The following is a 144,179-nucleotide window of genomic DNA, read 5'->3' on the forward strand; positions in this document are numbered from 1 at the left end:
ATGAAAAAAATGATTTAGTAATGGGTGCCTTTAATCTGTGTTTATACAGCAAAAGACTCTAATGCAGAAAACTTAATAGATACAGTTCCAACTCCTATGTATTTTTAATTAAACATTGTTTATTGATTGAAAGTTATTTCTGAAGCACAACATCATAATGAGAACTCTATTTTCCCTGTAAAATTACAAGCAAATGCCAGGTCTTTCTAGGAGGCGTCAGGCAAAGCTTTCACTTTTCAGCAGAACCCTATGCTGTTGAACTCAAAATGTTTGCTGTATTTCATGCAAAAGATCAAATGCGAGGAAAGCAATGAATGTAAGGGACCCAAAGATAAAATTGGCATATCACCAATCATTCCAGCTGGGATATCTGTCTGTTAGAGCGGCTACTTCAGTGCAATATAATGGCTATCAAAGTACAATAATTCAGCTGATTGGTGCTAACACCATGCTCAAAAGAAATGACAGCTACTTCATACTTCATGCCCTCTAAAGCACAGAAGATGCAGCTTCCCAAGGGTGCAGAGCAGTAGAACCTGACTCTGAAATATATTGCATCCATAATGCAATTGATACGTCATCTGGGAATGCCTGTCAGCCTTATTTGGAGCATCACTTTCCATGAAGTTCAATGACAGTTGGTTTGACTGAGTAAGCACAGCATCACCTATGCCTGCATTTCAGTTTTTCTTATACATGAATCTGGGAACATTCCATTCTTGAAGTAGAAACCTGTATCTCTTCCAGGACACCTCTTCACATGTCTGGTATGCAAAGCCACTGAATTTTCCACATGGCAATCTAGAAAGGATGTGGATAGCTGGAGAAGGTTCATAGAACAGGGCTAGTAAAAGACAACCAACATTTACTAGAAAAAGAAAAACAAAGGATTTTTTTTTTTTTAAGAGAAGAAGGACTAGTGAGACATGGACATGTATTGTCTTTTCTAATATTTAAGAGGTAGACATGGAATGATAGAGGGATAAACACCTCTCTATGCCTACCATAAGTAAAACCTATATTAGTGTTTATAGTAGTAGAGCTATTGTTAGCTCTACTAACAACATTGTCCAGCATTGGAAAAATAAAAGCTTTCTCATAATAGGGACCACAAAGAACAGGAATAAGTTGTCAGTCAGGTGGAACCTCCACCATATAAGATTTTAGGAATTTATTGGATAGGTACCTTTCAGAAATGAAATCAATTTCATGTACACCTACTTTATTATTTCGTGTGCACCTGATTCATGTATACCTTCATCTATACTGTCCTTTATCTGTGCTTCTTTGCACCTTGTTTTCTATGATCAAGTCCTCCCTTTAAGTCAGGTTCAGAGAGCTTTTCCTGGCAGCCCAATCCACTTCAGAAGGCACTTAGATATCTGTCTATGACCTTTGATGTACTTCCAACTTTAAAATTTTCTGATAAGGCAAAGAAGCATTTCAGTTGAAGATTCATTGTTTGATGTTTAAGTCATGGATTTTTCTATGGCTCTGAAATGCTATTGCAGCCTTTTCAATATATGTCATTTATTCTCTCCAGACATTTCCATTGATTGGATAGAAAAAGATAGCTATGGATTTGCAGCTAATGACTTTATTTTGCTACACAGATACAAAATCTAGGAGGGGTTGTGTGATAAGTGGATTTTAGCACTCTATTAGTGCCAGGCCACAGAATTTTGATTATGTCTGTTTTATTTCTTATCTTGCTTGCCAGAATTTTTGCTGCACGAGATTCAAATATATCTCTACTGAAAGTCTGATGAGAGAGAATACTGATAGAAAACTAAATACCTGGTTATGGACTATTCTGATAGGGAAATCTCAAGCTGCCAAGATTCATCAAAACCAGTTCTGTGAAAAGAGCAAGGCTGCAATAACATTATGTTTTTCTAGTTACTTGGTGATTTCTTTTATAAACATGACAATTTGCTCTAGACCCTTGAATTTGCCACAGTTGTTGCTCAGCAGCAACTATCCTATCCCCCTCGGCTGACAGGTGCTATGCAGTGTTATGAACCACAAAGCACCCCTCCCTGCAGGGATTTCTATGGAGGAGGCCACAGTGTCTCCACTGTGCTCCATGCTCTGTTCCATCCCCCGTAGCAGGTGCTTATCGTTGTATAGGGAGCCATTGTGGAGTATGTCTATCACATCCCATCCAGGAAGTAGCAGCTGCATTTACCCTTAGTCTTCTCTAATATTTACCAACAGCCATCTTCCAACAACAGTTTAATAGGTGAAGTAAAAGCTGTGGACGTAGTCAAAACAAAACAAGAATTCTTTCCACACTTCTGATGTGCAGGGAGGTGTTCAGCTATCACCAGGAAAGCAGGGCTCCATCACACGTAAGGATGACTTGGAAAGACAAACGCCATCATTCCAAACATCCCCTCAGGTTCATCTGCTGAGCATGAGGCCATATGGTATGGAATATCCTCTGGGTCAGTTGGGAGCAGCTGTCCAAGCTGTGTCACGTCCCAACTTCTTGTGCCCCCCCAGCTTCCTCACTGGTGGGTGGGATGAGGGGCAGTAAAGACTCTGTAAGTACTACTCAGTAGTAACTAAAACATCCCTATGTTGTCAATGCTGTTTCCAGCACGAATCCAAAATGCGGCCTCATACGAGCCACTATGAAGAAAATTAACTCTATCACAGTCAAAATCAGGACAATCACCAGCTCTACCAACATATGTTGAACTGTAATTTTGCTGAAGGACTGAAGAATGCTCCATTGCAGAAGAGAAAGTTTCCTGCAATACCTTACATAACTTATTACAATCTTTCATTCTATATGCCTTTTAAAATTTTCCTAATGCTCAGCCTCTGTTTTCACCAGTGGAAACCATCTACAATTCTCTGCTCCTCATGGTATGGTGGAAGTACAGAGTAAGTTTGCCTACTTAAGCTCCATTCTCTTCCCGACTCTGAGAATACCTGAGAAACTTTGAAGATCTAAGAAAAGGGCATTAGCACAATTTTTGAACACTTAACAGTGAACTTGGAACAAATGTTTAAATATCCTCTATAAAAACCCACATTACACCGAGCTGAAAGTACGGAGCATTAAATACAGTTCATTGAAGAGTTATTGTATATTCTGCTGCTATGAAAAGCATGGATTAATCAAGGATTGATTTTCCAGGGCAAGCAGCTCCACAGGACAGATTTCCTGAATGATCAATATATTATTGCTTATTCAGAAAGTGACGAAGCTTGGCTGCATTGCAGAGCATTATCTGCTCTCCTGGGAACATCTCCTCTGCTCCCTAATATGGAGAAGGGCCATGAGCCAGTGGATATCTGTGACCCAAATGCAATCTACAATGGCATTGCCATTATTGCATTATCCCTAGTGGCTGGATTATTAATATATGCCACTGTCACAAGTGAGTGGAAAAAATACTTCAAGTTATGTTCTTTTCTAAGAGCACACTCTTCCTTCTTCCTGGTGTTCCTTTACTTTTGACATTGTAACCATGAAGCTCAACTGAAGGATAGAGGCCATCTCTCTGCCTAGTTATTCTCTCTCCCCTCAAAAGCCACATGAAGTTATGTCACCTGCCCTTAAAAGCCTACAAAGAAGTAAACGATGCCTACACTGTAGGTAGTCTCTTACTATTTTTCATTCATAAGCAAATTAATTAGACAGTCTAAGAACAACTATACTAAGTCAACTCAAAGGTCCTTTTAGTCCAGAGTTTTATCTTCAACAGCTATAAACAGAAGAGTGGACAAACACATCTTAGTATTTCTTCGTACTTCTTCAGAATACACTCACTAGCTGTAATGAATTCTGGCTTAGGAAATCACTCAGCCAGAGTTGCTTAATACTTTTTTCGTAATACACAACCTAAGACTTACCTGCAAAGTGTAGATTCTATGCAGAATATGGAAATTCTATATTGAAGAAGTTATTATTAAAACAGCCTCAGAGTTAATGCAAGATTCAGTGTTGCAGTTTATATCGTAATGTTTATCATTTGAAATGCTTCAAAGGTGTTCAGTTAAGTTTCAGATTTTATATCCCATTGCACCTATCTCCACTGCTATCACTTGCTGCTGTGGCTCTTAATAGACTTCAGGGTGCTCTATATTGGGTTGAGGAAAACATTCAAGTCCTAACTTTTGGATCAGGAAATTACAAGGATTACCTTCCCTCCACTACTTAAAAAGTTTTTATTATTCTTTTTTTCCAACATGGTTGCCTAAAACTGGTGACTTTGCCTTAGGAATGTTTTCATTTTCATTTTCAAGTGGATAAAAATGATTTTGTAAAAAATAATAAAATTGGAAAAGTATTATTAGAACAAAGAAACTCTTGCAAAAATTTTAAGTGTTCTTTTTCTAATCTTTTGAAAAAAAATTTATTATTTTATTTATATTTTCTTCTTCCTGTCTAGCTTTCTTTCATATATTGCTTTCTGATTCAAACAATAAGCAAAAAAAAAGGAACCAACATTGTTTGCCATATGTAAGATGACAAGGATTGTTAATGGAAAGACTTATACTCCAATATAAAAGGTGTTAGAGATAAGAAAAAACATGTTGCACTTATTATAATTACTGTTCATGTACTTTTAAAAGAATCATTATTTAATTAACATTGACCTAACATCCTCATTTTGCAGATGCAGCTCATCATGCTTGCGATTTTCTTCTTTATTTTGATTTGTCTGATTAATCTCTGCCTCTTATAAAAATTACCACTTTTGATGGCTATATTCTTGAGAGGACAAGAAACTACTAATATGTCAAATAGATTAGATGATGCAGCAGTCTAATACTTTCTCTAACTTCAGTATAAAGATTTTGGAGCATCTCTGCAGCATACTCTGAAGGTATTAAAATGATATCACAGAGTTTTACTTGTTAGCTAGTGGATAGGCAGCTGAAGCAACCATGGAATAGTGTCTAGTACAACTAGCCTGTTGTTAATTTATTTGCTGTATTTCTGTGATGTGAAAAATTTTAGATGCACTGGAGATAATACAGATATTCATTCATTTTCAGATGTGGGATTATGATGTCTGAAGACCTTTGAGTAGAGACAGAGTTCAGGGAGGCAACTGCATAAATTACCAGTTCACTTTGACTGTCAAAAGACAAATGAAAAAAAAAATACTTAAGTTTCCCACTTTGTAAAATACCCAAGGCAATGAAACACCAGAACAAGGTTTGTAATACTCTGGTCTGAGAGCTGGTAACTAAACTAAGTTATGAGGTGGTTTCAGCAGTTATTTTAATCTTCTTTAGATGTCTTCTGTTTCTTCCTCTCCTAGCATGGCTCACCTTGCACAGCTTCAGTTAAAAAACTGGGATTTTAGACTACAAGGAAAAAAAGATAAAAGGCCTAATAATAAAGAAATTCTAATTTTAGTTGCTTAAGAAAATACAAATATTTGAAGACAAAGAATACTGGGAGGTAACTTAAATCCTTAAGACCCCTTCATTTAGCTGCAGATGCGTTGCACTAAACAGCAACTTTGGAAATTTTTTTAAATTGCTGTTTCTTTAATTAAAAAACATGGAAAAATTGGTTATCTTTTCACAAGATACACAAGAGTAGAACATGCATATGACATGCAAATATCATCATATGCTCTACTATTTCTAAAAAATAAACTGAAATTGCAAAAAGGCCTTAAATTTACACTGGAACCTATACCAAATTAAAAACCTGAATGAATGTCTCCACTGAAATCAGTGTTATTTAAGGGTAAGGATATGAATACTGTGTTTAACTAGAGCTGTAGTGAAAAGCTTTACAATAGAAACATTCCTAGCTTTCCAGTCCTGGAGTACCCAAGAATTTCTTTAACTTTAAAGTGGAATATCCAGGGGGAAAAAACCATATATTTTTAAGGCTCCAGAAAGGAAACAAGTCACATGTCTTTGCAAAGCTTCAGCTGTTTTAATTAGAGGAAGGTTTCTTTCTCAGGAAGCTATTAACTACAGAATTTCAAAAATGCTATTTTAAGATACAGAAATAAAGCAATTGCATCTCAGTGAGCTTTTGCAGTTGATTTCACTCTGCTTTTAAAGGAGTGCAGAGGGGTTAATTGCCTATCTGCAAAAATGCAGAAGGATATGCTGACAGACCCAAGTGTTATTTTGAAGACCAGATAAGGAAATACACATGCCCACTCACAGTTTTTGAGAGCACTGTCAGCTGAACCAACAAACATTTAAGTTGCACATTCACAAGGTGTCTAAAATCCTGTAAAAACACCATATAAACCTTACAGGAGGAAAAGAGAGCCTGATGACAGTGGCTTGCTCATTTTACGGGTACACTGCAGGGAAAACTGGGATCCCCCTCCAAAGAAAGTTTCGAAGAGCTTTGAAAGGTTTCTTCTGGCCAACTCCAAAGGAAGTGTAGAGATGAACAGCTACTTCATGGATTTTTACAGATTTGCCATTTTGCAGCAGATACCTGGGATGAAGGCTTCTGAGCTCCAGTGACTACAGAACTTTTTCAGTCAGCCTGGATGCTTTGTATTATAAGAGTTAGGCAGTTTGTCAGTGCTGCTTCCAATTGCGGATCATGTCAGTCTTAGACCCATCCCGTGAAAGGGATCCAGTGCAAAATAGCCCTAAGAGCAGTTGTGAAAGACCTTCTAAGGGGACAGTGAATGTGCAGCAAGTCTGGTGACTTTCTGTGCAAGCCAGGTTTCTGCACCAGGCTCCAAAAGCCCTATAACCCTCTCTGACACTGTTGGCCTCACCACCAGTTTGTCATTGCATTGGTAGATTCGCCCAGATAGGTACTCCTTTTACCATGCTGAGAGGAAAGAAAGGACTATGTGAATGATGGATTATCCTTCCCACAAGACAGACAGGCTGTGACAGCATCCTTGGTATTCCAGTAACAGAAAGAGCACATAGCATATTACGTGCTGACACTCAAGTCCAATAAGCATCTCTGTCTTGGTTTTATCTAAGTTCATCATCAGTTCTGCTCTCTGCACTTCTGTAAGCTCATTGCTTCATATTGGCACTGTTTTTGTATCCACTCTGTTTGATGCCATCCATCAAATGAGCCGCAGAGACTCTTCTTATTTTGAAGTCTTTCCCTTACACTCATTTTAAGCTCAGGAAGAGATGGTCAGGCCTCAGGATTCCTGCTTCAAATTATGCAGTTTACTTCAAATAAGCTGGCAGTAAAGTTCTGGACATGCCCTTCAGCGACAGACATTGCTGCAGAAAGGACTGTGCCCATTTCCAACTGTGAGTGAAAACAGATTTCAGATGTTTGGTCTCTCATGAACAAAATCATCATCATTTATAGTCTCTTGGCATTGTTGAGTCAATGTGAGTAGCTGAATGCTCGAGATGCATGAGGACAGATGATGGCACTAAATTAGGGTCACAGAAATGTAACCCAACCACCTGATGCAGAGGTAGGCTTAGAAAAGTTGCAAACAAAAAATAATACATATAATTAGACTACTCAAAGTGAAAACCTACAGAATGAAGATGCTGGTTGAAACAGCCTAAGATTCAAGTACTGAGTCAACCCTTAATTTCTATTTAATTTTTAAGGAAATTGTGCTGAATAGTGAAATTAGTTCCAGAGACACATAAAAAGGTAGCTGCTTAGTGTGATACCCAAGGCAAAAAAAAAAAGGAAAATAACAGAAGAAAGCAGAAATCTAGACAACAGGTAAATCAAGAGTCTGGCTCTCTTAGAGAAGCTTGTTGATGTTTTTCATCCCTCTTTTGGCAAGAAAAAGGTTTTTTCATTATGCAGGGCAACACTGGCACTTTACTGTCCCTAATTTCTTACCAGTCAGTGTGCCTGACTGCCCAGAGAAGAAAAAATGTTAATTAAAAAACTAACTCAGTCCAATAACAATTTCTTTCCAATTCTGCTGCCATCTCTAAAGAAAGGGATATACCACATCTTTTCAAAGTTCACAAGGGACTGATATCACTACTGCTATTCATTTCAGACAACTACTTTAATGACAAGTATTAATGTCCTGAGAGTAAAGGCTGTTGACAGCATGAAATATTATATTTGAAAATCTTTTTGAGACTGACCTGGCTTTCAGTTAGTGACAGCTTTAATCATAATGGAGGCTTTGTGACAAGGTCTTCAAATTTAAACTACTCATGAGACACACACATTAATCCTGGAGAATAAAGACCATTAGTCCTGCTTTTCAAAAAGGCTTTCAAATCTGACCAAACTCTTATCTAACTTGAAAAAAAACCCACAACCAACTAGTGAAGGGAAGGATAACCCAGACCATGATTTACAGGAAAACATGAATTTCTTAATGTAGAGCTCTAAAAAAAAAAAAATCCAGTTTCTCAGTTGAGAGCAGTGATTTCACTCATATTATGCAATTCTACGTTTGAAGCAGTACTGCAGTTACAAATGAATTGCTCATTTGTTCCTTAGTAGTTTCACTTTTTGGCTCTCATCCTAACATAGAACTGCAATTTGCAGGATACAAGAACTGTTCAGGGAAGTTTCATTCTAAACGAAACAAGCAGCTTCACCATTATTATTTAAAAATCACCCAAGAAAACATATGCATGTGATGTATATTACAAAATTTAAAACCTGAATTAATACTGTGACATCAAATCACACCATCTCAAGATTTCTTCATATATTCTGAGAGTTTTTGCAGCTACCATAAAATAAGTCCTAAACGAAGAGGCATAGCTTTACTTTCAATACAGTTTGAGATTTGTCACTGACTTAAATAAAGAGAAGGGCTCAAGTCTGTAAACACTATTTAAACACAATGAAAGAAGACAGACATCTAAACATGCAACTGACTCATCTCAAATAAATGGCATATGATTTAGAAAGTAATCATTATCTGTCTTCACACCATCACCTGAAAATATTGCAATTCAAAAGGGTTTTATCCAAATATCACTACTCTGGAAATCATCACAAAAGGTCTTCTGGAAGTGTGGCATTAGAATATATGTCCAAAGATCAGCAGAAATTTTCTATGGAAGATATATTGAGTTTTGAAGAAAGGCTTATCATTTAATAGTTGTCTATTAAACATAAAGGACCAGATACAGACCAGAATGCAAGGAAAAAATTAAAATCTCTTAGTGAAACAATGCTACATTAGTGCTAGACATTATGTGAAGAAAGATTACATTCAGGAGTTGTATTACTGCCCTAATGGTCCGGTGTATAGGATACAGAACTGAAAATTCCAAGGAGAGAAAGCAGAGAGTCTCATGGCTTTAATCCCATTTTTAACTAAAAGGAGTTCACACTATGAGGACAAGGAAAGCACACGAATATGCAGAGAATTAAAAGTCAAACACTGCTGTTTTTTTCCCTGAATAATTTGAAAAATGAGTAAGACTATTCAAAGCTTATAAATGCTATGGCACAAATTTTTAGCCAGGAAGGGAGTAATTTCTCATCCTCCTGATATAAAGTTTTATGATAGTGACTTTTACAGGAGCACAGAGCAATGGAAAGCAATTGCAACAGCCTAAGTAGATTTGCTGACCTAAAATGGAATGGGTTCTCATTTATAAATTAAAGTGATGCTTGAGTAGCTCTCAACAATCTGTAGAGACAACTAAGTCATTTTGATGCATATTGCTGAATGATAGGTACAAAGTGAATAAATAGGATACAGGTAGGGGAGCTTTCTTGTCTAAGTGAGGCACTGATAGAGATGGGATAGAGTGGCCTGTGTAGCAGAAGTAAAAGATGCAACGTCACAGCACAGTGGATGATATTCCTGTTTGAGACTCCTTCACCTTCTGTTTAATTCTCTTTTATTTCGTACACAGAGGAGTCTATGGGTCATAGTACCCTGGGGTATGTTAGAAAGCAAGCATATGCATTAGCTAGAAAACAGGTACTAACAACAGCCTAACATTCCTTGATTTAATGTCGTGACAGTGCTGATCTCTAACTTCACAGAATCATTCACATCCTCCAGACCTTTGGTCTGTTTAGGGTTTCAGAGCACTGTGAGTATTTAGATCCATGTCAGGTACTCAACAAGGACATAGAGAATAGGGCTTAGACCATTGGTCTGGAACATTGCAATGCTTTCCTTGAGATATCACGTGAAGAAAACACCACAGTCATTTAACAAAACTACCCTTCAAACTGTTTTTGGGGTGGAATTTAAGACAGTGAATCAGATTAGCCAATCTCTTGCTGACCTAGGCTGTTCAACAGCTTGCAACCCTTTAAGCTATACCCATCTCATTTTCTGCCTCCTCCCTTTATTCCAAGCAGTCTTTCTTTTCTAGCTTGATCATTTTTACTACTATGTGGAAGACAGTAGACCAAAGGGAAAGAGTACAAATGAGGGAGAAAACATTTCTGTTTCATTATAATATTTTTTATTTGAGGACTGTTTTATATGTTTATGTGAAGGAAAATGAAATGTGAATAAAATTGTGTTTTATTTTAAAGAAGAGTGAGTCCTGAAAATAACAGAGGGGATCCTTTTTCAGTTGACTTAGCAAGTCAGAGATCTCAGGTTCCCAGATGCAAACCTTAACACACCTCAGAGAAAATGATTTTCCAAAAGCAGATTCTAATGCCTGTCTGCAAAATCAAAGGAACAACAGCAAGATAAGGTCTTTTGATTTCCCTCAAATTGAAATACTGCAGTAACTGGGGTTTTTAAAGTCTTAACACTGGTTTCCATTGCAGTTGTTAGATAACACTCTCCCCCAACATGCATTCCAGTGTGGCATATGAGAAGCAGGCAAAGACATAACAGCATGCATTGTAACAGATACAGTTGATGGGGCTGTAAAGGCAGAGGTATTTTCATGTGATCTCAAGAGCAGTACCAGCATTGCTCACTGGAATATAAGTAGATAACTTCTGTAATAATAATAATAATAATAAAAGTTCAAGATGTTTCTCTTCTAAAAAAACCCCAAATATGCAAGATGGAATTTCCTCATGTATGACATCTGGTAAAAATAACCACCAAGCTCTTTTGTTGCCATGCAACACGAACACATCAAAAAGGTCCAAGAGTACAGTCTCTTGCACAACCAGTTCCTCAAACTGTTGGATCAAGACAAGAACCAATAGTCACACTGAGCTTCAAAAACATTTTTCTTATTTAAAGTGACTGACTGGAGAAGTACCATAATATCATCCTTACTGATGACTCCATTCACAAAATGATGAAGTATCCCAACAGCCCAGTATAATACCAGATAAAAAAGTTTGCAAGGGCACTTTATCTAACAGAAAAACCATATCTCCCACCCCCAGCCAAAGCATTTGGAAATGTCAAGGATCTTTCATAACGTAAATATTCCATAGGCAGCACAACTTCATATACATTTTTAAAAATAATATAACTCTGGGTTTTTAGCAAAGAGGACTCTGGTAAGTAATTTACAGTTCCTGCAGTGCCCTGTAGTCTGTGTTGTTCTTAAGTAATAGCAATATAATATGTTTGTTTTTTCCTGTGTATCTGTGTACTGAAAGTGAAGAAGTCTATAATGTAGCAGCTATCAGAGATCTATAAATTAGACAAAATATATTCTAGGAGGGCAGATTTTATTATTATTGTAGTGCAATACTAAGTTGAATAAACCCTTTTTTTTTATTATGAATCATGATATTGTTTCACAGCAGCAAGGGTCAATTTTATATTCTTAGCTGTGTGAAATTGCCTTTTGGTTTGTTGGGGTTTTTTGTTTGGTTGGTTTTTTTAAGCCATTGGGAAGTCTCAAAAGCCCTAACAGAAATGAACAGCAGCTTAGTTATTCAAGATTCTTCACCTGATTTTCAAGACTGGAAACAGAAAGGCGCCAACAGTTTGGGGTATCCATGTTGGACTCAAAACATCCTAAAGATATAAGGATGCAGCACCTTTCATTTTAGTGACTGACTGGTAGTTAATAGTCAAAGCAAGAGCTCTAACAGGCATGTTCTTTCACATTACCTAAACTGAAGATGAATTATGACATTGCCTTAGGGCATGAATAACATTCTTTTTTCCTAAGATGAAAATAAAAATAGTATTGCCAGCTTTACTTTCCAGAAGAGAATGAACAGTAACTGCTGAAATCCTTCTCAGTCTACACATGTGAAAGTAGGTCAGGAAGCACTCGATGGTAAAGCCTTTCAGAAAAGCTATCAGCAAATGAAATGTGTGGGAAGTAAAGAAGTGGGCCTGTGATTTCTCATCTGTTCAGCCTTCCAAATGTGTAGGCTACTGTTTAAGGTAGAACTGAGACAAATAGCTTCCTGGAAATCAACTTCATAATCATATTCCTTTTGAAGACCAGTCCTGAGATCAAAACCAAGGATAAGAAAACTGGAATGGCTGCTCACAGAACCAAGACTGTAGTCTACTTCAGCCTCTTGCCTGCTCCTTCAGCCAGTGTGAAAGAGAGAGGACATAAGCACAAGGGACCCATGCAAGTGGTTCTCACTTTGTGCTACCTCCTAGGTACATCAAAGTGCATCAATCCACATCATCATAGCTTCCTTCCTGCTAACTGATTTAATGTGTTGGCTGCAACTATCTGACCCGAACTGCATCCCACCACCATGCTGCAACTTTCTTTCAGGTCAACAGAACAAGAAAAGGGTCTGTAGCACTGCACTTCAGCTACAGTTTTACAATCCAACAGGATCCTATTAAACAGTACACTGTCCTGCTATGAAACATTTTGATACCAGTACTCTAATAAAATTTTCCATTTGAGCTTGTACATGCCTTGATTTCCATCAGCCTGGAGTAACCTCAGAGTTGCACTAGAGCCTGCTGAGCCAGGAGCTTGCTGGTGACCAGGATGTCATGCTGGAGAGTGATTAGGTTCCGCAGCAGGGAGGAAACCCTCCCTTTGTTCGTTCACATCACATGGTGACTGAAGAAAGGAAAATTATGTTACTTGGCTTCTTACTTTCTCAGCCTACACAAGTGCAAGATTCCCCACTCATTATCACATCCCAACCATGCAAACAGTTTCATTTTTTATTTCCTATAGATGAAAAACACACACCTCCTACCCTGCACCATTCTGGATTAAAAAGCAGTTTGGGGAAAGTTCTGGCATAATTTCTTGTCATCCACTCAGCCATGCAATTTTTTCTTTTGGATTTAAACTTCATTTGAGGCCTGGCTTCTTTTATTTAAAATTTTTATTTCTTTTCTTTTAAGGATAAAAGGTGTTCAAAGAAACAAACAAAAATCCCACAATCCTTTTAGATCAATATTGTTGAGGCTGGCCAAAGACTAATTAGGTAGAGAGAACCATTTGCTGCCCTTCCTTGCATCCAGGAAATCCAGAGAAACTACACTAATATAAGAAGACTTTCTCCAAAAATAATCAAATGTCCTTTAGTTACTAGGTCTCATTTTGTTTAGTGCTTGTCTCTGTTATGCATGGTCCCTCTTAGGCTGCCCACTCAAGTTATCAGCAAGAGTAGTAAAATGTTGGGGTTTTCTATGTTCCCCAAACCTTACCATCTCAGAAAAACTCTCAGCATACAGGCAAAACAAAAGCCAGATACAAAGAACACGTCTGTCAGCTCACAGGAAAAATCAGCTTCCTCTGTTGCTATTCTTTTGTCCTCTTTGGGTAGTAATTTCTAAATTAAGTAGCCACTTACACCAAAATTAAAAGCAGTTCTAAGAGCTCAGGAAAACAGTAGTCTTAAATGATATTGCTTGTTCAGTGAATGCTATAGTGCTAGTAACCCAGAATACCTAGGATCTCTCTTGCTTCTGTCTTGATAAACTCTGCGATATCGAACATTTCCCTACATATTCTAGTGATAACTTTCCCACCCAATTTAGACTGTAAAACCTCTAACAGTGTCCCACCTCATGAGAAATTTGCACATGGTCAAGTCTAGTAGAACTCCATCTCTGCAAAATGCTGACAATTATCTCTGACTGAAAAATGTAAGCATCTGCTTTCAAAGTACCTAAGTCAGACTTCAACTTACATGTTAGTGGTGATATCAGAGTGTAAGAACTAAGATATTTTTTAGCAGTGGTATACAGGAGTCTGAGGCTGTGCTGAAAGAAGGAAATGGCATCCTAGCAGGTTCCTCACAGGAGGAATACTCCAAGTAAACTGTACAGTACTGCCATATCTCCCATGCAGTAGCATGACAGGGCCTGTCAAAAGGCATAAGAAGGAAGGAAAGAACGAACAGGGATGAAGAAAGTTGAACAGAGTCTCTCACATTGAATGTATGAGATTTATCAAGTGTCAGTGCAGTCAGTAGGCTGCATGACACCAGATGCTGTCAAACTAGGGCTATTGTTTTCACTAGCTCAGGTCAGTATAACTTGATTGAATGTGTATCATTGTCCCTTTCCGCAAGCTGAGGACCTCACCTTACCTAATCAGACCAGAAAAACAGCTGTGAGGATAATGTGACTCTCACAGAATGAATTTATTCTGTAAATTTAAATGCATTACATAGGCACATCTTTACACACATATGAATTCAGTTGGCCAGATTCCTCACTTTCCCAAATTGTAAATGCTGTGGCTGCAGTTATATAAATCAAGTGTAAGTGGAAATCAGAAGACTCAACCCCACGATGTTCAATTTACAATTGTCTTTCTTTTTGCTGACTTCCTTAAAAGCAAAGCAGCTCCGTCAGACTATGATCTCGGGTCACAGAAGTTATATAAATAGGAGGAGAACATGCTCCGATCAGTGGGCAGTCTGGGGTTGCCATCTGGTGGTTAAATGTAAAAAGCACAGGAAATTAAAGAAATATTTCCCTCTCTCAATCCTGCTTTTTGTAACAGCATTTTTAAAGAATGTGCGTGTATTATGGCAGTTCCTTTTATCTCAGGGTTGGTAACACATAGAAGATATTCCAAGATTCATTACTTATGTATGCAAGTTCTCAGAAATTTGATTCTTCTCTTTTACCTTTTGCTTCCAGAAATCATCAATTATTGTGTTCTCCTTCACTCTCCCTCAACTTATGCTTTGCAGACTTGCTCTAAAAAGCTCTGAAAAGTGGTTTCATGTAGAAGATCAAGAGATTCGCATGTGGTCCTTATCCTTTGTATAGCAGAACACCAACCCTGCAGGCACTGCTGCTCAGACCACCCCTCTACCAGCCCATCACCAGATCCCATGGAATCTAGACAATATTGTCAGCAAATAACAGGTGGTGTTGATTGCTTGTGATGTTCAGGAGGCTGATGCTAAGGAGATCAAGAGCACCAGAAGAGGGACTGATGGTATGAACACTGTGAGGAAGCCTAATGACTGATGTTTGATGCTAGTCAGGATGCAGTTCTACAAAGTTTATAAAGGATAGATTGTTCATTCATTTTCCCATCAAAAACCTTACAATTTAAGGGTTTTTTATTTACTTTCTCAAAATACCATTCATTTTCCCCAGCTTCCCTATTTCCATACTGTATTTTCAAATAATTTTGGCTTGTTCCAAAAGAAGAACAAGTTACTATTGGCAATATTTCATTTTTAACCCCTCCCTATGTAGTGCTGTCTAAAGAATTCACTGTGGGGTTCAGAATGTAGAACAAAATTTCTCCAAGGACTCAATGAAATACTATTTTAAGTCAGACTACCTTTATTTAAACTCTTCAGGTGAGGGAGAAAGGATTACACATTTTGGTAAAATACTCATGTAGAACCTTCAGTGAAAGATGTATGGTTGAAGTGCTGTATTTCACAGGCATCCCTACATATGTGTAGCAACAGCCCCATCTGAGGCTGTAGGTGCCCCTCTAACACTAATTAATAATATAGCATATGAAATCTCACATTTGTTCTACAGAAAACTAACATAATTTTTTTCAGATGATCACATTTATAGATTTGGATGCCCAATGCAGCCAACCTTAGCAGTTTCTTCTTAGCATCCAAGAAAGATTTAGTAAGTTCTTATCAACTTGTTTGTTTTAGTAGTCTTTTAGTAAAAAACCTAAAGTCTGCATTGATTTCACTGACCATCTTTAGCTGCTGAAGGGCAAGAAAATCTGTAACACTAAAAACTTTGACAGAGTTATCCTGTGCCATCAGTACGCTTCAGACAGGACATACTGAGCTGATCCCCACAGGTACCTACAGCCATGTATCTTTTCACTTCAGTCTTCCACTATGGAGGTGCAGGGAATGTGTTTGGTTTGTACTTCTCACATGCGTGAAGAGATCTTTTTTCATGATAATGATATTCAGCAATGAAAATAGATCAAGACATGAATAGGAGCTGCCTTCTTAATCCTATCATTTTCACACAGAGAAACAAAAAGGTAGACCGTGGTTGGTCTCCTGAGAGTCAGTATTTTCATTTACCTTATACTTGAAGGTTGAGAAGTAGATTTCATTTTAACCAAACCACCAAAACGTTGGAATTCTCAAGTTATCTCCTAACAAGAGAAGAAGAAAAGGCATTTACAGCTGAAGTAAGTAATCTTGTAGTGACTGAGGGAAGAAGTAGACATCACAGAACCAATTTCATTCATCCTGTAAGCTGCCAGACTCTTGTTTCAGTCAATTTAATTTAGTGTTTGTTTCAAGCTACACTAGAATGATGCATTTTCAACATAAAAAGGCTCAGTAGAAGAAGGGTTTCCTTACATTGCTGTGTAGGACAGCCAACGTGACTGAATTCTTGAAGAGAATTTCTTTCTTCAAACAATATCAAATTCACTGACTGAACATGGAAAAACAGATGTTAGCACTTCCTTTTCACATAGAGTTTCAGAGAACTGATGACTTCTCTTCAGAGGTCAGGGCAGGGGAAAGCATTTTTCCCCTTACACTGCAGGACTTTCACAAGAGTTATTTTAAAGGGTTGTTTATTTCTTGCCTCGCCTTTCTTCAGCTTCTGTCTTTAATCTGAACTCTGTCCTTTGCTCACATTTTTTTTACTACAACTGTATAACCTTTTATTGCTCTTCCAATTGCTTTTTTTATCAGGAGGTTGAGTGCACTTCAATTTGTCCTTCGCATGGTGATCACACAAAGTTCAGGAGTCTGATTTACTAGTGTATCATTCCAATTTCACGCCAGTGCAGTTTCTTTTTAAAGAGTCTGGAGAGTAAGACTGTTGTGCTTCGGGCCAACAGTAACGATTTGTATGCAGTAGTGAAAATCAGCTAAGTATTTAGGTTCTGTTGTGGGGACAGTTCCCAGGCCACTGGGATAGCCTTTAAGGAAAGAAAATGCTTGAAATATGCAGAGGGGGAGGGGGGAAATCCTCCTCAATTTTTACTGACAGTGGAAATTATGATACAGTAAGTAGAACTTTCCCTGGCAGTATTTAATTTTTCTACATGCGCACAGTGCATAACTATCTTTGTCAAAACAATTTACCTTTGCAGTAGCAACAGCTGCAAATATAATGAACTAGTTAAGTCATCATCTGAAACATGAGCGTAGACTTAAGTAATACTACAGGCTGCCTTTGGAATACTGTTGTCCTGTGGCCAGGACACAGGGCTGAGAAGTCAGAGAACTTCCTGTCTACTACAATGACCTCAGATAAGTCAGAAAGACTCTGCACTTTAGACTCTCTGAGGATTAAAAGTAGTACCATGCATAAAGTGTTTTAAACTATCCAGGAGAAATGTGGTTATCCAAGGCCAAATATTCCAAATTCTCTGTATAGTACAAGAAATAAATAGAAATAAAAGAGCATGAAATCTTGAACCACAGAATTATCCTGAATAGGAAAATATTGAAATAGACATTGTAAATTTCTTGAGCAAATACTTATGTCTTACATCTGACCACAAAAATTCCACTGAGAATTATTAGCCTCTCATTTCTGAGAAAATGAAATTCACAACAGGAAACTATTAAAAAAATAAGCTTCATATTTTACATTACTATGCAATCATACAACAAACACAAATGTCCATTACAGTGGTGCCTATTTTTAACTTGTTTTTACAAGTTAAAACCACTATGTTCACCAACAGAATTGAAATGGTTCCCTGCTTCTGACTACATATATTAAATCTCTTCCAGCTGCAGTAGAAGATCTTAAAGAATAAGCAGCCAGGAGCAGACAAATTGCCAAAACGCATACAACAGTCATAATTACAGCAACACCACTGTTCTGTAAAATTCCAAGAATTCATGTTGGCTAACTGTGATCCACTGTCAATAAAGAAGGGTATTTAACAGGGCAATATAATTTAAGTCTGTGTAAGTAAGCACAGAAAAAAAGTCTTATCCTTTGTTTCTATAGCATGGAAAAGATAAATAAACAAACAAACAAACAAAAAGCTTAGTGCTCCAGGTAGACACAGAGGCAGCATTCTAACTTCTTCAGACAGACATCTATAGTGAGAAAAAGATTTTAAAAACTCACTATTTTTTTTTCCAGTACATAGACATATGGGCACCTTGCAGAATGGGATGTTTCAAAAGCACTGTAGTGACTTGTGGAAATCAAAAGTAGCATGGTTTCTAGACACTGTAAAAGTTTTATCTATGCAATTTCTAATGCAAATACAATGAAAAGAGGAAAGGAAAACATGAGTTATAAACCTATTTATTATTTGCATGCCTTATATGAGTAAAAAGTGTGAAGCTGGTTTTTTGAATGGTTTGAAAATATGAAGCTAGAGTAAAGTGTATGAAAAGTTTTCTAGGTGAAAAGTCTACTAGGTTTCATTTCATGCTCTTCTATTGACATTTTTCAACAATATGCCTAATTTAATTTGGTCATGAAGTATATAACAATAACTTCTATCAAAAACACTTATAAATTAATTAATGAGTGTTTCTACAACATAATAGAGAATTGGAACTCATTAACTTCTTTATTTTTATTTTTTTTAATAAATGTTTTAATCCTACAGAACACTTGGGAGCTAGGCAAATCTTTTTATTTTACTATCTATATCTCAAATTTTTAACAGAGAAACACAGACTTTAACATTTACAAAGTAGAGCACATATTAACCCATAAGCAGCTCTCTATTAAAATCACAGAATCATAGGAAAACATTAGAATGGACTCCAGCTGGTCAGTCCAGACCAACTCCTGCTCAAAACAGAGCTAACACCCAAGTTAGATCAGATTGCAGAGGGCTTTGTTCAGATGTTTGGAGAATTTTATTGCAACATCTTTGGGCAGCCCGTTCTAGCACTCCCATGCTGAAGGACCTGTAATTATGAAACTTCTTCTAGTTGTTCAAAGAAAGCTTGATCCATTTTCTTATCTTGGTGGAGCAGTCAGTAGCAGATTATCCCTACGATGGCGCCCCCTCAAACCCTGACACATAATTCCACAGCAGAACTCCATGCATTTATGCATCTTGCTTTCATCCAGTAGGTTTTAAGTGACATAACCAGTTCCACCTTCTTCACTTCATGCCCTAAACAAAAGAATTTGGGATTTTCTGTCCCAGTCATCTGTCAAACTAGCTTTGTGACTCAGGAGAATGAAAGGTTATTGCAAAAACCATCACTGAGACAATTTTTCTTCACCTTTTTCAAAGTTCCAAACCTAAGTAAACTCACAGCATGCATTTAGTAGTTATAAAAAGAAACCTCTCCACAAATACTTTCAAGTCTTATTTGCAGTAAATCAATGTGACAAATTTTTACATGCTGAAGGGTTAGCAAAGAATAAGAGTCATCCTGCAGGGATATAGAAAGAAAGTAGCAGAAAAGTTGAACTCATTGTATCTGTGTTTGAATAGCAACTTAATATACAAATAGGTTTCTCAACACTTTGTAAATACAGATCCATTTATTGCAGTTGGACCAAAGGAAAAGAGTGTAATGATAAATGATATATATAAGTGATAATCCTAACCAAAACATTGCCTAGAATTTGCATCTCAAAACCCAGCAAGTTTGTTTCTTCAGATGAATTAATTGAATTTTTTATCATATATTTCTCACATCTCAGAGATAATAAAAAGTAATTTTTAGTACTTTGATTAGTAGAAGATTTTTCACTGAGACACAGAAACGGGAGAAGCATTAACTTTTTCTAGCTTTTGGTTTAGTGAAATGGCTTTGCTTGCAAAGTGACTTATATGATTCTGTACAGGAACAAGCATAATATTTTATACATTTATCATAACTGCAATTTGTTCTTGAATAAATCTTTTCTATGCCCTTTGGCTGCTGCTATTGTTTACTTAAGGTTCATAATATGCTGCCCAAGCTGCTGGCACACTGAAAGACGGCACATAAAATGTCTAAAAGTAGTAATTCAGAGCTTCTAAGTGGTTTGGGCAGGTCAATTAGTTTTAAAGTACTGAACAGTACCAAACTTTTGACAATAGTCCCACCTCAATTTCCTCACTGCTCCCTTCCATCTTCTTCTACTTGAGTAAGTGTGGTCACAAACCACTGGAATCAATTATATCCCTCAGGAACATTAACTGAGAGATAAGATATATTTTTGCTCGGTGCCTAGTCCCATGGTGCTTCATTAACCTGATTTCCAAGTACACCAAGCAGAAATTAACTGTTCCACAAGCTGTTCCAAGTTCCTCATGCCCAAAGGTGGCCTGTCCATATTAATCTTTTTAAGAACACCAGAAGACATGTCCATTCTTCATCCTACTTAACACTGACTTGTTTTCAGCATTCATCAATAAGAAGTGGAGGAGTAGCAAATACAGCCACATTATGCACCTTTAGGTACAGGATAGGAAAGCAAAGCAAACTGTGGGGTAGGGTATTATTATAAGCAGGGCTATTGCACAATAGGGCCAGAGTATGTAGAATAGTATAAAGTAGAAGATGGGGCTAACAACACAAACACAGGGTTTTTTTCCTTTACTTTCTGTCTGGTCATTTTTTTCTCATAAATTTTCAAAACACACTGCTGCTGTGTCATTAGTGTATTGCTCTTTGAAACCAACACTTCTGCTTTCCACAGGACCTATCTAGTGTTCTTGTACCAAGATTTCCTAGTGCAATAGGCTCTGCAAATGAGGCCAGACAAAGTTCAATGTCTGGAATCCATCCTAGATTCAGCTTTTATCTGCATCAGCACATAGCCTGGCTCAATAGGAGCAGTCCTGTAGAGTGTGTAGTCCTTGCATCTGCTGTTGAGAACAGGTTGCCTGCACTATACGTGGTCATGAGCACAACACAACTACAGCTGTCACCTGAGCAAAGGTCCTGAGGATGAAAATTCATACAGAGCCTGTGAAGCCACCTCTGCCAGCAAAGTTCCTCTCTGTTCATGGCCCTAAAGGTGCAGTCTTATCCCAAATGTGATAACTGAACTGAATGGGGAGATTTTCCAAAACCATACAGAAGAGATTTTAAGAGGTGGAAAAAAAGAGTATAGCAAAGTCAAGTGTGTATAAACTTTCAGGCTTGTCCTCAAACTGGTAACTGAGTGCACACACTCTCCTTGGGGCCGTGTCTCTGTAAAATGGAAAGAAACACAGAGCATGAAGATGCATTATAATCAACCGACCTCCACAGGGGCACACATCTGTCTGAAGAGTCTTTATAGTGAGTATGTGTGTTGGATCCTCTAGCACAATATTTCTTAAAATATATGTATTAAAATAATGGCTTTTACTTTTTTTGCCCTTAGGTTTGCCCTGCTGGTGTTGCCCCGTGTGTTGTGTGTAGCCTGTGGAGGATGGCATGGCAAGGCACAGTAAGAAATCCATGGCAAACCAGGTGTGGAAGTCATCTCTCTACCTCGTTGCTGCACTTTGTAGCAAGTCAAAACAACTGTGTGCCCAGGTGGCCAAGAAGGTCGTGGCATCCTGGCCTGTGTCAGAAACAGTGCGGCCACCAGGACTAGGGAAATGATTCTCCCCTTGTACTCGGCACTGGTGAGGCTGTACCTCAAGTCTTGGGTCAGGAAGGACGCTGAGGTGCTGGAGTGGGTCCACAGGAGGACAACAAAGCTGTTGAAGAGTACAGAGTGCAAGTCCCATTAAAAGCAGCTGGAAGAGCTGGGGGTGTTTTGCCTAGAGAAGTGAAGACTCATGAGTGACCTTATCCTCTCTACAACTATCTGAAGGGAGGTTGTACCTAGGTGAGGGGTGACCTCTTCTCCCAGGGAACCAGCGACAGAACAAGAGGACAGAGTCTCCAGCTGTGCTAGGGGAGGTTCAGTTGGACATTAAGAAAAACGTCTTTCATGAAAATGGTGACTAGATATTAGGGAGGAGGTGGAGTCACCATCCCTGAAGGTGTTAAGGAAAGACTGGAGTAGACGTGGTGCTTAGTGGCGTGGTCTACTTGACAAGGTGGTGTTCGGTCATATGTTGGACTTGATGATCTCAGAGGTCTTTTCCAACCTAATTGATTCTGTGAAATACGGGGTGGCAGGATATCCGAGGAGACTGGCAGAGGGGAAAGATGGGCACGCCTGGACCGACCGACAGATCTCTAGCAAGCGGTCAGCCCAGCGCACAAGCAGCAGCTCGGGATGCCGGGAGCGCCTTGTCCCCGGGCGGGGCGGGGAGAGTGGAGCCCTGCGGGGGTGTGTGCGGGGGCCGGGCGGGGGCGGGAGCCCCGGAGGGCACTCCGGGCGGCGAGGCGGGCGCTGCAGGAGCGGAGAGGACGGGCTGGGATGGCAGCGATGTGGACGTCGCTCGGCACCGTCTCGGAGCCGGCCGGCCCCAGGGCAGCCAGCGGCCGCTTCTGGGCCGCCGTCCTGGGAGCAGCGGCGGGGCTCTTCCTCCTCGGGTTCCTCATCGGTACAGTGCAGACCAACCCTCCCCAGCGCTGAGCGCTCTGCCGGCCGCCCCCGGCCCGTCCAGCCGGGGGAGGTGGCTCGGAGATGGGCCGAGGAAGGACCGGGGTGGGGGGAGGAGCGGGAGGGTTTCCAGCGCCCGGGACTTTGTGCCAAGGGTGCCTGATGTGAGTCCGTGCTCAGCCGGCCGACACCATCCTCCCTCTCTGCCTACCTCCCTGCCTCTCTCCGTTCCTCTCTTCAGACGGGGCAGGTGCCGTCACCGACCACCTCTGGTATTTCCAGCTCCGCCGCAGGAGAAGGGTCTTTGACTTGTTTTTCGATTTACTTTTTATTAAAGTAGTTATGCTGTGGCAAGAAAGGAGGCGCTGGGTTTGTGAGAAGCGCACAAAAGACAGACCTCTCGACGCTGCTGCCCTGAAACCGCAGCAACCCCGGCCAGAACAGCAGGAAGATAAACTTGGGGCTGGAGGGGCGCTGACAGTAGGGGAGAAAGAGTCTTTAGTTTGATGTCCCACCTCCTCCTAGTCCCAAGCAGGCAGGCCTGTGGGTTGCTACCGCAAGAGATTTCGTCTCCCTACCTTCCTTTTGGTTTCACAGATGAATTAGGATCAGCTTGAGGGAGGAAGGAAAACAAAAGAGCCACTTGTATTTTGCATTGCCATTTAGTACGTACCTGGGGTTGGTGCCATTGGGAAGCCTGAGTTGACTGAATTGCTCTTTCACGTAGAAAGAGCCTTTCACTGTGCCGATGATCAGTGCCTCCCTAGTACCACCTTGTTACCTACTTGAACACACCAGCTCTCTCATTCACACTACCCATGTAGCTGCTGCTGCTGCATTGGCACTGAACATGTCCAGTCTGACTTAAAAAGAGATGTCAGAAACACTTATCTTCCTGGCCAGGTGTTTCTCTCATCACTTACTCTGGTAGCGCCAGCACAGTAAGGGAAGGATTCCAAAATAAGAGCCAGACAGACCAGAAAGTGAGAAAGGAGTTATGAGACATCTGTTCCTTACAAAGAGTGTTTGTGTTTCTATGCATTTTTGTAAAGCTGCTGCCTTATTACTGAGGTAACTGGTTTTGACTGACAGTATGATGTTCTGGTACTCAAGAAAGATAGGTAAGTCTCCTTAGCATCTACAGGAAAATAATTGTGATGATTAAATATAGTGTAGTATTTTATACCCCTCAATATCTACCCATGGAAATAAGTTCTCTTACTGTTTGTGGAACTGATGCTGCCGTCACTGTGCAGCCTGCATTAGGTTGTGGCTGCTTGTATGTACTGAAATAAAAGCAGCTGCAAAATGCACAGTGAAAATCTTGTGGGGAGATCAAAGAGAAATAGTGTGTGTCATGGGAATATTGCTCTCATGTTTTTACTGTTGTATTTTGGTGTGTTGTACAGGCTGGTTTGTAAAGCCTATAGAAAAGAAGACATCTCTGAGTACTCATGAGGACATGAAGACAGCATTTATGGCTGAAATGAAAGCTGAAAACATCAAGCAATTTCTTCAGTAAGCAGTGTGTAGACTAATCAGTTCAGACAAGAAAAAAAAATCAGGCTGGAACTAGCCCAAGGGTCATAGAATCACAGAATGGGTTGTGCTGAAAGGGACCTTAAAGACCACCTAGTTCCAACCCCCTTGCCATAGGAAGGGACACCTTCCACTAGAGCAGGTTGCTCAAAGCCCTGTCTAACCTGGCCTTTAATACTTCCAGGGTTTGGGAGTCCACAACTTCTGTCGATGACCTCTACCAGTGCCTCACCTCCTTCACAGTAGTGAATTTCTTCCTGATATCAAATCTAAATCTCCCCTCTTTCAGTCTAAAGCTATTCTCCCTTGTTTTATCACTGCATGCCCTTTTAAAATGTCCCTCTCCAGCCCTCCTGTAAGTCCCCTTTAGGTACTGGAAGGTGCTTTAAGGTCTTCCCAGAGCCTCCTCTTCTTCAGGCTGAACAACCCCAACTCTTTTGGCCCATTTCCTCAGGAGAGGTGCTCCAGCCCTCTGTTCATCTTTGTGGCCTCCTCTGGACTTGCTCCAACAGGTCTTCTTATGTTATGGACTTCTTATGTTGGGTCCTCAGAGCTGAGCACAATACTTTAGGTGACAGGTCTCATGAGAGCGCAATGGAGGGACAGGATCTCCTCTCTTGACCTGCCAGTCATGCTTCAAACAATTCAAAACAACGGAATGTGACAATATAGATATTTTTAAATCTAGTTACTGTAGTTTTAAATTGAGTTACTGTAATTAATTTCTCCAGTTTCAGTGACTTGGAAGCTTTAACTGCAATTAAGCTGATGTACTTTTAGGAATCTTGTAAATGGTTTATTTTTCTCATAGGAAACTAGTATTTGTTAAAAGCTTGTATTTATTCCAGTCAGTAATAGACCAGAAGTTATAGTTTCTTGATAGAAAGTCACTTTCTGTGTAAAGAAAGAGCATCAGTTATTGTGCAAGTAATCAATACATTTGGATTTGCCTCAAACTCCCACTCTGATTACATAACATAAAGTTGTACAAAACTAAATTACTAAACCCCCATTTTTTGGTTTCTACAATTGTGGCAATCCCACTGATTTCGTTTGAAGTGCATTTGTCACGAACTATTGCAAATAAATTAGGTGGAAAGGATGTTCTCTTTACTACCTAACAGTCATGCCATGACTATAACATAAACATTCAAAACTGAAGACTTAGGAGTTTTAAGAGTCTTAATCTGTGTTTTGGCTTCTGCAAAGTCCATTGTTGTTAAACAGCTCTTTAAAGGACCTCTTTCTCACCTCTAAACTCTCTGTCTCTAAGCAAACAGAAAACATTGTGCCTCATTTACTGTCATGTGGCCAGTTCTGCAGTGAAATATGGTAGATGTTTAGCCACTGCTCAGGACTACCAGTACAGGCAGTCAACAGATTAGAAGAGAAAGTGAAGAAAAACACAATATTCAGTTAAATGGGAGCGTAATACAGGAGGATATGGTTGCATAAGTCAAATTTTCATGAAAATGTGAGGCTTAAACATTTGTAACTCTTAGAGAAAACAGCCATTGGCACTAAAAATAACACTTCACTATGGTCTTGGTTCAGTATGTCATACAGTGACTTTTAGTACAGTGTTAGTAGTAGATGTTGACATCATCAGAGGAACATGGTTTTATCTAGCTACTGAGGACTTTGGGTTTGTCTAGTTTGGGGAAAAGCAGGCTGAGTGGTAACCTCATTGCTCCTTACAGCTTCCTGAGGAGGAGAAGTGGAGAGAGAGGTGCTGGTCTCTTTTCCCTGGTATGCAGTGATAGGACATATAGGAATCATTCAAAGCTACTCGAGAGGAGGTTCAGACTTGAAATGGGGAAGCATTTATTTACCAAGAGGGTGGTCAAACCTTGAAAAAAGCATCCTAAAGATGCCCCAAGCCTGCTGGACCTCACAGACATGCCTTAACTTGATCAGCTCTGAATTGATCAGGCAGTTGGACTTAGATGATTGTTGTAGATCCCTTATAACCAAACCTATTGTATTCTATGCTATGCTATGCTATTCAATTTCATTGTGTGCTTTCAAAATGCTTTCTTTAATGGCTTTGTTCACAATGGAACTCAAGAATTTAAGGTTTTCCTAATCTCATACCCCTTTGTTGTCAACCATTAACACCAGCTGGTGCCACACGAGCATCTATGGCATGTTAATGGCACAGTCATATGACAGAAGGAGGACAGCGTCATTCAGCTGAGGGTTTTTTCAGCTGACTTCACCACTGGGCCTTCTCAGTGGTCTGAACAATTTATTTTTTTTTTCAGACAATGGGCTGTTCACTATTTATGGTCTCTTTCACTGTTTGTTATTCATGCAGCATGACTTTTAAGCCACAAATTCTAGAGTTTTTCTGTTCCTTATTTATAGTTGTTTATGGCAGTCAGAAGTCAGTCTCTCTTACTTGCCAACACGGCAAACTCAGAGTGAACTTTCAGACAATTCGGTATTTGTGCCAAAATTAATTAAAATAGTGGTATCCAAGGAGAATATCCAGTTAATTGCTAGTAAGGATCAAAGTAATTATGCACATTCCTAAGTTGAATACACAAAGATAATTATACTTATTTCTTTTATCACTTCACAATAAAAGTCTCATGCCTATGCATGGAGTGCACAGGTCTAATGTTGCTCAGAAGACAATGAGTAAAGAAAGGACAAGACCCTGTATTTGGTGTCAGCACACCATTCTTGCTAAACCATGCTGCAAGGAAGATACAAGTACCAGTGCTAGCTTTGGACACCTGAAACCCTTTACCTCAATTTATGTATTTTACAGGCATATAGATGGTCCTTATTTAGCCTGGGTATATGTGATCATCTCTAGAGGGTTTATTTCCAACTAGGCTAAGAGGAGTTCTGATTATGAGCTGCAATGCCTGACCTAATTGTTTCTTTATTTTTCTCTAGCAATTTTACACAGCTTCCTCACCTAGCAGGAACAGAGGAGAATATGCATCTGGCACAGCAAGTCCAAGCTGAGTGGAAGACCTTTGGTTTGGATTCTGTTCAGTTAGTTCATTATGATGTCTTGCTCTCTTACCCTGATGACACTAAGCCCAACTACATCTCAATAATTGACGAGCATGGAAATGAGGTACAGAAAACACCAGTTTTTCCAACCAGGGAACAAAATCACTGTCATACACCTGGGAAGACTATGAGGGAAAGATGTCCTCTGTTCAGTTAATACTGGGCCTGATACAAAGCACACGGAAATCAAGAGTTCCAGTTTGGTTTTGTATTTTGCGTCTTTGTTCCATAGTGTATGTGCTAGGAGTACTAATATTTACTCTGACTCATATGGCATACTGACATACATTGATTAAAGGTGAATTAAGTAAGAGAATTACTTCATGTAATTCAATTGTTTTAAAATTAGTCTGCTATTTAGAAAGAGGAGAGAAACCGTGGTCAGCATCGTTCTTTGCATTGATTCATTATACAGTATTGATGATTGTGCTAAATTCAGTTTCTGGAAGATTAGAGTTTAGGCATCAAAATGTACTATCACAAGGGACATGAGGTCATTACAGAATAGCTCTAGTGCATGTAGAAGCTCCAGGGCTGAGCAGAATGGAAGCATTTTTACCGCTATGATATAACCTGTTCTTGTCTGCTGTACTGAAACCACTTTTAAGGGACCCTGTGTTTATTTATGCAGGACTCTGTGAAGAGTGCGGATGGGATTTGTAAGATCACACACTGAACTTGCCTACTTGACAAGGCTGCCCAGTGCTTGCTAAAGTTTTGTCCACTCCTTATGTAGAGCTCTAAAATCAGAGTCCTTTACACTGCAGGTGCTTGTGAAATGTGTCTGAATTGTCCTTTTTTTCCATATCACCTGGTTTACGTTATTCCTTCTTTTGCATTAGATTTTCAACACATCGTTATTTGAGCCTCCTCCTCCAGGATATGAAGCTGTTAGAGATGTGGTGCCACCCTACAGTGCGTTTTCAGCTCAAGGAATGCCCGAGGTAACAGCAGAATAGTGAAAGAAGCAAAAGTAGAAACAGAAAGAGAAATAGAAGTAGGAACAGAAGTGGAAGAAGAAGCAGAGAAAGAAATAGAAATAATGGAAATAGAAAAGAGTAGCATAGCACAGAATAACAGAGAGCAATACAGAATAATGTGAAATTCCTTAGGCTTTAGTTCAAAACCTGACATAACACCAGTAGGAAAGATGACCTTGCTTTGATGTTCTTGGGATTATTGCAATGGAGCAACGTTCAAATCAAGCAGTCATACATATGTTTAATTTTTTTCTCTCATTTGTATCAGAACTAGATTTTACTTTTCCTTAAAAATATGATAAACAATATTTAATATCAGCTGCTATAAGCTTCCCCAAACATTTCTGTAACTATGCATTGTTTTCCACCTCAGTGAGCAAATAGACTGTTATATTTACACAGGCTATGAGCCAAACCTCATTTTCAGAATGCTGCTTGCCCAAGACTTACACTGACAGGTATAGCTGCACAGTGTTGAGAATGCTTGAAAAAGGCTTTTGTTAGCTTTTCTGGCAATAAAAGTGTTGCAGTGATCTGAATGTAATGCCAATCCTGTCTTCTTGTACCGGTGGTACCAGCAGATGGGTTTTATTTTATAAAGCTGGCCCATGTAACAGAAATTTTCTGGCCTATGATCATTAGGGGTTTCAATTAATATTTTGTAAGATTAGAATTTTATGTTTTGTTCTTAATATTTTTACTGTCTGTACATAGAATAATTTTAGGTTGGCAGAGCCCTCTGAGGTCATCCAGTCCAGTTTCTGCTTTAAGGTTTGATCTGACTTGGAAACTTGCTAATGTTTCTACTCAGACAGCCCACTATATATCAGAATCATGTACTTTCTGAAGTTTGTTAATAAGCTGTCCAAGTTCAGAAAACAAAAGGTACCCTGTATTCATTTGCCTCAGATACTCAAAGGATACTGGAGAATCAGGCAGGTAGTCTGTATCCCAGGATATAGGAGCAATGAATGTTTCAAGAATTGCAGTGGAAATTTCGGAACATAATGTAAGATAAAATTAATGGGTTTTGACCTTTTATCAGAACATATCCCTGAAGAAAGATAGAATAACCTCTCTGCTTTATTTAGTTTGTGGAGAGCTACAGCAAATGATGAGATATGAGAAATGATAAAAACAAGTTTAAAAAGCTTCAGCTTCCTTCTTTAGGAAATTATTTTATTTGAATTAAATATATGAACTGATTTCTGAAGAAAACAATACCTAAAGACAGATTGTCTTTTCAAAACATGATGCTTATGTTCACCTTATTACATAATAGTTTGACGAAGGTTCAGGTACTTAGCACTGTTAGGAATAGCATTCTCCAGTGAGCTGTTTTCTGCGTCTATACTGCAAACAGCAGAGGAGAGAGCATGTATATAGCTCAGCAGTGGGAATACTTGGTGGATCCATGAGTCTTTTGAGTTTTCCCAGTCCAGTTTCTCTATTTTGTGTTAAAAACCATTCTACTAAAAACTAAAACTAAGCTGTGGACTCTACTGTACAAAATACAATTGATATTTACTGTGGTGTCTGTGTCCAAAATGCCTCCAGCTATCCAAGACTGACTCCAGTTTTAAACAGACTATGAAGAGAAGTAAATGCCTCACTTTGAGCACTTAAACATAAGTCATATGTGAGCATTCTCAGTTGTGCATGAAGTCTGGCTGCTTTGGATGGTAGGAGTCTATTAAAAGTCACTTGCCTACCTAGTTGCCTTACGATCAAAGAATTCGTGCTAGAGCCAGTCCTGGAGATCACTGCTCCCAATTTATTATCTTATAAGAACATATCCTCCTTTTGACATGCTCTTTGACAGTATTATTTCAAATTCTACCTCTTTCTGTCAGGGTGAGTTAGTGTATGTGAATTACGGCCGCACTGAGGACTTCTTCAAGTTAGAACGTGTAATGGGAATTAACTGTACGGGAAAGATTGTTATTGCCAGATATGGGAAGATCTTCAGAGGAAATAAGGTAATTCCTGTATATAAAAATGTTACTTGTGCTGCCCTTCACTTGTTTTCCAGAGATTGAAACACTTACCTAAAGTGTTCTTTAGATTTTAGTGTAACTGAGTTTTCATAGAGCTGTGTTTGAAGATGATTTTTTGGTAGAAGATAGCAAATATATATTTCATAGATGTGTAATACATTTCTAGGATGAAAGTAAGTAAGTTGGAAAGTGTTTCATATTTTTATATTGCTTTGCATTCTATAAATTTTTCCAAAAATCACTTTGTTATATGTTGTATACATTGTAATACACTCTAATTCTGAACTAGGCTGTTCTTCCCTATTGGTTCAGCTGTCCTGTAAAATGTCAATATTGTATTTCTTTATAATGGTTTCTGTACACCAGGCAGAGAGTATAACTATATGGAGGCTATCTTAAATTGTATATTTGGTTATTCAACGTCCCTGTCATAGAAATATTTTTAAACTACAGTTTTCTGCAGATTTCCATGATGTGATAGTAAAGAACATAATCCTTTGCATAGTTCAGGCATACACTCAAGTTTTTATCTCAACAGGGATCTAAGAAGACAGTCTATTTTATGTGTATTTGCTTCTTGTACAGCAATTAATTTGACCCTAATTTGAGCAGGACTATAGTTTGTATTTGTCAGTTACCTAAGGATATCAAACACTGAATCTCCTCACTGGAATGCCCCTTCTTGTTATGCTATTGACTTATTTTGTATGAAGCTTCTAAGTAGATAACTCACTGGTTTACGTACATACCATTTTCACCAGTGAAAAGTGACATAAAACTCATATTCTGGTTCAGATAATAATTTCACTAAATTGTTTACCACTCCTAAAAGTAATATCTGAATGAAAAGCACCTAAAAATTGAAGAAGATATTACTATCTATGAATCCCTTCTTAAAATGAAACACAAATACCTCAGAGTTACTAATATCTAGAGGGGCAGTTTTCCTGTGGTTTGGAAATTATATGCCATCATTGACACAAAGGGATGATATGTTCATTCTTACAGTAGTATTTCTTATGACTGTTTATATACTGGACAGTTTGATAGCCTGTATAAAATCTGGAGAACTGTACTGCCATTTTCCAACTTCCTAATGGTGTGCAAGAACAAGATAGATGATGAAGGCAAGTACTGTATTTCCTTAAAATAGAAAGTAATAATAATAAAAAAAACCTATGATATTTCTGGATTAAAATACCCAAATTTAAAACTGTTGAAGTTTAGTTGTCACTCAATCAGTATCCATCACTGTCATATCTAGTAGCAAACCAGATTGGGATGTCAGAATGACATATATTATACAATAATAAAGTCACACGAGAACTCTTTTAAAACAGCATGCAAGTCAGTCCTTCTTCCATAATAAACTATACACTCTGCAGTTAGTCTTGTTTGCAGCCAAAGACAGTTTCAGCTCTCCAATAATGTTTTCCATGTCATTGATGTTATCTCCCAACTAAAAGTCAAAGCAACAACAAACCTCTTACTTTCATATGGAACCTGATATCTGCATGTATATTTTTCAGGAAATTTTATAGCATGAGACTTTACTTATGCCAAGAACTGTAAAAAACCCTGAGGAAAAACCACTGTAATTTATAATACCTTCTTTTGTTCCTTGAGTTCTGTGGTCAAGCTATAAAGGACTGGATAGGGACCAGAGATGTGCTTTGCAGGTGAAGAATGCTGAATTGGCAGGTGCCACGGGAATTATTCTGTACTCTGACCCTGCTGACTACTGTGCCCCAGGAGTAGACCCCTATCCAAATGGCTGGAATCTTCCAGGTGGAGGAGCCCAGCGTGGGAATGTATTAAACCTTAATGGGGCAGGCGATCCTCTGACACCAGGTTATCCTGCAAAAGGTGAGTGACTCTAGAGAAGACATGCTCCGAGGGTCTGGTATTGGGAAGGGGCAGGCAGTGGGGATGTTCTTTCCCTTGTAACAAACCACTTTTTTCTCAATCTTTGTTGCTCGAAAGAGGCAGCTTTGGGTTTCATGTCAGTAGGCCACTTCTGTAAGTGGTGCATGAGAGGAAGGGAGGGCATGTAAGGCGGAACCACAGAGTGCTCACCTGTATTCATCACCTTCATCTTATGCTTCCTGAGCTGTTTGAGCTGTGTGTAAGGTTTTTCATTTATCACCTAAACCAGACCATTTTGACTGAAATTCGTTAAGAACTGTTCATGGCAGCACTTGAGACAGCATATCTGAGAGAGGCAGTTACCTCAGGAAAAGTGGTCCTTAAATGATGGACAGTGTTGCCTCTAGGCAGCAGAACTTGAGCTGGAAGGAAATGTACGTTCACAAGAGCAGCACGGCAGAGCAGACCATGGGGACGATTTCTTTTTCCTCATGCTAAAGTCAGTGATCTCACAGATGAATCACTGTTTTCTTCCCTCAGAAAAGGTCCCTGTGAATGTTGTATTAAGGAAGAAACTATTCTTTTCCATATATACTTTTGTCCACATTGTAAAAATTAAGTTTCTCATTTGTAAAATACCATGATTTCTATTTGAGCTTTGTCAGAACAAAACCTAGATTTCATTTTGTTCACAAAAACAGCAAACCAGAATATTCAGTAGTTCAGTGTTTATGATTTTATCTGCATCTTGTTATCAACTGGCAAATTTGTTTTAGTTTCCAGCAGAATGTTTCAAGCATCAGATTAAGGGCTCCCTCTTTGCTCTTACCCTTTAGCTTAGTCTGAACTTCTTTCCTGTGAGGAGAAACATTTCTATTCAAAAGGATTTTAACACAAAAAATTAACACTATGGAAAAACCTTCATTAACATCTCTCTGAAAACGTGCAGGTAATGTCAGTCCTGTATCTAGGCAAGTGAAATGATTATCCCTGACTCCAGTGTTAGGATGGTGCTGTGAACTGTACCGATTCCTTTTGAGAGTTGTAAATGTGAAAATATTTGTCTTTTGCTTTCAGAATACACCTACCGATTAGATAAAACAAGTGGTGTAGGTCTCCCAAAAATTCCGGTTCATCCTATTGGCTATCACGATGCAGAGTCATTACTGCGGTAAGTGTATGGGAGACATGAACAATTTTAAGAAGACTGTTTTTTGAAAGTTATGGGAGCATTTGAAAAGAGAGGAAGGACATTTGCACTGTGTTTATCCTGTAGCTGTTGAGATAATATGTTTTTTTTCTTATTAAACTCTCTGTAGGAGGTAAATGTGTTATCTGTTGCTGCATATCAGATATATACAGAGTGATCTGGAAAGGACCATTTGTAATATATCCCAGGCAGTCAAGTATACTGGAGGTATAAAGTACCTCTCAGTTTGAATAAAGGCAAACATTTTCAAGGCTGACATGGTACCTGTCCTGTGAAAAAGATCAGAAATGAAGTAATTCATTTGTCCAGATAAGTACTTGCCATGAATATTTGTTGGGACAGTGTCTGTACTGTCCTCTATTAAATGAAGGTGTATGCTTTCTCTCATCAGATGTGTTATGTTGTTTAAATATTAAATTATTTCCTTATCATTTATATTTATACTAAATGATACTAGTGAACCAGTGTAAGCACAGTGAGGAAACTCAAGAGTTTGAGAGGGCATTTCATAAACATCTGCATATAAGTTTGCTTACTAAATGTGCAAGTGGCATGGAAAAAGGCTGCCAGCTTGCTAGTGGACAGCATTAAAATTCATAATTATTTCAACAAACCAAATAAATTCACTAAAACCCATTAAGATTTGATTGAGTTGGAAAGTGTATCATTCCCCTAAAAATGTAGCAGTAATAGTCTATATTATCTGTATGAACTGTAGAGTTGCAAAGCAGGAAATGCCAGGGTTGGCAATGGTATGATGGATAAGTGTTTAGAGCAATAAGTGAATATAGTCTTGAGTATGTGTTTGTATAGGAATTTTACACCTAAATCGCATGAGAAATCATTCTACTCAGTCTGATGCCTCTGTTTGACTACTGAGTCAGGAAAAAAAAAATCTATCTTGTTTCTCTATTCAGATTTCTCCTGAAGTATTGAAGCTATCTATTTTTATAGGAGACAGAATTTTACTATCTTTGGTGGTTTCAGATATCTGATGTTTATTAACACTGTCCTAATGGTTTTCCTATTTCTTCCCAAACTTCTATAACTAATATATCTCCAAAGTGTCTTTTCTTTAAAACATTCTTGTTATCGCTGTTACTAAGATAACTTCTCATAATGAGAAAGGTATAGGTTAAAAAACCTCTTTTATCCACTGCCAACTAGTAGTGGTAGAGCAGATTAATATGTATAAATATGATGTAGTTAGATATTTCTCTTCAATAAGTTGTAAATAATTCTGGAACTTGTTTTTAGTAATTATGAATGAAATCTAAATATTTTTAAAATACTTTTTTCACATTTGTCTGGAGAAGTCATAACTTCTTGTTATTTCCACTACCATATTTTTATGTAAAAAATTTGAGGACTTGAAGACATGCTGTATTGTAGTGTGGAATAAAGCTTGACTAAAGTATGCATTTACAGTAAAAGACATGCTTTCGTTTACAATAAATATATTTTGCTTTCAAAAACAGAACATCCATCGTACTTCTTAATATTTTCTTTATTTCTCACAAGTTCATGTCAAAAATATAAGTCCTTTATGTGAATAAGTCTGTTTCTTCATTTGTGTTTGGTGCTGTTGTAAGATGTCTGTAACTAATAATGATTTTTTTTTCATCATAGTAATATGGGAGGACATGCACCACCTGATAGTAGCTGGAAAGGAAATTTGAATGTATCTTACAACGTTGGTCCTGGTTTCGCAGCAAGTTATTCTACAAGGTCAGTTTTGTTTCCTAAGGAAAGCATACTTGAGATCAGAGAAAAGACAGGTAGAGCAATAGATATTTGGCCAAACGTTAGAGTGTTTTTCATTTTTCTTTCACTCTTCTAAATTTAGAAACTAGTTGCTAGCAAAAATCTTTGAATTTGGAGTTCTGATCCTGTTTATATAAATCTTATTGACATCAGAAACATTGCATAGCTATCAAGGGCTGAATGCTCTTCTCATTTGCACAGGTATAAATCCAGAAAAAAATTCCACTGAAATATTTTCAGATTTACCTTGGTTTAATAGAGGGTACAGCTGGTCAAAATGCTTTCCTTATCATTTATATTTGTACTTTTGAAAGGTGTCAAGATGTTTTATTGTCTAATCTAGTGGATTTTCTCTGTATTTTCTTCCCAATATACTAGAAAGGTGAAAATGCACATTCATAACAACAACGAAGTAAGAAGGATTTACAATGTGATTGGTACTATCAGAGGCACAGTGGAACCAGGTAAAATCACCTGTCTTCAGCATAATGTGAGTGAGAAGCGACCCCTACATACACTTCATAGTTACAAGGGGGACATGAAGAATATAGTTTTCTCTTGAAATACTGCACTACATGATCATTGGTGTTGAAATGTTTATTGCACCAGCTTTCATATGGTTCAGGGTATGTCAGCACTTTCCCTGTGAATGCTGATTTTCAAGAGAGAGTCCAATATGGAAAATATTTGTCTTCAGGCAAATAACTTTGCAATTGGAAGAATATTCTTAAGTGGGTATTCTTCCCTACTAAACACAGAAATGGATTTTGCATTCCATCTGAAGACACCGTATCGGCCACTATTTACTTTCTGTCTGTCTTATAGTCTCTTGTAACCAATGTGATTTTATACTCAAAAAACCCCATATATGTAGACATCCCTAGGATGATGACAACATCATTTATCTTGTTACTGCAGCACTTCCCTTGTGCCTGAAACACAACTGTTAATCATATTGTAGTAGCACAGAGATCTATTCTGACTTTGATCTTAAGAATCACATCTCTGTCATTATTTGAACAACTCTTTTTCTGATTGATTATATATATTCAGAGAAATACTGCATTCAGCACAATCTAATGCTGTGAATTTGTGTGCTGTGCATATATAATTAGTGGATCAGCTTCACTATGAAACACACTACTGTAAAATACGGAAAGATGCTTCTATCTTTAGGGAAAAGCTGCAGTATTTCTAATAATAGAACTAATGCTCTGGAATTTAGGAGGTTTTAAGTCTTCTGGGATTCAGTTATTGTGCTTGACAAATTCTCTAGCACTGACTGAAAAATACAGAAAAATGTCTTTGGAGTTTTAAAATGTGTTTTGCCTTTCTGTCATGTGTATTATAAACAGTTAATCTCTGTGGCCTGATACATACATGGAAAAAAAATACTTCAAATTAACAGCTCTATGGCAAGAAAATAGTTTTCCTAAGTAAACCTCCAAAATAATTTCTCCAGACAGATATGTCATCCTGGGAGGCCACCGTGACTCATGGGTATTCGGTGGCATTGATCCGCAGAGTGGGGCAGCTGTGGTTCACGAGATTGTGAGGAGCTTTGGAAAACTGAAAAAGGAAGGTAATAAAACTCATCAAAGTAAATTATCTCAGCAGTGCCCATTGATTTCACTGAGATTTCAACATATGCTTAAAATTAAACACGTCTATCTGATGCCTAGAATAAACCATGCTGCTCTGCAGATGTTATCTAATTCCAGTTACAACTTTGTTATATGAAAGGTCCTTCTGCTCAAAAGAAAGTACACCTAGAGGGAAACAAAACACAAAATGGGGGATACTGAAATAAACATGATGTTCAGGTACAACTGATTACTGTGTATTTGAGGATGGTCAGACTGGATGTTTCAATGGTCTTATAAAATTGATACAGTGGTGGACTGATAAAGGCTTCATAAGGGCAACACTGAGAGCTTTCTCAGCACTTAACAGTGGCTTGGAGGCAGACTCAAGAATAAATAAAGAATCTCTGTAATACAGAGAATGAGCTGTGCAAACGGAGTAGGAGGTAGTGGTTAAAAATACCTCATGCCTAGTCGCATTAGAATAGGAACAAATGTCAACTGCACCAACTTTCTCCTTCTGTCAGAGCAAATGCTATCTCCTTACTTGACATCCCATGGAAAGAAGCTCTGACAATGCAAATACTGTTCTAGAGAAGCATTCTTTGCCTACACATTACACTTAACACTTATTGACATTTAGTTTTCTTCCCATTTCTCCCAGTTACTGGATATCAGGGAAAGCTGTCTTTGGAATGCAAACAGGAAAAAAAAATTAAAAATTAAGAAGGAGAGGGAGTAAAAGATGAAAAGGTTCCAGTAACTTCAAAGAAAACTTCAGGCTGAGATACAGAGGCAGGGCAATAGAGCCTATTCCATTTGTCATGAGTTTAAATCAGAGGCAGAATTTCAAGTGAAAGATCTTTCCTTTGAAGGTGATCTTTCAAAGTTACAGGGAATTCCTTATGTTTTCAAATCAGGCATTTGGAAGACAAGTCAAAGAAAGTCAGTAATAGATATGAAAACATGCCACTTTTTCTGTCAAAGTAGACACTGGTATACAATGTATACTAAACTGAAAAGAGTGAAAAGAGTAGAAAATCTTTCTTTCAAGAATTTTTTCACAACACATTATTTTTCCTTGGTCAGAGTTTTAAATTTTAGACAATTTTCTTGAAATTAAAGCTGAGAGAAAAGAAGGAATACATTATTTGGCACAATATTGAAGTAGAGGTGAGATGGCTACATTAACAAATCATTATTATGTTAGGTTACTGAAGTTGGTGTTAAAATTCCTTAAACATGTCTCTTTCCCCACAGATCATGATACAAGATGAGCCTCCCCCAAACTGGCATTTCTTCTCACATTTCAGCCTTTGTTTTGGTAATACAGTTTTCCTGGTCTTTCATTGCAGGATGGAGACCAAGGAGAACAGTGATATTTGCAAGCTGGGATGCAGAGGAATTTGGCTTGTTAGGATCAACAGAGTGGGCTGAGGTAAACCAATAGTGTTCAAAAAGAAATTTGGATGGTGTCTGCTCTTTGAGAAATCTGTATTAAAAAGCAGCACTTCTTTCCTCCCTCCCCCTCTTTTCCTTGCACACACATTCTCTCTCTCTTTCTTCAGTTTCCTTTTGAATGTATAGCTCCATGCAGTATATGATGTGTTTCTGTGGAACAGCTGTTTCTGTTGTGAGTGGGAAAAAAGTTCTGGGGGAAAAAAATTTGTCAACATTTTCTTCCTTTTTTCTTTGTCATAGGAAAATGCCAAAGTATTGCAATCACGAGGAGTGGCTTATATCAATGCAGATTCTTCAATTGAAGGTACGTGGTTTTGAACTGTGTTTTACAGAAATAGTGATGGTATGACTGGGAGGGATTTTGCCTGGAGATTCATGAGACCTTCATTGTCATCATTTTGTTGCATTAATTCAGAAGTGGATATGGGGAGAAACTACCACCTGTGATCATAAAGTATCCTTCAGATATTCCTGTTTTTTCAGAAAAGAAGTCCCTTACAGTAGCTACACTGTTTGGGAAGTCATAGGGAGGGACAAGAAGTGTTGTGCCCCTGAGTTCTATGGCAGCTCTTCAGAGTCAGCTTCTTTTCTTGTAACATGCATAGTAATCACAGGGACATAAGAAAAGCTCTGAAGAATTTCTTCAAAAGCTGGGCTGAAATTCATTATGACCAATACAAATGCACTGACAAGATCACAGGGAGACTCTTCTCCCAGGCAACTAGCAGTAAGACAAGAGGGCAGACTCTTAAGCTGTGCCAGGGCAGATTTAAGTTGAATATTAGGAAAAAATTTTTTACAGAGAGAGTAATTAGACATTGGAATGGGCTGCCCAGGGAGGTGGTAGATTCACCATCCCTGGAGGTTTTTAGGATGAGACTGGATGTGGCACTTAGTGCCATGGTCTAGTAACCACAGTGGTCTCAGATCTAGGGTGGGACTTGATGATGTCAGAGGTCTTTTCCAATACAGTTAATTCTATGATTCTGTGATTCCCAGCTTACTCCTCATAAAGAGTGTAGCTCTCCAGTTCGCTTACTTATTAACAAATAATGGCATGAGATTTCAGCTGAGTGGAAGTTCCTTCTTCAAATAAATAGTTTTTCCTGTTTTTCAGGAAACTACACACTGCGAGTGGATTGCACACCACTGATGTACAGTCTGGTGTACAGTCTGACTAAAGAGGTAAGATCACTTGAAATTTTTAGCCAGTACATTCAGTGCTCACTCACTTGATGGGGCTCTGTCTTTAAAATATGGTGTCAGATGTTTCTTTTTTGGCTGCAGTATCCCTTTTAGGTCAATAGCTAAGTAATTGGAGCTTTTTCACAGAAGGGCCAAGGGGATTTCAAGCTTATACCTTTAAATATTAGCTATTCAGGATTAAGGGATTTTTCCACTTCTTCTGTGAAAGCATTTCTTCTAAGAACAAAAGAATAAAAGAATGCTATGAACCAGAGGACAGAAATAAGCACAAACCTGGCTGCCCAGACCAACTACTAGAGTGCTCATGGTAGTGAGAGACTCTGACTCCCTTTAAGCAGGGAAAAAATTAGTCCTACTAGTGTATTGTTTTTGCTATAACATGACAGGTTTGGTCAATGTGCTCAGCTTTAGTGTACCCTGTTAGTTATTCATTGGCACTGACCTTGACGCTCTCACACATATTTGTGTGACATACAAAATTAAGAGGTAGAGACCTTTCTCAGGAAATAGCCTCACCATCTTACATGTACGATGTTCCTTGCTTTGGGAGTGGGTCTTAGAGGCTGGCATTTTATTTCTGGGGCTTTTTTCCTGTTCAACTGTATTAAACAATGAACATTTAATCAGTCTTTTTTTGTGTTTAAATGCATATATAATGCACATTCATCTACTATATATATTCTATAAGTCTATCTACCTTCATCTGCTGTATATATTTAGTCATCTGGTTTTTCTAGGGTTGATAATTTATTATCTCTTGAAAGCTGGCATTAGACTAGTACCAAAGTACAGAAAGGGTAGTAAATCATTATAATAATTTTCTGGCAAATAAAGTACAACAAATAAAATGGAACTGTTAAAATCAGGTGCACAGATAAAGGTATTTCTGTCATAAACTGCAGAAGAGGTGATCACCTGCAGTTCCCGTGGTAACCTGTGCTGAATGCAAGAACTGTCAGAAAATCAGGTCAGGAGGGTCTCAGTTTGGACAGCAAGACCCATCATTAAAATGTTGACCTAAATACCAGTAAAAATGATTGCATTGTGTAACCCTTCCTCAAGCTGGGAAGCAACAACAGATGCTGATGAATGCATATAACCACAGCTTGTTGGTAGCTGATGTCTGAAGAAAATGCTGATCAGGAAGCACGTCCCATGTGATCCCATCCAAAGTTAATCTGTGGTAAAAAGTCTTATAACTGTTATACAAACAATTAGCTTAATGGACAAACACCCCCAAATATATTAGTTTTAATTTGATTCCTATTCTTAGGTAGTTATATATGTATATATTAATAGTAGAAGAGATATTAATAATCTTTATTAGATTCAAGATAATAAAACCTCAGCATTCTACTGATAATAAGATGCTGCTCAGTTACCTTCAAAGTAGTCAGAGTGATAGGAATGATCTTTAGGATGATTGTGATTTATATATACCTCTCTAGCAGCTATGATGACAAAAACACCAGGTACTGTGCACTTTGCCTTTCTCAGGTTGCTTCTGCATTCATAGACATAATTTTTGTGAACTAAAACAAGGTAGAAATGGTTCTGAATTAAAGTAAGACAAAATTGAAATTTCCCAAGTAAAGCCAGAAGTTTTGTTTTGTGAGGGATTTTTTAGTTAAATATTTAAATTATATGGCTGAAAATCTCAAAAAGAAACATCAGAATGTAAATATTGACTTGAAATGTTGTGCTCTCCTTGTGTTTTTTTTCATCTAAAATTACTTATGTTTTAGCAAATAAACTATTCCTCTGGAAAATGCTATGCATTTAAGTGTTAAATGGAAATGAAGAAAGCTTGAGGGACTTAAGACTGTGACTTACTTATTGCCCTAAGTGTTTTGTGTGAGGACAGGTCGTTGATTTGTTGCTTGGTAACATTTAAAATTGTACCCTTTGTCTTTTCCTAGATACCAAGTCCTGATGAGGGTTTTGAAGGAAAATCTCTTTATGAGAGTTGGTATAAAAAAAATCCATCAAGTGAATATAAAGAGGTCCCCAGGTCAGTGACAAAAGAACACAAATTATATACCAAACATTATTATAACTTGTAGAATGTGGGGTTTAAAGAAACACCCACTTGAAAAGCTGAGTGCTTAAAAGAAATGATGTGTTTCTCAGCTGGTATAAATTTCAGAGTTTTATTGATTGCAGCTGGTACGTTATTGTACAATAGTGTTGCGAACCTGCCTTTGACGATGAAGAGAAGGCTTTATATATGAAAAGTGTTCATGTAGTTTTATAGAGATTTAGACAAATAAGAGCAGTAGGCACAAGCCAGTGGCAGGCACACAAGATGCCAGCTCAGCAGCTTTCCCTTGCATTTACTTCCAGTCTCCTGGAAGGCCTCTGAATGTGGGGGGCTGAGGGGCACGTCAGGCAGGATTTACAACACCGTCCTTCAGATTTTCCAGAGGGTGTCTATAGAATCTCAATGACTGATTTTATTCTATGAAGCCATGCTGATACTTCTGTGATTTCTCTCAGTTGGGAGCTTAGAATAGTAGAAGTTCAGCAGGAGGAGAGTTCTTATCAGTGATAAAAGACAGTGAGTGAAATTCTCCTCCTGGGAGCTGGATATCTCTGGCCCTGAGAACGATTACTTTGCTCTTCCAAGAATGCAACTGATGTGGTGCATGCACTGTCGGGGTCAGAGGCAATGCATATGTAGTGACAAAAAGAGCATACTAGGAAAAGAGTGTGTAGTGTATAGTGACTGACTGCTGAATAAATAATTGACACGGTACTTGGAAGCAAACTAAAATTATACTTTAAGTATTGTCACTCAAGGCATTTTGCTCTTTCTTGTTAAAAGAATAAATAAGCTGGGTTCTGGCAATGACTTCGAAGTCTTTTTTCAACGTCTTGGCATCGCTTCAGGCAGAGCACGTTACAGTAAAAATTGGGTAAGTCTGTGTCTTTGTAATGTGGTCTCCCCAGTAACTACCTCAATAACATCACATGTAGGGGAGCCATTTAGACTGCCAGCTTTTTGGGATAGTTCAGTTTAGTGTGTCAGAATGTTAAGTAATTACTAGAACTCTATGTTACTTCAATACAAATATGCAATATTTGTAATAAATAAGGAATATGTACAATACAAATATGTAATAAATAAGAATGATCAACTTGGTTTCAGTCAGAAAAACTTGACTTTAAAAACTTTTCTGTGCTTTGAATCCCACAGAAAGGGTTTTCAAGCTACACCGAAGTATCCATAGCTGAGTAATAGTTTGGTTTTGTTTTGGTATTTTTGTTTCAGAACATAGAAAAATATAGCAGCTATCCAGTTTACCACAGTGTCTATGAAACCTATGAAATTGTGGAGCAGTTCTACGATCCCACTTTCAAGAATCATCTGACAGTAGCTCAGGTACGAGGAGGGCTGGTGTTTGAATTGGCCAACTCTGTTGTGCTTCCTTTTGACTGTAGAGATTATGCATCAGCTGTGAGCAACTATGCTCATATCATCTATAATTTGTCAAGGAATCATGAAGAGGAACTGGCAACATACAACGTATCCTTTGGTACGTACAGTCTTTCATCACACTCCTCCTCCATTAATGCTAGCAGTGCCTTGTAGTAGTGTGTGTCTTGGTCATGGCCTGGTATTTACCTTGTGCTGTATGAGCAGTAAATAAAACAAGAGCCACACCCTCCAATAATTTGAAAGGTGAATATTTTGTCACTAGTGTGTGTGCCTGTGTAGAGAATATGCCACTGCCAAAAAGAGCTAACACTTACAGTCGCATGTGCTTTGACCTATGTATGATTCACCAATGTTGACAACAATGTATCATTGTCTTGTTTCCTTAAAAATAATCATACTGCTTTGCAGCTTACAGTGTCGGATAATTCTCTGCCTCAGAAGCCTCTGTTTTATTGACAGGATTTAGCTGCTTGTGACCAATATGAGCTACATGCATGCACATGCACACCCACCCACACATATGCTCTGTCTGTGCAGAGGGACATAACAGTAAAACACAGGCTGTAGGGGTTATAAAATCTCAGACCTATGAACAGTCTGATTCTGGCAGTCCACGATCCAGTTTTTGATATTTCCATATATTCTTCAAGTAGCAAATAATAAACAATATCCACAGAAGTACTAATTTCTACTGTCTCTAAGGCAGGTTTTCACACATAATTACGTATTTTTTAGTGTAGGAGTGTGGGGTCATCTGATTTTCCTTCATCAACACTTAACAGATCATGATCACAGTGAAAGATAAAGCTTTAATTTGTAGAATTTGATTTGCTAAATGATATCTTCACAATAGGAAGATAATTGATTCCTTCCTGCTCCCTCCAGATGCTCTCTTTTCAGCTGTGAAGAATTTTACAGAAGTTGCTACTAGCTTTCATGAGAGACTGCAACAAGTAGATATCAATAAGTAAGTTTAACTCCTTTTTTCTTCCAGTCAAATACTACATGTAGTCTTCTGAGCTCAGAGGGCATAGTCAGCTGGTACCACTTAATAGAAAAAAAGGTAAAAAAGAAGCTGTAGTTGGGGCGAGCTTTTTGATGAGCTTTCAAGAAGTTCTATGTACTACCTATGCCAAAAGGCCTAATTTGCATTTGACTTAATTTGTAATTTATTCCTTGTAGGCCATGCCCAGAATGACAAACCAAGCTTGGTTTTGTATATACATATGTGTATATAACATTTCTTGGGAAGAATCTAATTTAGCCATATGCTTACCCTTATGGAACACTAACTGAGAATAAAAGCCATCTTTTTAATGGCAGCAACTTTCAAGATAAATGAGTTAACAATAATTTCTTGTGTAAAAGATGACATTTATGACATATGACATGTATGTGACATTTTCAAAATGGTTTTATTGATGGATGGCCTAAATCTAAGTTTTAATTAAACCAACCAGTTTCAGTTTCTGTTTGCACCACTGTAAACTTGAAACTTTATTGATGACAGTAGAGTTACTCCAGGCTTACAGTGGTATAAATTTTACCATTTTTTATTGATGAATGCCTTCAAAACTCTACAATAAGTTGGATGTAAACTACCAAACCCACATATACTCAGTATAATCTTCTTCATGGTTCTTTTATTTGTTAAGCATCAGTAGTATGCTCAGAGCTATTCAAAGCACACATACACAGATGGTCTCTGATCCAGGGAATTTAAAATCTACCACCAGAAAAACACAATTCTTGGATGACTCAAAAGATGGTTCTAACATCACAAGGTTTCTTTTTTTCAGATGTGATTTTACATAAAAGCTTATGCAATTTTATTGAAGTAATTTGTGGCTGGCTGACTTTGTGGGAAATAGGGTCTGTAGAAAACTTTTGTACAAAAGAGAATGGTCTACTAAAGTATCCTCATGAAAAGGAGATAAAGGAGTAAGACGCAAGATGAGAGAAAATACCTGAAATTGTCTTCTTTGACACTATTACTTGGCCTTCAAAAACAGCTTTAAGAGACTTTCAGAACCAGGCTGTCTCACAACAGATCGGCATAATTCTTCTTTACAGGTTAGCTGACATGGACTGTCTTTTTTGGGCTACACTTTAACTTCAACATCTTGGATCTGTTGCCTAAAATCAAAAACATAATTCTCTGGGCAGTGTTAGTGTAGAAACACTGTTAGTATAGAATGCTGCCCTTCATAAATCCAGAGGTGTGAATTGTGGGGCACAGGATTAAGAGTAGGTCAAACAGTCTGTAGCTAACATACTCCTTTTTTTCTTTTTAGCCTACTTGCTGTCAGATCACTAAATGATCAGCTCATGTTTCTAGAAAGGGCTTTTATTGATCCTCTTGGATTACCTGGAAGGCCGTTTTATAGGTGAGAAATGGTTACTTTTCACTTTCCTCCTGTAATACCCTGTAAGAATTCTGTTAAGATTCACAGGTCTCTAAATAGAGTTATAACAATTTTATTCAACACACTAAAAGTAGATTAAGCAGAACAAATAAGGTTAAAAAGGGAAAACAATATTGGGAAAAACTTCAGTGAGATACATTATACAGAATGAAGAAGAGTCTTGTTGGAACCATATTCAGATCATTTCTGCTGATTTCACTGGGCTTCTAAACAGATCCAAAGTTAAGCCCTGGACTCATTTCAAGCAATTGTAGTGGTAAAGGGTCTATAGGAAATTAATATTATTTGAAAGTGAAATACTGTATAATTCAAGTACTACAATTGGATCAACTATAAGAAAATAGTCATGCTAGCAAATGCAGTGTGGAGGGCAGCACTAAAAAAGCAGTGGTCCTCTCATCCAGCTCAAGAAGTAAACCTTACCTGAGAAGCAGTCAAATCAAGTCTAGGCTTTTGTTCCTTTTACCAGTCAGCATAATTCAGAACAGTAATCTTTCCACTAAAAAGTTCCACTAAAAACTAACTGCAGAAGGAGAGTTAAGTTCTACAGTCCTTGTACCTCTCATAGCTTATGATTAAAAATCTATTGAGAACAGTCTCTTGTTAAAGCATTGGCTTTCCTATCTCAAAGCATACCTGCATCTGTTGGAGACTGTGTATATCTTTGAGAAAAAAAGCTGGATTTTTTAGAATCTTTTAATTTCATCTAAAATGAGGGAAAGGAAAATACTTGAGTCAACTTTATCTCAAGTAGCTATAAAGTTCTGGAATTCACATGGCATAATGTAGCTTATGTTGGTTTCTTGCTTCATAGACTATAGCTACTATTGCTGCAATAATCTTATTTATTTACATCCTAAGTGTCAAGAGTTTAACAGATGGTATAGAAACAGACTAGTTTTATCCAGAAAATTGTATGTTTTATTTTCCTAATGCAGAATATTGCTATTTTCCTTCCCTACAGACATGTTATATTTGCTCCAAGCAGCCATAACAAGTATGCCGGAGAATCCTTCCCAGGGATCTATGATGCCATGTTTGATATCGAAAGCAAAGCTGATCAACATGAAGCCTGGGAAGAAGTGAAGAGGCAAATTTCCATTGCAGCCTTCACTGTGCAGGCAGCAGCAGAAACACTGAAAGAAGTAGCATAAATATCAACAACATGATCATCAGTGAAGACAAAGTATGGAATTTTGCAAGAAGTCTTAAAAATGGATAATTGAAAAATACTAGGAGGATTATCACAAAGAACACAAAATAAAAAATAATCTTGTTCTTTGCATATAATATACCCAAGTGGAATGCATTTAGCAATGTTAACAAGGTAATATACTCCGTTCCAAGAGCTCAGGATTTAGATATCTTGTGAAGTGAGAGTGAAAAAGTTTCAGGTTTTCTCTCAACTTTGTATTTTAAGAATTGCTAACCACTGGATTTATTTTCAGAGCTTTGAATTTTGCTGGCTTGATTATTATAGCTGTCTTCATAGTGCATCAGGAAAATAGAATTAATTTCATGTTTCTATCAGTTTCTAATTTTGTTGTGGACTTTTTATTATTTACCTTGGGATTGTATAATTCTCCTCCAAGACAGACATCTCAGCCCTGCTTTTACACAAAGACTCGTGTATGAAGATGGGAAAGCTGTGACATACCATTTGCGGGATGTATAATGATCATAACAAGTTTTAGGCAGCCAGCCCAGAATACTCATCCATGACATTTCTTCTCCTCACATGCTGAACCTTGCAGCTGTTTGCAAATAAATTTAAGCAAGAAGTTTTCTAGTCACTGGAGTAAAAACAAGGCAGACGTATAGCCATCTTACAAAATGTCTTTTGAGAAGACAAACTTCTTTTATCCAAAATCTACCCTTGCTGTACCTTGTCCATATAAAGTTGTTTTTAATATGAAGACAGTTAGAAGCAAAAAAAATTCATCGTGTCTGTAGTTTGAAAGGATAGCAAATTATTGCGATTTTGTAAAGTCTCTATTTCTGATTTTGGTGTGCTGCTGACTCTTATGATGGAGTACTCGAAAGATCACAGTGGGACAACTGAGATCAGACAGAGAAGACTCAGAAAATCAGATGCCTTTGTCTGACGCTCTGCCACTGGAGGATTACTAACCTCTTGCACAGCTAATATTTTGTGTGATTTGATCTGCCATTTTACCTGAGGCATCTACCATGTCTTAAAAGACTGTGTCCCATGATCTGGTGGTTTTCACTATCATGGTAGATAATTTTCCTTTCCGTAAGATTTCATTTATTCATAAATATCTCTACACTTCACATTAAAACTTTTTAGGCAAGTTGCTATAATTAAGTCATTATTTTCCGTAACTGTTTGTCTTTCTGATAAGGGGAAATGCTCTTATGCCCACATTTATTGCCCACTTATTTTCACATTTTTTATGAAACTGATTGGAGTAAACTAGGGAGATTTCATTCCAAATCTAATGTTGATGGGAAACATTGCTGCCTCTGTTGTATCACTGCTGGTTGCTCCACTGCTCCACTTTGGCCAATGGTGGATTAATTATGAATGTCTACAATCCACTTCTCAAAAATTAGCCAGGTTAGTTTAGTTGTCTTAACCTAGAGGATTTTGTCAGCAGCAATCAAAGGAATGATAAAACAAATCTACCATGTAGAGGGGGACAGCAATAAACATCTGTTGACCAGGTGGATACAATAACAGTATTTTTCTGTTGCTAAGAAGGATGAATTGAAGTGCCAAACTCCAAAATTGTGGAGATCTTTCCCTGTGGGACCTGTATGCTTCCCCACCAACTCTTTCTCTCAGCCCAGAAGACATAATTTTTTAATCTCGAGTTTAACCATAGCATAGTTTCATTTAAGTTTAATTAGAGCCCTTTTTGGCAATAGCTGGCAGATAATATACAATATCAGGGCCCAGGACCTCATGAAATACAGTCTTAAACTACAGGAACATCCAGTCAAAAAAATAAATCTGTTGGCCATCCCTTAATCACCGTAGGGAACAGGATACAGGAGGCCTTAAGGTGAAGGGAGGGTAGGTCTAGTTTAGATATTAGGAAGAAATTATTTTCTGTGATGGTGGTAAGGCACTGGCACAAGTTTCCTAGAGAAGTTGTGGATGCCTCATCTCTGGAAGTGTTCAGATCTGGGTTGGATGGAGTTTTAAGCAACCTGCTCTAGTGGAACATTTCACTGCCCATGGCAGGGTGGTTAGAACCAGATGATCTTTAAGGTCCCCTCTAACCTAAGCCGTTCTATGGGTCTATGACTGTTCCCCTGCACACAAAAAATTCAAAGCTAACTAGTCCAGAGAGAGGAGGCTGGTTGTAACATAGTGGTTTACATGAGGTTTTGACAGGGTGGAATTCAAACTTTTCCAGGATTTGGGTCTGCTTTGTGACACATCTTTGTTCAATGCAAACCACAGCCTGCAGCTGTTGAATTTTTAAAGCAAATGGAACCTAACTTAATTTTTTTAAGAGAAGAATGTATTTAGGTGGATTCAGCCCAGCTCTTCTCCCAAGCCCTAGTGCAGTCTCCTATTAAAGAGATTTGAGGTCAGAGACTTTGTGCTACATATTATTGTTTGGGGTGTTTCCATTCTCACTTGTCAGCATGAAGCCTTTCTGATGTCCATTCTGAGAAGAGTAGTACTTGGTGCTGACTATTGGGTCTAAATGCATCCAGCATTTTATTTAAATAAAAATTTTAAATGAATATGCTTTTTAGTCTTCAAGAACTTCTATGGAAATTCTGATAAAAACATTCTATTCCCTAAATAATTTTTTGCTGTCAGTTTTCTATGGAGTTTAAATATAGCCACTGCAGCTTCATTCCTCAAAGACTATTCAAGGCAAAAGTGGCTGGTGTCATAACTGGACAGCAAATGCCAAAGCCTATGTAGCAAATTACTGAAGCTACCTGATTTTTAGTCAGCTAGGCAAGCCATATGTCAAACTATATGCATGGATGCATATGCAGCTCTTCTTTTCCTATATATGTCACTAGGATTACAACTTCTAAGCAGAAAGCATAAAATGAAAGAGTAGTTGTGTATGCACTGAGAAATGTAATTTCACATGATTCAGTTACTAGGATAATACAAAGAAGTAAGCGTCGTATTTCACATTTATGAACAAAATCAGGCCAATTGACATTTATCGAAAAATAGAGACATCTAGTTCCTGCCAGAAAGGTGGAGAATAGTGGTTATATAAATAATATGCATTCAAAGCAGACAAGTGGAGAATAATGGTTAAATAATAAGTAATATGCTTTAAAAGCAGTGTTAATAAGTTCTTGAGAACTTTCTAGCTGCACTGAGAAATATGTCCAGTCCACTGATTCTTAGAGCTTAAAAAAACCTGTCTGAACCAGCCACATGATCATGGAAGAGTATGCATTGAAGGAGCCTACTAAGGACAGGCCAGATACAGGAATAACTCCTTTTTAAGACAATGTATTTTTTGTTAGATCTGCTAAAATATCTCAGGGGCATAGCTATTACCTAACTCAAGCCCTGAGTGTGAAATTAATTAGATTAAAAAACCCAGAAGAAGTGAAGTGAAGTGAAGTGAAGTGAAGTGAAGTGAAGTGAAGTGAAGTGAAAAAGGAGCAGGTTTTTTTAAAGAAAGTATTGCTATCATATGATCACAAATTGGATACTGTTCAGGTTTTCCAAAGAACTCCATACAATAATCATCCTGTGCACTAAGAGTCTAAATCAAATGAAATTAAAACATACGCATGTGTGGAAAAGTGAGAAACTATACCTGTATTAAATTGAATCCTTAGCTTTCATGAAACCAGCAATGTCAATGTTACTTTGGCTGGAAAGTCTGTTGACCTCACTGCATAATTTCTGAATTCTTCTTGTAGAAGAAAGGGTCAAAGTTTGCAATCTGGACTTGTCAGCTGCCAGCAATGTATATTTTATTTTAGCTGGAATCTGATAATGGACTCACGAAGTTCAAGATAACAAAGACTCTGACTCAAAGCATCAACATCTACTACCCTTTCAAACTGATAGAAAGACTGCAGAGGCCATGAGAGAGTTCAGGGGTCTGTGCAACTGGTAGACTCAGAAGGAAACTACTGATTTGAAATAGCAGTTGAGCATTCCCCTGTTGCCATTTTTCCTGCCAGGGCTGCCTTTCCCACAAACCCGAGACCTTTGAATTCTCAAGCCACAAGTTCAACCTTTAGTCAAACAATAGGTCAAGCAGCACAATCAAGTAGCATGTCTTTCTTGCTGCAAATATTAAGCTTTGGAGCACAGTTGCTGAGCAGCTACAGCCTACAGTTTACAAGCCCTGGCCTTTGTCCTGTGTATTATGCATTTTTAATGTACTATTACTCGTTTAGCTAATTGGCTGCATAGCATAATTATGCATTCAACACACAAATGCGTGGTAGTTTTGCATCTGGCATGTGTATTCTTGTGATTTTTTGAGCTTTTCTATTTTGCCAGGGGTTTATATATTCTGGCTAAGTAAACATGTGTAGCTACCTGCAAGTTCTAATAGCTTCAGCTGAACATCAGTGTTGTTTTCACTATCAGTGTGAGCAATTCTCACCACTCCCAAACTCAATATGAGGAATATGCAGTAACTGGTAGTTTTCCTGTTAATTTTAAAAGTTATATTAATTTAAAGAAGTACTGTGCATTCCGGAGTTTGTGTTTTGGACTGTTTTTTTGTTACATGCTCTAAGGAAAGGAGTCCTTTTTCTCAGTAATCTTTGGACAATTTGTTTTGCGTAATTTCTGTGACTTCTTAGATGGTTTTACCTCCTATCAGCTTCAAATCTTTGATTAAGCTTAGACTGAAGTGGGTGTTTTAATAACTGAATAAAATACATTTTTTCAGAGCTATTATCAGAGGCATGCTCTTAGCAGTATCTCGGGCTGGTAATATCTTTGTTCCAGCAGGAACAGGCCCATGTAAAAGAACAGGGTGGCCAATGGATGTGATTTTGATTTGTCCAGGAAATCACTCAAAGGAGGATGAGCATTTTGGGCTACTGGTCATCTTAACATCTCTGAGGTCTCTCCTTGGCTACTAAATGAGATGATCAGTAGCAGCTAAGAGTGAGATGAGGTTTGGTTTGGAGCATCTTCTTACACCTTCTCATATATGTGACTTTGCATTTCAGGCATGCTTTACTTCAGATTGCCCCATGTCATGCTCACTTTTCTCTAACTCCAGTTACTGTGAGGAGCATTTGTAAGACGTGATACTAAAACTTTGGCTTTGTGATTTAGTAATATGTGTGTGTGTATGTGTAACCAAATCTCATCTTGCTTCTGTTTCACCTGGGAGAATGGTAATTACTTAGCCTTTATGTGCTGTTTTTCTCCTCTTCCCAGGAAGTACATAGATGAGATAATTCAGGAATACTTTTGTAATTTATCAGCAGGTAGTTTCAGATGTTTATATACAAAATAGATATAATCAAAGAGAGATGACAAAAATTCTTGTGTTGTAATGTTGCTGACCTTCACAACACACCAAGCTGATTTATAGAATAGAACAGAACAGAACAGTTTGGGTTGGAAGGGTCCTCCAGATATCATCTAGTCCACCTCCCCTCCTGCAGTAAGCAGGTACATCTTCAACTGGATCATGCTGCTCAGAGCCCCGTCCAACATGATCATGAATATTTCTGGGATGGGGCATCCATCACCTCTGGGGCAACCTGTGCCAGTGCCTCACCACCTTCATTATAAAAAAATTCTTCATTATATCTAGTCTGAATTTACCCTCTTTTAGTTTAAAACCATCACATCTTGTCCTATTGCAACTGAAAGTCTGTCCCCGTCTGTACTGAACTTGCATGGCAAGGTTTTGGTGGCAGAGGTGGCTTCTGTGAGGAGCTGCTGGAAGCTTCCCTCATGTCTGAAAGAGCCAGTGCCAGCCAAGGCTGAACCCACTAGCAATGGTGGTGGTACCTCTGGGATAAGAGATTTAAGAAGGGGAAGTAAGTTACTGCACAGAAGCAATTAGAGCCAGACTAGAGAGGATGTGAGAGAGGAACAGCCCTGCAGGCTCCAAGGTCAGTGAAGAAAGAGGGTTAGGAGGTTTTAATTTTTGTCTTTGTTTCTCACTCTCCAAGTCTGTTTTAATTTGTAGTAAATTAAATTATTTATCCCAAAGTGGAATCCGGTTTGCTTATAATGGTAATTGACAAGCAATGTCCCTGTCTTTATTTCAACCCATGACCTTTTTCATCTTATTTCTTGTACCTGTCCTTTGTGTAGGGTATGTGGTTGAAGACAGATTTACACTGTATGTTATATTGCATTTAATTGTAACATAATATACTCCACCTGGGGCCAATGCATGGCATGTAAGAACGTGTCACAACTAATAACTAATAGTTCTAGGACTGTATTTTAAGTGGTAGAAGCCACCTTCTTGCTGCTGTTATTCAACCTTAGCATTGCTAATGCCCTTGTCACTTTAAAAAGACGCAGGCATAGAAATAAATACATTTCATACATCCTCACTGTTGCTATTCTTACCTTCTTTTTTACTGATGTTATCATGTGAGGTCTAATTTTGTTAGCAATCTCCAAAAGCCCTTGTCATTTTACTGTCTATTATGTGCCAGTCCTACACCTGCAGTGCTATATAAATGCTAATAATACATCAATATGCTCATTCTTTATGAGTTCTGTAGGTGGAATTCCATCTGGTTTGTATATGTCAATTGAGATGCTGGTGTGAAATGTCATTGCTGTTTAGAATTTGTGATGGCTTATGAGCAGTTGGGGAATGACAGGGAAAAAATCACAAAACTGGACGTGCCTGTAATTTGAACAAAGTGCTTGAGATGGTGGCTATGACTGTTGCAGAATACTCAAGTCCTTATTCTCTGGAAAGCCCTAGTGAAGCAATTAGGACATTAACTAGTCTTTTCAGCTTTTTCTGAATATTTTGAGCTCAACCTAATGTGTTTAAGAAAGTTTTGATACTCAGAGTACTGATATTGCTTTCACAAAATATATCTACTTTGGACTTTGGTAGTCAGTAGTAGGAACTTGGAGCATTCCAGGCTCCTAGAAAAGCTTTCCTATCTTTAGTCATATAACTGATCTCAAATGGGCAGGTCCTCAGTTCCAGAAAGATCAGTCTTGGCTTCCATATAGCCATGCAGGAACTCACCAGCAGGGAGTGATGTGCAGGGTAAGAGTAAGTTTGTGCAAAAGTATGATTAGCCTATGAATGTATTTTTCAACTATTCCCTAGGTTGAAGTTGTGACCTTTCGCATGAGATACTGATGGTTTGACTGAATTAGACTAGGAAAACTTTATCTTAAGAACCTTGAAGTCTTAAGTGTAAAAAAGCTAGAGAATATAGAAAATAATTTTGCAACTTCTCCCAGTTGCAAATTGATGATTCCTGAAAGTGTCCTCACTGGCTAATCTAAATTGTATTCTCAGCTGCTCTAAGTATTCCTCACTTGCCAAGGATTAATGTTACTATGGATTACAAAAGGAAGCAATTCAGTGCTTCATTGGTAAAGAGGAAACAAGTTTTCCCTTAGTTTTGTCTCATGGCCACTTCCACTGGAACAGATTGTGATCAAGCCTAAATCAAGAGCTTTCAAAAGCAGGAAGTCCTGATAATTAATAGAAATTAGCCTTTTAAATAGTACTTGTAAACTGCTTGGTGCACAGCCTAGATACATAATTGTCACAGAGATACACAGGAGCTGTTTTGTAGAGTGAGACTCAGAAATGGAAGTGGTTTATTTCACTCAGAAAATCATATCATAATAATCCTGGGATTAAGGCTGGTTAGGCAGCATGAGAGCTGAGAAACACAGAAGCCAGGGACAGCCTTGGGGCTGCAGGCGGAAAGAGGAGGAGGGGACAGAGGAGGAGGAGGAAGGCAGCTGCTTGCCTGCCCTCCTCACAGCCTGCCAAGCTACCGGCCAGTGATGCCCCTATGGCCAGGAGCAGGAGCAGGACCTCCCTCTGCACATGGCTCATCTTCCCTGGGCTGCTTGGCTGTTTCCTCCTGGGCTTTCTTACAGGTCAGTATGGAGACCCAGGGGCTCAGCCCCCAGCTTTTGTCCCCTGCACATACTTAAGTGCAACCCCTGTTGTGATTAACTCACCATCAGGGAGATTATACTGCTTTTTAGGTACATTTTAAAGTACTCATCCCACTGCTTTTCTAAGAAGTTGTTTGCTCTAGCAGTTTTGGTCTTTAGGGAGTGAAGAATAGAATGGCTGCACTTCAGCGCACGGCGAGCCCTGGTGAACTGACAGCTTCCAAAACGGGCAACCAGGCGTTCCAGGAGGAAGGATTAATAGAAGAGTTCGAGACTTCAGTGTTTGCCAGATCTCCATGACTTTGTTTTTTAATTTGTATTTCCTGATTTTTTACTGAAGATCTCTTTAAGTGCTCCGATTCAGTTGCTATTTTAGAAATTAAGGGTAGAATGTAGAGGAGGCGGAGTTTGACTGACAGCCAGGAGTGGAGTTACTGAAGATTTTTAGCATACACGATGAACTTTACTAGCACATGAGATTTTTTTTCTAAAGTCACTTTCATCATTTGATTTTAAATCTGAAATTGCATGTCTTTTTTAAACTTATAGCACACACCTAAGGCTAAAGCATTAAAAAAAAAAATCCATCAGGGTTATTAAATATACAAAACATTAGTTTGATTTAGGAGATTTCTGAGCTGCAAATTTCTGGTGTTTGTGCTATTCTTATGCATTTCCCTGAACATCATATTTTGGCTGTGCTCCAAAACAGGATAATGGGGAGATGGACCTTTGGTCCGATCCAGTATCACTGTTCTGTTTAGAGTGTTACTACAATTGCATTTAAGTCTAAGGAGTTGTATATATTGTGCATGTGACATCACATGTATTTGTCTTTCTTTTGAGAATTTTCCTATTTTTTGATTGTCTACCTATAACAATAAAATGATTTTTTGTTTTGTTTTGTTGGGTTTTTCTGTTGCTTTCTTCTTAAGACAAACTAGTACAGTTGATATGCTTTCTCCTACAACCATTTATGGCTACTGAGTAAATATTTAACATTTTAAAACTGACTTGTGTCACAGTTAACTTTATTCCTTTAATTAATAGATAGTCTAACCCCAAGTCTGTAACTATTATAATGCTAGCAGGGTGGCTGTTGAGTTCTAGACCTTCACTTTAAATATGCTTACACATGTATTTCAAAATATATGAATAAATTAAATAAGGGAATTTCATCATGAGTATCAGGAGTTCAAACCTCACACTGCAAACTGTTAATTGAGAATTTAAACTATGGCTTAATGAGAGATGAGTCTGTCTTAAAAAGGCAAGTAGAGGGGATTTACCAGGGATTTAGGGTGTAGTCTTTTGTCACTTTTTAGGCAATTCAGTAAATGAAATATATTTTACTTTTATGCTTTACTTCTCTGAGCTGGCAGACACTGACAGAGGGTACTCTAAGCCTTGTTCATCTGTGTGGTTTTGACTGTTTAATACTTCATGTTGCTCAAAGGCTCAAATATGTGAGGACTGGTGTTCTTGCTAAGAAGGAAGCTTTTCAAATGTGTTTCAGGATGGTTGACAAAACTGACTGAAAAAACACTCAACTCTTCAGTTGTCTACCAAAATGTGAGACAGAAACTTGTGGCTGAAATGAAAGCGGAGAATATCAAGCAATTCCTCCGGTAAGCTGTGTGTATCTTGTTTTTTGAACAATTTTATCGGTCACAAAAAAGTGATAACATAAGCTCCAAGGAAGAGCCAAAGAAAGCAGAGCTGTTAAGATGCTTTGGAAATATTTACTTTATACAGAATGCCTGAGGGAAGGAGAAGGGAGGGGCTCACAACTCTTCTGTTCCTCCTCTTCCCATTTTTGAAGCTAAGTTTTTGGAGTACTTGTACTGTCAAGTCTACTTCACTCAAGCTGCATTACGGCCAGTGCTTACCAGTCCTTTTTATTATGATTTTTCATCTTCTTGATTTAATGGTCTGTTTTTTCCTTGCAAGTGACTGAAGCTTTTATATGAGATAACTTTGCTTTCTCTCAGACTAAAATGATTTTACTGTATTTGGGATATGCTGATTACTATGAATTGCATTTGGGTGATCACCTGTTCAGTGTCTTCTTAAACTTTCACTTTGAGCAGCTAGTCTAAGTAGAAAATTATTATGTTAAAAATTAATGCTACAAATTTGCATGGCACTGAGTTGCACGTATACTTAAAACTGATAATTCCTTTAGTGTGGTCATATTGGATAATATGCTGTTAGTTGGGTGCTTGGACATCTCCCTATCTTCTGTCCATGGTTAGTGTCTGTGTATGTTTGGTTAAGTCTTACATGATGAAATTGCTAATAAATATACTTTTTTGCATCCTAGTGCATGCAGTTCTTTCAAAGCATCTAAAATGCTAAGAATATAAAAATATCTTTTTGTTTTGCTGTGCAATCCATTGAAAATTTAGGAAAAAAATCATTATTGTGTATATTTATATCTCCTACAGAGGAACAAATGTATTCACATGAAAAGTAAATAACTCTGGTTATTAAATGTTGGTATTCAGCATGTAGGTCAGCAGCTGCATCATGAACATGAAAGGATTACTGACAAGTTTGATCCTAAACCCAAAAGGTTTAATTTCTAACATCAATTAGCTTTTTAAGTCCATAGGCCTTATTTTGTATTCATTGCTTGCAGTAGATTGGAGAGTTCCTGAAAATTGTGTTTGAGTGAGAGTCTAGGCAATGTAGAGATTGATGACAGCATGAAATAGCTCTGCAATTATGCTAAAGTCTCTTGGCCACAGGATATTAATGGTATCTCATGTGTCTGTTTGCTTTGATGATGGGCCAAGTGCTTCATACTGGTTGGGTTGGAATTTTTTGCCTAAATTCAAATAAAAATCAGGAACTGCAGAAAAATTGTATTAATACGCTATCCAAAAAGTTTGTCAAAAAGTATTAAAGAAAGTGAATTTGGGAATTTTGATCTATATTCTTAGTTTTTCAGACTGCTAAATCTGATTTTATCAAATGGGGAAAATAAACTATGAGTATCAGAAAATGCACACTTTGGTCTTAGCACTGTATCAGAGCTCTAAAAAGGATTAAACTGTTTAGAAGTGAAAAATTCAAACAAAAGCACCGTGTGTTGTTCAGTATATTTTCCGTGACACCATATATAGTATTTAGACTACTTAAGGAATTAAATGGTACTTAAAATACTTGAGGGAATTAAATTGCAAGAAGAAAGCAGGCAACAAGTTTTGGCAAAGGTTGCTTCCAAACCTTGGTGCATACACACCAAGCTTAAAGAGAGGGAAAGACAACAGCAGAGAGCTGTGGTCTACTTAGAGAATCTATATGCATTTAAATCCAGGGGCCAGGTGGGATTCATGTGAAATACCTTGATGGTATGTTGCTGTAGGTGAGAAGTTCTGATGATTGAAAGAGGTCCCAGGTGGCTGAAAATGGCTGATGTTGTGCCTGTCTTTAAGTGAGGACAACCTGGAGGGACTGTGGGCTGGTTAGCTTTGATCCCTGGAAGGGTGAGTGAACATCCTTCTGGAATTTCCAAACACATAGGGGACAGAAATATAGTTAGGAACAGTCAGCATTTATTTACCTTTTGTGTGTATCACCAGTATGATTGCCATCTGCAAGGAAGGTTTAGAACATCATCTCCCACAACATTCTCCTTTGGAAGCTGCGGAAATACATGCTGAAGGACACGCTCTTAGATGGGTTGAAAACAACCTGAAATGACAGGTTGAAGTGATATTAATCGTGGTATTTGCTACCACAAGTTAGTGGTAATTGATGGTACATGACATCTGTGGGGCAGCCATTGACAAGTAGTATGTTGGGAATTTGAAGCTGATGCTGAGTACCTGGCTGAGTGATGAGCTTTCACCCCAGCTTACTTGTTCAGTGGGCCAAGAAAATCGCAGACAGATTTCTGTAGGGTAGCTCAGAGGGGCTGGATACTGTTTCTGACTATTTATCACTGTTATGAATTATATCTGATATGGAAGTAAATGTTTTTAAGAAGGATTTTATTATTTAAGCATTTGATTAAGGAAAAAAACCACAAATCTGTGTGGATAATTTGATGTAATGATTTTCAAGTTAAACTTATTAGGACATCAGGACACATTACGCCAATAGTGTACAAATCAATCATCAGATACCAGAATTATCTGGATAGTTCCTTTCTGAATGTGTAGTTTTCCTATATTTATTTCTACTCCTTGCATACTGCTCACATTCTTTTGCTGAATGTCTTTGACACTGATTTGCATTACTTGTGTGTAGATGTGGTTAATCCTGTTATGCAAAGAGTAGTTCAACTGACTTAACTTAAGGCCTCAGGAGAGATCCTCTGCTTTGACTACATTTTGTACTTGTCCTGATGAAGACTCTGAAAAAGAATCGTGTTGTATAGCTCTAAATTAAACTGTAAGACCTTACAGTTCAATGTGGCTTGAGGATTAGCTTTATATGCACTGATCCTAGTTCACTCTTGTGTCTCTCTGAATTTCCTGCTTACTAGCAGTTTTCTGTTTTGTTCTAGCTCATTTACTAGGTTGCCTCATCTCGCAGGAACTGAACAGAATCTTATTCTTGCCAAACAAATTCAAGGCCAGTGGAAGGAATTTGGATTGGATTCAGCTGAACTTGTTCATTATGATGTGCTTCTTTCATACCCAAATGAAAAGCAGCCAAACTACATCTCAGTAATTGATGATCAAGGGAATGAGGTGATCTTTTTAATGACAAAACTGTATTTATGTAAGACTCCTTTAAAAAAACAGTTCTTCCTCTCTTTGCCCACCCATTCAGCTCAGCAGGTGCTTGCTATTACAATAAAAAGTCCAATGCAAAGAGAACTCATATTTAGAAATGGTTTTGCAGGCTATGCAGTAGCACAGCAGAATGGCTGTAATCTCAGTGCCTCATACAGAGGAGAGAGGATGTGTGAAGAGGCTGCAATTAAAACTAGTAGACCATAAAATGTTAGAAGGGTTCAGCTTAAGGATACATCTAGGCCGATATCCTGTTTCCATAAACAGCCTTAAGTGGATGCACAGGGCTGCTTAAAACAAAGAAATGTATTTCAGTCATGCAATTCTTCCAGTGTCTAGCTGTTTTCAGCTCAGGCATTCTCTGAATGTGCTGTAATTAGTCTCTTAAAGAATCCTCATTAGGCCTCTTTTCCAAGTATTTATCCAGTCAGTGACCCTTGTTAGATCTCTCTTCCAAGTACCTATCCAAACCCTGCACAATTTTTGCTTCCACAACATGCTGAGGTAAGGAATTAGAGATACTATTGATTGTATGAAGTACTACCTAGTTTTCCTTGCTCTGAACCTGATCCCATTGTCTCCCTATGGTGTTTTCTAAGTGTTAGAAGTACTAATGAACTAGTCAGTCTATAGACACCTTTTCCCTTTTGAACATCCAGGGAAATAAAGAAGTAGATGTAAAATCTGACAAGGAGCCTGAGTAAGGAGAGGAGATGAGACTGCTAGAGAAGCATCATAGCACAAAGGTAGGGATGAAGAGACATGGTAGAAACTAAGGAATATGTGCTCAGGATGACACGAGCTTAGAGGTGAAAGAATGAAGTAATTTTTCAAGACACTGTAACAATATCTCAGTTATAATCTCACAAGGTGATACAAAGCGGACGTGAACCTTAAGGCAACCAAGTTAAGCGTTACAATATATAGTGGTAAAGGGCAGCACATTTAACTGGAGCATAGCTAGCAAAGACCTGAAGAGAAAAAGAATAATACAGGTGGAAATAACCACAAAAAAAATACCTGGGATAGCGTGGATGAACTAGGTGTCTTTTTTTGTCACAAGCGCTTGGCAGTTTTCAGCTACTTCTTATCTTAGGTTCAGGCAGTGACTGATGGGCATCTTCTGACAAGCGATCTGTCTCTTTGTATTCATATCTGCATTCTGTTACAAAAGTTCAGCTCTGGATGCCTCTCTGTGTTTTTGTTTGAACTTATGCATGCTAGTTAGAATTGTATTTTTTGCTAGCAATTTATGGAAACTAGCATATGGTTTGCACACTTAGCATTTGCTTAGTGTGCGAATTTGTGCCTGGAGTGTTTAAACGAAGACTTCTGTTATTTATTGGTAGGTTTTCAATACGTCATTGTTTGAACCACCTGCACAGGGGTACGAAAATGTTGCTGATATACTGCCACCATATAATGCTTTTTCAGCACAAGGAGTGCCAGAGGTAAGAAAAAAATTATGCAAGAGTACTATTAGCTGAAGTCATATTTTGTGAGTGTCCCTATCTCTAACTTGCTGGGACAGATTGCTCCAACTTAATATTTTTGTAATAGTTTTAATTAACCATTTGTGTTAATTAGGGAGCACTTAAGCACAACTAGGCCGCATATTGTACAAAGGTTAGAAGTCTTTTGCAACCAAAAAAATAAAACTTCCTCAAATTGCTAGAACTCTGAATCACATAATATGTGAAAAGTTTTTATCTTGATGAAAAATTTTGGATACATCTCAGATTGCTCCAGATTATTCAATCAAATGGAGAGGACCTGCTTAAGGCACAAGTAGAATTAGCAATATATAAATCAGATTGGAAGACATTTTGAACTAAATGAATGCCTTCAAAGGCCACAAAAGTCCCTCACTTATCTGCTAATCCATTATGGAACAGGTCAGGGACAGCATTGCATTGCATAAATGAATGAAATTATGTAATAGTGAATGTTTGCGTATGCAAGGTATACCACTATTTGTCATGGCCAGAGAAGTTTGTCAATTTAGCAAAGTACGTTGTTTTATTTTCCAGCCTCAGATTTTAAGGCTGTTGTTAAGGGCAGGATAATTTACAAAGGTCAGCCATTTTAAGCCAAAGCTTCCTATAGAATATTGCAGATATATTTTACTATTGTTTTTATGGGCACTGGACCTAATTTTCAGAAATGCCAAGAAACCCCAAAACTATATCATACACAGTGAATGAAACAGTGTATTTCTGATGATGGGTATTTCCCCTGTTTATTGACCAGTTGCCATGACACTGCTTTTCTTTCCTGTGCAGGCAGATCTGGTCTATGTGAATTATGGTCGTACAGAAGATTTTTTTAAGCTGGAGCGTGAAATGGGAATTAACTGTACAGGAAAGATTGTCATTGCCAGATACGGGAAGATCTTCAGAGGAAACAAAGTAAGGGTTGTGTTTTAATTTTTGCTCTGTGGGTAAGACTGTTCATGACAGAGCTGGAGGGGGTTAGTGATGGCTCTGAGGTGGAATATATGAGCAGAAGGAAGCCTGCAATGCACCCATTGTGACTGCAGTCTAATAACTTCCAAAACAATAAAGCCATATATATTAAACTCCTGAGACTGAGATGACTGCAAACTCCCTAGGCAGTTCTTGCAAATGTTAGGGAATTGAGTAGTTTGTAGAGCCAAGACTTTTGATACTTTTCATCCACAAAATTGTAGCATTTTGAAATAGTAATTATTTTACAAGGAGTCTGATGCACAGAAACTGAATAATTGTATCTTCTAACTTTAGACAACAACTGACAAAACTGATGACAGTGGGGCAGTGAGGATAATGGTCAGTTCTTGCGCCTCAGTTTTATGTCCTGTACTTTATTTCATAGCCTTGAGCTGTGACTAAATGTATGACACAAATAACAAACAGTATGTTTTACTGTGGTTTGTCCTTCTGCTGAATCTGGGGTAATTTTCACCCTACTACATAAACAACTTCTAAAACTATGTCAACATGGAAGCAACATGCAGATTTATCACTGCATTGACAAAAAAAAAGAAGAAAAAAAAAAAAAGAGACATTTCTTAAAAGCAAGTAATTTCACAGGTTAAAAATGCCATATTAGCAGGAGCCCAAGGGATCATACTTTATACAGACCCTGCTGACTACTGTGCCCCAGGAATAGATGCTTATCCAAGTGGCTGGAACCTTCCAGGTGGAGGAGTCCAGCGTGGGAATGTATTAAACCTGAATGGAGCTGGGGACCCTCTAACACCAGGTTATCCTGCCAAAGGTGAGTGAAACTTCTGTAACCTGGGCCATCAAGTACTTTATAAACTGGTGCTGAAATGTGGCACTAGACATTCATTTATTTTCAATAGAGATGAAGAGAAAAAAGCTGCTAGAAATTATTTTTAGCAGTAGTTAATTTTCCTATTGCAGACTAAGTTCTGCCTGCATACCATTCTAATTGCTTGATTTTAACTTTGGTGGGGAAGGAAAGCTTTTAGGAAAAAAACTTCAGGAAAATCTCTTGGTTTGATCCCAGCCTTATAACTCTTAGAAAAGCAGGATGTGATCGTTTACAGACTGTGAAGCAGCAGGAAATGACTGAGAATTTCGAACCATTTTTAATATCTGTGTTTCTCAAGATGACCAGTTTAAACTAGATTATACTCTACCATCAAAGAGGACTAATAGCTTTGCTTGGAGGTATATTTTCTTTCTGATCGTAAATTCCAAGCAGAAAAGCAGTTTAAAATCCCCCTTACGGGGAGTAAAATTCTTACAGCAAAAATAACAGGCACCTGGAGTCTTTGAAACTTTGGCACAATATACTTGTCTTGTCCTTGTTGGCATCCTAAACTTAATCTGAACTAAGACGCCTACTAGTGCTGTCTGCTGATGGCATGGGTGTACAGGGGTGCTTCTGGAAAGCTTGTGTGAACGGTGTCGGGGGCATAAGACAGCCTGCTGTAAAAACAGGATAGGTTGTTGTCGTGGTTTTGCCCTGGCTCAATTTACTTTTATACACCCACATACAATTACTACTAGTTGAGAGAAGGTTTATGCAGACAAAAAGAGACTGAACTGAAAAAAAAGTATGAGTATTTATTATTAACAAACTAAAACTAAAGAATTATATCTACTTAAGTAAAAGGTATTATGTATTTACAGAAGATACTTCTCCCCCCACCTCCCTTTATATCAGTCCAAGGAGGAGAAGCAGTCCTTTTCCATTCTCGGAATTCCAGCTCTCTCCCTCCAGTAACTCTGCAGCACTTTCGTCGCAGTTGGAACTTCTTTATCTCTCTCTCTCTGTGTTGGCCTCCAGGGTTGGGCCTACCCCCCTCCTGGGTTAAAACCGAAGGCTGAGGGTTACCCAGGTCCTGAAGGGTCTCCTTCCATAGGCTTGCAAGGGGACACTTGCTTACTATGGATCTTCTTCCACAGGGTTACAGGGGATAATGGTTTAAGAGTTCACCCCTGTTTCCCTAGGGAGGTCCCTCCCCATGGGAGAACAGTCCTTGATTGACTTCTCGGCATGGGTCTAGTCTGGATCCTTTACTCGGATCCCAATATCCCACCTGAGCCATTTTCTGCTCCAGCGTAGGTTCTCTCTAGCACCAGCAGCACGGATCCCACACATGGATCCCAACATCCCTACCTGAACCGTTTGTGTTCCAGCGTAGGTTTTAATACCCATCAGGGTCATAAATCTTCAACAGCAGCAGCATGGATCTCTCACTGAGATCCCAAGCTTATCTGAGCCGTCTCGCTCCAGCATAAGCATCGATCCCTTCGAGGGTCACAAAGTCTTTAACAGGATTCTGCCTCATCTGAGCCGCTTTTACTCCAGCACAAGGCTTTCTCTCTGTTAAAGTCACAAATCTCTGGTGCATCCACAAACTCCTCTGTGAGCCGCATGGGGGTCTCTTCACCCCAGTAAACTTCTACAGGTGGCAGGGTTTTATTTTTCAGTCTTTACCCTGCTGAAGGGAGGGAGAGCGAAAAGGAGAAAAAGCAGCTCTCCCCCCTTCGAACTTTTCTTCTCTCTTTTGCGACTGCAGCTTTGACCTTGAAAGTCTTGTTATCTCATGGCTGGAATTCTTCTGCAGCGGTTTCTCATTTAAGCAGTTCGTCTTTTAAACTTTTTTTTTCTTCACTCTCTCACAAGAGAGAAGGGAGGCTTCAGTACTACACCTGCCCCCCCGGCCCAAGCCGGGGGAGGAGGGGGCCTTGGCCCTCCTCGGGCCCACCGCGTCTCTCCTACATGGCTGCTGCTCCTAATTTCAACTGCACCACAACCTTCTCTTCCGTTTTCTTAAAGATGTAATTAGCAAAGGCGTCACTGAACTTTTTGATTGGTTTTTTTGTCCGGAAATCACCTGGACAAAACCATCCTCAGCCCCAGGGATGGGCTGGTGCGCAAAACCACGACAGTTGTGTGCGTCTCTCCCACCAGACTCAGAGAGACATTGCCTGTCTTCAACACAGGCAAGTGTATCAGGGATGTCTTCTGCAGCTTGCCAACCGCCTGCACAGGTGCCATCTTCACCTCGCACACCAGATTGGTTTTCCCACAGTCAGCTTTGAGGAGATGTAATAATATGGATGGACAGCAAATCTGAATGTGGAGACTTTTGCACAGTTGTGCAGATGCATTACCGGGCTTGTGGTTCTGTCACTGCAGCTTGGTTTCCTAGAAGTAATATCTGAGAAATGATGTAAGAATTGAAAAGAATGATGAATGCCTGCGGCTACTCTGTGGCTGCACTGTTCAGTAGTGTTTCCAGTCTGGTAAAAGTTGCTAAGAACACTATAAACTTGACATTTTGTTCTGGTTTCTCAGAGTACACTTTCAGGTATAAAGTTAATGAAGGTGTAGGAATTCCCAAAATCCCAGTTCACCCCATTGGATATCATGATGCAGAAGTATTATTGAGGTGAGTGTACATCAGTCCTTCTCACTCATAAGTCAGTATTGACATAAGCACAGACAGATTTTTTTATACTAAGATGGTAAAATCTCTGCTGCTATTGGCATTCATACTACTCTTTTGTAGTAAATGTGTATTTCAGAAAATGTGGAAAATTCAAAACAACCTGTTTCTGCAATAATGATTTTAAGAATTTTGTAAACACACCTTGGGTTTGCTGCATTAATTGTTAAGGGAACTTAAGATTTTGCAATAATTGTTAAGGGAACTTAAGATTTTTAGGCTACTGATCAACTGCATTTGTTTTGGTTTTCACTCTACAGTGCAATGGGAGGACCTGCAGCTCCAGACAGCAGCTGGAAGGGAAATCTCAATGTGTCTTATAACATAGGGCCAGGATTCACAGGCAACTCTTCTACAAGGTCTGTTTTAACACTTAGTGTTTGTAAGATATTGAAAAAAATCCCCACAAGAGAAAGACTGTGAAACAATACACCTAGAGATATTCTGGAGAAATTTACTTCCTTCTGGGTGGGCTGAACTTGATGATAATTTTTAGAATTTGAAAATAAAGTAGATAATAAATGATGGTAAGTTAACAGACCAAGACACATGACAATGGCATTTAGCAATAATTTACAATAAAGCAAAAGAACATTTTTCTATGACTTTTCCACTCAAAAAATAATTTCAGTTTACATGAGGTATCATTCTATGAGAACTGGTAGTGGACCACATTGAACAGTGTGTAAAAATGGTATATCATTATCATAACCCAATATTCTGAAAAACAGGAGTATGTCTGAAAATATAATTTTATAGACTCCATTTACCATTATTCTTTCCTTCTCTGCTTTAACACTAGATGAAAATGAATGAAATATGAATGAATAAATAAATAAGGAAGCATATTTGACATAATTATGTGCTGTTTGGAATATCTTGAAGAGCAACAATGAGAAAAGGATGGGATTCCTCCACAGAAGTCATACATGCAAAATATTTCTGAATGCCCTTCTTAACATCTTCCTACTTGTGAGGGTCACACTTTTAGTAAATATGGTCTAATCCTATATAGTCCTTTCTCAGAGTAGCTCCATATCAAAATGAACCTTTTGAGTCTAGGGGAAAGTCACTTGCATGTGGAAAGTGTGCAAGTATATGCATGTTCAAAGCACTAGAGTCAGTTATTTCCTGGGCAAAGATCCAGTGGCTGTCCTGAAGTAGGTTTTGATTTTGACAGCTATGCAGATTTGCTGCTGAAAAGATAATTTCAAATGTGAAATTCTAGAGGTTTTGCCAGATCCAAAAAAAGCATTGTTTGGTGCTTTGTTTCTTTTACAGATTAAGAGGGCTGAATATTGCATTATTTTTATCTCTCCTAAAACCTGGATTTCCTTTGCTTTTATAAAATTTCACAAGTGGAATTTACTGGGGAGGAGCGGGCAGGGATGAAGGGTTTTTAGTGGGGGGGGCAGAGAAAAAATAAACTGTACTTCTAGTAGAAGGTTCCCTGCCTCTAATGGAAGGTTCCCTGTCCATGGCGAGGAGGTTGGAACTAGATGAACTTTAAGGTCCCAGAAAACCCAAACAATTCTACAATTCTACAGTTGACAAATCTTGGTCACTTAGATCTGCTGTCCTAAACAGAGATTTCAATTTATTCCTGGATGAATATTCCTAATGACCTTTCCTCTGCATTCTCTCTTGGAATTCTGTGGAATTGTGCTAGAAAACCAAAATGTATTCTTTATAAAAATATATATATCCACAACTATAATTTTGGTCAAAATATAAATGTATTTTTAATTACTGTGCATGCTTTTCAGTTTACTCCTCTAGTACTCAGTTGTTTAATTGATTCCCACACATAGAAGTTCAATAAATTATGTAAATATTTGCAAATTTATAGATTGGCTCACTTAATAGGATTGTTTCTAAGGCATCTTACTGTCAGCAGGTAATGCTGAAATAAAAAATGGAACACTGAGACAAATGAACACATATTAGATTAGTGCTGAATGCACAAAGCAGAACAGAAGCACAAACTCTTTGGCTTATATGTTATTAGCATTGGATTTTTATTGGCTTCTCAGTCAGAAATGATTACTCCAATACTGCCTTTCATTACAGAAAAGTCAGAATGCATGTTCATACAAGCAATAAAATAACACGAATTTACAATGTCATTGGCATCCTCAGAGGAGCCGTGGAACCAGGTGAGCATCAGGTGCTTGATGATTTTAATTCCTTCCTTGTTTTGTGTTTAATGAAATTGTTCTCATGTTGTAAGAAACTTGAAGTTTTTTAGATTGCCAGATAATATGGAGTCTGAGTAATCCTTAACAGTTGCTCTCTCCCTCTCATTACAGTGTTTATCACAGGCATTCCCAACAATAAATTTGAATGGGAATACTAGAAAGATAGATGTCAGAGAGCATTTTTATAATGCCTGTCATTTTACAGTAGGCTTTCACCTTACATCATCCATACATTTTGCCTTTGAAAAATTAACACAATGCAAAGTACAGGAAACTAGTGATGATTTGGGACCTTAAGATTCCACTATTGATACTTAGTAGCAGATCATAGTCATGAAAGACCCTTAGGTGGAAAAATATGTGTTAAATATTTCTTGTCTTCAGTTGTATATCTCAGTAGAGTAAGTGACTGATTGCAGATTAACTTAAAAATAAAATTGTACCACTGGTATTGAACTTCAGATTTTGTTTGATATAAGTAGGGATTCAGTCAAAGGAAACACCAAAGGTAACCCAAGTGTATTTTTAATTATGAATTGATATTGTATGCTTGTTTCCAGACAGATATATTATTTTAGGTGGTCACAGAGACTCTTGGGTATTTGGTGGTATTGATCCAACAACGGGTGCAGCTGTTCTGCAAGAAATTGTACGGAGTTTTGGTAAAATGAAGATGGAAGGTAACAATTATTACAGACATAGAATGATGGGTATGGAAAACAGCAGCTTTGAGGAACAGTGTCCCCATAAGCTGTTGTAGTTATTTAACTTTTCACTTCTAAAGGAAGTTTTATTTCTAATTATGAAAGATGCAAATTTGTTGAAGAGGTGCGTATGTAGCATTGCATCTTAGTTGGCTGAATTTATTTCTTCATCAGTGTAATAGGACCCTCTTAGTTGTGCAGAATGAAACTATTGCAATAATATGTTCCTCTAAGGAATTCAGAGACGATTTTTTTTACTGTTATATCAGTTAAGTGATATTTTTTAAAGCAATTTCAATTAACTGTGGTGATCTTTTACTAGACGTTCAAATTTTAAGTTGAATTTTCAAGTTTAACTATGTGATTGCAGGTTGGAGACCTAAGCGAACTATTATTTTTGCAAGCTGGGATGCAGAAGAATTTGGATTATTGGGTTCCACAGAGTGGGCTGAGGTAAATAAAAAGAAGTGTAAAGTAAAGTAAAACTTGAAAGGGTATGCAGGCAGCTGCAGTACCCAGCATATTCCTAGACTGCAGTCAAGTGCTTCATGGTAAAATTGGAGCACAACAGGCTCCTTTGGGTGCTGTCAGGCACTCGTGTATTTATATCAATTGCCTACTTAACTTCTTACAACATATGTGCTCTGACTCTTCTAAGATTTAAAAATCTACTTTGATTCAAAACTAATGTCCCTCAGTGGTCTCTGTGTGGAAATCTATCCCTTCATTTAACAGAATTATAGCATTTTATGTAATGCAAATTGGTCTGTTTTCTCTCTATTTGAGAAATTCCTTGGTTTCTATACACTTAAGTTCAGATCATGAACCTGTGATCCATAAGCACTCCAAGCCCTTTGTATGGAAATCAATCCTCCTGGGCAAATGAAAGGGTAGATAATCTGTGAGTGAATATTTCGAAATTCCTGTTAATTCCAACATTGTAGCGTCTCAGGGACAGGACATCATAGAAGGATGTTGGCAAATTCAGAAGTAAGGTTCTGATTATTTTTCTCTCTTTTTCCTATTGGACATGTTCAATTCTTAACCTTGTAAGTGGATTTGTTAAACCCCAAAAAGAATATAGGTATTATAAGAGTTGTCATTGCTTTGTCTGTAAAATCCAAATTGGAAATAAAGCAGGCAGAAAATTGCCTAAAAAACCATACTTCTGCTGAACTATTTCCATTTATTAGTACTGAACAGTGTTGTCTTTTTATCCTATTAGAAATTTATTTACAAGGTAATATTTGGATATGTGGATACAGCTTTCAAAATCTATACAATAAAACATTTTAATCTTTTGAGTTTGGTTTATTGTCATTTATTTCAGTAAACCACAAAATTATAAAGCAAAATGGTATGTGTCAGAGGAGGGAACAAACCCAGAAATATGCTCTCAAACACCAAAGAGACTCCATCATTCTGTGAGCAAAGCTGAGTTTTCTATTCCTATGAATTTGCTCTAATTCTTTCTCCCATAAACTGTTTGACTTCTAACTGTAACAGAGTCTCTGCATCTTACTGTTGGTTTTTGGGACATTAGATGAAGAAAGAATAATTTAAATTATTTTAAATTATTTACTGAGAGATTTTAAAGAGTTGTCATTAAAGTATTATCCCACCTGTATATAAAACTTTATTTATTATTGCTTTGTCTACATATCTATGCACATATTTAGATGCTGTCCAGAAAAAAACCCACACAATTGTTTTAACAATCAGGAATATGAAAAAATCGTACTTAAAAGATCAATTTCTCTTGAGTAAGTCATGAATAAATTAGGAGTTCTTCTTATGCTCGATTTGTTAAATATTGCTACTACTATTCTGTAAATTTTTTGCTTAATAATTTGGTATCTAGTAATGTATAACTCATTATTTCATGAAATGACAGCTGTACAAGGTTAGAAAACTATAAGCACAGTTCATATTTGAACCTCAGTGTTTTGATATTATTGTTTCCTTGCTTTATCTTGGTGGTGTGCATTACTAGTTTTTTACAACTAAACTATATTCAGTTTCTCTAGAGACATTCCTCACAGCTTACATTCCCATTTTCTGCGGCTGCCAGATTTGTCATGTATTAAATCTTGAGGAAAATTAACCCATGATATTCACTGCCTTCTGTGTAACAGAGAGACTGCAACTGTGGCAACATCCTTTTGTTATACAGACAATCTCCACTGCTTATAAATGAAGGAATTTCTTTATGCTGCATTAATATGACTTTGCAAGGCCTCATGTATGCATGTACAGGCTTGCTCCCTCTCTTCATATTCTTTTGTGGGATCTCTTCTACTGTTTCTTAAAAGATATTAATGTCATTATGTAGTTATCAATTACCAATTCAATTTTTAGTTCACATGACTTACAAATAAATAGTTGGGTTATACATTGAATGAATGGAGTAACAATTACTAACCTAATTAAAATATCTGTCACAAAGCCAAGACTTAATAAAATACTGCTTACAGATTAGAATATCAATTCAAACATAATTACAGGTTTGCAAAAAATTCAACAAGATGTGTGTATATATTTAGCATGAAAGCAATTCTTGGTGGACTCAAAATAGTCAACTTCATTTTAATAGGGAATTTTTGTGCTTTGACTTATCCCTTTCTGAAATGGAATAGTGTAGAAATGACAGCAGTGCTCAGTTCATCAGTGTTAAAATTGAGTTTAGTGCTGGGAGCACACATGAATAACCAGGAATTAAAAAGCGTGGAGGAATTCTGGCTGATCTCATAGTCACGTTTCATGTTCAAAAAGTCCCAAAGTGCAGAGTTAAAAAGCATGTAGAGCCTTATTTTATCATGTTACAATTCTGTTCAATAATTTTCATGTTCCATCTTGCTCCTGTGTGATGCAGCAGGCAGAACCTTTATTTTGTGGATGTTTTCCACAACAAATTAAGTCCCAGAAAGCAGGAGTGAATTTCATATGCCCAGATCATTTACCCATCTTCAAACAATATAATTGGTAAGGTACATAGTAGTATTTATCCTGACTGAGTTCTTAAAGGCAGTGCTGTAAGAAAGAGTGCACTTAACATGCTTTTGACCAAATGTCACTAACTGAAAGTAATGATTACACATTTACAACCTCAGGAAAATGCCAAAGTCCTTCAGGAACGGGCAGTTGCTTACATAAACACAGATTCTTCTATAGAAGGTGAGTCTTTTATTTTTAAATTTACTTTACTTTCCATGCAAAATTTTTAATAGTTTTCTCTGTATTATTTGTTGCATTCAGAGCTGGAAAACATAAGATAGCTATTGTGATGTTCAGAATAAGTGTAGTAAATACAGAATTTAGTGGAGAGAGAAAACAATTTAAATTCTTGTGTTGCTTTCTTTTGCAAATAGTGCCACCCATGAGCTGCAGCCCATGTGTCTAGAGTCCAGAATGTCTCCTCTGGTGGAGTATTGTGTTCTGTGTTGATTAACTGAGCGTTCTGTATGTTAAACTTTCTCTTAGCTGCATTAGCTTTTATTTGCAATTGCGGTTTTGATATATGACAGTCTGCTCCTTGCTCTGGTCACAGCTCCAAGTCTTTTCCCTGTGGAATTATAATATTTTCAGACACTAATTTATTATGTTTATAAGACAATTTGTGTTGAGACCTTAGGTTTACACTTGATGGGGGTGGGAGATGATTTAGTGCTTTGGGCCAGTGTGGTCACCTTTGTTCATTGCTATGATCAGGGAGTTATACATGTATTACAGCAGAGCTCTTCTTCCAAAATAAGCAACGAATTACAAAAAACCTTATCCACCATTATTTAATATACTATGTTATTCAGACTGTAAGAATCTGTCATTGAGGAATGCTACTTACAAACTGGTGTTTTTGGGGAGCTCTACACTACAACTTAAATCACAAAATCCTTCTTAAAATATACTGGGCTTTATCACAGAAGGACCTCCTTTACTGTTGTTTTTGCTGAAAGAACAGTCAGAAGAATCCTGTGAAGCTGCTCTGCATCATAACCTCAGTTATTCAAGGCATTAATATTCCCATGTCAAACCCAACTTATTTGGGCTTCCTGTGTGGGAATAAAATGGTTATTAATAGGTATATTTAAGAACTTTTTTATTCCTGTTAGCTGAAAATTTTGTTCATCACAAAAGGATTAGAAAGAAAGAAAAGCCAAACCCAGGTTCTAAATGCTCAGTTGGAGCTGGGGAATAAGGAGGGTTAGAGCTGTTCCTTCATTTATGCAACCTACATGCTGTGTAAAAAGTAGAGCAGAATTTCACGCCTAGAAGATCTCATAGATGAAATAATAGCTTTACAACTGCTTCAGATTCTCAGCATGGATTGTAACACATATTTTTTAGTTGGTTTGCAGCCAGCATACTGCTCTCTTAACAATTTTCTTCTAAATCTTGATTATTCAAACATGTCTCTTGCTTTATGCATTAAAGAAAGTATGAAAGTAAAACAACTGGAAAAGAAATATGTAATAAGGAAAAGAACACCATGTTAAGTGCAGTGGTTTAAGTATCTTGGATATCTTTCACCTGACTGAGCAGTAAAATCTGCTGTAAAGTCATAGCATTCATATACGCTGATGATTATTTTGTTTATCATCAAATGTTTTCCACAGCACTTCTTATATCACATTTTGGACAGCAAATTATTTCTCTTTATTTTCTTATAGCAATGAAAAGAAGGAGAGGGGGGTCATCATTTTGAACAGTTTTGTGACTTGGATTTACAGTTCTCAAATACAGATTCCTTTTGGAAACATCATTAACATTATGTAGTATTTTTCCATCATCATGGACTTTTTTTGTAATTGTCAGTCTAGTCCTAGAATATGATATGTAAGTACACACTGTGCAAAGTGTGACCCAAGATCTAAAGCCATAACGAAACCTAATAAGTGATAACTAATTACTAACAATAACAATAACTTAATAACTGTTATCTGAGAGCTTGTGGGTTTTTTTATGTTCTCATCCCTGTTCTCTTCTTTGTTGTTGTCTGTATTTGAGGGTAGAAGTGTTTCCTCACTGCTCTCCGGTGGCTGCAGTCTATAGAGAAGACTGTTTTACACTCATGCCTCTCCCAGAAATGGCCATAGTTTCTTTTTGATGATGGTCTTGCTGCTGTAGCTGAGAACTTTGCTTTGTGATACTTACCAAGCCCAACACAATCTGCCAGCAGCATGGAAACCTCGTGGGGGTAAAGGGCAGATGCCACCATGTGGTGATAAAAGGGGAGGTTTAGGAGACAGCAGATGGAAACATTGCTCTGCATCTTTTTTTTTGCCTTCTATTTGGGCTAGACTTAGTTCTGAAATATAAAATGCCAGATACCTTGCAACTCTCTTAGAAGATGACCTGCCTTGTAGATACAGTCTGCAAAAGCACTGAAAAAGTGCTCTCTATGGTAAGAAAAGTAGCTGAATTGAAAGATTTCTTAAAACATCTTGTAGCGAATATCTTTTCTCTTGCACACTTCCTGAGCACTAACTTTATTTTTAACATCTTATTTTTTGCCTTCTGTTCAACACAAGCTTCAGGAAGCGTACGAGTGACGAGGACTTGTAGCTAATAAGGGATAGTTAGGCGTATTTTAGAACTATGGGAAGGCTTAATTACGTTCCTGTGTATGTACTATAACTAATCCATCATTGTCGTGCAGTGGCAGGAGCTTATACAGTGTGACCAAGTAGTCTATTTCTGTATTTATTCTGAGGCAAGATCTAAATTCTTGCCTTGGAGTCCAGAAGTTTATCTAAGAAAGGACTGCAGGGTTTAATCAATTACGAAGATAATGCCAGTGGTACATGAAAGGAAAATTTCCATGTCTTTGTTTTATTTTCAGGCAATTACACACTAAGAGTTGACTGCACCCCTCTTCTCTACAAACTGGTGTATAATCTGACAAAAGAGGTACAGAATCAGTGTCTACTATTTCTGACTTTTTAAGAATGTAAAACTGTAAGTTTATTGGATGAAATAGGATTATTGAATAATATTGGATTTATTTTATTGCTGTGCTGTAAGAATCTTGATCCTACCAAATTCAAAAACAAAACATCCCATCAGCAGTACACAGTCCATGCTCACAGTTCCTCAGTATTCTTAAAGGTTGAAATGTGACATAAGTGGAATCTTATTTTCAATATATAGTAAAAGCAATAATAACATAAACAAGATGATAAAACACTTGAGCAAGATCAGTTCTCTAAAATGATAAGCATTGAAGAAAATAATTTTCACATTGGCTAGCTACCATTTTCTCTCTGTCTGTTCCCCCAAATCTCCTTCATATCTCGCTGAGCCTTTGAAATATGTAATAAAAATTGAAGGATTGAGAGGCTTTGTAACAGGCTAGACGAGTATATTTGCATGATTACAAGTGGTCTAACCGTCTCCTTTACTTTCAGCTCTCAGAATAAATTATCATAAGGCTGAAAGATTGTGATCCATTAAAGCATGGAACTTCCTTGGCCATATGAAGTGTTAACCAGATTAGGCACCTAGCATGAGCCATTGCCACTATCCTCAGATCTGAATTCATCTCAGTTAACAGAACACACCTCTGACAGACTTAAGCAACACAGTCTCCCTTTAAAGGCAGTGGGTAGAAATAAGTGCCTTGAGGATGAGATTCATTTGACCAAATATGATTTTCCACCTTTGTGTGTACAGAACTCAAACTACTTTTTTTCCCCCTTATATGAAGGGAACTCAGGTGACTTGGTCCAGTGTAAAAATCTGAACTGTGATTGCACTTGGTAGGATGACCCCAGCTACCAGTCTCCCATCCCACTAGATGCATTCAACCTGAGTTATTTTCAAAAGCATTGCTCTTTTAAAACCTGAAATGCCATGGTTTGGATCTGGGGAGGTTTATCTATGCTATTCTATGATTTTCTTTTCTACATTTTATTTTCTTATAAATTCTTTCTACCTTAATCTTTTCTTTCATCCTTGCAGAGGAAGAAGCTGTTTATTCAAATGTTAGCTCTGACGCTTCGCACACTGCAGGGCATTCTCTTTGTATACAAAAATTTCCATGTCCTTAGTGTGTGGGTCCTGGATAAAATAATTTACTTTCTGTCTGCAGCAAGCCACTTACCCGGGAAGGCATTTTCCTGCAAAAGATAAACAAAGTTAAAAAAGGTGGTCTGGGCTAAAAATAGTACCTCACTCTTGATCATAAGTCAACTATTCAACTGTTGCTGATTTGAACAAAAAGATTTCCATTAAAGTACCATGCAAAGTACTTAAGACTGACTTAAAAAAATATTCTTGTTCTGTGTTATGTCAGATTTAAACTTCAGAAGCATGATGTAAACAATACAAAACCTGACACCTGATTATGCATGTCCAAAGGAAAGTTATTTCTGTTCATATTAAACACCCCAAAATCCAAAGATCTCTTTGATCTTCTTACTTTTTAGTGAGTCAATTCTCAACAAAGAGAGATGTAGTGTACATGTGAAGTACTGTCTTTCAAGGAGTTCTGCATTTTCGTGTGGTCCTCTGCATACAGATGGTACAATTAGGTGTTGACTGTCTTTGGCCTTGCTCCACCTCAAGGATATAGACATTTGGTCATCACCAGACGGTGTCTGCAATAGCTCAACTCCAATTCCTCTGTTCTGAATGTCACTGCTTCAGCTATACTTAAAGAACTCTGCATCTTCCTTGAGGTAGTGGGAAGCTTATGCTGATTCTAGATTTGGATATAAGGACAAATAGTATGTTTTACTGTGCTCTCAGTGTTGTATGAAGAAGCTGGGCAATGGTTTTTACATGGCCAGAGGTGTCAGAATAACACCTTTACCAGAGCATGGAGTGCTTTTGCTCCCATATGTCAGAGTTCAACTTGCACTTATTAACGTGCCTTTTCACTTTAGCCCTAGGACTTGACCAAAGTGCCCTGAAAATGACAGCAGCCAAGCAGTTATTTCACAAAGTTGTTATTTTTCTGCTAGCTGCTGACAAAATCTCAGAGGTCAGAACTCTTTGGATTTTCAAGTTGGAGTCTGTATGTTTTTCAATGCAGAATTTAAGTCTCAATAATATGGTGGGACCATGTATCTAGCCATGAACATTTACACTTTGTATTTTGGAAAAAAAATCCCAATTCTCTACACATCATAAACAACCTTATATTTAAAGGACCATGTCTATTAAAGGTTTTTTCAAGTGTAGATGGAGACCAAGGCTGGAGTCTTGATTTATTTTTACCTCTGCCACAGATTTTCTAAGACCTTTCGTCAACTAATTTTACACACTTTCATAGTTTTCCTAGCAGCACGGTAACTGCACTAATACTTACCTTTTCCATCATAGTTAGAGAGTTTTGTGGTTTTTTTGAAGGTAAGGGTGAGACCTGCATTTGTACATAACAATGTTTTGCATATTGATTCTCCAGTCTTGGCTGAGTCCCCTTGGCACTGCTGTAATATGACTGGTTTGGACCCCTCCTTTTAGGATAATTCTTTTGTAACTCTCCTATAGAAAAAGCAGACAAATTTTAGGTTTAGCCTTGTTGAGGGAACACTGCTGCTGTTCAGGGCAAACCTCCACAGTTTTATGGCTGTCATCTCCCCTTGCCTGCAGAAAGGAGAGCAGCTGGGGCATCCTGGCTGCTGGAAAGAGTCCCATAGTATTATATATGCTGTTGTGTGTGTACATACCCAGTGCTATAAGGTGGTAAGAAGTCCTAGAACCTGCTTCTTCCAACAGCAGATGAGTTCTAGCTAGTATCCCTGAGCCTTAACCTGCTTTTCCCTACTGTCTGTGGTTGGTTCCAAGTGCCTGTGAGATGCTTTTTGTTGTCAGGATCCATAAATATGTGCCACAAATGTAAACAGTGTACGTGTACTCCTCTGCATGCAGTAATTGGTAAAGAATGTTGCAGATGGCTGTAAAGGGCTCCTTTGGCAATGAATTGAGTTGGAGGTACTTCCAATGGGACTATAATATTTTCCTCCCCAGATTTTAAGCCCTGATGAGGGTTATGAAAATAAGTCTCTTTATGAGAGCTGGCTTGAGAAAGATCCTGGAACTGAAAATAATAGCTATCCAAGGTAAGATTTTAATATGATGTCTTTTTTTTTTTTTTTTCTCCCAATATTTTTATCGTATCATAGCATGGCTACTCTCCAGAATTTTTTGAGATGTGCTATTTATGACAGCGGTACAAAACCTTTTAGCATAAGGTGACTTTTTAGCAATATCTTTAATAGTAAAAAAAATTTTTTTAAACTATGGTTTAAACTATTTTAGCTATTATGAAATCTCATACTTTTAAAAGACCTTTTTGTTAGTAGAAAAGCAATTTGGAAAGCAATCAAAAAAAGCAGGGTGGGGAAAGAGATCAAAACATAGTTGGGTCACCAACTAGATCAGATAAAATCATTAGGATAAGCAAAGGCTCAGTTGAAAGAAGCTGCCTAGAGCAGTAATTAAAAAGTGACCATTAAAAAACTTGTGATAATTATTCTCTGTTTATACAATGTATATAAATATATTAAATTAAAAATCTATATATGAGGGTATTAAAAATTCATATTTGAAGGTACTTAAAATCCTAAACAGTCTTTTAGCCTGTGACTCAGAGGGCTAAATCTTTTTCACAGTGGAGCATTACTCACATAAGGTAAACAGAACTGACCCTTTGTGTGATTTGACCAAAATGTTCTGCATGTTTCTGGCCCTGCTAAGATGAGTTTCTGGCTTCATAAGACTCACTGAGATTTCTTCCTTTTGAAAAAGCTACCAGATCTGATCTTTCTCAGCTGATACAAATAGTTCCTTGCAGAAATTTATACTAACAGAAGAACTCCAACTGGAGCAGAAAAAATTAATTTTTTATCTGGGAAGCACCAATTATTCACCAGGTTAGAAGTATAAACCTAAAACTTAATATCAAACGTAAATATGTGAAAATACCTGGAATATTACACGTCTTTACTGCCATTTTCTCTCCCTGTCATGTCACATCTGCCCACCTGATGGCAGTAGTGACCCGTAGGTACCAATGCCGATCACTTTCTGCAGTGGAAATTATTTATCAGTCTGGGATTCTGCTGCGGAATGTGCCAAGTACATAAACACATCTGTCTTTACATATATTTCTGCCCGATTCGTATTAGTTTGGAAATAGCTGATTGATGTTCTAAGACGGCAGAGACATGTCTGATACAATTTTGTCTCCCATTCACAATGTGTTGTTTGTGGGGTTTTTTGTGTTTTTTTTTTTTTAAACGTGGCCAGTATCATAATCAGGGTTGCTACCTTCAAAAGATCTTCCTCGCAGCACTGACTACTGAATCAGCGTGTTGGAATAAAATCAGTTAAGTAATTAAGCTTGCCACTCATCTAGTCTCTGATCTTACCAGTGTCCCTGATGTGCCCTCCAGAAGAACTGACCTCAATTTCTCTGAAAAATCTGCATTTTGCATAAATTACTACCATACTGTTCAGTAAGTGCCTTCACTAAGATGTTTTTTTCTACATGTAGAATAAATAAACTGGGGTCAGGCAGTGATTTTGAAGCTTATTTTCAGCGACTGGGAATTGCATCAGGCAGAGCTCGTTACACCAAGAATAGGGTAAGTCTGCCAGATTGCTTGAAGAATTTTGATAGTGCTGAGCAGTCATCCTGTAACAGCCATTTATTCAGAATTAATAAACAAGCTTCAAACCATCTTTGACTTGTTTGTGTATCAGTGCCATTTCTTAATTTAGCAAGAAACCTAAATGTTTGTAGAAGAAAACACGTTACAGTGATGTTGTATATTCTATAGGATGTCAAGTTCACAGAAAGGTATTCATAGAATTTGATTGAATGTATGTAGTTCATTTCACCAAGCTATTCATAAGCTCTTTAATATACAAATCTTCCATGACTGTGTTCAGAAATAGCTACACAAGATAAAAAGGGGTGTGATTGAGGACTTTTGCTATCCAAAACCTCAAACTGTTTTCACTCTTGGTAAAGGCAATCTCTGTGCAATGGAACCGAAGGCAGGTTTGTGTAGGTAGAGAGAAAAAAGCCATCTCACTTAATTCTGTGCAACAATCCATGGATTCAGACTGGTTTAGTTTCTTAAGATAAACAAATAAAAATGAAAATAGAAGATCGTGTTGTGTAGCAAATAGCTTTTTTGTTTTGGAAACTGTCCGAAACATCATAGTCATTAAGTGATCAATACATCTCTTAATTGCAGTCAGAATACAGAGCACTGACAAATTTCCTCGATCTTTTCCAGAAAGCAGACAAATTCAGCAATTATCCTGTTTATCACACTGGGTATGAGACATTTGAACTAGTGGAAAAATTTTACGACCCCACTTTCAAGAAACAGCTAACAATTGCCCAGTTACGAGGCAAACTGGTTTATGAACTGGCAGACTCCCAGGTCATTCCATTTGACTGCAGAGATTATGGAGAAGCCTTAAAAGGATATAGCAACAGAATTTATAAATTGGCCAAGAAGCACGAAGAACAGCTGAAACTTTACAAAGTGTCATTTGGTGAGTAATAGCCACAAGACTGTCTCTTATGTGTGTTAATTAGAATCATGCTGGGGCATGTCATGTCTGTTACAGCTCTGCAGCTGAATTCCTTACTTTCCTGTTTGAATTTTGTCATCATAAGAAAGAGCCCCTAATTTCATGCATATTATTAAATACAGGTATTAAGGTGTTTATGGCCATTCAGGGACCTCAGATGCAGGATAAAGAGATATCTCAGCCTGCTTTTCACTTTCTTGCTTAAAAAAGAAGCTTAATTAAATGCTGACGGTGATTTCTTGTAAGCTGAGACACAGGTGCCTGCTCCTCCTACCACAAAGACTTCATCTGATCCCCAAGGAACTTGTGTACCATCTGCCTCAGTGCACGGCTACCATTTTTGGGCCACAGAAGCATTCCTGTAGCTCTTCTGCATTAATACATCCATTTGCTAATCACTTGAACACATATAAAACAGGTCTGAAACAGCAGAGTGCTCTGGATCCCAGGCTATGATGGCTTCCACAGTAATTTTCTTCTCTCTCTCTCTCTCTCTTCTTTTCCCCTTCTTGCCTTGTTCACCCCTTGTGTTTCTGTACCAATGAGATTTTTCAGTCAGTCCTAATTCATTTGCCATCTAATGGAGCAATAATATAGAGACATAAATGAGCTTTTTGGAGATGCAGTTCTCTTTTGGACTATGTGAAGCATTAGAAGTAACTCAAATTGAATCCACATTTGGGGAAAATTAAAATAACATTTAAAACTTCATGTAATGGTTTAGGTGAAAAATTCTTGGCTGTTTTTAAAAGACACCCCTTTTTGTAAACAGGCCTCTGGAGACAGAGAAAGCCTTGTATGATGTATCATCTAGTCTGAGATTCTGCATAACACGGGGATTTATTTCAATATGTTCTAGTGTTCATTGCAGCATATTTCAGCATATCTGAAAATTCTTTTTGTATTAATAGAACATCTACCAAAATTTCTGTGAAACAATTTTTGATTGTTTGAGTTTTTATCTGTTTCAGGTTAGAAGTTGACCAAACTACCGTCTAACCAATGAATCTATTCTTGTTCCTAAAATGTAGAGGCAATATTTCTTTAGCTAAAGAAACCTCTCCTTAATAGCTTTATCAATGTGTAATTTTGACCATTTCTTTGCCAGGCATGTTTTTCAGTCTTTTCATTATTTTCATGTCTCTTCACTGATGCTTGTTGAGTTTTAATTTAGTTCTTGAATAAAACTATAATTTCTATTTTTTTTTGTTTATTCTATTGCACCAGAGTACATTAAAATACATAGGTAGCTTTTACAGTACTGTGAAAATTAAAATTAATTTCACTCAACATTTTCATAGAATTGCTTATTGACAACACTGAATGTCAGAAAATTGTTAACTAAGCTAGAATAAATCACATAATTGTCCTTTAAAATAATAGATTAAGGGCTTTATTTGCCTTTGGGTTCACATTTCAGCTGTTCCTCTGCAACAATGAAGGCTGGAAACTTTTTTTCATAAAATATGTGCTTGTAGTCATATGCCATCAGGAAATAATGTTTGGGAAAAAAAGAAATGTGCTATTTTCTAAAATAACCAATACTGACAACATTGAATAGCTAATGAACATGAACACAAAGTTTCTTACATATTTTAAGATGATTTTTTTTTTTTCCTCTTAAATCCCCTCCTACTGCTTCTGAAATATAATCTGTTGCTGTGATATAACCATGATGTCAGCAGGGCAGAACTCTGTCCTCTGGTGAACTTAGAGCTATTGCCACAGTTGTGGACAAGTGTGAATTCTCACCCTCTCAAGGTGACATGGGTCTCTCCATGCTGCAGTCCATAAAAAAATTGCATATATAAAATCTGTGCCTCTAATTTCATAAACTAAACAACAATATTAATACAAGAAGTAGCAAGTGTAGGCTCATGATGAATAAATAAGTTTGTTAGAAACGGAAGAGCAAATGAGACTGAAGAAAACCTTTCAATAGGAGGCTTGGGAACAGAAAGCCTGTCACATGGAATTGTATGATGAATTTATAAATAGTGAAGGGATAATAATTGCCAACAGAGGACTGGATTTGGGAGATGATCTAATCTTATGTCCTATTTTCTTGTACAGTCAAAGAGAGGATGCTCTGATTTATCTAGTTTTCTAAAACTTGTGGTCAGAACGTACAAGGTGAAAAACTTCCTGCTTTGTAATTGAGTTTAGTTTCAGTGGGCCCAGAAGTTCTCTTCATAACATCCACCAGTTACTTATTCTACAAAAATTACTAGTATAAATTGATAATTTTCACAGGTCTGTATTAAACAGAGCCTCCCACAAGAAAATCATCACAGCTGTTACTGCCATTAACAGGAAGGCCTCTGCTTCTTTGGCTGAGTTACTCCACATGGCTTGGATCTACTGCCAGGGACAGGGCAGGCAAAAACACCTGCCATAGCTGTAGCTATGACTGCACATAGCCAAGCACAATAGGCAAAATCCTGCAGGAGCACTGCAGGACAGCACTCAGGGTTGTGGCAGAGATGCCTCCTATGCTGTAATTTCAGCGTGGAGCAACCACAGGACTTGGCTACTTTAATCTACCGTGTGTATCACTGTGTTCCAAGACAGCTGTGTCTTTTGTGCCTCACCTAATGCTGTTCAATACACACACCACACTCTTCTGTTATGCTATGAATAGGACATCATGCTCCTCGAGCGAAATCCTGCTGTTCTTCCACAGCCTTCTGGAAGAGCTGGTATTTTTATGAAAGTCAGGCTTTTTAAACCTAAACACTACAGTGCATCCTTTTGTTAAAAAGAAGACTGCAGATCTCTCAGTTTGCTGTGCCAGCCAGTTTTTTCTTGCCAGGCAGAGGGAAGATGTGAAAACTTGTGAAAATTTACCATGCATTCTGCTTTACTATTGGTCTCATTGCACAAGGTATTTGTCTATTACTGCTAGTAGTGCAGCTCTTTAAAGGCTGCACTAGGGAAACTAATAATTTATGGAAAGACAAAAAAATTAACGCTATTATGTCAGCAAGACAAATGTAGTTTTTCTCACACTGGGCAACTCAAAGGTAGATGAGGCTAAGTAAATACTCTAAAGTTGTTAACAAAGTCCTTCCTTTTCTAGATCCTCTTTTTTCTTCTGTGGTGAACTTCTCAAAGGCTGCTGATGAATTTCACAGGAGACTTGAACAAGTGGACAAGAAGGAGTAAGTATGAAAAAAAATTTATATATATGTGTGTGAGTGTATGCATACATGGACATCTGTTTTAGGTACAGAGAGTGGCTGTTCTTTCTTTCAAGTGACAACACGAGGAGTCTCTCTGATTAGTGTACGATAGAGCCCTTGAACTCTGAGACAGGCTAAGATAAATCAGCAGATATAAGAATGCTTCCTGTGATGAATAGTATCAGCTGTAGGGCTTATTACAAGTGTCGGATTGACATCAAAATTGTTGTAATAAATGGAAAGGTGGATAGCAGCAAAAGATAAAGTTGGTCTGAGCTCTGTATTTAGACACCTACACTTCAGTGCTGTAGGTGATGCCAGAATTTGTACTTTCAGCACACTTCAAGAAGAGAGGATGATGCTTTAGATACATATGTTGGATGCTTGCAAACCTAAGGGCCCTACAGGACTCCTGTGCCTTCTGAGAGCAGTGAGTGGAGGCCAGGTGCTCCTAGGCACCTAGTATGGTACCAGTTAGTTGTTTAGGCAGTTAGTAGTTTAGGCAAATGAATCCTATCCTTACTATGTTACTGTATAGATTAGAACAGGAGTATGGACACTTGACTTATGGGTGGGCACCAAAATCTAGGTATCTTCATCTTGACCTAAATCTCAGCCTTTCTCTGCCCTCTGTTAAGTGAGATCTTTCTGGTGCCATTTAACACTAAGCAAGTATCTGACACTCTCAGAAACTTTCCCATTATATTTTGCATAGTGTGAAATCTTGTTGAGTTTTCTAACACAGAAATTTCAATTCATTAAGAAAACATGTATTGAATATCTCCATTTGCAAACCCTCATCTTTTTTTTTTTTTTTAAACTGTAGACCATAGTTGTCTTTTTTATTTCTGTCCAAAAAAGAGGAAAAGTGTTTAAATGAAACTGGGAAGTCATGTTTCCCCACTGTGTGAAACGTCTCTGTCTCCATCTCCCGCAGCCCAGTCGCAGTGCGAATCATGAATGATCAGCTGATGTTGATAGAAAGAGCTTTCACTGATCCTCTGGGCTTGCCAGGAAGGAAGTTTTACAGGTGAGGCAAGAAGTTTCTCAACCTGCTGTCTAAGGCACTGTATTTTTGCAGGTGAACCCCCGCCAGCTGACCAGTCAGTTAAATTTCTGTGTAGGTCTCATATAGGAATTACAGCTCAACACATTGCTTTAGGTTCGATCCATTGAGCAGTGGACTTTGCTTATAACCCCCAAGGAGAATTCCTTGGCTACACCAGCCTTGTGGTGCCAAATTCCTCTCTTGGGCTCTGGCCTTCTGCTTTTATTAGCTGTGTTGAAACCACAACACCGTCATACTCTGTGACTTTTACTTGCAGGTGTGTAGAACTACTGCTGTTACCACTTGCTCATTTGAACCTGCACAAAGTGAGGATTAAGTGGAGAAGAAAAAAAAAAGGAGAAATGAGGGTAGAGTAAAAAGGAGATGAAGGTGAGAACAAATGAGGAGTTAGGGTCAGTTGAAGAGAGAAGCAGAGAGAGCTTGAAGAGGATAGATAAAGGCCCATGAGCTGTGCTGCAGAGTCCCATATGTCCCAGCTTCTTCTATAGCTGCTTCTATAGGTGCTCTGAATAGCTTAAATCATTAACTACTATATCCTTTCTAGAAACTCAGTGCTTTTATTAGTAATAACTGACAAGAAGCCAGCTTCCAGTGTCAGGTGTGTGACTACCTCACTCTGCTATCAGTATGCCCCTTCTCCTAATGACAGGATATATCTGACTCACTGACTGATGCCTTTCATGTCAAGCCAGAAGTCCCTCAAGCAGGTAGAACTGAGAATCACACTTCCATCCTCCTAGGGTGAACTGTCATTCACACTTTGGGAAGAATGAAATTGCGGCTTTCTACAATTCTTGTTGGATGTTAGGTATCATTTAGAGCTGTCTGGATTTTTTTAATTATTTTTTTACTTTTTTGCATTTATTAATGTAGTTTTAATGTTTATTTTTATTTGGGAGGACTCCTTCACATGCTGCAAATGTGCTTTGATATTTTGTATTTAAAATCAAAACGATCTAAGAAAAGATATGCAGCTATCCATTCTTTAGGAAAAAAATCCTGCACCAACAAATAAAATTGATACTTTTTGTGCAGTTCTGATCCAATATGGTCACTTCTGATTTCTTAAGATTCCTAATTCACCCATAGATTTTTTTACCTTCTTTTTACCTTCCTTCCCCAGACCTGCTGACCATCATGCAGCTACTTAGTTATTTTTGAGGTTTCTGTTCCATTTCTTATGATACTCCTATAACTAGTTTTATTCCCTTTTTCAGACTGCCAAATTAGTTCAACAGGTTTGTTAAGTTCCCATTTTCAAAAAGTGTAATGTGGTTTTGTTCCTAATTAGACAAATGCGTCATCTCGTCCCAAGAAGGCTACCTGACCTATATCTGTGCCCTTTCACACAGATGTTGCTCTTGGGGCTGGCTCCTGTCCTTTTAAAGATATGTCCAGCTAGATTTCCTGTGTATTTAGTAAGATCTGATCTTCCTGGGATTCATAGATGTTCTATACAGCACACATACAGTTCCCTGCAACAAACGCATCCCCCCGTCCATCCCCCTCCCCCTGCAATTAATAGTCAGACTTATTAAGTATCCTTATATTTTTCTTCTTTCTCCACAGGCATGTCATCTTTGCTCCAAGCAGTCACAACAAGTATGCTGGAGAGTCCTTCCCAGGGATCTATGATGCCATGTTTGATATTGAAAGCAAAGCTGATCAACATGAAGCCTGGGAAGAAGTGAAGAGGCAGATTTCCATTGCAGCCTTCACTGTGCAGGCAGCAGCAGAAACACTGAAGGAAGTAGCATAGGATGATGGCTTTGAAAACTCACACATCAAAGCCTGACATGCAGAGTAGTCAGGCTACTGCAGAGACCCAGCCTCTTCTGAATGCCTGCCCTATCTGAGTTTCCAACCTTACAAATGCATGCAAGTGTGCTGGCAGGGTGGGCAGGAGCTTTGTGTGTCAAAGAACTCCTGAGAAATTATTGCATCTCTGACACTGACAGAACTGCAGCTTTATGAACTGCCCCTGATGGAAGCAAATTTGGATGTGGGGAGGGTGGGGAGCAGGAACAATCACTTCCCAATTTGAGTTTTCTGGAAGATCTGCCAATTTTGAGAACCTGTTATTTTGGATGTACAATTATGAAACCAGTTATTTGTCAAGCTACCTATAACTTTTGTCCAGAGCAGTGATCAACAGCATACATTCTGAGAGAAAAAAATATAACACTTCTCAGCCTTTGCATTTTTCTTGTTCTGATAATTACTTTTATAATACAAGACATCAAAGGCATTTCTGTGTCTTAGAATCTATTCTGAAGGACTAATGAATGCTCCTTGAACTCTTTTGCTCTCTTTTCCTGAAAAAAATAAAATAGTGGCCCTCCCGCTAATGAAATCCAAAGCATGCACTCAGGGGCATAAATGCCCATCCCTCTGAAAGCCACTATATATCTCTTTCCTTTATTTGCAGTCTGGAAAATCAAGATTTTGGGGTATAACCAAAAGCTGTCATCCCTGCTCTTTTTGGCATTTTAACTGGTCCCAAACCCATGGCAGCTTTTGTTCCTATTTTTTCCCAGGAGAACTTTTTCATGCAGATATCTTTGTCCAGCTGAAGGAGCTGGAAGAAATTGTCAATATTGGCACAGGGTTTGAGATTATTCTGTGCTCAAATAAGACTTGAAGAAAGATTTTACATTCAAAGATACACTGAAATGCATGAGGTCAGTAATTGTACAAAACTGTTTAATTTGTAAAAAAAAAAAAAGATTCTTGCTTCATTTGCCCTTTAAAAGTAATTCTCATCTACATGCTTTACAACTAATACACTTGCTAGACTTTTACTCAATCACATTCCAGTTTGTGGGAGTTGACACTAACCAATTCCTCCTCTAATGTAAAATATACTACAGTTTTTCTCACAACCATAAATTGCACTGGGTTGTGTGAATAAAATCCTCTTTGTTTTATGGAGAATAGAACAGATGTGGTACTAAAAAGGACAGAATTAGAGAAACAGGACAGAGGAGTTATTCTCATCTCAGATGCCTTGAATTCAAACAAGGGTACCAGAAATTACTATACTTCAGTCCTTTGGGAAGTTGTTTTGCGGGATATATGCCATCAAGAAGAGAGGCTTTCATTGGCATCACTTCCAATAAGCCTCTCTAAAAGACAAAGGATTGTGTACTATGGATGTTGTTCTCATAATGTGCTGTTCAACTGCTTTTCACAAATCAAGCCTTAGGCACATGAGGAGGAAATTACACTTCCATGCTTTACCTCTTCTATTTGAGAACAGAGTGCTTAACTGACCTTGTCAGCACACACCTAAGAGAATGAGTAGTCGATGCTCAGAGACAAGGAGATGATTCTTCCCCTCTACTCTGCTCTGGTGAGGCCCCACCTGGAAAACTGCATTCAGCTCTGGGTTCCCAACATAACAGGGATGTGGGCCTGTTGGAGCAAGTCCAGGGGAGGCCACAAAGATGATCAGAGGGTTGAAGCACCTCTCCTGTGAGGAAAGGCTGTGAGAGGTGAGGTTGCTCAGCCTGGGGAAAGGAAGGCTATGGAGAGACTTTATTACACCCTTACAATATATTAAGTGTATATATATATATATATACAGTATACAAAAAGTCTACAAGAAAGCTGGAGAGGGACTGTTTATAGGGGCGTGTAGTGATAGGACAAGGAGGAATGGCTTCAAACTGCAACAGGGCAGAGGAGTAGAAGAGTAGAAGAAATTCTTTACTGTGAGTGTAGTCACTGGAACAGGTTACCCAGAGAAGTTGTGGATGCCCCATCCTTGGAAATGTTCAAAGCCAAGCTGGATTGGGCTTTCAGCAACCTGGTCTAGGTGTCCTTGCTCATGGCAGGGGGGTTGGAACTAGATGATATTTAAGGTCCCTTTCAACCAAAACTATTCTATGAACAGTGACTACATTTTTGTTGTTGTCTTTATTTCTACCTAACTGGGGATACTCACAGTTACTAAGTTCATCTCCACATCTGTAGCTGAAGTTATTGCTAAAGGATGTGATGTCTTGGAAATGGTGACTTGTACATAATTGCACTGGGTTTTTTGTCTCCTTCTTCCAAATCGTGCACTCTTCCTGCTCCATCATAACTTTACCTTAACTGCAATGGGCAATAACAGAATGTGCTTCCAAGAGAGGGTTAGAATATCTAGATAGTTGAAAAAAATTCCCTCTTACTTGTGAGCAGCAGCCAACTTAGGATCTGCCAGTGCTTGCTGCTTAGGATCATCAGAGGATAAGGCAAACAAGGAATTTCCATACAAAAATGAATTATCTGTCAAAGTGTGCCTCCTCCTTCATTTACGGAAATCCCTTTACCAGTATAAACCAGTGAACAAATGTTTCACCAGTAAACATACTCTTTCAGTGGCAGCTAACCTTAGAAGTTCTGTACCGTTACCTTGCTGCTGCAAAAGAATATATAATCTCCTCTTGTTTCCCTGCGCAGTTTGAAGCTGTAAGAATAAATTACAGCTCACAACAGGCTGAATGCACAGCTGGCATCGATCGCTTTGTTCCTCTTGTCAACTTAACTGATAACTCTGTATGAATGTACAATTCATCCCAACCCACTACATCCTGAGAAGTATACAAAATAGCTTAAATCTATTTCCATTCCTGTCTATAAAGTTCTACTGAAAGACAGTATCCCTCATAAATAAGAAAGTAAACCCTCATAAATAAGGAAACCAAAACACTTATAAATGGCTTATACTAATTAATTTCCACAAAATCCCATATTCTCGGTATTAAAAGGACCAGTTTCTCAGAACTGTGATTGCCTTTCCTTCCTCAGTGAGCAGAATCTTGTTCTACAGATGAACAAAAAAGCAACTGCTGATGTTTCTCAGCCTGTCATGCTGTATTCGTGTAGCTTTGCCTGCCCATAATTTCAAAGTGTGGGAAGCGGATTTTTCAGATTCTCCTAATTCCATTTACACAGTTCCTTTACTCAGCTTTGCTGAGTGAAGCAATCAGTCAATCCTACAGTTGAAAGAAACAGACCCTTCAGCCTGCAAAGTGACTGAGGCTGTAAAACAATTTGGCAAAATAAAACTTGGATGAACCAAATATCACTTGGGTATTTGGGTTGTCAATCATCTCTTTAGAAAATCAGTTTCAAAAGGACAGTGCCAGGAGGCTTATTTCAGCTTGGAGACAAACTTTTTAGCAGGACCTGTTGTGATAGTAAAGGAGTTAATGGCTTTAAACTGGAGGAGGGTCAATTTAGATTAGATGTAAATAAGAGTATTTTTATGACACAGGTGGAGAAATACTGGAGAAAGTTGCCCAGACTTCCAGATAGATACCCCATCTCTAGAAAGATTCAGGGTGAGGTTGGACAGGGTTCTGAGGAAGCTGATCTAGCTGAAGATGTCCCTACCCATGGCAGTGGGGTTGGACTAGATGGCCTTTAAATGTCCCTTCCAACCCAAACCTTTCTTTGATCCAATGATTCAGATTCTCTTATGGTTGAAATGCCTTTGGTTTACCTTTGGAAAAAAATCCATAACACTTGGAGCTGGAATCTCCAGGTGACACTGTGTCAAAAGGGGTTGGAAATGGTCTCTGCTGCTGGTAGGAATAGGATACATTCAGCACGACCTGTTCTTTTTTTCTTCTAAAGTCCTCTATTTTCATTCATGGAATTTTAGTGTACAGTTAAGAGTGCTATTAAAAAAGCTGAATGATGATGAATGACACGGCCTTCCCTACATCAGAGCAGAGAAGACAACACTAAATAAATGAAATAGATAATTCTTGTTTCTGCTACACTGTTCTGAGCTAAAGTGCCGTGTTCCTCACTGAGCAACACCTGCTACATAGAAAGCGTCCCTAGAGAAATCAGCAGGAGCTGAATTTAGTAAGCAGTCTTTTTTAAGGTAAAAGATTGTTCCCATTACGCCACTGAGACTAAAAGTAGCTTGTGCCAGTTAGAGTCTGTGAAGTCAAGGAAGTTCCTATCATTGTCAACACAGTGTCTCTCCTGATGGATCCTACACCTTTAAACATCTTCTTCAGCTTGGGAAGCTCAAAGAATCAAGGATGAGGAGGAAGAGAAGGAGTGCATTGTTAGGCACCTCTTGCAGGAGGGGCTAACCTGGTTCAAATAAACTGCAAACATGTTACAACCTTCTATTAAGGGAAAGAACAGGAGAGGCAATAATAGAAAAACATTTCACAAGAGGGTATCGGATAAGAATAGACTTGCTATGTTTACATGGGACCTTCCCCAGATGTGCTTTGCTAGCTTGCTGAGAGTGCAGCTGACATATTCCTGATGCTGCCATCCACATTACTTCCAAACTTGGTTGTATTTTTAGAAGGAAACCCAAGTCACAGTTGCTGGACACAGTGACTGTTGTGACAACACACTCTTATGTAACCCGTAAGAAGCAGGACTGCAGGGAGGAAACGTTGCCAGCTGTGAACACTGAGCACTGGAGGATTTAGCTCTGAGATCGCTCATCCCTTCAGATATTCCTGGAAACAACACCCTTCCCCCAGCCCTGCCTACTAATGCACTGCCTTTGTTTCCTCAGCGCTCTGTCTCCCAAGCCATGTTTCCACACTCTTTCCACCTGAGCCTGCATGCCCAGGCACCTGCACTAAAGCCGCATTCAGCCTGCAACACCTACCAAATTATCCTGGCACTTCCTGTTGCAGGAGTGTGGGCACTGACAGCAATGACAGCGTCACCCACTGCCACGGCAGAGGAGTCAAACACAAGCATCCTGCAGGTCATCTTATGGGCAGAACGAAACACACGGAGTAAGTAAAGCCAGATCCATTGTTAGTATGCTTGAAATCTTAACTGTGATCAAAGAATGACTAGTCTCTATTACTAATGAAAGAACAAAGAATACTACAAACTTTCAGCAACAAAGCTGTTAGAATGTTTATGGGCTGTTTTTCTTCTTGGGATCTCCCATATCCTGGTGCCCTTTCTCTAATCATCTCATGTCTGTGGTCCTCTACACCACATCCCATGCCTGCTTTCAAGGCCCCTGCTTGTATCAGACTGGTATTCATCTGCTACATGGTGCTAAAATCATATATATGTTGCTCTACACAGAAAACCTGCTGTTATCTACAGTACTATATACACCATGCAACTGGTATATAGAAACAAGGTAAAACAAGTCAGGCAATAGCCACTTGGTCATGAGTAAATTTTTTTAACAGCCAAACAAGCCAGAACAAAGCTCTGGGCAGGTGAAGAGAAGTCCAGACAAAGCAAGCCTGGCACTCCTGAGACCCTGCAGAGCTGGAACAAAACCTGTGCTCTGACACCAGCCATGAGAATCCTGTATTCACTGAGCTGTCAGCAGAGATCAGTATTCAGGGACTACTTGGAGGGGAATCCCAAGTTTTTGAAGAACAAATTAGGTTAAGCAAATTAGGCCAGAAGCACATTAGGTTAGTTTTCTCCCAAGCATGGTATTCAGCAATAATATTGTAGCATCAATATTTATCATAAGTTTAAAACACATTTGAGAGAACAAGGTTTCTGTACTAAAAATATTTCATAGATGGTTGTAAGGTAACAGCTCTGACTACAGATGGCTTTGAATGGTTTTTGTTGCAATGGAGCTTTCATTAAAATTGAACAAGGAACTAATTTTTGAAATACTTGTTTCCAGTAGGTAACCAAAATATTTTATTCAAGATGCTGCTTCCTTCTAATGCACAAGTGCAGTCTGCAAAAACACCTGATCCTTTCTGGATAGCCAGAATCAGTCAGCATACAGATCGATCAGTGAAGCTGAACAGACTGATCCATTTCACAAACATAAGGATGTATGTAGGAACAGGTGTTCCTACAGCCTCGCTGTCCTTGGGCTCACAGGAATAACTACAAACACACAGTTGACAGTGGTCATGTAGAACAAAATGTTGAGAAGTTAACAGAAACACAGTAACTTTATGAACAGAGGTTGCAATCTGTGCTGCCTACAGAGAAGGACCACACACCGCCCACCCCTCCTCCTTACTACTGCCTCCCCAACACCTACCCTTCGTTTTGCACACTATCTCAGAGAAACTCAATTTGCTTAGAATCATAGAATCAGACAGGTTGGAAAGGACCTCTGAGATCATCAAGTCCAACCCTTGATCCACTACCACCATCATTACTAGAACATGGCACTAAGTGCCACACCAGTCTCTTCTTAAATACCTCCAGGAACGGAGAATCCACCACTTACCTGGGTAGCCCATTCCAATGCCTGATTACCCTCTCTGTGAAGAATTTCTTCTTAATATCTAACCTAAACCTCCCCTAGCAGAGCTCCAGACCATGCCCTCCTTACTGATAAGCTGCCTGGGAGAAGAGACCAGCCCCCACGTGGCTACAACCTCCTTTCAGGTAGTTGTAGAGAGTGATGAGGTCTACCCTGAGCCTCCTCTTCTCCAGGTTAAACAACCCCAGTTCCCTTAGCCTCTCCCTAACACTCATATATCTAACACTCATTTGTAACCATGGATTAGCGTGTAATGTCTGTGACAGCACCTCAGTTACCTCTGTTTAAAATACCTACCCAAACTTTGAGAAAACCCAAGTATTTAATACCACAGAAAATTTCAGGCCTCAGAAGTGAACCCTTCTCTACAATGTGCAAGTGTCAGAGGTTTTCACATGTATCTTCTTTTTCCAAGAAACCATAAAAAAAAAAAAAGGCAGCAAAGAGAGATCATCTTCAGCAACTTTAGAAACATCCCGAACACTGCATTTGGAATCATTCCACTTCCACTAAGCTTGTGACAGCTCAGAATTCTTGCACTGAACTATTTCCGTGAACAAGACAGGCCCTCATCTGAGTAGCCACACTTACTCAAATTTCTGCAAAACTCATGTATCCTGACTGGGCTGCTGCATTGGAAAGCAACAGGCAAAGAAAGAAACTACAGGATGGAGAAAAACCCTTGGACATGCAGTTTCCCTCCTACATAGACTCACATGTGGAAAATGCCCACTTGCATTTTATTTCAACAACCATTTTGGAAATTCAAAGGGAATTTCTCTCCCATAATAAAAGAAGTCAGAAAAACACCCCAAATGCAACCAGCATGTAATAAGAATTTTATTGAATACATTTAGAAAAAAATAGAGCATGAAGACATGAGATTAATTTCTGCATATAATTTCTATTAATGTGCAGAATCAGCCATGCGAAGTCATTTCCTCCCTTCAACCGTAATTCATGATTCTTATAATGGTAAAATTCTTACCGCCTTAAAAGTGTTTCAGACACATAACTCATTACTTTAAAAAGGATCTCCTTCCTGAACAGAGATAAAAAAATTTAGTAGCAAATTGGGAAAGACCAATGAGTAAGAGGTACAGTATTTAATCAGTACTCATGCCATGTTTAAAGAATGCAAGCCAAAAATGCATCATTATGCAGAATACATAGATTTTTTTTTCCAAGGCAAAATTCCTAGTAAAACTAATTTCTAAGCTACTGAAATGGTGACTTGATAATGTGTATGATCCAGAATACCATCCAATTGAAGATTTTTTTGTCAAGTTATATCAGTGCCATGTATGGCCTAAGAGTAAGAGTACCTGAACAGCCCAGTGCTTAACAGCATATTAACAATAAACATAAATTCCAACTCCTGCAAGAAATATTGTTACAGATACAAGATCACAGAATCATAGAATTGTTAAGGTTGGAAAAACCTCTAAGATCACCAGATTGTCAAGGCAGCACCACCACCATGTTCACCACTAAAATCATGTCCTTAAATGCCATGAATCCACATGTTTTTCGAACAGCTCCAGGAATGGTAACTACACTGCTTTCCCGGGCAGCCTGTTCCAATGCTTGACAACCCTTTCCATGGAAAGTATTTTTCCTAATATCTAATCTAAACCTCCCCTGATGCAACTTGAGTCCGTTTTCTCTCATCCTATCAGTTGTTACCTGGGATGTAATGTTAGGCAGGAAAATGGGCTTATACATGAGTGAAATTATTAAGATTGCTGTCACAGACTTATACATCCATGCAATTTTTCATATTAAGAAGGGATTGTGAAGGTAGAGTTTTATAAGCACCTGGACAGTCAGTTCTGACACATGTAACATGCTGTGTACATGTGTAACACGTAAACCCATACTGAAACATATTACAGCTTTTAAAGACTTGCTATTATAAAAATATAGCTAGACTGTATCAAGTTAATCAACTTAATACAGCAGAACTGAAAACGTAAAAAAAGGATAAATTTAACACCAAGTATTCAAGTTCATACTTGTATGCCATTCAGTTTCACTATTATTAGGTGAAAGTCTGCAATCAAAACTCATTTTGCTTACTTCGAAAATCTTGCTTTTGAGGAAGTATCATGATTGGTTTAGTATGGTACAGTTGGCCTCACCTTCTCCCCACATTTTTTAATAAAATTTACAGTCAACAAAATATTCCATGTAAGCGTCAGCTACCACTATTCATGTCAAGATGTCACTGCATGACATACCAAGATCAGCCATTGGTGTGTTCAAGCCTGTTGTGAGCAACTGCTCAAAACACCCAAATTCAGTGATACAGCTCTTGCAGCTTGATGATGGAAGCAGACATATGGTTCTAAGAAACTGCTAGGAATTACTGCAGTTAAACAGACTTATGGCAGTCTAGACCATCTGAAAGTTTATCTTCTTATTCTGAAAAGCTCAGTAATTATTGCAAAACCTATACCTTCTTGCCTGATCAAAGCTGTTGGGGTTTTTACTGGTTCTTTGTTTTCTTACTTTTTTAAACAGCTAAATTTTAAAAGTGGTTTTATTGCCACTGATGGGAAAAGTCATTATAGAACTTTTGAAGTATCTTGAGTTTTGTGCTGAACGTATGAACAACAGCAGAAGACTGGAAGAAATGAATAAAAAGCAAAAGCAAAATGGAGGAACTGTGTTTACAGGAGCTTTCTCCTACTTTTGGCCAAGGTGACTCATCTACCAGCAGAGTGTAGTTTGAAAGAGTGTAACAGTTACTGGGTCCCAAAGCATGCAGTATTAACAGCTGATGGTCCATTCATTCACACTTCTCTCCATTTACAATTTTGTATACTAAGGCAGAATATGACTTATTTAAAAACAGAAATTCTGTTTCCCAAGGAATTCCATTTCCCTTGTAGTTTTTTAAAAACTACATGTAAACCTACTGCATGTGAGGATGAAAATAAAGTGAAAATATGTCTTTCACATTTTTTCAACATATTTAGGGTATTTATATACCCATATGGATAGACATGTTTGAACTTGCTTCTTAAATAAGAACTTTACCCTGGCATTTAAGCACTACTTATTTTGTTTTCCAAGTTCAGAGTTCTGCACACACAAACACATATGGCATGCTAGTAGCTGCAGCTAATTAGAATTTTTTCATCCACTCAAGTGATTGTTCTCAGTATTATACTAATAAGTGTTCCACTTGTTGGTTCAGAACACCTCCAGGAATATCTGTTTAATCTTTAGAGGATCACTTGGCAGGCACACATTTTTGTAAGCTTGTGTGCTATCACTTCATGGTACCTGACTTTTTCAAATTTATATAAAGAAAACAAAACAAAACAAAAAAAGAAAAGGGAAAAAAAAGCATTATCAGAGGTTAACAGAATCTATTCAGCAGAACTTAGAGCTGGAATTTTTAATAGGGGCCCAAGGGAGTATGCAACTACGCTCCCTCCAAGCAAATGAGGAAATGAAGGTAAAGAAGTACCAAAACAAATTTCATATATACATCACTGGTGTTACTTTCTTGGTGTTTGGGGATGGTTTCTTTGGTAATGTATTTCCTACTACTTTAATCATGAAGTAGGATTTCAAGTACTGTTAGAGATAGAACTCTGAGCTCAAGTCAAATTATACCCGTTGGAAAACAACAAGATTCTTAGAAATCCATATTTCACTTCAGAAAACCTTTACTATGTCCTGTGTTTCTCTGGGCATTATGTCAAGTCTGCCAATGCTGGTAGGTGAGCATCCACACGTTTTAACAGTCCACAGGACTACTCGTTTACATATATAGGATTTGGCACAATAAATAATGACTTGCATTTGGTAGGATATATAGCAAAACATTATTTTTATTTCAGCTGCAAGCAAAATTAAGAAAATATTCCAAGCAGAAAGAGAAAGCAACATTACTTTATGTGTTGCTGTTTGGATAAAAATCTTATCTTTACAACTATCCTGTTTTCAGCCACATATCTGTAGTGATGAAGAACTGAAAACAAAAATAAGGTCTTAAATTCTAATTACAGTCTGTTCAAGGAAATAATATTTTTAAAAAATATTTTAATTCAAAGGTACAATTAAAATTTGAGACAGACATTGTTATTTCTCCTAAGATATATCCTGTAGACAAATGAAATTCTGAAGATCACCATACCTCAGAGTCAAAATCTATATGGAAATAATTTTCCCAAGACACCTACAGTGTGTCCTGGCTTTTCATACTACACATAATACACATACCCACTTTGAAGGAAGTCTTGAGATTTTGAACGCTGTAGAATAGGACAGAATACACATTCTGAAGACCATCAAATATATACAGCACTTTGGTAATTTTACAATAGTCTGCTGTTTGTGTACTCTTCACAGCTGAAATGCTAATTTATCCAGCCATTTCACTGTCCATTCACTTCTATATTTAACCCTTTAAATAAAAAAGGAGTAAAAAAAAAAAATCCCTTCTCACCAACTTTTTTTTTTATTTTAACCTGATCTCCTGCTTTTATATGAAAGACAGCAGGAATCAGTAAGTACTGAAATCCTTAGAAAATACCATTTATTCCATCCCTCCATAACCAACAGGTACTGAAACAAATGTTCATTTCAGAAGACAAAAGCGTAAGTCGGTGTTATTTCATATTATGTTTATGTAACCATTTATTCTAGATGTAGAACCGCATGCTAACCAATTCCAACTCAGATTTTTGTATCTGCATTACTGTATGCTTCAGAATGAACAGTGTTAAATTGAACATGGGCTACCGAGTACTTTAAGTCTAAACTGATCAATTGAAAAACTAACACACACACTGTGAACTAAGAACATCTACTGGGATAGTGCATGGTAAGTAAGGTTGCAAGCAAAGGGCAATAGCTCTTTTATACTCTAAATTCCCATGGAGACACTTCATCTAGCATAAATATACTCATGGGAGCAAGAGCAGAAATAGCTATTATGTTTCAAGTTTACACCCCCATTTACTGTGCGTCAAATTTCTTTGTAGAAGGGAACATATGATCTAGCATTTTAAAAAAAAAAAACCTATATAAAAGTTAAATATTTGATTACAGTAGCAAGTCACCACTTCATAATGGGAAATAACTTGTCTCTTGGAATCGTTATTGATCCGAACTCTCTTGTTTTGGTTGTGTGTCGGATACTGGTAATTCAAGACTTGCCCATAACAGGGGCTCTGCTTTTCTCATAGTGAGTTCAATCTTTGTAGCTGTCATGTTCACATAACTTCTCTTTACATCAATTACCTACAACAGAAAACATATTTCACTCTTCAATTTAAGAAACAGACTGATAGATATTTGGGAATTAAGTTAAGGAATACCTCATCACCAAATCTCAGTAGACACTTAGATAGATAGAGATCCCTCTGGTGTATTGAAAAGTCAACTCTTCCCCATTCCCAAACTATGGAATGTTTATGGCATAATCATATGCCCCTGAATAGCTAACACTGGCTAACACGTATGTAAGCACACAACTATACAGTGTCAAGGGTTTTCTGAAACACTACCACCATGGTTTTGCTATCAGAAAGGACCTCAGAAGGTCACCTGCTGTGCAAAGCAGTGTCAATTATGATGCCACACGTTCAAATTTAAATGCAATTTCTCAATGACATGCAACTGAATTTCTTTCAAAGAACAGAGAAATAAGGAAAGCCAAATAATTTTGAAAGAGAAGAAGCTAAAGGCTTGTCTTCTCTTTTTTCTCTTTTGTTTTTCTGTGTGTGCTTTTTTTTTTTTAATAGATAAATTATTCTTATACTTACTCCCCATAACTTCACACTGCGATGAAATTCCTTTTCTCCTTCAAACACAATATGCATATTTACCTTAACAGGAAAAACAACAGAAAATTAGAAAATTTTATTAGGTTAATAAAACATTTGACACCTCAAGCATGTTGAAGCAAAATATACCATCTTAAGACTTGGATCCCACAATGATCAAAGTGATCAAACTGTCCCTCAGAAACCGAAGTATTTATTTTAGCAGATTCTGATTAACACAGTCAATAATGGCCACTGGTAGCTTTATCATTGTCTCCCAAAGTATTATTAACAAATCAGAGAAGCATTTTAACACTTGTTTAATATTAGTAGCAGTGAAACAGGATACAATGAAGAATGATATTAAATTACATCGGGTCAAATACAATTAAACTACTAATCTATAATTATTTACACACACAGTGTTGCAAATCCATCATGTTCGGGTTTTAATTGCAGAAGTAAAATTGAAGGATTTTTTCTCTTTTGGCATACTGTATTGCAGCTTTTAAGAACCCCACACATTAAAATGCAAATGCCCAAACAGAAGAGGGGAAAAAAAAAGCAAGCTATACATACTTGAACAAACAAAAATGCCAAAAAAAGCCATTACTCAAAAAAGATCCTTGTGCTACCTCTGCCTTGTACATAAAGTCTGAGCAGATTTTCCTATCTTAAAGTTACTGATCTTAAGGTAGATCCTCACCATTGTGCTATTTGCTTCTACATAGCTCAGATCAGGAACAGAGTTTTTAGCATACACAGAAATAGTCACTTCTCCTCCGGTTTGGTGCCAATCATGCCTGCATGGAACCACCTTCTTACCCTATACAAGGAAAAAAATACAGAAAAAAAGACTTACCATTATATTCAGGAATATTTTTTAAAAGATTAATCAGGATAAAAGCCCAGTACTTTTTTAGCAGACAATAGATATATCTTTTCAACCCTTGAATGGAAATATTTTTCAACTTGTAATTCTTCAGTTTGTTCCCAACACTGCAATGAAATACCTACAAACTGAGCAGATGGTCTCTTTGTATTTGTTATACTAGTAGCCAAACCAAGACACTCAATTAGATGAAGACCAGAAGAATCTTCAGATGTGTAAAGAGAATCCAAATTAGATAGAAAGAGATGCTGCCATCCATGCCCCTCACCCATGGAACCTCACTGACCTTATCTGCCCTGCCATCCCTACCTAAACAACTCGACCCCTGAATGGAACTGGAAGTACAGTTATTTTACTCACAACACGTACGGCTGCTCTCTTCATGCTCTCTGGGAGAGGAAAGACGTCTTAACAATCTTAAAAATAATACATATGGAATGTATTCTACATTGAATACTACAGACTTAACTAGCAAAATGGAAAACACTGCTATTTTTTTTCTGAGATTGCAAAAAGCATTTACCATGAAACAGTAATACTACATGTCACTAAAAAGAAAGACTGTAGCTATTACAAGTATACCTGTCCCACATATTACTTTCTACTCCATTTCTCAGTTATCCTACTGTCCATAATATCCTCCACAGTATTTCAGAGGTAGTAATTTGTAATAGCTCAACTACAGTAATAACTCAATCAATCTACACACTACATTTTAGTATTCAAAATTCAGAACAGTTAGCTACAGAGAGCAATCTCAGTGCTACTTACCGCATCCTTTTTAGTCCATATGTGTGCTCCTCTTGCACAGCCTTCTTGAGCTAAAAACGTATTGAAGTCAGAAGTTTTTCTTTTACAACAGCTCCAATACTTCATCCTTGAGAGTTTGCAAAGTAATTAACAAACAATATTTAGGACATTATTTACCGTGAATATTTAAGACCTTTCCTTTATGCAATATTACTGTTAATTTAGTATACCCTCTTCAGGCACTGCCATTTTCGACTGAACAGGGAATACAAAATAAATCAAGGCACCGTCTACAAAGAAAGAATGAAGACATAACACACTAGTTAAAAAAAATTGAAGTTAAATGAATACTAACCCTTCATGGAATATAGGTACACCGGAATGGTATATACATACTTCTTCTGTGCTCTGTGGTCCTTCGTACGTCTAGTAAAACAAGTAAGTTAAAGTGTGTTACTGTTACAGGATTTGGACTAAAGAGAAAAATAAAAAACAACAGCATACAAAAGAAACACTACAAAGCTTTCGGGTAAATAATCGAGATCTAACGGCTTGTCCTAGCCTTTCAAAGTAGCCAGTAGCCATTTGACTTTCATTCACAGAAGGTTCCTTGGCACTGCTAGGAAGCTGTACTTTGTATTAGTGCAATGGCACTGACATCAATGGTGACATCCTCTATGCTCATAAAGATCACTTTAGATCTTCAGAGATACCTATCTTAAAAGTACTCTGAATATTCAGAGCAAACAAGAACTTAACGTGTAAATAGATTAATCATTCATAAAACACACGGATTCTCAAAATGAAGTAAAATAAACAACATATAACTTAGCCACTGAGTATCAGATCACTTCCTAACCCAAAGGCTGCTATAAGTTCTCCTCCCGACCAGATCTTCAGCAGATAATGCAAAATCTGTCAGGTGCTCAATGAAATACTTATTTAAATCCTACTGTCCCATTCTGCACAACACAAAGGTGTCAAGTGTAAAAAATCTTTCACTTTAAATGCCTATGTAATATAACAACTAATACTGGTGCTAAAGCATTAAAACACCGACTTTTTGATTCTTCTGGCAAGAAGCATTAACTGATAAGATCTGTAGACGTTTCTGACCCTCAAGCATTATCAGTAAGCTACCTCTCACTAACATCGTATTTAACATTTTAAGCTGAAACACATCAGTACCATGGATTTGGCAAGCTTACTAATCAGAAGTTTGGGACAGGATTAAAAAAAGTAATCTTTGACTTACTGCAAACAACACACATTTGTCCATACTGAACAGTGTTATCAAATGTGCGGTTTTTAAACTCAGTCGACCTTGTGCCTTTTCCAAATCAACTTGTAGAACACAAAAAATAAAACTGCTCATTTAATAATTTAGCAGCTTGGTTTAAGAGCAGAACTGAATTACTTACTTTTGAACAGCCTGCATTTTTACATGCCGTTCCAATCTTGATTTCATCACTATCTTCCTCTGTAAACAGAATATTACAGAAAATAGCAACTGAATTTTATAATCTACTAAACATTTTGTTTTTATTGAGAATTAAAATGAGCCTAGGAGCAAATTAGAAAAAAATTTCCTCTCAAGCTATTTTCTGCCTGGCACTGAAGTCTGCCAGAGAGGTACAAAGAAACAGAAGTTATGCAAACACTACAAAAGTACTATTACCTATGCATATAATTCTAGGTTCTATACCTTTACACATTTTAAGTGGGGCAAAAAAAACTGATGAAGAGGATGATTACAATTACGAGGAAAGAAAACAATCATCCATCTTGTTCGGTTTTGTAAAATGAAGAACATAAAAGTCTTCAACTACTGTCTATAAATACACACAAGGCAATAACTAGGATACCATGGAGAAAGAAAAGCTATATTAGCTTGGCACAAGAGCAAAAGAGCATAAAATAACCATTAACGCAAGGTGAAATTACAAAGTTTTTCTTAAGGAGTCAAATTCCAACTTGGTTCTGGAATCAAATTCCAAACAAACTGTGGGAAGAAAAAGGAGGAAAAGAGACAGGGGAGAACCAACTAGTCTTCAGATGAATTTCACCAGTTTATGAAAGGCTTTATATGACACTGTATTTGCAATAGTAAGAGTAAAGTTCATCTTTTGTAAACTCTGGCAGTCATATATTCCAAAATGGATGATCCCAGTATGTCTATTCTAACCAGGAAATCTCAGAAAACACACCGTTCAAATAACGTTAAGGACAACAATTTTGATCATCATTTCCTGGACTGGAAGCTATTTCCCACATTATTAAGAACAAGAACACAATTACTTGAAACTGTCACTTCAGAAACAATATAAACCAGCATTTGCTTTATTTGTGTGAGTTAGGATCATATACCTCATTAACATAACCTCCCTATATCCTTACCTTTTTTCCCTTCGTTTTCTGATGACAGTTTCAGTTTATCAAGAGCTTGCTTCAAGGAAGCTGACACTTTCAGCTGCAAATTTGTCATTGGTTCATCTGGGCTAAAAAAGAGTCCAGGTATTTATGTCAGTTTCATGAAAAAGAATTTACAAAAGGCAAAGTAATAACTTTTTATCTTGCTACAAGGCTCTTCCTTTCAAACCTCCCTTACAACAACAACCAAACATAATTTGTAAATACCAATCTTTACTGTTTATGGAAAAACAGACTAGAAATTTAGAAGGCAGTCCTGGTTTTCATCAGGAAATCCTAAATACTCTACAATATTAAAAATTAATGAGAGATATTAAGGAATCTAAATACAAGCACCCTAAAATTATTTTTATGACTGTTTAAAATACTAAACACAGCTACAAGTGACATTCTAAGCTATGAGGCTTCAATTTTTGATTCCTGTGGAGATAAGCACTGAGAGATCCAGTACTTCCTTGTCATAACCAGAATTCTTTTATCTCATTTTGAAGCCTGAGATAACATCATCACTGCTACCACATAAGCTCTTTTAAGGTTAATTTGGGGATTTTTACACTATATGAAATGAGCAACACGGAATAACCAAGCGAGCTTTATCTTGCCCAACTAACCACAAATTTGGAAAACTTCATAAAAGTTTCATATACTGTACCTTGGCCTTTTAATTGTTTCCAATGGTTTTGGTGCCTGAATGATGTGTTCTTGAAATCTGGGCTTCAGTTCAGATAGCTCCTTTCGTTCAGAGGTAGTTTTGACTTCTGGTTTAACAGGTTCAGGAGGTTTCTCGCTGTTATGGAGACCCTTTGTACAGCCCTATTGTGGAAAGTATATGTTTATATAGATGCAGTGTAGTTTGTGTGCACAACTAAAAATTAATGAAAACTACAGCAAGTTTTCTTGACTTATTTCTTCAGCTCCATCTCCTCTAGCCCACTCTAAACATTAGCTGTGGGATTTCCTTTGCAGTCAAAGTGGAAAATATCCTCATTCGGACATAAGTTAAAAGAAAAATGCATACTTTCTGTAATCAAGCAAAGCAGCAAACAATACTGACCCTCCATTATCGGCAAGTAGTTCTATCAAAACCTATTTAGATAATTATAACCATTAAAGCTTGAAAATGAGACGACTTCAGCATTACATGAAAAAAAGGTGCATGTAAGAGTTAAGGTAGTTTTAACAAAAGAAGGTAAATTGAAAACATATCAGCACATGTACCATTTAATATTAATCACTGTCATTTGACATATAAAAATTGTAAGTAATCTTGAGTACATACCACAATGCTTAAGAAGTCAGAAAAGTCTGTTGTTCTTCTCTTACAACATGACCAACCCTACAAACATTTTGGAATAAAAACAAAACAAGCATGACTACCATATTTGACAACAGCTTATAAAAAGAAAAATATTAATTATATTACTTTACAAGATATGGCACATCATGACTAGAGATTATTTTCTTCCCTTCAATGGACAATATTATCTGCATTTTTAAAAGCCAGAAAAATCTGTTACAGTTGGAACTTCTAGTTCCCTTGTGCTGCCTTAATCAAGTTCAGTAAACATGAGGCAACATTTCCAGGACAAGTTAGGTGCCAACTCTGTACAACAGAAAACAGAAATGTTACTAACCTCATAAAGTAACATGTAAGCAAACAAATACTATACCTGAGAAAAGGTTCACCTGTGGCACAAGTGTAGGCCCTCTTCCTAAAATAACAGGGATTTTTTTTGTTTCCTTGAGCCCTAGTCAAATCTTTCAATTGCTTATTTCCCACCAACAAAGCTGGATATGTGCATTGCACTGCCATCCAACTACATCAATCAAGTCCACTTTTTATTATGTAAACCAGAAATCCAATTTTAGAGAAAATTGTCTTGCCACTGTGAATAATGCATCTTAGAACTCAAAGAACCTTATTAAAGGCAGCAGTTTGACTAATGCACCACCACTTTGAAAGCTTAAGTGGTACAGCGTGATAGGTTTTAGGTAGGTGGTTCTAAAACATCCTCAAAATATCAGCCATTTCCACAGTCAAGGAGACAAAAGGTTCACCTTGCCCTCTTAGACTGTCTAGAATTCATAGCAGGAAGACAACTGCTCACAAGAAATTATGATAAATTTTTAATTAGGACAAGAGATAGGATAAGGAGAAGTGGGAAGTGTTTTATAAACAGTGTGTATGTAAGAGAAAGAGGGAGTAAACATAAGCTTTTGAGGCATCTGTATAATTTCTGTCTTTATAATTATGTAGAACATTTATGTACTCTGCTATGAGTACAACTATAATTTTATACAAAAGAAATTGCCATAGTCTAAGTAATTGGATCATATTTAATCTCAAAGCATTTGTCCCAATTTGCCAGTGACACACAACGGCCAATTCCACAGTCGTTTACTGCAATATAAGCAATAGCTTGCAGAAAACACAGTGCCCAGCACATATGCAGAAGCCTTCACAAGCCAAAAGACATTACATTGTGGACTGAGATGCACTGCCAGTAGAAGCAGTTCCTAAATATCAAGAAAAAAAACCCTTGCTCCAAACCTCAGTTAAAACAGCAGTTCAGTGTTCTAAGAAAGGTCACTTAGGCTACCTCTCTATTAATACAGCAAAAAGTGCCAGGTTCCATTTCTGGACACCAGATTTCTGACTATATACAATTAAGTTGTTAGAATGATTTCCAGTACTGTTTTGGAAGTTCTGCCTCAACTATTTCCCTGTAGGCACTTTGGATACAATCAGTAGATCCTGAAGTAGGAAAACAGTGTAGCACAAACCCCAATATGGGCTGTCCAGTTGGCCTAAGCACTGGTGACCAGTCGCAGGTACATTCACCATTGAAGAGGTAGCCCAAGAATCCTGGACACCTGCATCAGAGGCATGGGTAACCAGCCTCAACCAACATTCTCATTTGGCTGATTAAACGAACATGACTGTTTTTACAGCAGACAAATGCCATACACACATCAGTGCTTTAGCCACATTAGACCACAAGCAGTTGATCTGAATTCCAAGCAAGTTAATTAAATGACACCTTTCAAAGGCTCCACAGAACAATTCAGAGGACATAATTAAACTGTTGAGAGACCAAAACTTAATCAGCAGGAAACATGTCATACAGACTTGCATGACATTTAGACCACATGAGTAAAGCTTTTAATATCTTCTTCAGGTTTAAGTCTGCTTTCCCAATTTCATGGGGTTGCTCAAACAAAATAGGTTAAACACCAGTTTCTCAACACTGAAAGACCTGGAGTGAAAAAGAAAAAGCAGCACACTGTTTTACACATAAAGAAATAAAGATAACACACTTAAAAGGACAGTTCCATACTTACTTTGAGAGCATCATGAAAGACTGGCACTCCTGGATGGTACGTGCATGAATCTAGAAAGAAAAGAGACTATTATTAATATTCAGGCATACTAAGAATCTCTATTCATCTGATCACAAACTCAGTAAAATTTCACACTTGTAATTTGTGTAATCTATGAGCTGCCCCACTTCCCCAAGTGCACATAATTACTAAGGAAAATACAGACTCCAGAGAACAAATTTTCTGAGTGCATAAAGTAAACCTAAATAATCAGGACTTTGTTTCTTTTGTATGATACATCACCAACTCAAAAGCAGGCATCTAAGACAAACTTTTACTTCCCCATGAGCAAGAAAACTTTCTATGGACCACCCTTGACCACCCTTGACCAATAATCAGTCTTTACAGGTAATTCAGCAGAAGTAAAAAGGTGACCTTATGGCCACCTGACAGACAATACCAGTTTTCAGCATCAAATACATCTACTTGCACCTGATCAGACCTTTCTATCTAGAAGCAATCTGTCAAAAAATTCTCTTTTAACACAAATCTTAAGCTCATGATCTTATCCATGACGATAAGCTTGTTCTTTTTTCAATGATTGTAGTATCCTACGTCATCTAAGGACTTAAACCCAAAGGCTAGCCCTCCATGTATACAATTTTGACACATCAATACTATTAATTATTAATGGGTTCTATACAAACACTACACTGAAACACAACTTTCATTAATGAAAGTGTTGATCTTCATAGATGTTTATCAACATTACATAGCTGTTCCTTTTTACTTATGTATTCCTTTCAGGAGTAATATAATTGCTCTGACTATATAACTTCTCTTTGACATTTACTGCATACATAGTATTTTACTGACCTGACTGTAAAAGCAATGGGACACACTAGCTATATTCTAGCCCTTAAACCAAAATGTTTCATATCTGTTAGAAACAACTAAAATTAAAAGTGAAATAAACAATTTTATGATAAGACTCTGTAAAGCACCAGAGTGAAAAATATCACAATTGCACACAGTAGGAAGCAAAAGAGAAAAGCGGTAACTTTATTAATTATCAGCCTGCAGATACTGAAAAAAGAAAATAAAAAAAAAGACCCAAACTTTATTATTTTCATATTTTTATAAATATGTAGATTTTAAAGAAATCTTGTTTAGTATAATTTCTTTGATTTTATACTTGGTGCCTAAGTCTAAGGCAGTAATACTGTCTGACAGATACCAGTTCCCACCTTAACTCGAAAGGCACATATTTTGGACATCAGTCCTTCAGTCAGACTTACAAACATATCCATGAACTTTTATCAATTCCTTCAGCTTCAGGGTGAAAAGCTAATGCTTGTAAACCTCATAAGAAAATTTAAAATAATGTGGTTATTCTGTATAGTGTTATTCTTTTCCAAAAATATGAAAGTATGTCATCAGAAACATCATGAGAGTGAAAATGAGCTCTGTTTATAGCAAAGATTATCTCTGAATCAGAAGACTTAAATGACTATTTCCAATTCCTCACAAGCATGTGGGTTTCAATGACAAGAGTTGCTGTTCATCACTTGCAACCATTTTAGAAACCAAAACCATTTTATGATCGATTAACTCAGGGACAGTTCTTCTCCTCCTCGTGAGTCAGATGAAGACAAGCGTCCGTTTGTCCATATGACCAATGCCAATCCTTTTTCCTTGCTCCCTGGAGCCTGCTCTGCAGGAGGTACATCATGGATCAAATGACAGCCCCCTTGGCTACTATCTTATGAGGGCCAGGCATGCTCCACAACAGAAGATGCAGAGACAAGGAGCTCTGCAATGCCTCACACACAGGCACTGGGATTTTTCCACTACATATTCTGATGATTCTCCATCCTAGAGGGAGTAACAACAGTAACATAGTAATTGAATAACAGTAAAACATCAACTCATTTTAATGTCCGCGTCCAACAACTCAGTTATCTGAGTGTAGTTTACATTCGTAGAAGGATCCCATTTCAGACTAGGTGGGAAAAACTGGAAAATTAGGATAAACATCGATGGTCACCTGCACAGTTAAAAGCATGCTTTATTTTACATTTTTCACTGACAAAAAATTAAAATATAAATCAAGCAGCCTGTTGAACTCTTGAGGATGAAATGAAGCCTACACACGACTTGGAAAGACTACGTGCTTCTGGTCTGGCAATGGACCAAATTAAACTGCATTAAGAAAAATCAAAATTGCAGCCTATATAAAAAACAGCTGCACTGCAGTGAAGAAATCAAGTCAAGCACATGTGACATATACAATTTCAGTCTTGTTTTGCACATCATCTTTTCAACTGCCATAAAGCAGCATTGCTTTCAAACCTATAACAAAGTGTGCATGTATTACCTCATACCACTGTTTTAATGACAGTAGATGATCCGCCCTTGAAACAGAGTAAAAATGTTCATATGGTCATTCATAGGTTAAAAAAATATATTAAAAACCTACTATCTGTTTTGAAGTTATGGTCTAACTTCTATGTTAGATACTGTGCAAGTCTTTTACTACTACTTAGTCCATATTGTTATGTATCTAAAACACATGTGAAATTTGTACTTTGCCAGGCATGCCACAGACAAATTCATAATTGCATGCTCAGTCACAACTGCACAGACATACCTTCAATCCTTTCCCTCAGGCTGTTTTTTCTGCCTCTCTTTAAGAGACATACAGTCCTTCATGCCAGCCCATTACGCTTGCTCACTTTTTGGTAACATTTAGAGTTTCTACAGAGAATACCTCAATGTATTATTTCAGCCATCAGATTCCAAAGAGAAGATTAATGGCCTCTTACATCAATCATCACTAAGGGAATGTCTATACTACCGGCTGAATGTAGACAAACGCCCCAAAAGATCCAAAACAGCTTTGAGGCCTTCTCGACCCAAAGCTTCTACCAATTCATTTAAGAAAATTTCCTAATAATATATTTTTTTTCTAAACATGTCAATGCAAAACACATTTAAGGGATCTGTATTTTGGTCTAACACTTGTACTACCTTTGAACCCCACAAAACATTAAAGGTAAAGCCAAACATAGTTCTGAAACACAACCAAACATATGAACTTGACAACATTACGCAGTTAAATGTGGATTTAGATGTCTAAGTTGCTATCATCCCTTTGACCTTGGTGCAGTTTACGGATGACAGAAGTTATAATCACTCTACTGCTAGAGAAAGTGTAAAGCTTGGTTCTCTTAAGTGATCTGTGAATAACTATGTTTACCTTTAGAACTGCTTAGTCTAGGACACAATAATTGTTCCAGTCACTTATCAAAACAAACTTCACCTCAAAAATTGTTTTCCCCAATCCAAGCACCACAGTTAGCCCTTGATCACAAACACAAGAACACATCATAAAAAATTGTTCTTTTACAACGAGTATATGTCATGAAGCCCCAGTGAGATTTTTTTATTATAAATACCTCTATCTGCTATGTCTTTTAGGGCAAAGGGGTGTAGGGACGGTGGTGGAACAGATCACTAAATGGAAGCATTTCACAACTGTGCCTGCTTTTGTTGTTACTGACATGAGCAAGTCCTGCTGCCCTTCTCTTTGGAAATACTCAGCTCAGAAAAATAAACACACTTTATTGAGGTTTCTTAGTCCGGGAAAATGCACAGTATAGAACACGTTAGCCTACTTCTAATCCTGTGGATCACTAAAAATTAAACTAAAGCAGAGGGCATTCTACAAATTCAGCCAACAGAGTTACTTTACAAACCAGGTTAGGGCAGGCCTACTGAAAATTCAGATCACCCTTCTGCAGCCTCTGTGGAATTACGAAACGTCCAAATGACTGAGCTTTAAAGATGTTTCACCAGGTACTGCATTCCCAGTGTACACAAGGGCAGCACCTCAGGCGCTCAAGGCACTTGGTAAAGCACACTCATATGTCATTAAGATACATACTAAGATACATTTAATTACCTGCTGCAAGTCCACACATTAGAACTAAAAAAAAAAAAAAATTAAAAAATAAAAATAAAATTAAAAAAAAGCTGCTGGTAGCTGCTATGCATCCAACACCCACAGAGGCCCTCAGCAGTAAAGCCTCTGTTGCTCAGGGCCTCCAGCTTTTCCCTTTAGACCACACTACAGCGATGCACAGAGCCGGGCCAGCCCCGACCCCTGACGCGGCAGCAAGCCCCGTATGACAACACGCGTGTGCCCAGGCGGGCGGGGGCGGAGGGACGCGCACCCCGCCGGCCGCGGCTCTCCCTGCCCTGCCCTGCCCTGCCCTGCCCGCGGGCGCGGTGACAGCCCCGCACCGCCACGGCGCTCCCGCCGCCGGGCAGGACACCGAGCGCGGCGGGCTCCGCTCGCAGCCCCCCGCAGACCCCTCCGAGAGGCCGCCCCTCGCACCCCCGCGCTGAGCGGGTGTCAGCGACCGAAGCGCCCCGCAAGCCCCGCTCTCACCCTCCGTGTTGCTCTCGGGGTCGAAGCGCTGCCCGCAGCCCCGGTTGTAGCAGAGCAGCGACATGGCGGCAGCGCTGCCCTGCGGACCGGCAGCTTGGAGCCTGGCGGGCCGGCGGACGGACAGACGGAAGGAAGGAAGGAAGGGAACAAACCGGGCGGCAGCGCGGGGGGCGGAGCGGCTCCCTCGGCGGAAAGAGCCGGCCGGAGCCTTCCGGAATATTCACGAAGCTTCGGGGGAAGCGAGGGGCGGAGAGGCGGAGGGAGGGGCGGAGGGAGGGAGGGAGGACGGGCGAGCAATACGGCTGCGTAGGCGGTGCCTCCGGAACGCCTGAGGCCGCTGGTGTGCTGTGGTGGTGTGCGGGTGCGCGGCCTTGGGCTTTTTCTTTTTTTTTTTTTTTTTTTTTTTTTTTTTTTTAAGTATAGGTTCTCAAAGTCACTTCATCAGAAAAAAATAGACAAGCCAACAAAACGAACCAAACGAAGCCAAACAAATAAACCGTGTTTCATGAAAAAGTGACTAGGAAACGACGAATGCTTACTTCCGAAATGTCTGTGAGATTGATTTTAAATAAATAAATAAATAAATAAATACGTGTGTGTGTATTAAATAATTGTCTCGTGTACAGGGGCACAGATACCAGCGTCAGAAACTACTATGGGAAGTATGTTCTCTTGGTTCCCTGAAGGTTAGCCTGGGTGTTCCATGGTTGCTGCTGACCAATTAATGTGTTCTCTATAGTGTGCCAGCTTACCTGGAGTATTAAAATAAGTTCTTTATAAAACCCATGAATGCTTTGGGCTGGAAGGGAGCTTAAAGATCATCTCGTTCCAACCCCCTGCTATGGAGAGGGACACCTGCCACTTGACCAGGTTGCTCAGAGCCGCATCCAGCCTGGCCTTAGGCACTTCCAGAGATGGAGCATCCACAGCTTCTCTGGACAACCTGTTCTATTGCCTCACCACCCTTACAGTAAAAGTATTTTTCCTAATATGGAAACTAAACCTTTTGGTTTGAAGCACTTGCCCCTTGTCCTGTCACTGCATGCTCTTGTGCATATAATAATTATAGCTAGCTACATTTGTACATGCAAATACAAATTGATTTCTCCTAATTAGACACCAACTACAAAGCTTTTAAAATAGAATTGTGTAGCTTTTCATACAACATACAACAAATCCTGAAGGATGAGCTCAAAGAATGAGAAAATTGATTCCCAAAAAGTGCTTTTTTATATGGGGTTTAAGGATGCAAAAAGGGTAATCATGAGACTGCTTCCAGTGTAGCCATGAACTTCTGGAAACTTGTAAGTTTATGTGTGATGCCTTCCATGTGCTTCTTTATCTGTGTGTGACAGAAAGATATACATTCATTTGAGCCATCCAATACCAAGTGTTCAGTTCTGATCTGCAGCTCCCACTGCGGCCTATTGTAAGACTGGGAGGATAAACTGCTTAGTTTCAAGCAGAAAAAAACCCAAAAACCAAAAAACCACCTCTTTTGCTAGTTACCAGAAACAGTTTAATGTATAAATACAAGTGGTGATATGAGTTTGGAAAGAACGGGGAGACGTAAGAATACTTCCCTTTCTATGTAAAAAGCATTTAAGTTATTTCTGTTTGTTAGATACTTTATAAGTAGAAGATTGATGAAATTATGCATAATTTAAGTAGATGTATGTGCATCATTACCATAAGGTCAGGAATTGTTCTTAAAACATCATATTCCATTGATTCCCCAACAGTGAAAGTACCACATGAGAATAAAAGTGTGATCTATATCCATAAAATAAGTTTTGTTCTGTTCCTTTGTCTGTGGTTGCATCTCATCCCTACTGAGCAAGCATACATCGGTTTCAGAAGAAACCAACATTTTTTGTCTTTGTGCAATGCAAAAAAGGTTATGCTTCTGCAGAGGCATCATTAATTTCTGTTCTGAGAATATTTGTAAAAATTGAAAAAGTGTTATTTTAGAAGCATGGTATTTACTGGATTAAATAGTAGCATTCCTATGACCTTAGTAATGGAGTTTGGTTCAAACACTCAGAGAAGACTTGTGGAAAGAAAAATAAAATCTGGGTAGTTCCCAAAAAGTATGATGTGGTGCTATTCCACACCTAATTACTATCTCATTGATATGAAGACATGCCTTTATATCTTTCAGACACAAATCCATTAAGAATGTGTTTGCTTTATAGTTCGAAATTCTACAGCATGTTGCATTAAAGAAAATTTAATACTGATCTGACAACTCTGTTAATTTAAAACACACTTATAATCAGATCTCTGAAAGTTATTGGCTATATCTGTTGTCTTTGTGTGTAATGTTAAATAGAATCTGTTTTTTGTTTCTCAGAACAGTATACAAGCAGATAGTGGTTTGTAATCAACTCTTGAAATCCCATACATGCACAAAACACTACAAATTGACAGTACGTAATAGTCATCTCACATAAGTCTGCATAGCTTCAAAAAGGCAGTTTCTGTGCTTGATAGGAAGGCATAAGAGATTTTCATCCTAGTCTTGGAAGTATGAAAAGTAACTTCTTCAAATAAGATTTAGGTAATCATCTTGTGGGCATTATAGACTTAAGTCTCATTTATTCCTTTCTACTATGTTGTAGGAACCTCTCATTTGAGATTCAGAGTGATAAGGAATAACTGTCTAATGGTTGATCACTGAATTTTGGTTCCCTGTAACTTAAAACATCAAAAGTACTTAGATAATTTTTCATTTGTTTTGTCCTTTATTTTCAGTTGCAAATCTTCCAGAGTGTTAGAGAAGCTTTTATGGTGTCTTTAAAAACCAAATCTTGTATTAGGTGTTCTAAGACATGTTATCTGAGATATAGTGAAAGATTTGTGAGCATAAACCTTTTATTTTATTTACATGTGCTCTATTTTTCTCACATCAGAGATTCTACACTTAAAAAATTTTGGAAGCAGTGTTCTACAGTGAACAGACATAACACAGGAGAGTGTACTGCTGCTCTGGACTTTATGTCCATGTGTTCTGACATGATGGAGGTATTTTCTGGTTGATAGCAGACGGATTTATATCCTCTTTCTCCTTTTTTTTTTTCTTCTTTTTTTGCATGGAACTAGATTCTGTGCGAAGATTTCCTCTGCCAAAAGCCACTCTGAATTTCAACCAGTAAAAGTTATTTCATCTCTCCGAGCGTTAACTGGACTTAAGCATATCTCCAACCATTTAAAATGGCAGGGTTTCCCAGTAAAACTGGAAACTGTGAAAAAACAGCGTGTTTCAGTTCACTTCTCAAAACTCAGAATCTTTTGATTTGTTTGCCAATTTGTTTGGTGAGGAGCCTTTCATTCTTCTGTCTGCAAATCAGGGTGCTGTTCATGCAGAACTGCTAAACATGGGGTTGCAAAAAAGCCTGAAACTAAACCAGTTCTTAATAAATATGATGGAGAGTGGGGAGAAGATTTTCAAGACTCAAGCTCCAGGCTAGGGCAGTTGTGTGGGTGGCACCTGTTGCACCAGAATGTTTTGGCTTCTTGTCAGAGGCAAAGGGTATTTTGGACTCACTCAACTTCCTTGGGACAGACAGGGAGCCTTGAAATTTAAATGAATTCTTAGGACTCATTGAGAGTCCAGGCAGGTAGCTCTCTTTCATATCTGGAAATATCAAAATGTGAAGTAATTAAGCAAATCCTTTCTTTAGGAGGCTTAGCAGAGGTTTAAAATACAAATGTAAATCCCTGTAAAGCTATGAGTCAAAAGCCTGCAGAGTTTGCGAGAAACTGTCCTGTTTTACTGAACATGCTCAGATTTGATGGGCAGAACATCTTGAAATGTCCCATCTTACAGAGAAGCAGAACAACTGGCTTTTTGGTAGAGAACACTTTTCTCCCCATCTATGAACTGATGTTGCTAACATTTCTTAAATGCTGGGTTTTCCCAGGAGGTTAGAGACATTAAACAGCACCCGCTTCTAATAATCCACCTGAGTGCTTGCTGCTAAAGCACAGCCTGAATTTGAGTAGATTCTTCATTAAGGCTCACCACCTCCTTTGATATCAGGCTTTAGCATAGGCTTGCTGTGTGATTGTTGAAATTCACTTAAGGCAGAACTTTTAAATGTAATTTTCTAAGTAACCTAGGTGCCTGCAATATCTAGAAAATATTACAATTTTTTAATCAGTTTTCAAAAGTCTGCTTTCAGATCCTGCTAAGGAGACTGGAAATTTTGTTACTGAGTTCAATAAGATATAGGTTAATTCTAAATAATACATTGATGCTTCCCATTCAAATTTTTCCTTGCCTTTGACCTAGCTGCAGAGAGTAGCACCTCTTGGACGCAATCTGTAAGCTCTTCTGTAGAGTGCCGCTTTGTCATAACTTGCAGTGATGCATGACCTTTTTCATCCTGCCTGCAGCTGAGACAGGATTGAAATACAACACAATCTGTGAATAAGTAAGCATAAATGCTATGATGAAACCTAAGACATTTGAAAAAAAAAAAAATTAAACAGTTCCCTAGATGACAAAAACCCCTCAGATAATTCATGTGTCTATATACAGTATGGTAATGCTGTGACCCAGAGCGATTTGCAAACAAAGTCGAGGGATTACAGGAATAATAGTTGGAGAAGAACAAAAACTTAATATGCCATCCAGAGGGACCTTGACAGCCTTGAGAGGTGGACCTGTGTAAACGTCATGAAATTCAGCAAGGCCCAGTGCAAGGTCCTGCACATGGATCAGGGCAATCCCAAGCACAGGTACAGGCTGGATGAAGAATTGATTGAGAACAGTCCTGAGCAGAAGAACTTGGGGGTGTTGGTGGATGAGAAGCTCAACATGACCTGTCAATGTGTGCTCACAGCCCAGAAAGCCAGCCATGTCCTGGACTGCATCCAAAGCAGCATGGCCAGCAAGTCAAAGAAGGTGATTCTGCCGCTCTACTTTGCTCTCATGAGACCCTGCCTGGAACACTGTCCAGTGTCCCCCTGACCTGGGGCCCCCAACACAGAAAAGACCTGTTAGAGCAAGTCCAGAGGAGGCCATGGAGACAATCGGAGGGCTAGAACACCTCTCCTATGAAGAAAGGCTGAGGGAGCTGAGGTTGATCAGCCAGGTTCCAGGGAGACCTTAGAGCAGCCTACAAGTACAAGGGCATGTAGCAATAGGACAAGAAATAATGGCTTTAAACTGAAAGAAGGTAGGTTGAGTCTACATATTAGGAAGAAATTCTTTACTATGAGAGTGCTGAGGCATTGGAACAGGTTGCTCGGAGAAGGGGTGGATGCCCCATTCCTGGAAGTGTTCAAGTCCAGGTTGGATGGGGTTTGAGCAACTTGCTCTAGTGGATGGCATCCTTGCCTGTGGCAGAGGAGTGAGAATGAGATGATCTTTAAGGTCCTTTCCAACCTAAATGGTTCTATGAGTCTATAAATATAGATCAGATCCTTAAAAGTTACAGTATAGTAGTATGTTCACTTTAGCCTGGTGGATGTTTTCATGGAGTGTTTGAGCTGCCTTCTCCAGCTTTTTGTCCTTTTTCCTTCTTTTCTCATGGAGGTGACTAACACAACTAAATCATGTTTTGTGCATGGTGAGGGGAAGTTCTGAGCACCTGTTTCAGCAACAGAAAGGGCTTAAATTACAAGTGACTTGGTTATTAGTTCTGGAAAATAATGACGACCTTTACTTTCTTCCTCTGCACTTTTCCCATGTGATTACTCTCACTTGGTCAGTATTGCCAAATTCGTTCAAGGTGCTCTTGTGTCTCTCAGATGTTGTTTTTAAAATAAGGGTATTTGAAATGTGTAAATACGCATTTCTTTATCATAATGGTTCTGAAACTTGAATCTAACAGCTTTGGGCTTTTCTGGAGCTGACATCTGGGTACTTATGAGAAGAAGAAAAAGTGCTGATTTTGTTAGGTAACTATAGAAGTTTTAAGAATAAGTTGTGGCAATGGTAGGAAAGGTCATAACACAGCTAACAAGAGTATGATCTGTTTATGCCCTTTTTTTCATTCACTTTTCTGCAAAGGTTTTCAAGTAAAGGCAGCCATCCAGCATACTGGTCGTATTTGTTTCTGATGCTGCAAAGTTACTGGGACTAAATCAAATGTGCAATGGGAGATATGTGCAAAATTATATACAAGGCTGCACCTTTTCTGAAGTGTTGTTATAGTGATGTAAACAATGGATTTCTCTGATCATTGATAATGAAATAAATTGGGTTGAATCGCAACAGTTTTTTGGGGAGCAGTAAGAAGTGGGAAAAACCCACTTAGTTTTACGTCGAGAAGTTTAATTTTGATTATGATAAATTTAAATCTTCTTAATTGCAAAACAATGAATTTCAAATCCTTAAAAAAAAATAAAAGATTTAGCCTTTGCATTTTTTTTCTTTTTATCAGAAAAGTTTACAAAATGAAGGTATAACTTTTTTTGTGTAATTCAGAAGAATTGCAGAATCCAAAGAAAATGGAGCAGTAACATGCGGAGAGTGCAGACTGAAAAACAGCAAACACGTTACGAACTCTGTGTATGCTGGTTGAATAAGCGCTAAGAATTTCTGTCAGCCAGAAGGTGGTAGCAGAATTCTCCTGTAACAGCTCTGAATTGTGTTCCAGAAGGCATTCTCAATACAAAGTGATTTGGAAATGCAGTTCAGAAAACATATTTTTTTTAGTAGCAGGAACAAATAGCATTGACATTTTTTTCATTTGGCAACATCTTTGAGTAGAAAAGTGTCTGCACTTATGCCTGAGATGTCATGCATTGGGAATGCATGTGGGATCTGTTACTTGGGTTTTGTCTCTGTTTTTTTTGCAATTGTAATTATGTTTTTTACAGACTTTTTAATGCCAAAGAAAGTCATTTATAGGCTGAAATGACAAGAGATTTATTTTTCTCATAGTATCGCAAGGCTGGAAAATGTCAGTACCATGAGAAGCCCAGATAACACATTATTTCTATCCAGAGGAACTCTGTCATTCTTTCACAGATATGAACACAAATGCATAGAGTGATATCCATCGGCTGGGACTGTTGCAGCACACCAGTCATACTCTTAACAAGTGTAACAACTTGAAGATGAGAAGGGACAAGTTTTATTACTCTGTTTTATTATTTTGTGATGGAATTGTGATACTTGTGTGACCCTCTGTGCACATAGCCATTGCTATTTCACAGGAGACACTCTTCATCACTGCAAGAAACTTGTGAGAAATTCAGTCTCCGGAGCACAGTCTGTCCCTCATTTTTTCTTAACCATTATGTCACAGCTCTCATGATACTCAGCATTCCTCTGCAGACTTCTTTAAGAAATTGTTCTGTATCTTAGAGATAGTTTCTATGGTAACTATGATTGTGATTTTTGTTTTGAGGTTTTATTTTGTTTTTTTTTTTTAACTTAGTGGATAGTTTAGAAACAGAGGGAGCATGGTTTTAGAATGACATTAGGAACAGTCACTGCAATAAAATAAGCTTGAAAAATAAAGCATTCTGTGCTTGATCTAGCTACCAGTAAAGTGAAACAGCGGTTCAAGAGAGCATCAGTCTTGCCTGGCTTAGAAGCAAGCAGACTGGAGGTGCTGGAGCTACGTAGGAAAGCAAAAAAAAAAAAAAAAAAAAAAGAGAAGAGGCACAGAGCAAGCTCTGCCACTCTTACAATTTTGCACCTGACAGTCTTTTTTAAATTGCCTTTTTACAGTGACTGCAGTTTTCAGTCTGCTCTTCTTGAAGTTCTGACAGAGAAAAGCATTTACCCAAGATTACAGCAACATACTATTATTTCATATGTGATCCTCTCCCCATTTTTGGTTCTTTATAGTATAAATATAAAATTGTTTGGGTGTATAGGGCAGTATGTATGGAATTTCTAGTGGAGCTACAACAATCACAGTGATGAAGATACTGAATAAGCTCATTTAAAACACATCAAAAAATTGAAGGAAATACAAATTATGATTAGATATAAATATCAATATTGATATATATATAGAATATATATATTAAAATACAGATATACAAAATATGGTAAAGTTCCAATGTATATGTATACTGTGTGAAAAACATGCCAAGATATTGTGATAATCACAAAGATTAGACATCCATTTTGCACATACACAGGGAAAGCATATTCACAGGAAAGGTTTCTTTTATGCAAAGATGTAGGTGTTGCAAAGATGCCAAAGGTAACATTGTAGATTATATTACAACAGCTGGGCATTTTAAAAGCCCCATAGTAATTTTGCCAATAGCCCTGTTTTCTATTGAGACAAAGGCTAGGAGAAGGTTAATCCAAAATGGGCTTATTCTGTAAAAATACAAATATTTATGTAATAAATAATAAATGTTCTAAGGTTGTATTGAGATCATTGCCATAATGCTTACCAGTTCTCTCTCTGTATTTAACTGTTTCTTCTAAAAAGAAGGAGACAAATGTTTATTTTGGGGAATCAAAACAATTATATGAAATCAGAGACCTGATGAAGGAAAAGATGCTCTTATATTTTGCCAGTACTGTTAAAAAATATGTTATCCTTCTGTTTTGTTGTAAAATGGGGGGGAAAGGACCACATTATTAAAAAATGCCTTTCAGATATGGAGTTCAGTTCAGCAGTTCTGACGTGCACAGTGACTGCAATTTCAAACATACGGGGTACAAAAGTGTAATTCCAGATAGGCACAAGCAAATCTTTTAGAAATAATATATTATTTCTTTATCTCCAAGCCTGTGAGAAGTCCTAATGAAACCCAAAGACCTTCCAATTTACTTTAAATTGGTACTTGACATCTCCTTTGAGATTATTGAAGGTTATTTTATCTTCATGTAATGTTGAATGACTATTTGCTGAAAAATTGAGGTTCTTTTAAGGTGCCTTATGTTGGACACTAAATTAATTGGGTTATCTGAACTCTATTAGTCATCTGAAACAGCTTGGTCTCTATTTCTTGCACTTACTGACTTATTAATATGGTTGTGGCAGGAGAGGAAAAGAGCCAAGAAGAAAATGTCAGTGCAGTTATTTGCAGGTAATGCTTCCATCGGGAGTGCAATGACCACTGCAATATTTGCAAAGAGGCTGGATTGCACAAACCTTCTGGAGAGTCACTCTCCTAGAACTGAAGTGAAAACCCTATTGTAGTAAAAGCAGAAAAGACCACATTCTGTAAAGTGCCCTGTGTCGACACCTTTGAAATTTTCCATAACTGGCAATGAGAGACCAAGTGAGGAATGAGGAGACCCAACTGGCACTTGTCCTCCACGTTGCTTGTATTTCCCTTTATCCTGTCACACTGATGGAAGTGAAATCCACAGCCTTTGTCTATTAAACTGTGAATAAATGGATGTGTCAGTCAGTGAGAAAGTTTTAAAAGGAGGAAAACTCTGCAATTGATCATATGTAGCCAGTATAAGAAACTTAAGCACTGAAACTGCTGACACTGATCTTGTTGTCAGGCATGAGTAATTAGAAGTAGGACCAGCAAAACCAGGGTACTTGTAATTTCAGCTGCCAGGCTGGTCTCAGAATTCTCCAAAGCAGGATATAAATATTCTTGTGTCCAGCTGTTTAAACCTAAATCCATAATAAAAATAATGAGTTGTTTCACAAAGTATGTAAGCAGGTAATTAGTTATTAGAGGCCTAAAAAAAAAAATCAATGATTTTTGTGCAAGTGAAGCTGAAGATCCTCATCTTCAGACTTTTGTGATTGCAGAACAGATCCCGGTGGGTGCAAGTGCATTGCATGCTGAACTTACACTGTCAGTAACAGACCACAGAAGCTTTGGAACAGGTCTTATGATTGGACAACAGCTGGAAAACAAGTGATAGGGTTGCCAGGTCTGCCTCAAATGATCTCAGCACCATCGACCAAGTCTTAAACAGGAACAGTGTCCTGCGGTAATGCATAGTGGCAGAAATGCAGCTGAGCAATGAGCACATGTAAACTACATGGTGTAGCTGGAGCACAATACCACTTGCCAGAGGATGAGTTGTTGGTCTAGAAAGGCTGACACACTTAATGTAAAAAGTGTGACATTACATGATAGTAGATCGACAAAAGATTTTCTTAATTTTATTTGTTGAAATTATCTGTTTTGGTTTTCTTTTCTCCGAGACTGTTGCTCAGATATCTACAGTTGATGGCAGCTTCCTTTCCATGTCATTTGTCTTTATTACAGTGTGCCATAATCCCTGCTTAACATGCCCATAGAAAACTACAGCAGCAAGCAAAATATTTATCTGCACGCAACAGCCTGTTTCTGAGCCTAAGGTGATGAGATGTGTATTTTCCTTACAATTTTCTAGTAATTTGTGTTACTATTTCATGTTGGAAAAACAATCTCATCAGTAAGAACTGTGAGATTTCCCTGTTTTCACAGTTGTGTGAATGCCATCCTTCCTGAAGTAATAATCACTTGTTAACCTTACATTTGCTGCTCTTTCAGATTTCACAGCCAGAACTGACATTGCTGACAACTTGATAAACTGTTTGCCACTTACGATGGCTTTGCCTCTTCCAGGAACATTGTTTCCTGTGTATACTGATTTTGAAGAACCACCCTGATTTTAATCTGAATCTTCTGCACAAATTAGACAGCCTTTGCTGCTGCAAAATTACCAGGTATAAAAGATGTGAAATCCTGCCTCAAGAAAACTTTGCCTATAGTAAAAGAACAGTTTGTGTGGAATATTAGTTCTGTGGCACTAATACTATGGGTGCCCTAGTTTCACTTGGGTCTTGGCAGTAAGTTGATACAGTTGAAGATATAGTTTGCAGGTTATGTCTTACATTTCATTTCATGGTCTCTTTTGATAATTTTCTGTTTTCTTCTTAGACAATTTGTTGACGAATTCACCGACAGGTGGTGCTCCTGCTCTAAATCGTCTGTGTTCAGTCTTGATTTGAGAACGGAATGCTGGCACTTGTATTGCAACATCCGAGTGATTTCTCGGGCTCTAGAGAAAAATACTATGAAATATTTCTGGGGTATAATCTTTCCCATGTATTCCTGGGAAGATAATTGCAATAATGAATCAGGATCTTTTATTATAACAATATTATTGTGCTTGTATAAAACATCTCTCCAAACAATTGGACTGATCCCACATGAGAAAGATCTTGGACTATCTGACTCTTCTTGCCATAGTCTCTAGTAGAATGCAGTGACCGTGTTCTTAATACATGCTGAAGTAAGTAATTATTTTCATACATAATGCTGGGGAACAGAGAGACATTAAGAATGACTTGTCTGAGTCATGTGGGAAGTGTTTATCAAGGCAAGGAATTAAATACAGGTAACCTGCCATACCTAATTTACTCGCTGTTGGTCAGGTGCTCCTTCCTTAGGAAATAATTTGGGAAAGGACGTCTGTCCTGTCTGGCAGTGATGAAAACATCAATGTAACATCAGAACAAGCAGGAATGCGGTTACACTACCTCTGTCCTCTTTTCCAGAAGCAATGAGGCATAGCTATTTTATTACGTTTGTTGTCATTAGTCAGGGCTACTGCTTGTTTGTCTGAGACTACTAATAAACACAATGTGATTCATGCAGAACTGCTCGAGGGATGGCTTGACTCCAAAAGCACAGTTTAGCCTTTATTTGGCAGTTGTTTGCTTAATGCAGAAAAATGTGCATGAAAGCTATGAAAAATGAATCTGTACTGTAACACACAGCTTGTAAAATCCACTTGATTTATCCTGCAGAAGATATTGCAGTATAAAAGAATAATGAAGACAATGCCTGCCTTCATTTTCTTTTATTTTTTGGTTATGCTGTCATCTTCCATATTATTGCAACAGATTCTGGCCTACATGAAGTCATCATGACTAATAAAATGCCTTTAAAATCAAAGATGATCTGTGATGCGGAGCTTTGAAAAGGGCATTTTTTTTCACCTAATTGTAACATATGTGGAATTTTCTTTTCCTTGTATGATTACTCTGATTTAATCATGAACCATAAGGGAGAGATGCAGTGGAATGGAATAGCAGAGCATTTGAAGAGGCATTGTTGCTTCTCCAAAAGTAGGGCATGCACCATAAGTATTGTGTTACTGTCGTAGGCTGGTTATTGCCTCTGTCCTTTGTTCTGTGGGTAATCTAAAGCAATGGTTGCCTTCCTGGGGTCTCTGAATCTCTGGAGAGCTTTGGGTCACTTCCTTTGGGCCCTTGATCTTGGAGAAGGTATCAGAAAAAGGCAACATATTGTTTAAGTGTGATATATAGGGACTGCCATTTCAAATGAAAAAATAAATATATCAGGGTTCTACAAAGTAAGAAACTTTGAAATCATCAATCTAAATGATGCTCCCTGGAGAAACTGGAAGTGTGAGGGTGAAGAGCTTCATGCTGGGAACAAAGCCCAGATTTTTCTGACCCAGCTGAAGAGGGCTAAGAAGACAATTGTCTGGAAACTCTGAGCAATTGGATTAATCTCCATTAGCATTTTAATTTGGATCAAGAGTGCACTTTTGAAGTGATCTCCCACCATCCACATTTTCTCTGCTTTGGTTCAGTGTGGTCTGAGAGTACCTAAAAGAGAAATATTTCAGATGAAACCAGGGTGGAGGAGGTACTCCAGGAGCACACCCGGTCCATTTTACTTGGTAATGAGCATGCAGGAGACAGGACTGGACTAGATGTAGTTTGAAAGAGCCCCCCTGAATTTGTGGGGCCAGGGAAAGAAGAGCGCTGTTGAACTGAGCTCCAGCCAGCCAAGGTGATCGGTGTGGGTGGCAGGGGACTGTAGTGGATGGGCACCACATTGAGAGAGGGGACAGCTGCAGGGCCAGGGCCCAACTGGCTGACCAGCAAGGGAGCAAAGCTCTTCAGAAACTTGAAGAGTGTGGCAGTCTCCCTGCTGGAGTCCCAGTTATACATTAGTGTTCTCCTAAAAGGTTCCTTTGTCTTGCCGAAATAGGTTTGGGTTTTTTCTTAATTTGCAGGTCCTGTTAAACACAAGCTGGTTTAGCTGTCCTGCATATTGAGAATAATTCTCTTCATTTCTTGATATTGCTTCCTTCAGGGTATTTAAACTCTGTTATCATCTCCCTTCAGGCTTCTTTTATCTGACAGTATATATTAGACTCCTCTTTTCTCTTTTTTTTATGTCACAGTCTCCAATCTTGCCGTCATTTATTTGCCTATTTCTGCCTTTAAATATGTGGGATAAGTTGGCATACTGAGTAGAAGATTTCCTATAATCCTGGGTAGATCATTACTGCATCATATAACGCTCCTCAGAATTTGACTTCAACTGTTTTAAATATATCTACTGTTCCACTTTCTTTTACATACCCAGCTTTGTTAAATAATATATATCTAAGGAAGGGGAGGTTTAGTGGTTTGTTGGTTGGTTTTTGTTTGTTTGGTTTGGTTTGGTTTTGCTTAGCAAGTGAGATCTACAGAAAATGTGTCTATTTAAATGGCAACTTGAAATTCTCTGAATTTTTTTTTTTAATTTGTTCTTTTAACTTGTCTTTTTTTAACTTGTTAATACGTGTTCTCCTTTGCTTGCAGAGAATGTCTACAGAGTCTGCAGTCATGCCCCAGGTATGGATGCCTTTCCACTTTGGCATAATCTCATTAGTATCACCCAGACTTTCTACAGGGTGCACAAATATAGATCCAATTTAGGGATTAAGACCTATGACAACGCACAAACCAAAAGAAAAGCCTTAGCTAAGGAAATGATGCATGGTTGGAGGATGAGGGACAGTGGGAATATGTGGAAGCAAGAGGTTCACAGGCTGCACAGAGAGGTTGAGCAGCCTCTGGTTTCCAGCTTGGAGGTTTCCAAGCCCAGACTGGGTAAAGCCCCACACAACGTAGTGTGACCTCAGACCTGGCCCTGCTTTGGCAGAAGGTTGGACTAGAGACCTCCTGAGGTTCCTTTCAAGCTGAATTTCCCAGTGATCCTGTGAAAAAGAAGGGCTATCGACATGGTGATGTGTGGGAAAATATTAATAACCTGCAGGAGTAAATCTGTTTACTGATCTTTCTTCCATAGTTTCTAGGTTTGAACAACCTCAAGAAAGAACAGATTTTTCACTTCTTTAACAGTTGGGATCAACCAATTGCTCCCATAATACACACTATGAAATACTTTGTTGGTCATATTTTCAAGGTGGCAGAACCAAATTTACGAACATCCGTAGATGTTTATGATTGTCAATAGAGTCTGATTTGGGAGCCACAGCACACTTTATAAATAGCTTGCTGAAGAAAATCATTATTTATCACTGTAAAGGGGAAGGGCCATGAAATGTAACTGGGTACAGACTCCTTAATAAAGAATCTTCCTGTCTACTTTAAAATCATATAGCATTTTATAATCCTATAGAAAATTCTATAGCACCTTTCTGTAAAGTTTCGGATTACCTACTCACAGAACCTTACATTCTGAACTACCAAAACTACTGGGTTTTTTTGTTGTTGTTGTTGTTGGGTTTTGTGGTTTTTTTTAGATATGTTTTTCAGAAGTAGTAAGCATAAATTTAGTCCAAGGATGCTTGGCCTATGAATTCAGAAGAGATCTTGACACTAGACAGCAAGAACACGATATCATGTGGCATAGTTAAATGTGCTTTAAATCAAGAAGGAGGGTGTCAAGTATATTACACCGTATTGGAATGGGATTAAGGATATTGGTGTATTCAGTACAAAGCCACTGAAAAATCTCAACTGTTAAATATACACAAAGAAGGCAGATTTATCAGAGAAAAAATTTTAGATGTAAACATGCTTGTTATGCCCAACTGCTTCCATAGAGGACATCTGACTGAAGAAAACACCTCTTAACTTGTGCTTTGACCTACAATTTGCTCAACAGAATTCTCCAGTACTATCAGATATGTTGATTCCTTTAGCCGTAGGGTAGCTATCCATTTTCCTTCCTTCCTCCCTCCCTTGTCCCCTTCTCCCTCTCAATTTTCTTTTACTTCCTTTCTGCCTTTTTCTCTCCCTTCCTCTCCCTTTCCCCTGCTTCACACATCTGTAGACTAACAGCCTACAGACATGACTTTCCCAAACATGCAGTAGGTTACTACTATATTAATACAGAAGGAAAGAGAATGAATCGTAAAATCATTGGCAGATCAAGAAAAAAACTGGTACGTATCACATGGGAACACAGTACTCAGAATAATGTGGGGGAGTTTATTTCTAAGGAAGAATTGTAATGATATGTAAATTAAAGGCAGAAGAATGGAGGCCCGGAGTGCTGCATGAATAATACTTCTGTAATTGTGAACAAAGAAGGTAAGAGTTTTTCAGATGGTTTGTACAGCCACTTTTACATCAGTTACATGGAAAACCATGTCCAGTTTTGTCCAGACCTTTAGAGTGTCCATTTGGAATTTTCTGTTCAGGAAGCATTCCTAACACTAACACAGTAGAGAAAGGAACAACAGAAACTTGAATGCAGAAAACATTGTTGAGTCCACTTGAATGAGTGTAGGAGATGTAGTTGCTCACTTTTCAAGACAAGTCAACTGCGAACATCAAGTCTAATGTTCTTCAAATTATGAAAAGAATTATTAATTGACTTGTGGCTAAAGAATATTTATTGATATATCCAATGTCAGGTCTTTTTGTTTTCTTTTCATGTGTAGTACAGAAAATAATTGGGGAATGAAAAATCCTGTTTAGGACTGCAATAACAATTAATCAAAATTGAGCGTGTTATAAAATATGGCTTGGATGTTCATATGATGCAAATAAGCTCTTGTTTGAGATCAATAGAGCTGTGGCAATTTATGCCAGCAAAGGGCTTGGGTCTTTTTCTTTTGCATGAGTAGTATACCCAAGCATTCATTTTTCTTTCTTATAGTAAGTACCAGATTTCAACCTGTTCATTCACAAAGCTATGGGACATAATCAGTTGTAAACCACCCTGTCTGCCATAACTCAGTGCTTTCTAGGATAGGGTTTGTCACTGTCCATTTTTCTCTTCGGTGGCACTCAGGTGAAATAATGTAATTGTGAGTTTAGTCATGCTGCAAGTCAGAAATTAAAAGTTAAACAGGACTGGAATATTTTCTTATCTATGGCTCAAAAAATCTGGTGTAACACTTAACTCTTGAGTGTTACAGTAGTGTCAAATAATTCCTGCCCTCAGATAGTTACTGACATGAAAGAAAACAGTGGATCTATGCTGATAAGGAGCTGTTTTTTGACATAGAAGTACTTTGTCAGAAACAATGCTGCAGCATTGTAGATACAGCATAGGAGATCTTGGTGGGAGACCTTAGGAAGGGGAGGGTGATTATATTTTAAAACAGAGCTGATTGCATTTATTAATCCTAACATTCCCACAAACACGTACAATACCAAAATGTGTATGTTCAAATAGTCTGTCTTCCCTTGTAGCACCAAGATCTGATTATAAAGGAAGCCTATAGAGAGTATTTCAAATATATAGGTCTACATTTAGTTAGTAAATATCACCCCAAACGTCTACTTTGTGTAATAATGGCCCCACAACTATTACTGTGACCAGATGTGAACAAAATAAAATTTTCCTGCTGCCCCCAGAAGAATCACATCAGAGATGGAAATATTTCTGGAATATAAAGAATTTGAATTGAAGTGTCCTTTCCATATGTGTGGGATTGAGGGATTGACTTCTTTTGGGATGTAAGTAAATGTATTTCCATTTAATGAGTGGAGAAAAAAAATCCACTTTTATACAAGGGGAGAATTTGATCCATATTTTTCTCCTGGCACATGCTAGAAGTCAATCAAAAGTCTCCTTCACATGACAGCATTTTGTATTTGATTTGCTTCTTACTGATTACTGAATTGATAACTGTTTAGCTCCTCCAGCAGGTAGAGATCAGTACCCACCACAACTATCAGTTGCAATTGTGTTGTAGCTGCTGTATCTTGAGTATTTTGGTTTTCAGTGGTGACTACTGTAGTTTTGACCTACTACTGCTCTTGCTAGTTTAAAGTCTGAGATTTCAACTTTTCTAGGTGACCCATTCCTGTGTGTCACCGCAGCTGATAAGTTGTAATGTCTGTGCAACTCCTGTTCAATCATTATGGCAAAGGATTGCAAATGTGGCAACTAAATTGCAGTGCTCACTCCAGAATACTTGCATCCAGCTAGAGTGGCATGGGACTTCCCAATGACATGGCTGACAGCTCCGTACTGATGTTTTAGTATCACAGTGGATCCAAAATAATGCTGTATGCTTAAATTTAGGTATTTGAATCCTGCTCCAGCTGGTTTTTAAATTCTTGGACTGAAATATTGAACAGGGTTTTTTCGAGCCCTGTTTCAGTAAGGTAAAAGAAGAAGTAAATTATTTGTCCTGGATGGGATTCCCTTTGAATAATTCAAGTCTCATTCATCTACTGAAAGCCACCTCTTAAAGTCCCAAACCTCAGGCTCTTTTCAACCTGTGTATTTACTGTTAAATCTGATCCAGATATTAAGAAACAACAAACTGGTATTAAAAGCTCAGTGGAAACATTTCAGCAAAATGCAGTGAAGATGGTCACAAATGTATACTGTCCAATGCTGCACTGCAAGTGCTGAAGCATCATTCAATTTCTGACTGTAGCACACATTAACAAACCAAATGTGATTCTTTCTTTTTTACTTTTTCTATTTTTTAATGTTGAATTCTACAAAAGACCGTAGCAAGTCATGCACTTGTGATATTCAAAGAGCTTGCCTACAGGAAAGACTTGAATTCTTTGAAAAAGCATGTAGGATCAGGCACAGTGGTTAATATTTACTGGCTTACAACTGCAGATGCAAAATAATAATTGGTTGCACAGCAACACAAAAATCAGAACATTGCGCAGAACTGCAATTAGTCCTTGAGACTTTCTTCTGTTCATAATAGGTTCTTTCAAAGCAGATAAAGAAGAGAGAGGATCAGAAACAAGTGCTCCTTCAAAATAAGAGTTGACAACAAAAGGAGCAATTGTACCATGCACCATTTGAAATGGAGAGAAAATGTGTAAGAAGAGTTAAACGTATCCATAAGACAAAGTTCCTGGAAGCAGGCTCAGTCCCAGAACTCTACTGCAGGATGAACACACCTATGAAGTGACAATGGACAGCAGTACCAGTGTTCAAGTGCAATGACCTATGTTGGTGACAGTGTGAATAGTGTATTTGAGAGAGAAGCCTACCAAGGATTAGTCAGTTAGTGGGTGAAGCTCAATTTGTATGAAGAGCTACTAATATCATTGCATGACATAGGTTTGATGATGGCTTACAGCCATTCTCAGTAATGCTTTCCATCATGTTGACTCTGTTGTTCTAATTTGCACTAAAATTGGTAATTTTTTTTTGTGCTGACTTAGGCCCCTGTTCAGCACTATTAGAAAGTTGAAAACTATGGTTGTAGCTGTACTGGAGAATGCTGATTGCAGGTTCCATTGCTTTATGCCAATACTCTCATGCCATTAGTGCTGTGCTTTTGTATTGCTTATCATAATGATCTCCATCCTATTGTAGTCCATGCTGAAACTTTGCACACTGATGATCAGATCTCGCTCTCTGTATGTGCATGATGCATTAGGTGCAATGGCTCAACAGCAACTGGTTGCAAGGTCAAGCCCTGAATTTTGAAATAACCTTTGCCAAATCTGTAGTCTATGAAATCAATGTTATGAAACCTATAGTACCTCCCATCTATTATCAGAAGTCTGAAGTGCACATTTGGAATGGTGCAATACTTAATGAGAAATGAATTTTATATGTGATGGATGCTGCCCCAGAATGAATATGGCAGAATATATCCAGTATTTTCAGGCAGAACATGCAATTGATGCTAAAGACAAACCTTCCTTGACTTCAAGACATCTCTCGTAGAAGCTGAATCACAGTCCCCCTTCCAAACACCTATCCTTCCTGATTAGATTACAGTGAATATTGATAGAGAATGGAATAAATCTGCACATGGTGGTGCTTTATCGGTATCTTTCTGCATCTGTGCCTTAATCACATACTTGTATTGTCACAATCCATTATGTAGAAAGAAAATGCCTAGATGTTGTTGTGCTGCAGATTTCCTGCCAGAAATGCTGGGAAAATAAGCAGGGATGGAGGAGGGGGAATTCTTCTTTCCACAAAAGATGGATATAAGCTGCGTACATACTGCCAGCATGACTTAAATAACTGAAGATGCTCTCTGGTTGTATTCATAGAATAACAAATTTTACCAGCATCGTTAAAATGAGTGTTTAAAAGCCTGAACAGGCATTTAAAATATGGCAGTGGAGCTCTTACTCTGCAACATTTCACAAAACTCTGAGTCTATGGAAGTAATTGAATGGTAGGGTTGGAAATGGAGTAATTTCCTTGCCCTAACTCAAGTAGCCATGAATTTGAAGACCAAATCTGAATGAATAATTTCAGACTCCTTAGATAGTCAGAATGTGATTTATCGTGCTAGCACAGGTACTTATAAACTAGCTGCCAGGACTCCAAAGTTTCAGAAGTCCCTTCTTGCTCAACATATTTCCAGTACCTTATTATTACATTTCAAGTTTTGAACAATTTCTTTTGATTCCTTGAAGATAGTTATTCCATAGTGTTAATGAGGAGACTTTCACTACTGACAGATGTGATATGATTTGAAGTTATTGTCAAGACTTCTGAATGCTCAAGAAAGTAGACACTCCAAAGAAAAGGTATTTCCAGACATGAATTGACACTAGAGTGATTTACACAAAGGCATTAGGTGATAGAAGAAGGAGGCAGTCTAAGTCCAATGCATGGATGTGATTCTCATTCATTCAAATCAGTGATTTTGTGTCTCTTACAACTTGGTGACAATAGCAAGAGCCAGGGCCTGTGTTTAACACATACCTCACTTTTCACAGGGATTTTCACAGTAGTGATTGCAATTTCTTATTTCCAAATATTAGCAAAGTGTTTTGGGGTTGTACTTTGTCTCTTACCAGGTTACTTACGCAATCTTTTGCAAGGTAAGTCTTGCATTGGGTGCTTTGCCTCAAAGGCACTGTGAATATTTCTCTGTCTTCACTTTATATGGAGCCAGGATCTGGAAGTTGTGGACAATAACATAACCCCCTGTTAGGGTGCTACCTGACTTTTTTTAGCTTTGGCACCTCAGTAGTTATGATGACAAAGTTCAGCACCTCTATTAGGTGGTTTGAAAGTGGTCTGAGTGCCTTTTCACTTGAAAATCAATCGACAGTAACAAAACCCCGAGGTGGAGTTTTCTTCCTCGTAATATTAAACTCTCTTACTTTAGAAAACTGGTTTTATGATTTAGTTAGTGATTATTATTCCTTTTCCTCATAATGTGGTTTAGCTCAACATTTCATTTCACAGTACCAAAGTGAGCAGATGCTGTTGTGCAACTAAGCCTTCCTATACAATAGCAGTACCACCAACTGCTTTTTTGGGGAGGATCAAGTGACTAAGAAATGTTTACACAACAATTGAGCTATATATTGTTTCCTGGTAAACAGAGACATAGCAACCTCATAACGCTATAAATTTATTTCTTAATAGTAAATAAGCCAATCTCTGCCTTTGTCAGTCAGCAGTGCAATCTGGTGTTACTTTCACTCCAACTCTGATAATAATGTTCATTATATATCCCAAAGGCTGTTTCCACGCTGATCTCACAGGCATTAACATCAACCAATCTGCTTGGTAAATAGGTCTGAGATACCTTATTGTCCAGCTCCCTGGTAGTCTACTTTACTTATGTACTAACACCAGCCACTTTTAACTTCCTACTGACAATGAGAATAAGTCATGGAAAGTCTATTTTCTCCAACAGGGACATGCTGTTTTCGTTTAGTTTCTTTCGGAGAGTCGTTTGATGCCCAGAAGAGTTGGTGATGTTAGAAGCTAAGGCCCTTGAATAGGTCTGACCTGTGGCAACTCTAATAGATGCAGAGGAGCTATCCTGGCTTGTATCCAGCCAGTGTGATAGCTCAGAGCTCAGGGAACAGGTACGTGCTGCTGGGCTGTAGCACTCCAGCCTTCCCCTGTGTGTTCAGCTCAGTGCTGATGGCAGTAACTCTCAGGAAAACAGCTACCTCTGGTCTTCTCATTTCATGCTCTCCTAACTAAGATCACACAGAGAAAAAAAGAGGGCTTTCAGGCCTTACTTTGAATAATAGGGTTTGCAGAGTGAATCCTTGTTTCAGAGTGCATTTCCCAAGGTATTAGGGAACTGAAGCCCTCCAGCTCCCACACGTTAGCAGTGCTGAGTGGAAAAATGCTCTGTGTCATGGGAAGAAGGGAACACTATGCCAAGGTGTCATATGTGGTTAGGAGGAGGACAGAAACCCAATCTAAAGGCAGATGGAGGCTTATGGATAGAAGAAGAATAGAAATCTGTCCGTATGACACTTGGTGACTACACTAATGCAGACACATCCCTTTTATGAGGGAGAAAAGAAAAAAACCTCTTTGAGATGTTATTAAATGAATGTTTGAAGCAAGAAATCATGGCCTCAGTGAAACATAAACTAAAATTACAGTCAGTGCTAAGAACTATTTCTGTGAGGGCACAGTACACCTTAGTACTAGAGCACGTCATGCTCATGACCTAGCTGTGATGTGAGAAGAGATCACTATCATTCCCCTTGCTGGTGGCTGTTGTTCTTGTAGTTCTGCTTTCGGAAAATAATTACCTTTAAGCAGAAGTATCTGTATTATAATAAACAGCATAATATCCATACTCAGTGCTACTGTGAATGAAATTGAAAAATGCCATGTAAACCTCTCAAGTGGTGGATGAATAACATTCAGCTGGTGTGTGGCAACATACACCTGAGGGAGCATCATCCATGGGGCAGCTTATTTGCTCTTTGCATTGAAAGTCAATGAAATTTAGAGATCAGCTAGGAAATACTTACTACAATGTGGAAAGTCTCGTAGAGGAGAGAGCTGGCTAAAACCATGAAATATTCATGTTTGATCTCCTCTGTCTTCTCCCATATTCTCTTTATGCTTCTTTCCTGGTCCCTCTCTCTGATATAGCCCCTCCTCTTCCTGCTTATCAAGAAATGTCTTTATGCCTTGAAATCCTTAAATTAATTTTCTTTTTCCACTTTTTCCTTTCTTTGAGTTTTTCTACAAAGAAGGTGTCTTGTGTTCTCCCAAGATACCTAAATTTCCTCTGCCAAAATCACAGAATCAAAGAATCATGGAATATACTGAGTTGGAAGGGACCCACAAGGATCCTTGAGTCCAGCTCTTAGCCCTGCACAGGAACAAGAGTCACACCATGTGCATGAGAGTATCATCCAAATGCTTCTTGAACTCTCTCAGGCTTGGTGCTGTGACCACTTCCCTGCGGAGCCTTTTCCAGTGCCCAGCCATGCTCTGGGTGAAGAACCTTTTTCTAATATCCAACCTAAACCTCCCCTGACTACTGTAGGCAAGGTCTTTGTTTTTTAATTCTTTCTAATTTGTTTTTCAAAACTAAAGTATAGCTTGTAAGGCCTCTATAAATAATAGCAGAATACAAAGACAATATCTGATACCTATTAACTTAATTCAAAACTGACCTGACTGTCCAGGTATAGTGCTTGGGGGAAAAAAAAAGAGGGAAAAGGGAAATCTGGTTTTGTCTAGATAAGTCATTTAATTAAATTAGGTTGTAGGTATATGATATATAAGCATCTAATATGTTTAAGCATGTGCTACATATGGGAAGTGTGTACCTCTAGATTTTTAGAAATCAGGTACTTGAGTTGAATTCGGCCAGGGAATTTTCACTCACAGAATTTCTTGATCACACCAATAGATGGCAATCCATCTTCACGTCCTGTTGCTTCTTCAAAAGTGAATTAAAAAGAGAGGAGGAAAGGGAGAAAACAGTTTTTCTCAAATGCTTTTTTCCCTTTTAAGTGTCAGAGTTTCAAAGCTAAATGTTCAAATGCCCTGGAAATGAGAAATTATCTGAAAACTAGTACACTGCATGCTACCACAGCACAAATTACCCCATGCTGTCCTGTCAGATTTAATCTACCTGAATCATTTTTGGAAGGGATGATATGGGATTTAGTTTCCATGTGAGCTAGTAAACTGAGATTAACACTGTTCTTGATACTGTTGCATATTTTAATCTAAGATTTGGTTTATTGCCTGAGTTCTACACTGTGAAATCTTCAATTGATATCAAAAAGATGTCTAGAAAAAATAAGAAAAAAATAATCTAAAGTCATATGGAAGATACTTATCTCCCAGTCTGACTGTGCTTTGTGCTACAGCAGTGTAATTCAGCAATAACAGCAAATGGCCTCAGTTTTGCTTAGAGCATCTGATTGTTGAATTAATTTAACCTTTTCACTCCTTTTATTTACTTGGATACTACCACTACAGCCACAGAGCCCATGGGCATATGAGATTTTTTTTTGAGTTGATATTTCCTACAAAAACTAATTTCATTGCTGTTGATTTGGTTAAAAACAGAAAAATAAAGCAAAATGGATGCCTTTGCCCTGGCTGAGCAATTCTCTCCACCCTGGGAGCAGGCTGGGGCCAGCAAGTTCAGTTCATTTGAAAAATAATATTTATTTCAACGACACTGTCTTTCCGATCCAAGGTGTTCCTCTTGCTGCCCTGCACAAAGGATAAGACGTTATGTGGAAAGCAACTAAACAGGGATAGCAGTTTCACCCTCTGGCCTGATAGCTGGGACAGAGCTACATGGACTCCAGCAGGCAGGGTCATCCCTGGAAGAGCAGAGGCACATCACAGGGAGCCATCCAGCCCTGCCACAGTGAGCCACAAGGGCCTGGGGCTGCAGCAGCACTCAGTGCCCACTCCACACTGCTGCACAAAAGGCTGCCATGCTGGGCATCTGCCAGGAGCTCTTCACCCACTGCCCTCTGCTTCACCTACAGCCCTTCTCCTGCCCTCCCCTGGCGTTACATGACATGTTTCCTTCCTGCAATGTTTACACCAGGCTCTGCCTTTCTGAAGATGTGTAGGGGGGCCTCTCATTTGTTTGGCACCATCTGAAAGCACCACGCTATTTGGAAAGAAATCATGGGCTTCTACGCTACATACTTTTTCTTGAATTCTTGGCATCCAGTAATTTATTCTGTCATTTTTTCCACCAGAAACCAGAATACTGCAAGTCAGTAATTGCAATGCCTTAATCTAGGGGCATTGTTAACTGAAGAATGCAGGTAGCTGTGCACATTATGAAACCAGAGATTTCTTATGTGATCTTCCCTTTTACCAAAAATAGTGCCTTGTATATAAAGAATAGTTCATTTAGGCTGCAAGTATTTGTTTTTGGGGGGTACTCATAGCTGATGAATAAAGCTGAGGCTGGGGAGGTTATTGTGGATGCAAAGGGTAGCAATAGGGCAGGTAGAACAGCAAGCTAAAAGAAAATGAAGTTTCATTTACTGTTTACCCATTCTTCAGGTTTCCAAGTGTAAACATGTTTTGCTTCCAGGGAGTAAGGTCGCCATGGGCCTACAGGAACAGAAAAGGGCATAAAGTGCCTTGCACCATTCTTACCTTTATGAGATTTCTGCCCTGAACGTATACTGTCATTTTATGTAGTCATTTTATGTATTTTATACACTTCAGAGGGTAGGTGTTTTTGTAGTGGGACATGCATTTACTTCTAGGAGTATTATTCTACCTCTTTGCATTTTATGAAGCTTTTTCCTTAAAAAAAAAAAAAAAAATAAAAAAATTCCCCAACCACAGTCTAGGATTATGTGAAGTGGGTAGAGAACACACAAAACCAGGCCTTCAGCCTCAGGGGTGAATCTCCATAATCTGAAGCCAACACCAGATGAACTGCTGAAGGGTTGCTGTTTAAGCTTTGACACCATTACCTCTCCTCTTTGACCTGAAGGGATTGATTACCTGCTTCTGGAGTATTAATGAGTTTGCTGAGCTTCTGTGCAGCAAACCTGTGGGCATGAAATTTCTCTTGCCTGAAAGAATGAAGGAGAAATATCCTTGCTTGTTTTTGTCACTCCAGTTTAATTGCTGATACAGGGAATTTTGTCATCTCTGCAATGAACAGCGTCAGAATCTATGAGTGTTATATTTCCTCAAAAAAAAAAAAAAAAAAAGAGAGAGGAGTAAATGTAAGGAAACAATGGGAAAAAAGAGGAAAACACACTAGTATTATTTTCCTGCTCTCAGAAACACATTTGCTAGCACAGTTAATAAATATTAACAAGGCACAAGTCTCCGTGAGGCCCCAGCTGGTTCCCCAGTAGATCCACAGCACTCTGATCCGAGTGAAAGGGTGTTGGCTTCATTAATGGCAGCATTCTCCAGATACACACAAATTAATCAAGCATGTTATGAGAAGTTAATGGGTGTAAAGTTAATGGGGGTTTTTTGCTGTCTTTTGTAGATGTTTCTGAATAAATTGGGATGCTTATTCCTGGAACTAGAGAGAAAAGTCCAAAGTAGTTGATTTTTTTATTAATTTTCAGTGAACTGAGCAGCATGCGGTAGCATAAGCACAGCAGAGAGATGGGGCCCTGGGTGTAGCACCAGCCTAAAAGTTACAAGATTCAGCTTTAAAGTTATACTGTTAATCTGCTGCACCTTTATAGATCACTTTACTCTCCATGCCTCAGTTTCCCTCAGCAACTCCTATCTTTCTTTAGGATGGAATTTACTCTTCCTGGTGGAGATTTGCTGAACCCCAGTTGTGAGAAGTATTTGGACTTTCTGGGAGGACTGTCAGGGAGACTAATATAGAATGTCAGGCTCTGACTTTTAATCACAGGTTAGGAAAGCCCAGGGTGCATTGCTGACATCCACGTGCTCTGCTCTGTGTCACTGCAGGCCTTTGGCATTTCCTTTGTTTTGGTTCTGCATACTTTCTGAGCAATTCCATCAAACAAGGGCAAAAAGAACTAAATACAAGCAATTTTTATAACAAATGCAGAAAATATCTGTTCATGCAACACTGATTTTACTGCTATGTGGATGTTTTCTCAGTCACACTGCATATCCTGTTTATTTCATAGCATGCTTGCACATTTAATGCATGAGTTTGAGAGGCGAAAACACTACCTTAAGGAATGTAACTTCACCTGTCATCTGGGGAAAGTTACCTTTTTAATTTTCTATTGTTTGGCATTCTGAGCTCTTGAGGAAAAGCATCAGGGGATTTATCCCTGACAAAGGATATGACCTTTGGTGAACTGAGAAATGCAGCATGCGGTTTCTGTCTTAAACCAACTGTTCCACTCGTTGTCATATTTATTTAAATGTCCTCTGGCATAGCACAAGAAACCAGGAAGGCTCACATGCAAACTCAGGTTCATTCCCTAAAGAAGTAAATACTTTCACACAATCACAACTTTTTCCATAATGAAGAAATAGGAAGAATCCTTGTATCGTATTGGACTGACTATCGAATGAAAGCTACATCTTCCACTATCAGGAGTAATGGGGCCATGTTTGGCCCCACAAGCAGAAACTGGAATTAATCTGAGTCATAACTCCTATTGAAACATTTCTGTTTAGCCAATGATCTGTATATGGGAAGAGGAGTGATAGATAGTCATATTAATTCTATCTTTAGTCTAAGCTGAGACCACCAACATTAAAATGCCACAGCATTTCTTCTGTAGCATTTCTCTAGGCAAAACTAAGTTTCTGCATGTTCCCTAAATGTAGATTTCCATAATGTAGTATATTGTGATGTCTTTAACATGTTGCCTTGGCACGGATTATTCTGAGTTTATTGTATTGTTTGGCTCAGGGAAAAAGTCCCCTGAAGGAAGAAAACTCTATAAAGAAGAAGTAAAATAATGATTCCTTAAGAACCAGAAGGGCATACAGGCTCCGTTGCAATCCCTAAAAAGAGATTATACAAATCAAGGAAAGGAGAAAGGAATCATTGCAAGGGGGCTGGAAAAATAGCTTCTGAGAAAGAAAGAATTATTCTATCATGCCAAGACCAAGCACCTTTTCTTTCATACTATCCCTTCAATGCTTTTCCCAACTTCCTTCCTGGTATCTCTTGTGTCAACAGTAGAATAAAATTTATTGAGGGTTTGGATACACTGAGTGTCCCTTCATTTTCCCTAGTGTTTTAGTGGTTCAGTATTGTACATTCTTCCTCTACAGCCTTGAAATCAACTTCTGTTTCCCTTCAGGAAAACCTTTGTTACTTCCAGAGAATCTCCAGAGGGTTTTCCCAGTCTACTTTGGCTGTTTTTCTCGAAAAAGACTGCTTCTTGCATTATTAGTTCTTTCCCCAAGCTCCAGTGAGTAAACTTAAGGTGACACTTTATGTCTAAATAATTTAGCAAAAGTGCCTTATTTGTGTGAGCATCTTCTGCCTCAGCATCAGGACTCTAAAGCATCCAGCAAGTGTGGAAATATTTCAGTAATGCAGATGGGATACACAATTTATTGTTGTTTCATGGTTTTATTTTACTAAGAATATATGATACTTCTGTAATAAGACTTTGCCTGTCTGCTTGGGGGCAGGGTGCATAGGCATGAAAATTTTGAGCCCTTCCTAAATTAGGTCTAATGGCCTTGTAGCTTAGCAGCCTTCAGGGCAGCAGCTTCCAGCAGACCTGGACTGTGATAAGGAGAGTGAACAAAGAGGTAGCAGAATTACTGATCCTGGGCAGGGAAATTACAGAGAACAACTGAAAACATGAGCAAAAGGATATGGATTGGAATTAGAGGGCAAAGAGCAAGTCACTGGTGCTCTGGAGGTGAGTTGGGGATGTCTTGGACAAACACCCAAGTTGCCAGGGACCTGGGACTGACTAATCAAGAAGTCTGGTGCAGGAGAAGAAGCAGGGAGTTGAGAACTGTCCATGTTTGATGACTGATGGCTGGGATTGGAGAAAGAAGCTTGAATGGAAACTGGTGTGGCAAGGATGAGGAGAAGCAATGAGGATGAACCACACCAAGTGGGATGGAGAGCAGGGTAATGTTTGAGTAAGTCAAGCTGGGGTGGATGAAGGAAAGGTCAGACAGTTCCTGCACCAGGCAGGAGCACAAGCTGGGGTTTCCATACCATATTTCCTTGTTCTGTGCACATGTGAAGTCTTCCATCTCCCCTATGAGAGAGACATATTATCTCCTCTCCATGCTGATACACATCAAAGATGACAATCAGTGCTTGCTATCAACTACTTTATTCGTGTGAATTAGTTGAAAGCTATTTTTGTATACTTAGGGATCCAGCCTGGCTGGAGCTCTGTGACTGACACCACGTCAGAAAAGCTTCTGACTTTTTTGATTGTACAGTTTCTCTGCATGTTGCAGCAAGAAGTACTTTCCTCAGATTCCACTCCTTCATTTGCACATTTCAAATTAATCTTTTGGCCATTCTTAAAAGCTGAGTCTAGTCTGTTTATTTAACTGGATAAATGTCTGATATAAAATCTCATTAGCCCAACAATTACCTTTGACACCATAGATGAATAAAGTCTCTTTGCCATGTAAATTAGGAAATCACACTAAGTTCTTTCCAGTTCTGAAAAGGCAGTTTTGAAAGACATTCAAAATGCAGAACATCAGTTAAGTCATTAATATTTCTGCAATGGGTACAGTTCGTATTAGGCATCCTGAGTATCAGCAGAAATAGGATTTTATTATTATTCCTCATGATAAAGCTGTCCCTATGCATCATATGCAGACCAAAAGTTGCAACATTAATCATTCCACTTGATGATTCTTTCAGCTCTCCCTGTATGGCATTTCTTTGGAAAATAGCAAAAAGAATGAAAAAACCAGGAACTTATCTACAAAGGGAAGGAAAATAGGACGGCAAGTCCATTCTTTGCAGCACTTTTATTATTAATCTCCATTATTAACAATTATTAAACAGTATAAATAAAAAAAATTATTTACAATGCCAGAAATTTGGATTTGGGTTTGATTTTCTCCTCCACTTCTCCTGTATTCTCTCTGATGTGGTGAAAAGACTCTCTGCTTAGTGAATGTACATGACACTCAAGATTTGCAAACTGGTAAATCTTGAGGGAGCTGGCAGAAGTGCTCACTGAGACGCTTTCCATTATTAGATTTGATATTAGGAAATATTTCTTCATGGAAAGGGTTGTCCCGGAGAAATGGTTGAGTCACCATCCCTGAAGGTATCTAAAAGATGTGTGGATGTACACCTGGGGAAATGCTTTAGTGGTAGCTTGGCAGTGGTGGGTTAAGAGTTGGACTCAATGATATTGAAGATCTTTTCCAACCTAAGTGACTCTATGATTTCAAAGAAGCCCGAGTACCATTCATAGCCAACATCACTCAAGTGGCTCTGAGACTTTCCTGTTCTGAAAATTTAGTTGGAATCTTTCTGAAGTGACAGGCATTGGCATCTTCAGTGTTTGGTTTCCAAGTCCCTCAAGTCCTTCTACAAGGATTATCCAAACAGTGTATTGCTTGCAAATGGGAGCTTTTTTAATGGGCTGTGTTTGTTCAGAGAACCTGTAAAAGTTAACATAAAAGTGTGTATTCAAAGGAGAAAAAGAGCTTTGTATGAAGTTTTTCATTTACGTAGCTTTGTTGTGTCATTCTTTCTTAATAAATGAAACTATGTAGGTTTTCCCACACAGTAGAAAAATAATTGGATTTCAAGTAGATATGCCAGAGCCTTGTTTACTCAGATGTCATTCCTTTATGGTATGGCACCTCTAATTCTGTAGGGCTGTTCTGGCCATCTGGGTCACCAGCAGTCTCATTAAAGAGTACAGGTATGGTATGCCTGTAGTGAAAACTATGACTGGTAAAAAGAACACATTGCAATTAACCCTAGCATGGATCTCAACCTGGGAAGATGTTTTTTAATATTGAAATAACTTTCAACCACTCCAGCAGAGATGAGCGAAAAGCAGGAGAGAGGAGAAATAAGCAAAATAATGAAGTGATTAATATTCACACTATAAAGAATTCACTCTTCTCATCTGTTAGATATCACTGTATGTTGCATACTTTTCTGTCTGTAAATCAGATGCAGACTGATGATTTGAAAAAAAAAGATAGTTATTTATCCAGAGAACTGCACATCTTTTCATGTTTTAGCTTGATGTCTGTTATCTGGATTTTAAAAATGTAGTTAATGGTCCCTAACTCTCTGGACTTTTTTTGCAAATGTATTTTCATCTTTGGTCAGAAAATGTACAAGATTATCTTATTAATTACAGTAGAACTTGACTGTTAAGTGCATCTCAAATTTCTGCAGAAAGTAGGGGGCTTTACAGGAATGAACTTTAAAGATGGTTTTCCTGCAAGGCCTGGATCACTTGCTTAATCTCTACAAACTATATGGCTTTTGCTAGAGTAATTTCTTTGATCACTACACAAATCTTTTTGATTAAATAAATCTGTTCTGAGCCCAGAAGTCCTTTATTGCAAGCATTTATACTGTTGTCCCCCTGACCCCAACCGTTAGCATTTGGGGACCAGCCAGATTGTTTCCATTAAGAGAAGAAATTGATGACAGAAATCAGACAGGGATTTTTTTTGTGTGTTGTCCTGCTTATTTACAATGAATATCCAAAAAGTTATGCTTCCCTGAACCTGGCAGAAGCCACTAGAGGAAGCTTTTGAACACAGTTTAAAAATCCAATACCTCAAGTGCCTTTAACTTTCTCCCTCTTTCACAGGGCTGCTGGTATGAAAGTGTTTCATTTTTTCACCATCTTCTTTTGTCTAGCTCCTCTGTTATCAAGACATATTTCTTGTTCCATCTGAACAAGAGGAAGAACTTCTTTACTATGTGGGTGACCTTGCACTGGGACAGGCTGCCCAGAGAGGCTGTGGAGTCTCCTTTCTTGGAGACATTCAAAAGCCACCTGGATGCAATTCTGAGTAACCTGCTCTAAAGGACCCTGCTTGAGCAGGGAAGTTGGACTAGATGACCTCCAGTGATCCCTTCCAAACGTAATTATTCTGTGATTCCATGATTCTGTGATTCTGTCCTTACAAACACTGTCTTGCTGTCTTTGGGGACGGACTCAGCCTTCATATGCCAGTGGAGCTAAGGTGCCCTCTAGCTTGTCTTGACTATCAGCTACAGCAGCCACCAGGTCTCTTCTTCCATAAAAGAATGTAATTCCTTCCCCTGTAGCAGAAAGAACAGTATTTAGGAAATACTGTGGTAAATGGCAGCTACTGAGACCTTTTAGTGGACATATTATAAATACACTCTCACTCACTCTCTCACTCACTCACACAAAGGTATTACATGCATAAAAATTGGCAGTGAAAGGAAACAAAGCTGTGAATCAAGACTGATGTTCTTTGTTTCAATTAGAATTTGCCAGTAAAGGGGATTGCAATTATTTTTAGATGAAAAATGCTGTTTATGCAATATCAATATATCGTAGTTTTATTGTTTGTTAGTTTTTTAAAAAAATCTGTTTTCAAAAACAAACTTTTCTTCCCTAGCTAGAGTCTGGAAGGATTACTTTAATTTGGGTTGATTCAGAACAGGCAAAATTCTGTTGAGCAGCCTCAGAAGATTTAGCTTGCTCTGTTTAGTAAATTTTTATTCTGCATTTCCACTTTATGCATGAGATGTCAGTTTGAGATGCTATTGCTCCTGATGGTCTAGAGGCCTCCAAAAGATAGTTTCCTTCTTTCACAAGGCAAAATGGATTTTTTTTCCAAGTGTGCTCTATGTTTCAAAGTAGAAATCATCTGACTCCAGTGCATCATAATAGATGACAAAACAATCCAACTTGTGAAAAGGAACATGGTCATCACTCTCCTGAGATAAAATGCCTGTGCAGTGAGGTGGTATAATGAGAAAGTCCTACGGGTCTATTAAGCTAATTACAGCCAAAGCATGTGAGATTTTATCAGTAGTTGACAGTGAAGCTCTTCAACTGAACTTGATCAAAATATTTTATTCCAGATGACAATGTCAAAAGAAAAAAAATTATGTATTAAAATATTCTTAATTCAATTTTTTTTGGTCAGTCTGCAGCACAAAACCCCACTGGAATACCTGTTTTCCCTTCAAGATGAATTTCAAAATTTTTCACCTCTGAGTATAATCCCATATTTGCAGATATAGGCCCATTGACTGTCCATATTTTACTTTGTTTTTATATTGTGTTGACATGAACTGCCAGTAAAATACAGGTTTCAGATGAATCTATGAGTTGTTATTCTTTTTTTTTTCCTTAGTCAATGAGCTTGATGATCCTTGTGGGTCCTTTCCAGCTCAGGATATTCTATGATTCTATGGTTCTTAGACTGGAAGTCATCTTTCAGGAAGTGTGTATAGACAGTAGTTTTTCTTTAAGACTTCTGGATATTAACAACTTTAAAACTTACATTATCAGCCATTCTGTGTCTCCATTCCTGTGGCTTTCAACTTCTTTCAGTTTCAAACAATTTTTTTCTGTGGAAGTGTAGACCTCTATAGACCATATTCTAGCCTACTGACAAAAGCCTTTTATTTCTTAGTTATCCTTTGCAGATCCCTTAGAAATTTTCTGTAGGCTGCCAGACTGAAGGACCACAGATATGCTGTCAATCCACACCTGTTGCACTGTCCTTCTCTTTTTCCTACTGCACATGCATGCTTTTACTTATAGTATATATTCCTGACAAATGCAAAGTTTGTCTCTGGCCAAGAGATTCCAAAAGAGATGCCTTTGCCATGACTACCCTTTTCAGCTTTTCTTGATTTGGAGCCTTGAGAGATTTCCTAATAAAGACTACAGAGGTCTGTGCTAGCTAGAAAAAGAAAAAAAAAAAAGAAAAAAGAAAGAAAGAAAACTAACAAAACAAAACAAAAAATCTCCTTTTTTTTAATCAAATGAAAAAGCAAACTTGAAACAGTCAAACCAGTTGACTCGGTTTTCAATTCTCCTTTACACTATTGTCTTCAGCCCAAACACTGTTCTACTACTACAATTGTTTTCTACATCACTATAAGGTCTTTTATGCTTTCATTAATATTAACAGGGATTCTCAGGTTTTTAAATGCTATGTCTTACTGTGAGGACTCTGACTAGACATCTGTCCAAATCAAGATCACTGCAGAAATATTGACATCTCTTTTGTGTCCATGTCATTAATGCCCTCAGGAGAACTTCAAAGTGCTTGTGAGACCCTAATGATGCACATAGCACTATATATACTATAGAAATAACCAGAAATAAGACGAGAGAGATTGAAAGTATATGGTTAGGAATGGTACGTTTGTGTATTTGTTGTAAAAACTTATATGAGCTATGACTGTGCCTTTGTGTCTCCTTTGTCTTGATTTTTTACTGTGTGAACAGCAAAAGCCCACAAATAACCTGCCTTTTGTGCACCTGTTTTATGGACAGTCTTTTAAAATGATGCAGTATGTGGTGTGTGGCCTGTTTTTGTGGAGTTGTAGGGACTTTTGTTCTCTCCTTTGGGTCTCTCTTTACAAAAGGGTACTACCATCTTGGCTTAACAAGGAAAGTGTTTGAAACTGCATATACCCATTCCTCCTATTTTAGTATAACAGAGGGGAAACTCCTAGCTGCAATTTCAGGCTCTGCCTGAGCTCCCTGTATACAACATTCAGTCCATTGAATTCCTCCATAGCAGGAGCTTGGATTTCCTTTAGTGATTTCAATGCTCTTTCTTTCTGAATATAAGGAAGATACTAACTCTGAACTGGCTTATCAAACAATATCAAGAAGCTTCAAAGCAATGGGTGCAACTCACTGTAGCTGTTGGGAGCAGCCAAAATGGCCCAAAGAGGACTTTGGAAAGATAACGCAGATCCCCAGGTGCAGAGAGTATCTCAGAAGGCACAGCCTGAGCTCTGCTGATTATTCACCTTGCCCAAATTTAGAAGGGCAATTTGAGACATGATAGTGTTTGGAGCTTTTTAATGAGCTGGAGGAATGATGGTTCAGACATATGTGTTTATGGTGGCTGTGAATCCTCGACCCAGCTCTTTGAATCAGGGATGTTGCTTGGAGCAGTCATTGGACCCCACGGACAGTGGCTACAAGGCAAATTCTGATCGAGGAGAGTACAGATACTGTCTTTGCATTGGTTTGGGAATCTTCAATTTTGCAAAATGGAAATATGAAAAATTGAATGGGAAGAATTCCAGTTGTGAAGCTCTGAGAAGGGAATTGCAAAAGACCTGATCTGTTTTTAAAAGCCTTAAATCCCCTGAAGCTTCTAATTAATTTATTGAAAAAGTGTTCATAAAAGATGTAACCAAACCCAAATCTGTTGTTTCAGTAAAGAATGTATTCAGGATGAAAAGCCAAGGGCTTTGCCCTACCAGCACAGAGAGAGCATTTCAGCTGTCATCCGAGTAGGCACCTGTCACTCCCATCACAGCAGGAACAGCATGATTTCTGGCCTAATTTCCAGAACATCAGTGGAGTTGAATGGAGATCTCAGACACTATGCAAACCAGAACCCAAAACTACAAACGCTGCTTCTTTTTTACTTTTTCTTTGCCCCTATGAAAGCCTCAAGGAATATGAAGTCATTCCTAAGTCTGTTTCTGTTCCCCAGGCTTTTCTTTCCACAGTGATGGGCTGATCCTCACATATTTGCATGATGGTCTGACCCACTTTGAACAAAGTTATATGCTGATCAGTGAAAAACAGAATATGCTTTCCTGGCTTTTGGATTATTATTCAAAAGGAAAAGAGACTCAGAGCAGCATGCCATGCTCACTGTTGCATTCCAACACTTCTGAGTAGCCAAGCGTTAGTAAAGCAGACCCATGGAGAAACAG

The 144,179-nt window shown here is 38.2% G+C and overlaps 3 protein-coding genes across 7 annotated transcripts; 2 read left to right on the forward strand and 1 right to left on the reverse strand.

Moving 5' to 3' along the window:
- The first annotated feature begins 22,508 nt into the window (after positions 1-22,508).
- LOC126648796 (putative N-acetylated-alpha-linked acidic dipeptidase) lies at positions 22,509-52,656 on the forward strand. The gene is made up of 19 exons (XM_050332304.1): positions 22,509-22,644; positions 24,053-24,161; positions 27,090-27,276; positions 28,055-28,156; positions 30,046-30,171; positions 31,869-32,055; positions 33,133-33,226; positions 34,895-34,993; positions 35,408-35,493; positions 36,492-36,611; positions 37,968-38,050; positions 38,314-38,377; positions 39,191-39,258; positions 41,199-41,290; positions 42,104-42,194; positions 42,551-42,815; positions 43,604-43,685; positions 45,013-45,105; positions 46,109-52,656. The coding sequence occupies exons 1-19, from the start codon at positions 22,518-22,520 to the stop codon at positions 46,296-46,298; spliced, it is 2,265 nt and encodes a 754-aa protein (XP_050188261.1). The 5' UTR covers positions 22,509-22,517; the 3' UTR covers positions 46,299-52,656.
- Positions 52,657-52,791: 135 nt separating this feature from the next.
- On the forward strand, positions 52,792-85,833 carry LOC126648797 (N-acetylated-alpha-linked acidic dipeptidase 2-like). Of its 5 annotated transcripts, XM_050332305.1 has the most exons (19): positions 52,792-54,190; positions 55,728-55,839; positions 58,728-58,914; positions 60,309-60,410; positions 61,242-61,367; positions 62,031-62,217; positions 64,777-64,870; positions 65,188-65,286; positions 66,998-67,083; positions 67,686-67,805; positions 68,200-68,282; positions 70,940-71,003; positions 73,669-73,736; positions 76,800-76,891; positions 78,328-78,418; positions 79,079-79,343; positions 82,462-82,543; positions 83,502-83,594; positions 85,203-85,833. In XM_050332305.1, exons 1-19 carry the CDS (start codon positions 54,103-54,105, stop codon positions 85,390-85,392), a joined length of 2,229 nt encoding a protein of 742 aa, XP_050188262.1. In that variant the 5' UTR covers positions 52,792-54,102; the 3' UTR covers positions 85,393-85,833. The 5 variants fall into 5 exon arrangements, with proteins under 5 accessions (XP_050188262.1, XP_050188263.1, XP_050188267.1 ...); XM_050332310.1 differs by lacking the exons at positions 52,792-54,190; positions 58,728-58,914 and having other exon boundaries at positions 55,833-55,839; XM_050332306.1 differs by lacking the exons at positions 52,792-54,190; positions 58,728-58,914; positions 64,777-64,870 and having other exon boundaries at positions 55,812-55,839; positions 62,140-62,217.
- Positions 85,834-92,691: 6,858 nt separating this feature from the next.
- CHORDC1 (cysteine and histidine rich domain containing 1) lies at positions 92,692-109,692 on the reverse strand. The gene is made up of 11 exons (XM_050332334.1): positions 109,505-109,692; positions 105,073-105,122; positions 103,010-103,066; positions 102,383-102,543; positions 101,698-101,798; positions 100,722-100,780; positions 99,656-99,726; positions 99,322-99,427; positions 98,365-98,484; positions 97,659-97,721; positions 92,692-97,134 (listed from the first exon to the last, which is right to left on the reverse strand). The coding sequence occupies exons 1-11, from the start codon at positions 109,566-109,568 to the stop codon at positions 96,991-96,993; spliced, it is 996 nt and encodes a 331-aa protein (XP_050188291.1). The 5' UTR covers positions 109,569-109,692; the 3' UTR covers positions 92,692-96,990.
- Positions 109,693-144,179: the final 34,487 nt, after the last annotated feature.

This window comes from Myiozetetes cayanensis, unplaced genomic scaffold (assembly GCF_022539395.1).
Source record: "Myiozetetes cayanensis isolate MyiCay16 unplaced genomic scaffold, myiCay2020 scf5-8, whole genome shotgun sequence".
NCBI lineage: Eukaryota > Metazoa > Chordata > Aves > Passeriformes > Tyrannidae > Myiozetetes > Myiozetetes cayanensis.

Bases quoted from the DNA above. Each gene is read 5' to 3' on its own strand.
- LOC126648796 (XM_050332304.1), top strand. From the start codon at position 22,518: ATGGCAGCGATGTGGACGTCGCTCGGCACCGTCTCGGAGCCGGCCGGC. The intron at 38,378-39,190 runs GTACGTGGTTTT...CCTGTTTTTCAG, and splicing joins TGCAGATTCTTCAATTGAAG to GAAACTACACACTGCGAGTG. The intron at 42,195-42,550 runs GTAAGTCTGTGT...TTTTTGTTTCAG, and splicing joins CACGTTACAGTAAAAATTGG to AACATAGAAAAATATAGCAG.
- LOC126648797 (XM_050332305.1), top strand. From the start codon at position 54,103: ATGGCCAGGAGCAGGAGCAGGACCTCCCTCTGCACATGGCTCATCTTC. The intron at 67,084-67,685 runs GTGAGCATCAGG...GCTTGTTTCCAG, and splicing joins CAGAGGAGCCGTGGAACCAG to ACAGATATATTATTTTAGGT. The intron at 67,806-68,199 runs GTAACAATTATT...ATGTGATTGCAG, and splicing joins TGGTAAAATGAAGATGGAAG to GTTGGAGACCTAAGCGAACT.
- CHORDC1 (XM_050332334.1), bottom strand. From the start codon at position 109,568: ATGTCGCTGCTCTGCTACAACCGGGGCTGCGGGCAGCGCTTCGACCCC. The intron at 105,123-109,504 runs GTGAGAGCGGGG...TTTTCTTTCTAG, and splicing joins CCCCGAGAGCAACACGGAGG to ATTCATGCACGTACCATCCA. The intron at 101,799-102,382 runs GTACAGTATATG...ACTCTTTTTTAG, and splicing joins GAAACAATTAAAAGGCCAAG to CCCAGATGAACCAATGACAA.